Genomic DNA, 128,553 nt, shown 5'->3' with positions numbered 1-128,553 from the left:
CATAATTATCATTGGGAGGTTTTCACTTGTTAAACCACAATCAAGTTCGTGGGCAAATTTGTTTTCTATAAACTCTTTGTCGGCCAAGTAAATAATGGATAGATGTGACTTTGATAATTTAGATTAAATATATTCAAATTCATTTGATGGTGGCTTCTTATGTTGTTGTTCTTCTTAAATAAATATACTTGCTGTTTTTTATCCAACAATGTGACAACACTGTAATGATTTATCTCCACCACCCCCACCTCCCCCCACCCCCCCCCCCCCCCCCCCCCCCCACCTCTTTTTGGTTTGAGGAAGTAATGATTCATGCTTTAAATTGAGAGAGTCGGTATCCCTTTAAAGATCCTATAGAGGGAGACAATCTCCAACCATCTCTTCACTAATTTGCTGTTTCTTTTTAAACAATTTTTTTAAACTTCCTTTCGTGTAATAGAAACTAAAACAATTAAGCCTTGTACTTTCAGAACATTGTCTGACAGTATATTTTATCACGTGTAATATCACGTGTGAGCAAATATGTTCATCTTTTGATGCAATTTTAGGATTTTATCCTAAGGGGTTGGTTGAATTTTCCTGACAAAAAACAATTAAAGCCTTGTGTGCCATGCTATTGAGCAAATATATTCGGGAAAACATTGATGAAGTCCACACTATTAGTGGGTTACTTACACTGAATGGCCTCGACGAAATGCCCCCTGGTTTCGGCCCTGATATTCGAAACATTGCACTAGTTTGGATAATAAAAACTCGATCCGTATTGAAAAACTTAAATTCAAAAAGTAGTCATGGAAACCATTTTTCTTTTTCGATGTAATAATAACCTATTTCCTTTTTCAAGAAATAACAGATGGCATGGGAACTAAAAACTACGCTTTCATATAATTCTTTCAGAAGGATCTTGTTAGGCAAAGAAGACATTTTGATGATACAAAATGATGTATATACAATAATTGGTATGTTTCGAATGGAGTTGGTGCATTACAAATGTGCAATAACTTATCCTTCATGCTCGAATCAAGTACGATCTCCTACCATCGATCATTTCTAGACCAAGAATTGCCCCTTCATCAAAGATGTCGACTATTTCTAACCACAACAAGGCTGAGCATTTCAATTGATGGTCTATCAAGAAAATCATAGCTATTTACTCAAGTAAAAAGTAACACATCTGTGAGCTGAGTTACTCCATCCTCGGGCGTTTTGCTTGAGATTGTTTCATCCAATCAACGCATTCCTCTGAAGATCCCGAGGGGTGCGCGAGCTGCCACTCGAGCAGCTTTTGTTGCTGTAGAGAAAGGTGACAACCAATACGTTGGTTGAGATATTACGAGTGGTATCATGCTAGGCGATAGAGAGACGTACCCATTCTTTAACCACTGGTCCGCCGGATTTAAGCTGTAAGATGCTCATGATATCCTTACCGTTTACCAGCGGTTTCACTTCCCAGACTTTCTCTAGACCTGAGTTGCATGAAAATTGGAACTCATAGATTAAGGGTTAGTGGCATGAACCTGTTATACACGTAATGACGGATAAGTTTGATACCTAGTTCCATAATTGCATTCTCAACGCCGTTAAATAGTTCCCTTCTGTTGGTCAATTCGGCAACCACTCTGGATGTATTTCCAGCCAAACCTAAATCTGTAGGATATAAGAGGATTGAAAGGACCAGCGCGGTTCGCCAAAACTCTTTAATTTCTCGAAGAAGCAGTCCTAAGAATGTGAATAAAATAATTAATCGACACAGAGTCAGAAGTCACCTTGTTTGCTATAAATGCATAGTTGGTTGCACAAATGTGGGATTAAATATTCAAGTCGGTTCAATTTTACAAAGTACCACGTGGTTAATTAGATTAAATACGCCCAGCCAAGATATTGGAGCCCATTTTTCACCTCCAAAACCTTCGCATGCACTGGAAAAGAATTATGAAGTTCGATTAAGATCGTGGTTGCAAAGCTACAACCAGTTTCCTGAATTATCAGCGACTATATAAATTCACTTCTTCATAGTAAACAAATCAGTGAGGTCAATAGGTAAGCTCAAAGTTGTGACAATGGATTGGGTATGCGGAAAGTAAGATCGTTTTACCTGCTAATACTCTAAGTTTTGCCATGACTGGCACATCGATAATTTCTTTTTTCCATTCAACTTCAAGAATTTGTAAATTTTTGTCTGACAGGATCAAAGGAATCAAGGATAAAAACTTTTCCACCGCTTGGTGTAAGCTTATCACCTGCAGCATGTTGTTATTTATATTAGTCACGGATCATTAATTTGTTGCTAAAATAAACGCAAAAGCATGTTTCCAAAAGGCTTTGGAACTTGAAAACTAGAGGGTTACGAAGAAGCATACGGTTTCTGCATCACTAGACTTCAACTTTAGAGAAGTGCCAAAAATATATCTTGCAACCTGAAGCTGTCGAAAAACATGCATAGTTAGCACACAAATGCGAAAAGAAATCAACCAACACTTCATATTCATATATTAGTTTGAAATGCTTTTTCTGTCGAGAAATAATTTGGTTTCCAAGCAGAAGAATTGAAAATACGAGTGAACATCAGAGTGAAACACCTGGAGCCTATCATTTGGTAATTATTATTAAGTAAACAGGTCAATCAACTTATAAAAGACAGAAGAACAGAGGAATGAAATGGCAAAAGTATTAAAAAAAGGTCTATCAACCCATAAATAAGTGGATATCTGAGTGAAACATTTGGAGCCTATCATTTGGTAATCTAATGCGATTACATGCAATTATTGGTGATCAAATGAAAATATTGGAGACGAAAAGTTAAATCTAGAAGATATATGAATCGTACCATCAATTGGATGCATAGACTTATGCCACTTCAGTGACATACACCAAAAATAAATTCAATCATACAAATTCGCCAAAATGATAATAGATAAAGTTGACAACTTATTTTACCTGTTTACCTTTCTTGTCTCGATAAACAGTCTTCCTCAATGGAAGAAGCAGAGCAGCATATAATGAGAGCCTCATTTGAACAATCTAAAAACCACAAAAAAAACAGATATTATGGAAGTCTTAGAATTTTATCTCCATACAGATATAGAGTATATTGAGTCTGAATTTATCTCCATAGAGATATTACAAGCTTGGACATTCAAATTTATGCCCGCTCACAATTACTTCTAAGCAACTTACATATAGTGCATATCTTTCCCTATCATACAAATAACAATGTATCACAAATGCATGATTCAACACTCACAGTGATCGAGGAGCACCCTATTAACTGCAATAACCTCCACGAGGCATCCATGTAAGCAACACAAAGCCTGGTGAAATAAAATAAAATATAACAATTACGAAGGTGCAATTGGGAGTAACACACCATAAGAAGCGACTCAGTAAAAAAAATATATGATCACAAGGAAGCACATGCACACACCAACTAGGAACACTACCATTCCTGTGTAACACAATGGGTACTAAGGAAATAAAACAAGACCTTCTGTAAGAAATTGATAGTATTATTTGTCTAAGAGTGTGTGAGAGGGAGAGAGATTACAGCATGAATCTACTATTAATAGCACCAATACAACGTTGCTGAGCCAAATTGGACATCCAAATCAGAAAATCATTTCCAAGTCAATTGGCTGTGCAAAAAACTAATTAAAATCCTACAAGTGTTGTTCCAACAAAGGAAATTCAATCAGATAAAGACTGATACAATTACAAGGAAAGTAAAAAAAACCTTTCACATCCATCCGGTGTTGGAGGTTCAATGTCAGGAGGAAGACTGAATACAGACCAAAATAACTGCAGCTCAGAAATGTAGCTCATTGCATCCACAGGCCGATTGCCAGACATCATGAGATCAATCTAGAAGATGAAAGATGCGAAAAATCAACAATTATTAATTGTGAATTAGGAATCAAGGTCAATAGATGGACTGAAAACTTATCCCCACCTCAGAATTATCGAAAAACAGTAAAAGATACCTCGTGACCAACACGCTCTCTGCTAATTTTACCAATGATAGCAGTTTTTACTTCATCATCCATAGCAGCTATCTTCAGTTCTTCATCTAGGACAAATCCAAACCTTGCACCTGAAATTCACTTGGATCAGGTTGAACTTACAGAATTCTGTAATTTCTTTTTTATGCCATGCTTGAATATACTCTATAAAAAACAGAACATGGAAACAGAAGTTTTCTGTGAACTACCAAATCGAATTGCGCGAAGAACTCGAAGGGGATCATCCAAAAAGGTTTCCTTTGGAGCAGATGGGGTCATTATTTTTCCTGATTTCAAGTCTGGAATGCCTGTAAGAAAAAAAATACTAATTAAGTTAGAAACAAAAGAAGAGCATATGACATGATATGACAATCAAATTCGGTATTTGTAGAAAACATAAATGTGCGCCACCTCTTCCTGTTAAGTCTTCGACTGAGCTCGTGTTAATGTTGTAGAACATGCTGTTAAAGAGCAAGTTTATTAATGATCTATTTTAAACCAGTTCAATTATTTGAAATTGAAACAATATAAATAGCTCACCTCCAATAACATCATAGATACACAAGTACTTGTACATCTATATTTGTGTCATGTGCCCTATCTCTACAAATTACAATCCCGAGTTCTCACATAAATATGAATATAAAAGAAAAGTACCTGTTGATGGTCAAATCCCTCCTATAAGCATCCTGTTGAGCAGAGCCAAACTCCTGCAAAAACATTGTTATGAAAAAATTTCAAAATCTATAATTTTGAAGATCACCAAATAAGGCCTTGTAGCGGTTGATGATCGCAAAATGGTGTCTACAATTTCTCTAGCGATCTTCTAACCAAAATTTGCCCAGCAAAAAATCTCCAGGACTCAGATATCTAGCCCATTCATATAAATGCCCACATTTGAGCATAGGTTCCTAATTCTAAGTTGTGGTTCATTTCATCGAGCATGTTTCCCTGATTTAATACAAGATTCTTTTGATAAACTGAGCGGAAGATCATTTAATGCACTTACCATTGTTGGAATACGGCTATTGTTGGTGTATTCTTCAGATCTTAAGTTGACAAAATCAATCCACACATCAAAGAGGCGCATCCTTGCTGTTTCCAAATGTTTTGACTGATCCGGATTGCTAGAAAAGAGGGATAATTAGCAAATATCTATGCTATTTTTTCAAGGAATGCTGTTTTACAGACTTCAAAGATTTAGACAAGATCATCAATTAGTAGAAAGATAAAAGCACAGAGTGTACCTCAGAATCAAGCCAACTCCTTTTGTTTCTTCCCCAGAAGCAGATAAATATTCGTTTACTTTGTCACAAAACTCCTTTCCCATCATATTCTCAAGAGCGATATCGATATCATAACACTCTTTCCCTAAAAGCTACAGTAAGAAGAATGATACTGAGAGTATGTATATGAATTTAACAAAGAGAGAGAACCATTGGGTAACCATATTAGAGTTCTATGCAAAACATCACGCTTCTTGAATTTAAATCTGTGATGCATGGTTAGTTGATAAATAATTAAACAATTATTTCTAAAGTGATATACTTTGATTTGATTGGATAAAAAGTAAAATGATGTTTAATGAATTATTCAGTGTAGGTAAGTGGATGTGCCATTTTCATGTGATTATGAAACCAGAGGACTATTTACAATTCCCATTTTTTTCGATTCATTTTGATAAAAAATTAAAACTATAACTTACAAAAATATTCTTACAATTTGAATTCATTTCCCCAAATATATGTTCAATTTTCCAAAATAAAACCCATCATTATTTTTCCCAAACATATAATTTCATCAATATCCATCACCATCAAAACAATTACAACCAAATACATATGAGTTTCAAAGTTTTAACATGCTAAACTCCAAATGATTAATCAGATAAACATCAATTATATATATAATTTATAATATTATCACATAAGATTTTATTGAGTTGTCAGCATTTAACCTAAAAATTGTCATCAGAAAAGTGGTACAATTGTATATTTTCTATATATTAAAACATTAATTACAATATTTACCCACATAAAAAAATGCACCATCTCAAGGGAAAAGTACACAATAATTTATCTACCACAAATTTATGTAACAAAAAAATTAGCTTTACATCGAACCCTTCCAAGATTTAAAGTTTGATTTTTGTACAAGCTCCCCTGCAGGAGCTATCTCTTGACTGCACAGATGGATATGCAAATACCCTCACAAAGTTCGAGTGATGTAAAGTTTATTATCGGCATTGACGTTGCAGTTTTTGAAAGACATGAAATTAAGTGGATAAAGATTTGAAGGACAATAGGATAATTCGTGAGGTAAACACACTCTTGCAGCAGACATGCGGTCATAAGTCATTATACCTCTGAATTGGGATACTTTATCATGCTTAAACACTTCCTAATTCCAGGTCAGACGTTAACAATTCACAAAATTCAACCAAACAAAATATATACGCGTATATGTATGGACACACATAAAAGGCAACCTCGTATAGTATCCCATATGGTTGTCGTCATTGTTGTTTCGAAAGTGGTATCTGGTGTCGTGAACTGTAGCCCAAAATTCACCAAAAAAGCTAAAACCAAATTCCTCTGCCTACCGAATACAGTGTTTTCTTAAAAAAAATATCTTCAATCCATTCATAAACTAACTCAAGAACAACCGCCTGACATTCAATATAAAAAGATCGATTTTTTCCAAAACTTTTGGCACCGAAAGAAAAGAAATGTACTAACTGGACAAAACACAATACCGGATTACACTTATTTTGAATTCTGCTACAAACCAACTTCATATAAGGGAGGAAAACCACAAAAAAGAAGGATGGAAGGACAGAGGAACAAAAGGATAAGAACCTTATCACGAACCCAGCCTCCAGCAACCCGAAGCTCGGTGTTAAGATTAAAGTGAACGGAAACTTGAAGTAAAAGATCGAATATTTGATTCTCCTTATCCGTCAGAACAATTCGGTCATTTACAAGAACGGACGGCGGAAAAGAAGCCATGGTCTCCGGCGCAGTGACTTCTATACCAGCACCCATGCAGAATCTGCGATAAAAATAATGGTTACAAATGCGTAAAAATCGGCAGCAGCTGAAATTATTAGAGCTTCCAACAACACTGGGGCAGAAAGCAAGAGAGGGGAAACTGAAAGGGTTTGAGCTGAAGAAGAGTGGTTTAGGGGTCTGGAAAGAAAATGTGAGAAGGCGGGGATTTGGCACTTTCATTGAATTTCTTCATTATTATTTTTACCTATATACATTATCCCTATATTTATAAATTAATAATAATATTCAAATTTTATTTTAGTAAATTTATCAATAACCAATTTATTCGAATCTTCTATATCTAAATTCATGCATTTGAAAATTATTATTATCATATTATAAAAACAAAAACATATTATATATATATATATAGTTTTAAAATTAAAACGATTTTTTTTAAAATTCTGATTAAGGGTTGATGTGATCCGGGTAAAATGGATGAGCAGGGTCGGGTGCTCCACCGGATCAAATCAAGAATTTATAATGTTGTTTAGGAAAATGAGCAAGGTAGATGGCTTCGATCGTGACCTGCAAACAATGAAAGGAACTCGTGAATGGGCGCCGGAAGGGTGTCCGGCGTGACCACTCCGATGCTTAAGTCAGCCGGATTGTCGAGAGGGAACTTAAAGGAATATGTATGGATGCTTGAAAGTGAAGAAATTTCAGACCTGACTATGATGTCAACGATACCTGCTATTTGAAGAGAAGCTAGGGCTACCTTGATGCGCGTGCTCACCTACTACCTGTACCCTCGGACGTTGACGGCCTGTCGGGTCCCTTTCTACCCGATAGCTTCGTGGGTACTCCAAGAATAAGGGACGTTGACTGCATGTCCAGTCCCTTTCTTCTCCATATTTTCGGGGATACGTTCAGGCGGAAGACGTTGACTTCCCGCCCAGTCGCTTTCTGCCTTACAATCTGTAAGATCCTCTAAGTAAGTTACTCGAGTATTGAGCCCTCGGCTTCAGCATGAAAACCCGGTCCCTAGTTGCTCGGGAGGTAAGTAAATACCCGATCATGCACGAAGCGCCCAGTCGCGTGGGTAACAATCGCCCTCCCGGTTTCTATAGGGGCTACTCAATGACATTTCCCGGGTCCTCCAGGACCCGAGCCCTTATAGGGGTATCACCACCCATCCCTAAAATAGTCGGGCTAGAGTCTCACTCGCTGTCCCGATTGGTGTGAAATAATTCACGGTGTATAATAGCATCGGATCCTTTAAATATCCCGTAGAAGAGATGTCACGCCTGGATGATTTGTCTCCCGGACCCTAATGAATTGTTATCCAGCCCCTCTGGATGTTGTATTTGTTATAATGAGATGCACCCACAATTAATTCCTACTAGAAAACGCTCCACATCTCGAGAAATGGATAAGTCTGACACCTCGACAACTGTGCACGTCTTTCCCCCTCCCGGCACAATTTCCAAAACTTATCTCAACCGTTCAGGCATCTTGAAGATCAACGGTCATTATTAATTTGTTCTTATTATAAATAGGGCCTTACTGATCCGTCATCATACCAGCAAAGTGTTGTTAGGAAGATACAATGGCAGGTGCTAGCAATCCCAGCGTCCCTGATCTGGCGGAAGAGTTCATGAATGCATCCTCAGAGAGGCATAAGACGGAAATAGAGGAGGAGGTCTTTCACAAAATTCTCGCCTTCTGGGAGGCACTGCAGGAGTTACAGCTTCTCTACTACTGCGGTGAGGCTAATACTCCTCGGCTTCTGGCGAAATAATATTCCCGAGTTGGGGGATCCTTTTGAAGAGGACCGCATGTACGAACTGATGCTTCGAAAAGAGAGGAACACTCTCAACGATATCACTGACGCCAAGGGCTATGAAGGAAGGGCTACACGAGAAGTGAGACGTTGGATGTTCCTGTGGAAAGCCTTCGTAGAGGAGGCATATTTCGATGTAATTCGAAGTAATTTCGTTAAATAAAATTATTATCCGAGTTTACTGTCTTTTACCATTTTATCTGATGCATATCCCACGGACTGTCTGACTCGACTGACAAGATTAACTACTAATAAGTAACGAACGGAGACGTGAGGATTTCGTACTAATAAAACTAAAAGGGCGCCCGAGCTCCGCATTTCTCGGGTTTACAACAATATGCTGGGACCTCGAATCTCCCGGTCTTAAGATAAAATGTCGAGGCCTTAAACCTCCCGGACTCAAGAGAAAATGCCGGGGCCTCAAACCTCCCGGACTTAGAATAATATGCCGGGGCCTCAAACCTCCCGGACTTAGAATGATATGCCGGGGCCTCAAACCTCCCGGACTTAGAATAATATGCCGGGGCCTCAAACCTCCCGGACTTAGAATGATATGCCGGGGCCTCAAACCTCCCGGACTTAGAATAATATGCCGGGGCCTCAAACCTCCCGGACTATTCACGTGGTATCCGGATGATATACAGCTCATCATTAAAACTCTCACCGAATGAGAACGTTCCGTATTCCCAGCTGTATCAGTCGGGCGCCTTGGTAACCGTCAATGCCCCTTCACCTTCTGAGCACAATTTTCAAGGAATATCCTGACCGACCACGTGTTTAGATTCGATGGCTTCGATTAACTTTTTCCTTTGACTCCTAGAGGGGACGCTTCCGCTGGCTGGGACCCTTGTATTTCCTCCACATTTAAAAACGTTCACCTATAAATAAGGGGGGATAGATGTAAAGTGACTCTCAATTCAAAATGTCGAATTCAAGCGGTTCCAGTGCCTGCAGCAGTACACATGTCCTGGTGACCCCGGAGATGCGTCCTCATGTGGAGGAATTGAAGAGGGAAATCGAGGAACATATATGGGCGAAGGTCATGGCCGTGCGGGACAAGGTTCATGACTTGGATTATACCTATCGCAATCGCTTGGCCACTACTCGAGCGCAAAGAGCCAGAGCGAGGAAGTATATCCGAGAATTCGTAGTAGACCGGGTGACCGATCTAGTTGACGATGAAGTTCTGCTGCACATGATGCTGTGGAAAGAGTGGCATGCCCTGGACAAGATAATGAAGAATGAATTCTTCATTGACCTCCGCATTCACGAATTAACTAATTGGATAACGGAGTGGCAGGATTCTGTATCTAACATAATGGATCCCATAACTTTTCGCCGCTATTTTATGTAATGGAAATTTTATCGACTTCTATCGCTTTACTCTTCTGCAAATGAATCTTGTGCAAATTTATGCGGACCGAATCAATAGACTTACAGTTATTTGTAATAACATGATCTCCCCGAACTTAAAATATAATCCCGGGCCATCGAACCTTTTGACTATAACAAGATGCCGGGGTCTCGGATTATTCGGACTTAGAAATTTCCGTCCTGGGTCTCTAGGTTCCCGAGCTATGAAACGAACTTACCGAGTTCTCCTAAACCTCCCGGCCTATCCACACGTTACTACAACGACACGTGTTCATCTATCCCGACGGCTAGTAATGTTTCGTATTCCGAGGAGATAAAACATGATGACATCTCGATCTGTGTAACTGTCTTTTCGTTCTGCCCGTCGCAACTTTCGAGGCGCATCGAAACCGCACACGCGTTCACTCAATCGACGGTTCCGATCATTCCCCATCTCCTATATATAGCGACCCTAGGTTTTCCCAAAAATCACTTTCAAATCAGTATTCTCGGCGAAGCCCTTGCAAATTCTCTTCTCGCAGTTCCGGCATTCAAAGTTTCCTTGCTCCGACGATCTTCCACCGCATTTGTAAGTTTTTTTCTTTTCCTTATGTCTAATTCTACTTCTTCTACTTCCGGGGCCAATGCTCGAGGTTCGTCAGGGTATGAATCCGCCGCCCTTCGTTCTGATTCGTCTCCTTCTCCTACTTCTCGTCGCCCTTCTACCCGGACTGTCCAAAAACCTATAATCTTAAAATCCCAATCCTCGAGACCTTCTAAACCTTCTTCTTCGGGCATATCCCGGATCCCAAAAAAGGATAAGGGTAAGGGTAAAGCCCGGGCTTCCGACCACCCTTTAACCGAGGCCCCCGAGATTCCATGGTTCTCTTCTCTGAAAAGCTCCCTGCGACCCGGAGCAGAAAAAGAACTTCGAACCCTAGGGGTCATTCCTTCTTCTTATCCTATTCTTATACCCGGACCTTCTGACAGGGCTGATCAACCCCCCTCGGGTTATATTACCTTTTTTCGAGACCAACTCCGCAACGGACTTCGATTTCCCATTGCTCCGTTCTTCATCGAGGTTGCCAAATTTTTTGGTGTACCTATCAATCAATTTCATCCCAACTCTTTCCGGATCATGGCTTCGGTTTTTGTTCTCTTCCGTACGCATAATCTGGTAATAAATTCCAAAGTTCTGCATTATTTCTTTATTTGTAGATTAGGAGATAATGCCTTTTCCCTTTCTGCTCGGCTTAATGCCCGCTTTCTTGATGACATCCCTTCCTCTCAAAAGGGGTGGAAAGGAAGATATTTTTTCATTCGTCTCCCGGGTTCTCTTGATTGTTCAACCGAGTTCCTCCCTTCTCTTCCTCAACAGCCAGAACTTCCTCAGGCGTACAAGTCTGAAGAATTTTACATCCGAAGCCTCGCCCTGGTAGAGGGTAGAAAGTTTTCTTCCTCCGTCCTTATCGCCCAAGAACAACTGGTTGCTTATCGTTTAAGTGCCCGGGTTGAGGACCCGATTGAGCAAGTGATTGATGAAGTTGCTGGCTCGGGCCATCAACCTGGTAACTTTCCTTTACATGTTGTGCGATTGCTCCCTGACTTTGTATTTGCATTTGGATTTTACCCTTGCCTGCTCCTTATGCAGATTTAATGGAAGAGGCTTTTGCCAAAAGATGGGCAGCCGAGAAGGCGGCCAAGGAGAAGAAAAGGGCAGCCCGAAAGGCCGCTGCTGAAAAGAGAGCGGAGGATGTGGCTGCCCGGGCGAAGGAGACGGCCCGGGTGCAATTTGAACTTAAGAGAACGGCGCCTGAATCCAGGGAGGATGATGAGGACCTCCTCCCCCTTAGCCAAAGGCCAAGAAGAGTTACGACCATCCCGGTGGTGACTCTCAGCGAGGATGATCAAGCGGGAGGCCAGGCTTCCTTTCAAGCGATTCAGTCAGACACGCCTCCCCTTATGCGCGATGATCAGGCACCCCTCCAAGAACCTTCACAGGAACCTCTCCAAGGGTCTCTCCCAGAATCCTTCCAGGGGCCTCTCCCAGAATTTTTCCAGGGGTCCTTCCTCCCTTCGCAGCCCAGCGGGTCTGTCTTCTCCACCGAAGGAGGTCCTCCAGGACCCGAGCCCTTATAGGGGTATCAAGGGTGATAGGACAGGTCGGGACTTTTTTGCTTGAAAATTTTAATCCGTATTTCGTGGACATTAAATCTTTATTATAGTTCTCATTATAACTTCAAATAATCTAGAAAAGTAACGGAATGAGTCAGATTTGTCGTCGTCATCTCCGACTTACGTGAATTAAATCATTATCCACGTCCGTCAACCACTTTAAATATCGGTTGAATTATCAAAACAATGTTCATATTTACTTAAAAAATATTGATTCAACAATTCAGTTTTATATATATATATATATATATATATATATATATATATATATATATATATATATATTAATATTACTTTAAGAGTGTGTTTGGTTGAGTGGATTAAATAAGGATAGATTAATAGTCAAATATTTATCATTAGAATTTTAAGATGTTTTAATAATCGTTTTGATCCGGTTTAAGATCCAATTTTATTAATCAAATAGTTATCCATGAAATTGGATCTTAAATCGAGTCAAAATGATTATTAAAACAACTTAAAATTTTAACGATAAATATTTGATTATTAATCAATCTTTATTTAATCCACTCAACTAAACACACCCTAACAATATAAAATTTTGTAATTCATGATTTTAATAAACAAAATAGATGAAATGATGTGATTATCATGATGTAACGAGTTGGATTATAGATACAATTTAAGTATTTGAGTTTTTTTTAATATTAATTATCAGATCCGGTTTACTTGGAACTTTGAAAAATCCTCAAAGTGGTCCAAGTTTGGGCCTTCCCCAAGATGTGGACCCAAACCCACTCGGAAAATTGCGATCCCTAATCCCAATCCAATTATAAAAAGTCCCAGTTCAATCGTATGCAACCCGCAAACACTCCCGCGAACCGATGACTCCTCCTTCTCCTCCTCGGAGGATCTGCTCTCTTTTGTCACTGTTAATATTATTATTTTCATTATTGTTATTAATTTCTTCGTCCAATTGTGAATCGGAGAATCGGTTCAAGTTAGATGGCAAAGTGTTGGAACTGGATGACTCCAATTTTGACGCCGCGATCTCATCTTTCGATTATGTTTTCGTTGATTTCTATGCCCCTTGGTGTGGTCACTGCAAGCGCCTCGCCCCCGAGGTTCGATCAATTTTTTTTTATTGTTGTTCTGACTTCGAATATTGATACCAAAGTGCAGTGTTGATTGTGATATATCGACATTTATTAGTTTTTTGTATGTCGCTCTATTATTTTTAATATTTTTTAATTGTTTTTCCCCGGAAAAAATCAAACTTGGTCCTTTGCTGGCACCATGAAATAGAGAATTTTGCGATTATGAATCTGCTTCATTGTAAAAGGATTTGTAAATTTATTGAATGTTCAAGTGCCCTTGCTATCGGTTATTCCTTCTTTCTTAGGTTGCTTCTGTCCTCGGTACTGGGTTCTTGGGCTTATAATTATGAATGTTACATTGCAGTTGGACAAAGCAGCCCCTGTTCTAGCTGGGTTGAAGAAACCCATAATTGTCGCAAAAGTTGATGCTGACAAATACAGAAAGCTTGCTTCGAAGCATGAAGTTGAGTAGGTTTCCATGGCCTTCTGGATCAATAATTTGTTAACTGCCGGGATTCTGGTGTCTGTTGTTTTGTTTTTATTACGTTATATGATATATGATATATAAATTGGATAGCTGCCCTATGGCCAAATCTTTCACTACTAACAAGTAACAAAGATGCTGAAAATAATTATTCTTTTTGATACAGTGGATATCCAACTCTAAAGATATACATGCATGGAGTTCCTACTGAATATTATGGACCAAGGAAATCTGATTTACTTGTTCGTCATCTGTCGAAATTTGTCGCCCCAGATGTCGCTGTTCTCAAGTCAGATTCTGCTATTAAAGAATTTGTTGAAGAAGCTGGGGCTGATTTTCCTATATTCATAGGATTTGGCTTAGATGAATCCCAGATATTTAATTTGGCAATTAAGTATAAGAAGAAAGCCTGGTTTTCAGTTGCCAAATATTTCTCGGAGGATATCATGACCAACTATGATTTTGATAAGGTGCCCGCTTTGATCGCAACTCATCCGGCGCACAATGAACAAAGCATTTTTTATGGACCATTTGAAGGTTATTTTTTTCTTATTATATATTATGTTGAGTGAAAATAGATGTATTAACTTATTCATCTTGTTAAACTATGTGGCTTGTCTCATGTTAGCTTATAAAGTGTAGGGCAAATCATAGCATCTAAGACTTGATAGGGAGGATCTGGTCCCTTCAAAGTCAAAGGTTAAAAGTTTGCAATTGCCATGTAATTGATTTCTAGAGTTCATTTTCATAATGGCAATTTAAATTTAGTCACTGAAGTTAGTTTCTATAAATGTGCTTGGTTTCTGTTAGTTGAACTCTTTACTGGCCATTGGATCTGACAATGGTTAAAAGTAGAAGGAAAATATGTGTCTAATATCATATGGAAGAGCACTGCATTTGCTTGGGAGTGGGTAAATTCTATCCAATGCATATAATTAACGTGTCATATGTTAAGACTTATGTCCAATAGTGCCTGGATTCTGAACTCCTTTTGATGTTGAGTATATCTATCCTGACCATCTATGATTTTGGTAAGGTGTGAAGCCACTAGGATCTATCTTAAGGTGTGAAGCCACTAGATCTAAGATAGATCTGGGGATAGCATTATTTTTAAGCATTTAACAAACTCGGTGAAAGCTCAGGTATTTGTTAGAAAATACCGTTTGTTTATGCACCCTCATCAAGAATATTTTCCTGTTTTGCACGTCTTTTTACTTTTTCTTCTGAATCACCCTGAGTACAGCCTTTACATATCTAAGTTGGATCTTGGTGTGGTTAAACTCTGTTAAGCCTAGTTTTCTATTAATTTTAATAAATTGTGTATTTCTTTAACATGCTGAAAATGTCTACTTATTCCAACAACTATAAACTTGATATTATATACCAAATTGAAAGTAATATTTTATGCTGAATTACAGAGACATTCCTTGAAGATTACATAAAACAAAGTTTGCTCCCTCTAGTTCTGCCCCTGAATCAAGATACATTAAAGTCACTAAAAGATGATAAAAGGAAAATTGTTCTGACAATCTTGGAGGATGAAGGAGCTGAAAAATCCAAGGAATTAATGAAAATGCTAAAGGCTGCTGCCTCTGCCAATCGTGACTTAATATTTGGTTATGTTGGTGTCAAGCAGTGGGAAGATTTTGTTGAATCATTTGAGGTTTATAAGAAAACTCAGCTGCCAAAGATGGTTGTTTGGGATGGGAATGAGGACTATTATTCGGTAAGCGACCGTTTCTAATCTTGAAAATTTATTGTTACGGTGTATAAATTCGTCCGAATGAAGTCTTTGATCAATAGTTGATTTGAGCTGGATAAAGTGAGAGTCTTTTTTTTTCAAGTAACATTGGCATGGTAAGCAATCGAGAAGATCTTGTTTCTTTTGATGTTGATTGCTGCCTCGTAAACCAAATTTGCCTGTTTGGGTTGGATAGCATCAAGATATTTAATTACTTTTAAATAATGAGGAGGTTGCTATTTTCAGAACCTACTTTATCGCAGTTTTTATATGGTTTCATGCATGCTCTTGATATTGCATCTTTTGTTCGAGAAACAGGTCATCGGTTCTGATAGCATACACGAAACCGATATGGGCACCCAGATTTCAAGATTTCTCCAAGGATACCGAGAAGGAAATGTAATACAAAAGCAGATTTCTGGTCCAACATTCATGGGTTTCTTAAAGTCACAGCTCGGAGCCACCTTTGTCCTCATCCTGATTTGTTTAGTGCTGGTGATAGTGGTGCTCCTATCAATGGCCAAAGAGGAGCCTCTTACCGTTGGTACTCGAGATCAGGTTAATGATGCAAGAAGTGTTGCCTTGCAGCCGGAGTCGAGGGAACTGCGTAGAACTACTGACAAGGAGGACTGAATTCATGATGAAACCGTGGACAAAGTAGGGATGATTTCTTGGATCGAACAGGCTGTTCCGAATCGGAAATATTGGTGAACTTACTAGGAATTACACTTCATCTTGGAAGACTGATATTGTTCATGTGTAGTTTGGCATAAAGCTTCTTTGGTATTCGTTTCTCTTTTTTGGTCATTTGGAGGACTTTAGTTGGATTTTTTGACATCATTATTAAAAGCGGCACATTGTTCGTTCACTTTATGTATACATCTTTTGTTATAGAAAACCATACCACTAAACCGTTTGATTTGTGCGTTTGTTTAGTTGTCGGCAAAAAATTTGGATACTTTCTCGATTTTATTTGTGCATTTTTTCATTCACGGCTTGACTGGATGCCTCGTTACAATTATGTTTGCACAACTACACTACAACATGCTGCTTTAACCATATTACATGCTTCACTTCGGAAAGCCTTTTCGCTGAAATCGTTTTGAAAGAAAATCAACTGTATTACTTGGTTTATTTACACATTTCGATAGCGTACATGCACCCAACCCGTACAAGACGGGTTTGGGTAAACTAAATGGATATGGAATGATGCAGAATCTTAAACTTTTTTTCTAATTCCCACTATGAAAACAATCGACCGCGTCTTACAGCCTACAAGATAAACCAAAGAAACAACCGGCCAAACCCATCCGACAAGAATCGACTGAATAATTTTACAAATTATATAACATTATATAAGCTAATGATTTTCCAGATTTGGCACAAAATAATTGAAGCAACGACAAAAACAAGTGAATTTTACTGATCCTGAAGTGAATAAGATCGTTTTAGCCATCATTAACACGGCATATAATAATATGCATTTTTTCACAAAATGATGAAAGTTTGTTTTCTCGAACAATTCACAGTCACAGAACCACGAATTAATACGTGTATATTTCATCTCTTGATGTGATCAATCACATCCAGAAATATAATAGTGGAATCAACATCTCAGATGAGTCGAGAAAAGAAGAATACGAGTACTTGAAATAATAGATTGGACTCTTACGTACTCCAAAATATTTGCAAGACAAAATATGGGAAGAATTATATACCACCGACTTTCCTTCTGCTATAGGGAAGGTGAAAAACCTCTATGTTTTACAACAACGTAGAAAAACTGGTGTGCGGGGACTTAAGACCTGGTAATATGACAGGAAAAAAGATCCACGCGGAGGACATTGCGTGATAAAACAATTACGGCATTTCACAGCACCATCTTTAAGAAATTTACCCATCACAACAGAAAATCAGGTGCTCTCTCGATGAAAATTGATGTATCTTGCACCTTCAACCATTTGCAACAAAAACCTGATTCACAAAGCTTTGAATAAATGGACAGGCATGATAATCATACTCCCCCAATGAAAAAAAAAACTTTATTTCACGTGTATTTCAAGTGTTGCTGCCTAGAATACACAAGATAGCATCTTTAACTAAAATTTTGGGTCTGGGTTTGCCGCTGCCTTTAAATAGCCGAAACTGCACTTCTACTTGATTAGTTTGTGGACTTCCGTATACTGTTGGAAATTCATGGTAGTGGCAGGAAAATGACTGCCTCACAGCTAGAGCAGATGAGATGGTGAATTTTTGCTCACAGTTCACATATTTTTAGAATCAAACAAGAAATGTATTCGCGTGGAAAATTTACAAGCAAAAGCAATACGAACTAATTCTGAATATCGAAACACCAGTTTACCTTCAAGTTCGAACCCATAAGGTTTCCGAGGAAAATGGCCTTTGGTTCCTAGTTTGAGTCGCAGCAGCCCCTAAGGGAGGTGCATGCACAGTAATAGGAAGAATCCACTCACACTTGTCCCTTCCCTCTATCAGAAGAGGATGCTCATATCTGACAGCAAAGAACACACTAAGCAGTCAGAAATTGTTGACCAATTAGAAGTGTATCATGCAACAGGGATGAGTTGAGTTTTAACGTCTTTACTTAGGTTTCCTTCACAAACTTGAAACTCTAAATCACACATGTTGAAAGTAATGAAGTGGGATATATGCAAGTACTCCTGAAGTACGAAAAATCCATCTGGACAGACAACCATCACTTGTGGAGGTATAATCATTTATGTAAGAAGTAATTACTCTAGATCTCAAGAAACCACTGTCTGTTTGTTTTTTTTTTTTTTTGGAAAAGATACGTCTCTACCTTTTGGAAAATCTATATTCACAATGGATATGAGGGATCCAGAGGTAGACACGTATATGAAAGGCAGATTATGGGCTAAATCAGAGAGATGTCAACTTATCAATAAGCACATACGATTCAACCACAGAAAAGGTTTCTCCCCGTCATTAATTGATTAACTGTAACAACTCTTTATCTTGGCCATATTATAATGCATCTCTATATTGGCATGCTTCATTTTCTTTATTTCGTCTCCAACAACCATATCCCAAGAAAATTAACTCAATTTTTTCTTAATGCTATATTGACATGCTGGTGGTGAATGGCCATGATGCAAACAACAATTGTTATCCCATAAAAATAATTTCCACCACAAAACCATTATACCTTTCCCAGTCCACATTCTTTGGAGTTGTAAGGAATTCAAATCGAAGAGCCCATTGAACAGAGACATATCGGGTCGAAAAGGTCATGACCCCATCCATAGGAATGGAAAACAGAAAGCTTGTTTGTATTAAATCTGCCACAACCTCGTGGTGGTCGCTATAAACCTGCAGAACCAAACGTGAGTAAGAAATCTGTGACTCATCAGATACTCATAAATCAAAAATTATCAAACTCATTTTTACAGTACAATAGTTTTTGACATTAGAAAAAACTATTAAGCACCTTGGTAATAGTAGGAGAATGCCTTCGAGAAGGATGCACAAAGCGCTGGCTCACGGTCTCCGACATCTCCAAAGTTATTGACAGCTAAAAAGCATCAGAAACCAAGACAAACTTGGTAAAATTGTATAAATAGGAAACCAGACGTTAACACTTAGCAGGAACTCACAACTATTAAGTTTTGTGATGAACAGTACCTCGAGGCATTTCCTAGCCCCTTCTTCATGAAAGAAAGTAAGGGTTCCACCTATCTGTGAGCAGAAAGTAATTTAAAATACAATGATATGGCATAAAGAAGAGAACCAAATTATCAAGCTACTACCATATCACTGAAGTAGTAAGTTGAATCAGAGTTTTTTGGAGAAAATCTCAGAAGAACTTGGTCATCCAGTCTGATATTATACGATTTCCCTCTAACAAACCCTTCTGCTGCAGAGAATGTTCACAAAAAATTAGTATTGAAACAATTTAGGGCTGAAATATCATAATGCAAAGAAAGTAATTACATGCTCCAGATCCAGAGGCAGATGGTGCCCTCGAGTCATCAACTTCAGAAAGTGCTCTAAAAGGTTGTAAAGGTTGACTCGGAGATTCAACAGCCAAGGACCTATCTGGGGAACAAAAATTAAATCGAAAACATAATTATTAAAGTTTCCAGACCTCTGAAGACACATGTGCATATTAGACCATACACAAGGAATAAGATGAGCACGTGGACTTACTTTACAAACAACTGAAAGATAATTAAACAAATATTTATTATTATACAACTATATATGAATAACTAAATGTATATGTAGCATTTGAGCTATGCTTAATATATATGTGTGTGTGTGTGTAGACAAAGTTTATTATGCTAGAAAGTGAGAATCCTGAACATAGGGACATAGAATTCAAAATACAACACATGCAACTACTGAACTTTCATGCAACAGTCAATACATGACACATATATGTTATATTAAAATATAAGTTACCGCCTACTGAATCATGCATAACCTCAGCCACTGATAGGCGAGGAAGGGCTATGTTTGAAGATATGCTAGGGCGTCCTTCAGTATAGAAAGAACCTCTATTTGATGACCTAGCAGCAAATGACTGCAAGGATAATGAACTTCCAAAGGTCTTGTACACGTCTTCCTTCATATGGTTAAAGGAAGAAACAGATGAAATATCATCCCGTGAGCTTGCATAGCCTTCCTCAACTTCATCAAAAGCCTCATTCACTTTAGCCTACAAAGAAATTCAAATTCACAATCTCAACCTCGTTTTGTCGCACTTTTGAAACAGTCATTACTCCCATTTCAGCACAAGCAGAAAAGGCAAAGGAACTACATTAAATGATCAATCTAAGATACTGAATCAGCTGCAGGTGACAAAAATTTACCCAGTCAGTATCAGCATCCATTTCTTTCCAGTAAACATCCAAGATGATAGTAGACACAGGAACAATTCCTAAAAGACCATTCCAGAAGACAAATTAAAAATCACATATCTAAAAAAATTGTAATTTTCCTTTTCAATTAATGGAAAAGGAAAGTCACCCAAAAAAGTTGGTCAGACCCCACATGAAAGGTGAAACTAATTACAATTTACATGGAAATATAAGAACTAACACTTTTGGTGTGGCTAGATAGGGCAAAAAAAAAACCAAGTTGAGGCAAGATTTTGTAGCATGAGACAGTGATGTCATTCTGTATAGCTTAGTACTCTCCAGTTAGTTAAGTTCTTTCGACTTCTGAGGTAAAACGCCTTACTAGCTGAACCAGTAGTGAGTAGACTGCTTAGACGAAAACGTGCGTGATGCAGCAGAAGTTGACCAACATTAGACAGATAAGGTAGGTGGGTTTGCCTTACTTGACTCACCAGAATCTGGCATTCCCACCTCCCCCCATATACAAAGAGTTACTTAAAGAGATAAGATTTGACAGCTTAAGGATAGCGCCAATTTTTTAATTATCCAACTTCATTGACCGCCCGCTACATTTGCTTGAGCAAAAGAACACCATGTAAAGTCGAGAAAAAGAAATGCAGAGTGCCCAAAAACATAATAGCTGGCAGTTTCACAAACAAAATAAAGAGAACGTGTAGGGGCAAATTTACCATCACCAAGACCTTCTTCACACTGCAAGCCATTGTTTTTCTGAGTGACCCATATCTGTAATGGTATTCTAGTTTCCTGTAAAGTTTTTGAGCCGCAAGAATTAATGTAAGTAGATGCACCTTGGTTGAAAGAAATGAAAAAACCTTTAACAATCAGAAAGAGCAATAATTATTCAATTATTAGACACTTGTATAAAATGCTAAGGAGAAAATTAAACATGAAAATTAATGAAATACAATCTTAATCAGGTAACATAGTGGCAATTGGGAAAAATATAAAACCTTAAAAAACATATGGAGAGATACATATTATGAGTTACAAAATGCAATAATTTGTTTTTCCTACATTTGTACAATTTGACAAAAAGTAGAAGGATATGTTGAAAGAAATTATTATCAGTAAATGAAGCAACAAGGTTAATGCATTCAACTAAGCGTGGGGAGGAATTTCCTATCAGAAACTGAGCACAGGAAACTTAGCAGTGAGCCTCATGCCCAATATCATGCAAGAATTTTACTGGCAACAAAAGCATGGAATTATTCAAGGAGGTTCAACCAATAAACTGATCCCTTAATTTACAAAGAACAAAACACAGAGATAAAGCACACCATTTCAGAAAAGTCTTGTATTGACTCTCCATGAGAGGGTCCATTATCCAAAATTATATACTGTCCAGACAACGTACTCCTAACATAGTACAGATAACGGATAGTTGCTCCTCTATAGGATGGAGGTGAAATGCTTGGTAAAAGTGTGCGCACCATATCTGCAACCATAAAACATTTTAAATTCAACAAAAGCTAGAACCACATGAGAAACGAAAACCCTGGGATTGTAGATGAGCAAGAAAGAGCAATATTCAACAAAGTTCACTAGTGCTTACAAGTTTTAGTGGCCCCACCGGAAAGGATTTGATTTGAAACTAATGTGAAAGTGGAGCAATCCATGAAAACGTATTCACCTGAGAAGGACATGACATATAATTACATTCTAGCTCATCATGCAGAACGTCTTAGCTCTTCTTTATCATGTTCTTTACACACTTAGTTTTCTATAGATATCCCACTCGCTTTGTTTTTCCTATGGAAATGGAAAATGGACAATATTATATTGCAAGTAGGGGAGAGGAATCTCAGCTAGTGATTTAACGTACAACCTGCAGATATATTCAAGATAAATATGAAGTGACAGGTTAATTGCAAGTATATCACCCACAAAGTGGGGAGGGAACCTCTATCGTTTTGTCACAACAAGAGACTGGTAACTTTTAAGAGCTGCTTTTAATTTATTTTATTTTATGTTACTTTACTTCCTCTAAGATTTAAATAATTTAATATCACCAATTTTTAGTGAAGAAATAAGAGATACCACTCTAACGCAATGAAACTCGTGAACAGCACTAACAATTATTAACTTGGCACAAAATTATATCTTCATGGATTGAAATCTCAACCCCCGATTCTGATCTGCAAAAAATAACATGAATTACAAATGATCGAGAGCATTACACCTCCTTATCGCCTAATCTTATGTTAGTATAAAAAGTATTCTGCTCTCTATCATACTATGAATATTACTTTTCCCAGTATCCTTATGATGGAACCTTGTAGTACGTTCTATTTGCATTCGGTACATAGTTAATCACCACTCAATCATTCAAAGTTGGCAACATCCAGGCCAGCAAGAAAGTACATTGCAAAAATTTCAATTAAAATTAGGCTAGATGAGACAGTACATAATACTATAAATTCAAAATTACCACGGCGCTGCTTAGAGTCATGACTAAGCTTGGGAGTGCTGAACCACTGGGTATCCAATTTCTCGATCCCTTTCATCTCAAAGCTGAGCTTTTCGATCAAAAGAGACCACAAATTAGTTTGGTTTTTGATCTCGATCGTGATGGTGACCAGATCACCGGGTCTGTAAACTTGTCTGTCGGTCTCCAATTTCAGCAGCGGTAGCGGCAGATCAGATCTATTGGAAGTTTCTCCGGCGGAATAGGAGTCTGCTGCAAATCCGAAGAATGAGAATCTCCGGGAGGGTTTGTTCGGCGGCATTTTTCGAGGAAAATTTCAGAATATCTGATAGACGACCGTACAGAAATTGTTCATTCAAGGAGAGCTGGTGTCTCAGCGTTATGGGCTTACATTTGGATCAATATTTCCATTTGGATACAAAAAAACATGTGGGCCGATTAAATCAAGAACCAACTCCTATACGCATCTACTATCTGGCCCATCCACATATCCATGATTCAAGTCGGACATGCTTTTAAATTCCCACACACATATACATATTTGTATTTCTGCTAAGTCTATGTCGTATAAAAAAAAAATAAAAATTGCTCTATCTAAATCACACAAAAAATTTACACAAAAATATTTCTACATTATTAAGACGCACATGTGTTTTTCGGATGAAATTCTAGACAATCTTAAAACCTAGAACTAATATATAATAGAGTGAGTCTCATGTGAGACCGTATCACGGATCTTAATCTGTGAGACGGTTCAATCCTACCGATATTCACAATAAAAAGTAATACTCCTAGCATAAAAATTAATATTTTTTAATGGATGACCCAAATAATAGATCAGTATCACAAATACAACTCGTGAGACTATCTTGCACAAATTTTTGCCAATATAATATTTGAGTACTAACTGTTTAAATTTGATATAAAAAATAAAATTTCTATATTAATATCAACACTTGATACATTTGTTTGTGTGCTCAAATATCATATATTAATATCAGATCTGAAATAATTGATACTAAAATATCATATATTAATAATATATTTTTAATATTTTGTATCGAATTTCATCTGAAAAATAAACTAGTCATTAATATCAATAATTGTTATATATGTTTAGGTACTAAAAAAATCATATATCATTATCATATATGAAATAATATTTTTTATGCATGTTCGAGTACTAAATAATAATATGTTAGTGTCAAATTTGAAATACTATGCGCAAATATCATATATCAGTATCCGATTTTTAATGTTTTGTAGTAAATTTCATCAAGAAAACAATTGGGAGTTAGGGATTGCAAATTTTTTTGCTTCAATCAGACACTGCAAAAAAAAAAAAAAAAGTTTGATGGATTGAACAGAAATACAACTATAATGATAATTCAATCATACAGAAAAAGTATGTAGTTGTGTTATGGTTCATAAAAAAAGAAGGGAGTATGTTTTTCAAAAAATTTAAAAATGAAAGTTATTAATTATTTAAATAAGAGAAAGATGGAAAGATAAATATTAGATTTACCATAATTAGCTCTACCGATTTTAACTTTAATTATGATATATATAATATATTATATATATGTGTGTGTGTGTGTGTGTGTGTGTGAGTGTGAGATTATTAAAATATAACTTGAAACATCAATAAACGATCCAAATTCAACGCTAATCCCCGAAATAGTGTGGACCAATGAACCAGAAGTTCGTTATTTCCCGACCAAAACTCCACAGCTTCCATAAACTACCACAATGGTGAAATACAACAAAAACTGAAAAATTTCTTCGAAAGGAAATCAAAGGACGGGAAAAAGAAAATCCGGAAAGAAATTATGAACAATCAATCTTCAGGAGGATCATCTTCCAAGCCCTCGATATCAGTTCTTCCCTACCAGACCCCAAGACTTCGAGACCATTACAATCTCGGCAAGAAACTGGGCCAAGGCCAGTTCGGCACCACCTACCACTGCGCAGAAAAGGCCACCGGCATCGAGTACGCCTGCAAATCGATCCCGAAACGCAAGCTTCTGTGCCAGGAAGATTACGATGACGTATGGCGAGAGATTCAGATAATGCACCATCTGTCCGAGCAGGCGAATGTGGTGAGGATAAAAGGGACTTATGAGGACAATGTGTTCGTGCATTTGGTGATGGAGCTGTGCGGCGGTGGCGAGCTCTTTGATCGGATTGTGCAGAAGGGGCATTACAGCGAGAAGAAGGCAGTGCAGCTGATGAAGACCATAGTGGGAGTGGTGGAGGCTTGCCATTCGCTTGGGGTGATGCATAGAGATCTGAAACCGGAGAATTTTCTGTTCGATACGCCGGATGAGGATGCTAAGCTTAAGGCCACGGATTTCGGGTTGTCTGTTTTTTACAAGCCCGGTACGATGAATCAAGGAATTTCAGTTCAAGCATCAGCTTATTTTATACTCTCAAGATATTGGTTTGAATTAATATTACAGATTCATTTAGTGGGTTGAAATCTGCATTGTTTGTTTGGATTTCATTTGCTGGTGATGATACGAGTTCTAAGAAAATCTTTTATCAGATAATAATCTCGACTTGGTTTCATATTTAGAATCAATTTAAAAATAATGTAGCTCTTTGCTATTTTCAATTTTATTATACAATATTCATGTCACAATATATATCTTTTCATGTTTTCAGGGCAATGTCTAACTGATGTCGTTGGAAGTCCCTACTACGTTGCTCCTGAAGTATTGCATAAACATTATGGACCCGAAATCGACGTCTGGAGTGCTGGCGTGATCCTATATATATTGTTATGCGGGGCTCCACCTTTCTGGGGAGGTATGCATTCAAATTGTTAACATTTCATGAGTCTATTATAATTTTTTTCAGAATTTGATATATATGTATATTATTTTTAAACTTTACAGAAACGGATAATCGAATATTCAAACAGATATTGAAAGGTAAAATAGACTTTGAATCAGATCCATGGCCTCAGATTTCAGACAGTGCAAAGGATCTGATAAGAAAGATGCTTCAAAGAGATCCAAGAAGCCGCATCACTGCTCATGAAGTCCTATGTGAGTTAATTCATTATGCAGTGCTCTTCTTTTCAATGGCTGCAACCGAGCTCAAGATTCGAGTTCAGCAGCATTAATTCTTTTAGCACTGATTGAGCCCAAGATTAGACAAGAGAGTGGCTAAAATGCATGACTGGATTCTTTCTTAAAAAATAAATGTCAAGATGCGAACTTTATGCAATAAGCAGATGAGAAGCAAAATAAACATTTCAGTTATATTTTAAAAATATTCAAAAAGTTACATCTAAGCGAAACTTAATATGTCACTCAAGCTAGAATTGATTTTTGGCTGACGAACTACTCAAGCTTGAGCCTGTGCCGCTGGCATATCCACCAATCGAACGGTAACAATTGTATTCCGAGTTTTTAACAGGCCATCCTTGGATTGTGGATGACAAAGTTGCACCAGACAAACCTCTGGGATCAGCTGTTCTGTCGAGGCTAAAGCAATTCTCCGCTATGAACAAACTTAAGAAGATGGCTTTACGTGTAATGTTTCGATCCATGTCATTTACAAAAAGAGAAGTAACAATAATAAATGGAGCTTTGGTGTGTGTGTGTGTGTGTGTGTGTGTATAACTAGTTTATATTTTTTGTTCAGGTTATAGCAGAAAGGCTATCTGAAGAAGAAATTGGTGGGCTAAGACAGTTGTTCAAAATGATCGACACAGACAACAGCGGTACAATAACGTTTGAGGAATTGAAACAAGGTCTGAAAAGAGTAGGCTCTGAACTCATGGAATCTGAGATCAAAGCACTCATGAATGCGGTAGGTGTAAGAAATACAGAGAAACGCACATTTAAATGTTGATATCAAAAATTAGTATCCATAATCCAGTTGTATCAATGTTTGTATTGGAACTAATGAGTTTGACATGAAAAATGATGGGGATTTTGGTCCAGGCTGATATTGACAACAGTGGAACAATCGACTATGGCGAGTTCCTTGCGGCAACTTTGCATTTGAACAAAATGGAAAGGGAGGAGAATCTGCTTGCTGCATTCTCTTTCTTTGACAAAGATGGGAGTGGCTACATCACCATTGATGAGCTTCAACAGGCTTGCAAAGATTTCGGCCTACACGATGTTCACCTAGGCGACATGATTCAAGAAATTGACATAGACAATGTAATTGAGTTTTCTTAAATTGCCCTACGTTTGTTTACTTTTTCCTTGTTTGTTTTAACTGAAAAAAGTTATGTGAAATCGGGACTGAACAGGATGGACGGATTGATTACGGAGAATTTGCGACGATGATGAGGAAGGGCGATGCAGGTAAAGGGGGGAGAACAATGAGAGGCAATTTGAACTTCAATTTGGCGGAAGCTTTGGAAGGTAAAGCCAAGGTGGAAGATTAAATCTTGGAAGCATGTTGTACTGAGTTTACCGGTTGTTTAATTGTGTATGGTGATTTGTATATACTGTGTGTTAGTTCGTGGGATTACCCAATGTGTATCGAAGCACGGGCGGATTTCATAAAAAAGTAGATTAAATACAGAAATAGTTTGTAATTTTTTTTTTTTTTTTTTTATTTTGTGTTTTTTAGATAAAAAAAGAAATAAATGAAAAAGATCAGAGAACGAAGATAATAGATTTTATCATTTTGATTGTCAAGTATTGTTTTTATTTTTTTTAAAAAAAAGCTTTATGTCCCAAAATTTCCAACCGTGAAACACCAATTTTCACATTAAGTCGTAGCAAATATATTATCCTCTCGAAACAAAAATGGTGTAATGTTTTACAATATTTAATTTATATTTTGCGTCGATTTAATTATTAGATTTTCACGAATTTTTTTCGATCGTTATCATTCAATGAGTATTGGATAACAATAGCATGTAAATCACGTTAACATCGGAAAAATGATTAATCAGACATTCAGACTCTTAACAATTGGTCAAACAATCACCTATTCGACTGGAGACAAGATGACATTATCTCAACTTTAGCTTATGCCACCACATACGGTTAATATTTTTTCTAGGCGGAAGTTCGGGAAGGAAAACTCTATTTCACCATAGGATTTGATTTGAGGCAGTTAAAAAACTAAATCTGATCAAACGTGAAAAATTAGTTGCTGGGAAAAAAGCAACCACCAATCATCGAGCAAGAATATCGGGTATTTGTCATAAAATTATGATTTACGCCCACGAGCAAATGTGTCATTTTTATTACGGCAACGGATAGGATAACGAACACCTCAGAGCAATCAGGCTGGAACCCATTCCAGGCAGCTTCCATAGCTCACTCAACAATGGCAGCCCTTTCGTTATGTTCCTCCCTCGCGCCGAATCTCTCTCTGAATCAAAACCTATCATCCCTTTGTCTTTCCAAAACCAAAATTTCGTTTCTCTCTCATTCCCTCTCGTCTCTCAATCTCAACCCTAAACAGGCCGCGTTGTCTTTTATACCCAAATCATCTGAAACAGAGGCCGCGCCTTCTTTGACTGAGCCGGAGACAGATAAGCCCTATCCGGAAGAGGAACCCGTCATTGAGACTGCGGAGCCCAAACGCGAGGAAGTGTTTGCGGTTGTTATGGTAATTCGTCCCGTTCTCATTTGTATAGTGCGAGTGAGTGCATATATATTGCTAATAATTGTAGAATTCTGGTTGTTCATGGAGAAATTTACGGTGATTTATTATTTAGACCAAGTTTTATTTTTGTGATCGTCATTTAGCCATTGATGTGTGTAACATAGCTTTTCTAGGGCTACATCAACCTTCGGACATTATATGTTTCAGATAAGGTTAATAATGTGTGTTTGAGGGCGTAAAGCTAACTTTTAAGGTTTTTGTATTTTCTATTGTCGAAAGCATCCTTTTGTCCATCGTGCGATTGCTGAGTTGTTGTAAGGTTTATGATTGTCGGGGTTTTGTGTAATTTTGAATCTTAATGGTCATGTTTATAAGTTGATTTGGGATGCATTTCTGTGCTTTGTATATTTGTTTAGGTCGGATCGAGGCAATACATCGTGCATCCTGGACGGTACATTTATACACAGAGGCTTAAAGGTGCCAATGTGAATGACAAAGTATGTGTTGCAACCGTCTTTACTGATGTATATGTGATAAAATATGATTAAGATGTTCTGCGTTTTCTCTTCTGCATGGGTGTGATTGTGTTTCTTTTTGCATTCTGCCATATTGGTGTATCAATGAACTGCTACGGTGCCAGAGTACACGCACCTGTGTATTTGTTTCATTATGTTGTTTAAGATGAACTTTGGTCTTTGAAGCACCTTTACTGTCTAAATAGGTATTAGGGTATTTGGAAAGGTGAACATCACCTAAACCTATGAGTTTTAGATATTTGCCCCCCCTCCAATTGAACTGCACCAAGAATTTTTTAGGCATTGGTAAATCGCAAAACATTATTTTCTGAACAAGTTATTGAAAATGTATCGTTTTTTTATGTGCACAGAAATCTCCATTTTTGATCTCTCGTTCCTTCTTTTTTCCTCTTGGATTTCCTGTTAGATAAATGTATTAGATGTCTAATCGCCCTGTTCTTTTTTGGAATCTCAACACATTATATTCTTCTTTGGAAAATCATTTTTAAATCATCTTTTCAGATCACTTTAAATAAAGTATTACTTGTGGGAACGAAGACGAGCGCCTACATTGGAAGACCAATCGTGTCCAATGCTGTAGTTCATGCCATAGTGGAAGAACAAGTATGATCAGTTCCAAAAGTGTTTTGAAATTTTCCTTTCTCATCATTTGGTACTTACTCATTGTTGCCATTTCTTGTAGACATTGGACAAAAAGGTCATCGTGTTCAAGTACAAGAGAAAGAAGAACTACCGGAGAAACATTGGGCACCGACAGGTACCAAATTCTTGTATGAATTTTACACTATCTTTATTACATTGTCACAAGTTCTTTTCTCACCAAACTTTTTCATTATTGGATTATCCAGCCCATTACTAGAATTAGAATCACAAGCATAACTGGCTATGAAAGCTCACCTGCTGCTACGCTTCCATCATAACTTACGCCAATGATTATGTTTTGTCACTATGCTCGAGTTTCCAGGAGATTATGTTTATATTCTACGGAGCACAACCATTTTACCAATTTTTGTGCTAGTACTTTGAATTGCCTGATGAAATATGGCATTTGCATTCTTTGTCCAAATCATCTTCAATTCCGTGTATGTCATCGTGCTTCGAAGTTTTCTTTGTTCTTCCACGGTCTATGCTGTTTGATTTCTTCACCATCACACGGTAGAAAAGTATAATAACGTCTACATGGCTTCAGCTAATCCCTATGAGCTAACCTAACCTTTTATGCATTTGGTAGCCATTTGGTAACCTATTGCACGATATGACCAACTAAATAACCCAGATTGTTATTGATTTTTCAAGAAGGAAGTTCGAAATTCGAATCCCAGTATACATTATACCAGTCATGAATTTGAAAAGAAATAGTATATTTCACCCCCTGCCTGCAAACTCACGACATGAAGGCCACCTCTAGGATTTCCAAAAACTAGATTATCAAAGTCAGACCAACTACTTTAAGTCTTTTCTTTCATATTCAGTTTGATGCCGTGATATCTTAACACGAGGGTTGTATGCCACGCTGCAAGAAAAGCTATGTAATTAAGCCAATTTTCTGCTGCCACGTATCTATTTAATTAAGCACTATATTCTCGTTGATAAAAATTAGTTGAGTTCATTAAGAGCAAAGTGATTGATAATACGTTACCCACAAAGTAGTGCAGAGGCGTTCCCTGTAAATATATTGCGAATATCAAATGGCTATATGAATTTATGTGAATAATCATTTAACCAAAGACAATCAAATTAACTTGAATTTAGTATTTATAAACATAAGCTATATTGTGTTATTGTAATAGTAAAGATTAAATATAATAAGCAAGGAGTTGGTTCTTTTTCTCTGTTTTTTGTTTTTGGGGGATTGAAAAATTGTGTGTTTCGTTAAAACTGATAATTTAAAGTTAAAAGTACTTTGTTGAAAAGGATTCGAAATCTAATAATTGTTTTATCACAGTAGGGTATTAGATTTTCAAATTTAATTTAATGTCTATTTATTTTTCACTAATTTTGAGATATATATCTCATTCAGCCAGTCATCGCAAACGGGTTGGTAAATTAATAGTAATAATTAATTTGGAGTGTTTGATATGCTCCATGATTTCTAAATTGTTTTTTTGTTTATTTGAATACATACATATGATGAGAGAGAATCGAAGTCGAATTAACCTAAGTTTATTCTTGGGCGCCTAGCATCGTACCAGCAAATCTGAGCAAAGGGGTGTCTTATGATTAAATGAGTTAGATTAAATGAGCTATAAGCTCGGTTTTTAAAACACATTAATGTTGAGATAATATTTTAAATTACGGAATAAACAATATTATATATCTATATTTTTATTATTAAGTGTGAGACACTTAGGATAATTATTTTTTAGGACACCAAAATATTTAATTTCATAATTATCTTTCTTACCCAACTAAAAACCTCCTCAATTGTTTCTATATTTTACATAGAAAATAATCTAAACAAAACTTCTCTTTTAAATCGAACAACTCTATTAAATTGAAAATAATTTCCTGCTAATTATGTAATATTATTTGATCAAATTAAAAATAATAATGACACATACAATATGTTCATCTTTTACTAGTAGGATATATAAGGTCGAAAATCTTAGACTAATTATTTTGGTATCTTTTTGTAAACATTTTTAAATGCCGTAAACGCCCCTATCAAATTGCCAAAATGCCAAATTATTATTTAATAAATACCTATTTTAGTAAATTTGTAACATATCTATATCTAATATATCTTATCAACTTTTTTTAAAAAAAATTATATATTTTATATATCTACTTTTATATATAACTTCTAATTAAAAAAATTACAAAAAATATCAAAATAATTTCAGAATGCGATACTTCGAACATTTTAAGAAATCTTCTTACTTACGTATCAATATATCTCAAATAGGATGCAAAAAATTTTAAACTTTTTTATTAGAAAATTAATGTCTTTTCTTCTAGTCATTAATATCCTTGAAAGCGAGTTAAATAATCGTAAAACTAATATTGCATTTGGGTCGAAAGATTTGAGTGAATTTGATTTCAAATCTATTATATATATATAATATAGGCAAAAACTTGTGTGAGACGGTCTCACGGGTCGTATTTGTGAGACGGATCTCTTATTTGGGTCACCCATGAAAAAGTATTACTTTTTATGCTATAAGTATTACTTTTTATTGTGAATATGGGTAGGGTTGACCCGTCTCACGGATTATGACCCGTGAGACGGTCTCACATGAGACTCACTCATATATATATATATATTGGCTCAAAATTACAATAATGACGTATATGAAGTATCTTTGTGTTGGTCATTTATATATTTATTCTTCAAGTTAATCATTTGAAATTCTCCCATAAATCCAAATTCTTCCATCCAAATACAACCTATCGGAATTCATTTTTATTCGAAGGAGGAAGATTTAATTTACCCGCTATATCTACATACACATACACATGCAGGAGAAATTAAAACTAATTTAAAATAGCGTGATATTGGACAAAGCCAGAGGTATGATGTTAGCCATATTGCGTATCTATCCTCTGTTTCTGTTATTTATTTTAAACACGACAACTTGAATTTAACAAGAAATTAATACAATTTTAATCACTATCATTCGTCATATAATTTATTTCGTTAGGCCAAAATAAATCAATAGGCACATTTAATTACTCAGAGATCATCTATATTCCATTATGCTAAACAATTTGGTGGGATTGTTTTCCATCTTAATTTAAATACACACTGTAATTAGGCCAAACATGTTACGCATGCACACATTAACTAAATATTCATAATCAAGAAACTCGGGACAATTTAAAACAAGATAAATTTTATGACACAGTACGTATCATTCGTTTGGCCAAGATTTTAACATATTATTTTTCAATTTTTTTTAACGTTTGTTTGGCATTCAGTTTTATATAAGTTCGAAGGTTATTTTGCCAAAAAAAAAATTTATTATAAATATCTTAAATCCAAAGAATGATAATGCATATCATTTTTTTTATAGCTAAAAACACATAAAGGAACTCATTGGACAACGGCAGCTTTTGACAAAATGAATTCATTCTTTTTTAAAATTTATAAATTTGTTACACCCAATTAATTCTCCCTATGTTAGAAATGCATAAATATTCTACGAAAACAACTGGTTAAAAAAATCATGTTAATCACATTTGGATAGCCTAGCTAATTAGCGATCATGTTGTCACACACATGTTGGTCTCACGTACAGTAATTTGAGATAATAAATATGAAAATAAGAATAAACTAGACACGAAGATTTACGTAGAAAATCCCTAAAAATTATTAGGGTAAAAACCACGGACAAGATGAAAAGAATTTCACTATAATATTTTGTGGTGTACAACTCACTCACTATGTTTTCAAAGAGAATATACACTCTCATAATTGGATTTCAATCCAATTATTTTTCATTTTGGTATATTATCTTTATTTATTTGCTTTTTTTTTTTTTTTACAATTTTCTGTCGGAATATCAATTTTCGTGTGAAAATGTTTATTAAGCTGTGGCTGAAGCTGGTGTGGATAAATCCAACTCATAAAAAAGAGGGTCATTGATCCATTGTCATTAGTTCAACTCATTATATGCTACATCAAGAGTGTTACTTCGGGTGTATTTGTACAATATGGTCACATGAACATCTCAATCCAAACAAAAAATTACTTATTGCCTCACTTTTTTAGGGTATTTAGATGCTTGCATGAACATCTTGTATAAAAAATGAATCAAGAGTATCATTACCGATATAACATAAAATGACCCAGAATTAAGTCCCATATAACTTGGTACCTCAGCCTGAATTTTGTGGAAGAACTTCCCATCTGCTTTGGTGGTGAGTCTGATCCAAGCAACCACATTGAGCCACCTTTCCATTAGTTCTGCAAACACTGTCGAGATTCGAAACCTACGATTTTTCAAGCTATACTCCTCATCTCTTGCTACTTATATGTGAAATGAATAATGATGAGTTTCATGTGTTTGGAAAATCTTTACATTGCCTTCTCTCTTGCAGGTATTCATTGAAGGATTACGGTTCTTAAAGAAGGTGGCACTTTATTTGAAAGAATTCACGGCAAAACTTATTATGAGTTTACATCAACATTTGATTCCAAAACTCTTGAGAGGTTTGATAATGCAATGGGAGCTCATTCTACCATGACAATGAAAAGGGCTTTAGAAGTATATAATGGTTTCGATGAATTAAGCTCGATAGTAAACGTTGCTGGTGGTAACGGTATAACTCTCGATATGATTATTTCCAAGTATCCTTCCATTCATGGCGTTAACTTTGATTTGCCAGAGGTCATAAAAGTCGCCCCAACATATAACGGTAATCAATGAAGTTCCTCTATAACAACTGATTTTTTTTTTTTAATTTGTAAGTCTTTTAAAATATAATCTATACCCCTTAAAATCCATTTGAATGGCCCACGATACCCCGTCTTGCCCCCGAAATGAAATCCTCCCTAGTACCAAGTAGCTGTTCATTTTGAGGATCAGTCGACTGAATGCAATAAATTACTTGTATTCGATGTAGGAATTGAGCATGTTGCCGGAGACATGTTTGTTGAAGTACCAAAGGGAGATGCTATCTTATTGAAGGTATAACGTTTCTTTTCGTGGCTTGAGTTGATATACTAAAATAAACATATATTAATTAACTTTCAATTATATAAATCGATGTAGTGGCTCATCGGAGCCTTGACTTCTTGCACCCCATTTGTTTTTGACAGCTTTAATCCCTTGACGCAAATCATTTCCACTTCCCTTCCAGGTGATGAAGCAACGGAATTTTTCGCCGATATCAACTCTTCATTCAAACACTCCCACAGCAAGTCCATTTTCTCACCTTCATCGCAATCATAATAAGAAGAGCTGAACTGTCTCTGTTTATCTGTGCTTGTGGCTTTGAAATCTTGGAACGGGCATTTTGTTGGGACAATTCTGTTCGCTTGCTACTTCTTTACCTTCAGATGTTTTTTGGTTTTTGTTGGGAAAGGTGGGGGAAAGAGGGTGCCACCAGAGGGGTGGCGAGTCGACGAAACGCGGTGGAGAGTTACTTGTGCTGGCTACGGGGAAGATAAAGTGATGGTCCTCTTCTGCTTCTCCTCCTCCTATTTTTGCAAAATCCATTACAAAAAGGTGCAACTTTTGGTCACTCGGGAAAGTTCTAGTTCTACCCGTACAGCTTGTCACATCATATATATAGATTTAGAGAATGGAAATCCAGAGAAACTTATTTATAAACACAAATTTTCCCCTTAAAATGCCAAAAAAAAACTCTCTTTCATTACCAATCAAATTAAAACTATTTCATTTATTGTATAAATAAGTATTTGAAAAGGATAAAGATGACTTGTGTATCCAAACAATCTTAACATGTGCAATCTTGATTTCGTATAGCCATGTAACAAGTGGCTAAACCCCTCACTAAATACCAAATCTGGGGAAATTTAACGTTCCACTACCGAGCAAACTGGTTGGCCGCATATAATTCTATAAGCTTTGGCAAAGAGTAATAAACCAAATTTAAAAGATGTTAATACACAAATATTAATTTAAGCCAAAAAAGAAAAGAAAAAGAAAAGTTGAAGTTTCGACATATTTAGAAGAGACGAGTAATGACACATTTGATGCCAGCTTCGACTAACAGGCTCACCCTACTGTAATAAAAAGCATTAAAAATTACATAATAATAATAATAAGAAAAATCTTACACTCCACAACTTTTTTGCATTACGCTAGAGCTGCTAATCATTTCCACAGAAAAACTAAGGTTATGGCTCATTCAAAACATGAAGCTCTGGCAAAAACTGAAATTTGCTATTGAAGCTAACCATACTGAAAGAATGATTATATAAAAAGAAATCTTGTTACAAAATTTCTATAGCATTGAGATGCAATACTTCAAAATTCTACAAACGAATCTGTAAGAAATCAAAGAATATATTTTGAAAACATGTCCGATATTATTAATTTATAACTCAGTTATTAAAGATATTTTCTACCATATTAAGAATGTAGCTTCATAGGAGGTGATAATGAATGACTCTACTGCTTAAAATGATCGATTACTACACACACCACAACTACGAATTTTTTAATATATTTACCTTGCCAAGCGTGTTTGCTGATAAAGGAGCTATGACCATAATATCAGCCCATCTTCGTAGCTCAATATGCAAGACACTGTCACCCAATTTGTTCCAAGTGGACCATTCGTCCTCATCAGTATAAAGTGTCACATCCTTAGGAAGGGATGCCGTGTCTATAAAATGCTTTGAGGCCTTGGTAGAGACCGCTTTTACTTCTGCCCATTCGGAAAAGCAATGGCAAAGACTAGCAAATTTTATTGCAGCCACACTTCCACTTGCAGCAAGTAAAATACGAGGCTTTCGAGAAGCATTGTTCATTTGGTTCACCTCCATGCCAGAGCTTTCATGTTTTGAATGAGCCATAACCTAGTTCGATGTAAAAGGACAACAATCTGTGTAAGCTCACTAACATCTGAAGAACAATATCAGTACATGGCAATCGGCCTACAAAAGTAATTTACAAGAAACTCGAAAAAAAGAAGCTTTTTACAAGAAATCTGCCCAAAATGCATACAAAATCTGCTAGCTAAAACACCAACCAATTGCCGCCGTTAACATACAAAATTTTGTTCAAAATAAATTTCAAATAGCTCAATATCAAGGCCAAAACTACCCAGTAAGCAAGAAAGAAATCTATAAAATTACCAATATCATCAAGCAGTGATAATGGCACGCTCCTAGCGGCAGCCAAGCAAAGCAGGAGAGAGAAAGGGAAACAAACAAGAGAAAGGACAGCAGGCGGTGGATCTCAATGCGGCGGCGAACTGAACAGAATCAGCGTAGAATAACCAACAGTTTAATTGGGGCCAAAACTTTTATTCTTCGATAAAAATGGTACGGTCCTCAAAAGCCGGTGTTGGTTATTAATCGAATATAACAGCCATTGCCCAAAAAAATTTGAAAGGAACTTTGGCGACGAAAATAAATTGGACTCTAAATTATGCCAAAAATTTATCTATTCAAATTGAAACTTGTAGATGGTTCGACACCTAAATTAATTGAAAAACTAGTGTTGTCTCTTTATTTAAAGTTGTTCGTTTTTTTGTTAGTATACATGACTCAAATTTAATTAATGATATTACAAAATCCCTGAACTATATATGTTGGGATTCGAAATTTAAAATACGTGTCAATCCGATCCATATCAGTTTTTACATTGGACCATAACCATCATAGTCACAACATACGTACGAGTAATTTCATAAAGTCTTGTCAAGTATGAAGCATTTTGTAGCTAAATCTACCAACAAAAATCACGTAAGCAGATTATTATTATACTGCAAATCCTTACAGATTTTTTCAGGCAATCAATATTATTAGTAATCAGGCTCTCCCAGTTATAGTGAACTTATTTGATTAACTTGATCAAGAGTTCAGATGAATTCCATCAGCAAGTAAGATGTCATTAAGATATTCGGGTTCTTCAATAAGCCAGACGGCTTCATCCTTTACGTTTATCGCGTATTGGGCAACCATGTGGGCAGCAGTGTTACCCGATCTTTGAACGTGCGAAAACGAACAGCGATCTAATTGTTTGGCATAGCTCTTAGCTTCCTGCAAGGTACAGGTAGTCTCTGGAGGATTATTTTCGTCCGAGCACTCGAGTATATTGATTGTATCATGTGAATCGCCTTCCAATACAATGTGTGTGAAACAGTACTCAGCAGCAAATTCAACTGCAGATTTCGCTGCCATTGAAGATGCAGCGATCTCATCCATTTGTTCTGGTAAGAACCTGGCTTGAGCGGCCATAAATGCACCCCTCCAGTTCCGGATAACGACCCCGGTTCCAGAACCATTCATTTCTTGGAAATTGGCTCCAGCAAAGTTAGCTTTGTAGACATCTGTGGGTGGTGGAAACCATTTTTCTGGATAATTTCTAACTCCAGATTGGGCGGTCGGAGTGTTGTTTATTCTTTGAGAATATAGAAAATAGGCTCCTTCAAGATTCATCATATTAGATATGGGACCTGAAATTTCTTGATCACAACATTGCCTGAATTCTGATGATTGAGTTCTTGTGCTCATTTTTTCAAATTCCTGAAAACAGAAAGATAGAGCACTCACTGATTGAAACTCTCAATATCGAACCAAATAAATTATTACATTACAACCAAGAAGAAACCAGAAGGCAGCTGAAGAGACAGGCAAGAAAATACCAACAAAAAACGACACTTAGGTAGTACCCCTATTGTGTTCCACATGGTCCATATCTCAAGATACACGAACACTATTAATGTTGATAGTACTGATATGACAAAACTTGACTTATTATATCAATTTTTTACACTTTCCGTGTCTACTTTCTGCGGAATCCATCAAAACCCATTAGTTAAGGCCCAAGGGTAAAAAAAAAAAGCATCCTCGATTTCACATATTGCTTAAGCACATTATGTGTTGAAGTTACTCAATTCCAAGCGCAAGGTCACATAACTGTAGCAATCTTTGATGGGGCTGCATGTATCACCAAGTAACCAACCTTTGTTGATTCAAATTCTACAAACTTTTTGGATATCTCTCCTTACCAAATATTTCAATGGATCATGCATGAATGTCAAGATATACTCCATCTGGATTAAGTTATATTAATTTAAACCTCATAACAACCCTTTGTTGTCTTAAGGCCAGTGCTAATTGGGAGATAGGATAAGGACATAGCGTTGCTAAGATCGTAAGGACGTTAGTATAAATCATGCAGAAGTTGAGAAGAAAGCTACAACAATATTAATCGAAGTTAAGGGAAACATCGAATGCAAAATGGGCACTAAATTCTAGTCATAAAATCTAGTACAGTACTGGGATAGTAGGGTAATTACTTACTTTTGTTTGAAGAGAAGTAGGCAAATCTTTGCACACAGTTTCTATCTGAAAACGAATAAAAATTAATACGAGACAATACATAAGATGTTTAGAAGTGACAATAAAACCCCAAAAAAAATACCTTTCTTGCTGTGACGCGTTTAAGTATTGCTTCAAGCATCATTTCCAGCTGCTGCAGTTCTTCTATTCCCCATTGGTGAAGATACATGCTCATTATGAGCCTCTTTTAAGAAGAAAAGCGTTTCAAGATTTACCGATACACGGATTATTTCACCCTGCCCGTGCAGGCAGTGCCTGCACGGGAAGGGAACGGCCCGGATCACTCCACATGAGTGATCCGGGCCCACCACCATGTATTAAAAAAAAAAAAAATTGGCTCGGATTTTTCCGAGCTGTTAGATCTACTCTGCGGGCAGTGCCCGCAGGGGTAGGGTCTACTTTACCCCGATACACAGAGTTATAAGAATCGACCTAGGCATGCAGTTAGGGGCCGAAAATTATCTTTTTTTTGGATTTTTTAAACAATTTTTTGGGTTTTCCCAATTTTTTTTTAAAAAAGTCATTTTTAAGTCCTAAACAAAAGTTCGACAAAAAAATGTGATTTATTAACTTGTCATAACATACCAAACTTTATCTTATTACGAATTACTGTGGAATCGGCCGCCTAGGCCGCACTGAAAAAGTGCTAGTCACATAGCCTAGGCGATAAAAGAAATTTGGACTTTCAATTTTTTATAAAAATAAAATTTTTATAGGCTCTAAATCAAAATTTAACAAGAAATGCGATTTGTTAAAATCCTACTAACGCATAGCGAATTTAAGATCTTGCCAAAACATGAGAAAATATGTGCAAGATTTTCTAGCTAGTCATACCTGAGTCGCTTCATCTTTTCGTCTATCCCACTATTTAAATGTTCAACACCATTGTTGTTCTCTCTCTGCAATATTGAAATTTAAAGGATATTTAGATTTTTGGTCATATATATATATATTATATATGGCAAAAACTTGTGTGAGACGGTATCACGGGTCGTATTATATATATATATATATATATGTATATATAATGAGTCTCATGTGAGACCGTCTCACGGATCTTAATCTGTGAGACGGGTCAACCCTACCAATATTCACAATAAAAAGTAATATTGTTAGCACATAAGTAATTTTTTACAGACACGACAAAAGATAGTTAAAAAAATGAAAAAATTACGCAAGTTATAAGACTAAAATTCAAACACGCCGTTGATAAGAACAAAATGAAAAAAATGTCCAAGTTATGAGTCAAAAAATACAAATTCATTTTTAACAAGATCAAAAGTAAAAAATGTATAAATTATTGGACCAAAAATATAGTTTTCTCAAATTTTAAAAAAATTGCTGGTCTTATTATAATACTTTAGGACTAAGTTTGGTTGGAATGATAAAATAATGAAATGATTAAGAGATAAATAATAAAAAGAATGATTGAATTATATAAGGATAAAATAATATTATATTTGGTATGATTTTTAAGAATGTGATAAATAATAATCTTTTGATGAATTGACAAAATTGCCCTTCCAAGTTTGCGGCGGTCGGCGGCGGTGGTTGGCCGGCCGGAATCGGCGGCGGTGAGGGCGGCGGTCCGGCTATCGGCCGACATGAAGAGGGGTGGCCGGCAGTGGTGGCCGTCGACGGCGGTCGGCGACGCTCGGTGGTCGGCGGGAGGCGGCAGTCGTTGGGACGGTCGGCGGCGGCGGAGGTCGGAGGTGGTCGGTGTAGGGAAGTGGTGGTGAGTTTGAATTTAGGAGAAGGGTAAAATTGGAAAAATACGATGGATTAAGAATGAGATAAATAATCCTAGGGGTGAGGAGTGATTATTTTATCATATTTAATATAACCTAATCATTCATAGGAGGGATAAACTTGGTTAAATAATCACCCGTACCAAACATGTTATTAGATGAGCTAAAAAAATTAAACCTACCTAATCACCCCTACCTAACGTCCCTAAGAGAGGAAACAGAATTCTCATTGTAATTTCTTGGTCCGTTATAGAATAATTGAATTAATACTATAATAAAAGATTTTTTGACATTTTATTTATGATTACAATTCAGTAGGTTTTTCCCAGTTTCTGTAGCAAACAAGTTTAACGTAGTTTTGTTTCACGTTATTCTAGTTCAAGTCAATAAGTTGGATTATTTTGAATTTTATTCATATCATTCGTCAAAGTTTGGTTTTTATTACTTAACTTACATTTCTTTTTTGTTTTTTTAGCTGGAAAACACTGAATTCATCAAATATTTCTTATTCTATATTAATATTTTCTTACGTGTTCATGTGACGAGAATAAATCCAAGGTCACACATATTAAAGTTTATCTAAGCATGCAAAACGCCACCAAATATTTCAAAATGGAAGCAAAAAAGATCGTCGTTTTCTTTTATTTTGCTTCAATGAATTTTAATGTGCGTAGTAGTTGCTTTATTATAGCCACACGATTGTATGCATGAGAGTATGGAGGCCAAATAAGTAATATCCGGTATGCAGTGGTTTTGAAAAAAAAACCACCAAAACAAAAAAAAATATAACTTATTGATAAAATCAAATTTTGACAAGTTACATAGTCATAGTTAACAAATTAGGTTGTTCTTGAACCGATCCGAAATAATATGGTTCAATAAGAAACCAGTTAATATGGTTTAGGGTCGAACTAAATCCAATATTCTAATTGAATTGTATTGGTTTTTAAAAACATGGATCCAAAATCGAAACCAATCCCGTCCAATAACAGAATCCGGTCCGCTCCAATCCGAGATCCTCCCCAATCCAGTCAGGAAACGATTTTTTATAAGAATTTTGAGTACTTTGTTGTTTAATTATTGTCACTTTTAATTCTACATATAACAAATAGTATGTTAAATTTTCGATTTCGTTACTTAAAAACGACATGTTTAGGTACATATTGATTGAAGATAAAAAAAAAAGTTGATTTCAATCTGATCACAACTCGGTCCTATTCCTTTCTAATCCGGTAAAATCCAGTGCAATCCATTTCGTTTTGAATTGGTTTTGGATTGTGTTACATACTCAATCCGACAAATGCAGAAATAGTCTAATCCGACAAATGTGTTATATATTAAATTGAGTGTTCCTGAATTTCTGAGATAATATGCAATATCCAAATGGTAGGAACTCCAAATACTTGTTTCGAGCCCTATCGTGGACGTCTTTGTCTGAGGAATAGTAGCATATCGTGCATGTCTTTGTTTGAAGAATACTATGAAAGATAAATATGCTTTTTAATTCCAAATTTTTTTAATAATAATGTAGAAAGTCATATCTTTCATCTTGTCCTAGCTGATTTGATTGAATCGATTTTGTAGCAAGACTCATGCAGAATCCGATCGATGAATATTATCACTGTGTTTTTATTTGTTCGAGCAATTCCATTCGATTGTTGGAAAACTGTTGCATGGATTCCATAAGTATTGGACGGGGTTGAGATTCAATTGAGTGGCGAAACAATTGACATATTAAAGTTGAAATTGGTCATCAACTCATTGGATTGCCGAGTACTTTTTTGTCAACCAATTTATAATTATAATAATTTATCATACACAATTTATAGGAAAATTAAATATATAAACAAAGCCTTATGTGCATGCATAACATTTTATAAAAAAGATAAATAAATCTGTTTTTGTTATTGGTGTTATTATTTAACATAAATCTCAAGAAAATGTACCTGGAAATCAGGTGAATGCTGCTCTTTATCCGATTGCATAGAAAACTTGCAGAGTATGTCCTCAATCCTTCAGAGCAATTTTTAGTGGTGACTTAACTACTCGCTAAAAAGTTTCACTGAACAAAAATAATTTAAACAAGATGCTGAAAGACCCAATAACTCTAATTATGTAGGTCCTAGTTGAATCTCGTGTGTATTTCATGGTATCCAAGGTTTCATGTAGCATAATATATAAACAAGAATCATTTGCTAAATAGCAAACCTAATAATCAGAAAAATTATATTTTTAGTCACGTAACTTGTAAGTTTTAAGTTTTTTATCATGTAATTCGTCATTCACAGTCTTAGTTCATTTATCACGGTTTTTTCCAAATTTAGTTATTTTTCTTCAAGAATGTTGATGTGGTACCAGAGAATAATTATAGGACACCAGAAAATGATGATGTGTCATTCATAATTATTGACGTGTAACCGAAATTGCTAACATGTCCATGTTGTTACGTCGGCACTTCGATAAAAAAATACTAAAAAAAATTTTAAAAATGAAAATTAGTAGACTAAAACTGTGAATCGACGGATAACAAGACAAAAAAAAAAAAACAACTTGCAAGCTATATGACCTACACTATAATTTTCTCCATATAATCCGATGAAGTTTGTGGTAAAAAGTGATTAAAGGAGGACAGACGTACAATAATAACATGGAGTAATGAATTATCCATCCATTTAGCAAGGTGCATGAAGAATTATCCACGAATGTCGACTAAGTGATGTTTCAAATTCTTAAAGATGAAAAAGATAAATGAATCTAATTAATTAATTCGAGAGGTACATATATAAGGTTAGGTTCATGGTTGAGAATTAATGTCTATACTATCGATATATAATATTCAGGTGATTTGGAACAAATAAAGTTGGATAGAAGCTAAACTAATTTACAAATTTTCCTCCACCCTTTTCTCATTCTCTTGTTTGAGTGAATCCACATCCACTTAATTCCTAGTATAGTGAATATGATGATGTATCAAAGGCAGATTTTGTTATGAATGATAATGGTGAAACCCATGCATTTTTAATATTTATGATTATGATGACTAAACAGAAGGTTAATATTTACTTATGTAAATATATGAAACATACTCGGAGCTTGCATAATTGTGAAGCTTTCCTGCTGGTGAAACAACAATGGCGGCGACTTCGGCATCACGCAGAGTTGAGAGCTCACGAGCTTTCTTAAACAGTCCTTGGCGTCTCTTGGAAAAGCTAATCTGTCTAGCTGAAATATCTTCAATTTTCTTCATCTTCATCTTCTCTCTTCCCATGTCTAAATACTCTCGCATGAACAAAATAAATCAGACATGAAAACTAGAGTTTCGGAAGCAGAGGTACAGGGTGTTTTTTCTTCTTGTGCTCGGTCAATTATATTTATATAAGAACATATATATATGTATCAACTTGCAGTTATATACAATAAAAAAGATATTCAGTCCCGAGCTTACATGATAGTCCCCACAAAAAGGACTTAATTGTACGGCTTGTAGTTTTTTCTTAAAAAAATTTCTTGAATAGACAACAGGACCAAGATAAATCCAAGAAATCTCAGGGATACACTCTTGTATTGCCACAAAACCGCAAACCCTAGTGTAGAAATTCCATCTCGAGATCATGCAAAAATTCCGCCTTTGTCTCATGCAAACAAAACCTAGATCTCATTTTCTGGACAATATAGAAAACCCTAAATAAATTGAAGTCCGGCCAGGACATCCCCTAATTTTACCAAAACTTTATTAATCCAAAGGGGTCAATAATTAACTCGCTGGTTTCCATCAAGCTTAGAAAAAAAAAGGTTCAAAAAATATCAAAGTCTAAAACTTTTGCAAAGAGAAAGAAAAACATCAAGATAAATCGATCTCTCGAAACTGCCGATATATACGAAAGCTTTTAACGTTGGAAGATGGTTTCTTACTGCCGGAGCTTGGTTGCTGACGTACGTAAGAGGTGCTCGAGCTCTAGACTTGAAATAGCAGTAGCTTTGCGTTGAAGAGAGCTGTAGGCGTAGAAAAAGCAAGTAAAAGAAAGGCGGCCACAAGATTCTGCCATTTTTCAGAAGCGCAGATCTCCAAGTAAGAAAGAGAGAAGTTGCGACTCAATCGTGGCCAAGTAAAATTCGTGATGAACAAAAATATATAATAATAACAGTGTGTTTGGCAACCAGGATTTGAGAGGATTTCATGGGATTTGGATTTCAAAATCCTATTTTTACTGTTTGGCAAGATGTTAATAAAAAAGGATTCGGATTTGCTTAGGATTTCATGGGATTTCAACAAGTATATCCAAATCCCATCAAATTTGATAAGATTTGGTGGGATTTGGATTTTAAAAACATAAAATTACTTTTTTATCCAACACATCATTCTCCACCAAAAATTTCTAAGGGTAGTTTAGTAAAATTTTAAAATTCCAAATTCGAATCCTTTTTTCTCCAAACAAGAAATGGATTTGTAAATACCATTTTTAAATTTTAAACCAAACACCAAATGGAATTTCAAATACTTGAATTTCCAAATCCAATTCCAAATCCAATTCCAAATCCCACAAAATCCTCTCAAATCCTGATTGCCAAACACACTGTAAATAAACTATCTTTTTTAATTACTCTTTTACCCCCGCATGCTTGTGTGTGTTGCGTGTATAAGATTTAATGTGGAAAAATCTATAATATCTGTGTGTGTGTGTGTGTGTTTTACGTACGTACGTATGTATGTATATCACTTTTGTTTAACCAAGATTTTCACTTTTTTTGGCCCTTTCTCTTGCATTTTCTTCTGTTGCTTCATAAAACCAGTTCTTTTTAACATTAATTTTATTAGTATTATTTATTTAGTTGTATTGCATAAAATATTTTCCCCTGACATAAATCATTTCCACATATCTTTTCCAAAATTTTATTTTTCGATGTTATTGATTTTATTATTTTGATAAATTTTAAGTTGAATATTTGTTAAAATAAAGTTTAATGTTTGTACATATTACAAAATGTTTTTTTAATATAATTTAGAATATTTTTATATGCACACATTACTATAATCTATAGATTTAGCTGATTCAAGATATTCCAAAGCAGCAAGAGCAAGTCTCTTGTGAGACAGTCTCACGAATTTTTATCTGTGAGACGGATCAATCCTACGTATATTTACAATAAAAAATAATATTACTCTTAGCATAAAAAAAATCTTTTTCATGGATGATTAAATAAAATATTTGTCTCACAAAATACGACTCGTGAGAGCGTCTCGCACAAATTTTTGTCGAGTGGCAAAGTATGACAAGGATAAAAATTATAAAGAGACATAATCATAACAACACACGATCTTAACATGACCAACTTACCATCAACATCAAACTAATGGCTCAAACACTTCAAGGTTGCTAGAAAAACGACACGAAGAGAATCTACAATGTATTCTTGTTTATCAGCAATCAACCCTACTATGTAATCAGCATCTCCGATCGACTCGACTTCCAGGATAGGAGAAATAGATCTCATGTAGGATATTAATAGCTACATTAATTTAGTTAGATGGAATAGCCCCTAACCTAGTCAGACTGCAACATTAATAATGTTAAGCAATTACCCAACGCAACAAAATCAGCAAGACGATAGCTTCAACATAACTCCAGCAGCTGAAGTTGATCAGTTTCTGATTGGAAATATATATTACTAGGATTTAGGAGCAATGTGGTATAAATTTAAGGAAGAAATCACTTCATATACAACCTTAATCATACGCTGAATGATCGGGAATTTAGATTAATTGCATCATGTAGGGGATTTGTTTAACATAAGTAGTAAAAAATTATGTGTATCAGATTTAAAAAATTATGATTGGGACTAACTTCTCTCTCGTAGCCATAAGGGGGTATCAACTGATTTTAAATAAACAAAACAAGAAAAAATTTATTTGCTCTCATGGAACTTATGATATATATAATCATCGACCAAAGTCATCTCAAAATCAAATGAGATTATCACTTGATGAAACTTAAAATACAATTGTCGAGATGCTTGTAATTTGAGTTTATAGATGGATTTCTTGAGTTTGAAACCATATTATTTGGGTCGCCAAACAAAAAATTTTCTAGTTGCACCATATAAATGGTTTCATCGATGTCACCATTATGATACACTTACTTTACATCTATCTTGTGTTACTCAAGATAGAAATAAGCTACCAACACATTACATTCCTTAAATAGTATTTTGAAAAAAAAAAGGACAAAATCTCTTTATAAATAATGTCTTCTTTATTTGTATAGCTTTTTGTGACAATACAAGATTTATTTTTTTCCACGTTGTAATTGAAATCTCTTTTGGTTTTAAATATTCATTTTCAATGCATGTGCTTTGCACCTTTAGGCAATGTAACAAGGTCATTGTCCTTAATAAAATTTATTTCCTCATTCATGACATCAAACTATTTCAAGAAGTTAGAACTTTTCATGGCTTGACAGAAGTTGGTAGGAGCATCGCCCATTATTCCAATGTCTATCTCATGTTCTTGATCAAATACAATGCAATCATTTGACGCTGCATTTTTTTTTATAGTATTCTTTGTTAATGGCATAAGTTGTCATGCCGAGACTGGGCCCGCACAACTGCACAATAGTACCTTGTAGAAACAATTTTGTATCCACCATCATTTTACGAAAATGGACAACTCAAGTTACTATAGGAGTCTGTCGTAAGTCCTTATAAAGCATTTTAAACTTTCATTTTCAAACAATGTGAGACAAGTGCGTCACAATCACTTCTCCTTTAGAATGTGATGCCCTCGTCGTGTCCTGCCTCACGATCCACCAGCACCGAGAATCTAAAAATGGGTCCTACATATTCAAGAGATGGTTCTCATAATGTAGCACTTTGTCTTTCAGATTCAACTGGTGGCTCCCACCTACGTCACACTTTGATATGCATAATACTTATTTCAATGTGTTCTTGTTGGGGACCATCTCTGATACCATTATGTCACGTCTTGGAGCAGGCCCGAGCAACTGCACAACAGTTTCCTACAGAAACTACTTAACATTCGTCCTCGATTTTCGAATATAATTAGCTCAAGTTGCAATAGGAGTCTATTGTAAATCCTTATTAAAAAATTTAAACTTTCATTTTCAACAGTGTAAGGCAAGGGCATCACATAAGTTCCGAAGGTGCTTGAGTTTGTTCATATGTAATAATGTGTTGGATGAGAGGATCTCTAATATATTCTTTATGTATTGCGTCTTTTTCAAGGTGAAGAATTTGATCATGATCAATGCTCAAAACAACTTTGATAATATTAACATATTCATCTTCAAAAACAATATTCCTAACTGTATCTCTCCCTGCAAACTCAACATCCTCAAAGTATCAAGCATTTTCCAACTTAAAAATTGACTTATTTGTCAGATCATAAACTTTTACCTCATAGATATTCCAAAGTATCTAATTAAATAACAACTAAAAGTAATTGATTCTAGCGTCTTTTCATTAGGATTATAAGGCTTTACCTCAGGCGAACATTTCCAAATGTGAAAATGCTTTATAATATGTTTTTTTCCCATCCAAATTTTATGAGGGGTTTTGGTTGTTGCCTTAGTTAGAACCATCTTAAGGATATATGCTGCAATCTTTAGTGTTTCTCCTCAAAGTGATTCTGATAATTTAAAATGAATAATCAGGCTTTTCATCATGTTCTTAAGTGTTATGTTTCATCTTTCAGAAAGATCATTCATAGTGGTGAACACGACATAGTATGTTGTAGGACAATACCACATTCCTCTAAGAATCTATAAAAAGGTCATAGATGTCGTTCGCCTTAATTGTCATATCTACCACATTATGCACCACGACGGTCAAATTTGACGCTTTTAGTCCTTACAATAAATTGATTTTCAACTTTAGTTTTATAACTTTTGAACACATCCATTGACTGTATCTTTTCATGAATGAGATAAATAAAGTCATATCTTAAAAAATTGTCTATGAACATTATGAATACAGTTGACCATTCCATGAAGCCAAATATAATTTTTCACATAAATCAGCATGTATAAGTTCTAAGATATCCAAACTCATGTTGGCTTTAAATCTTCTTTGTTAGTTTGTTTTTCTTTTATATAGTTAACATAATTATTAAATTTTGTGTAATCTAAAGACTTGAGAATATTATCTGAACCTTGAGAATCGTCGTGGAAATTAGTGCATTGCTTCTTCATATGCATATCACTACCACAAAAGTAACATCCAGAAGCTTGACAATTGCTAGGATCTTTCTGTTGTTTCTTTTGAGGCTTTGTATCTGCAACTTTCTGGTTCTTTCTTTTATTTCTTTTGCCCTTTGAGGTAGATTTGAAATTAGCATTTTTTCTGCTTATCTTACTTTAACATTTCTTCTTCCTGAACACAATGCGACATGAGCTCATCTAGAAGCAAAGTTTTGTTCTGAAATTTGCAACTCACTTTAAATTGATTAAACTATGTTGGAAGAGATACCAAAATCAGATGCATTAGCAAGTACTCAGAGAGTTCAAGCCTAAGTGGTTTCAATCTAGAAGCATGACGAGCCAATTTCATAATACACTCTGTTATATTGCATTTACACAATATCTTATTGAAACTAGATTTGTAAAAGTGTTCCAATTTCTGACTTTTCATTATTTGCAAACCCCATTTCAATGTCTTTAATGAATTTTTTAATTGTAGTAACGTTGTTAGACATCGTGGCCCATAAGTTTCGCGAAGAACTTTTTTTCATAATCATCACACATGCGATTAGGCATCTCTCATTTTTCTAACTTCATCTTTTAATCATAAGTACACCTATAAAAAAATAACAGGAGGTGAATCAATTATCATCGCAAGATTCAAATCCTTGACTGGACCATAAGCAGATTCTTTTGCCATGATTTGAAGTTTGAGCCACTTAACATATGACAAATAATGTAAATCCCATAACAAGATACTGAGCACTCCATCGATATTCTATATTTAGATAAAACATTAACTTGTAAGTGCGTGATACCTTGAAACAACAGTCAAATATTGATAGTAATTAACATGCAAATAAAAATCTTCATTTGAGACGATTTATTATTCATGTGTAAACAAAAATCGAATAATTATCACATTTTACTGCCATAAGTTCATATATAATCATATTAAATATTAAACTTTTTTTGGGCTGATCAATATTTATATAGATTACACATATAAAACATGTTATATTTTTTTTAAAAAAAATTAGTTACTACAAAAAATGCTACTTTGGTGACATGCATTTTGTTTTAATCAATTCATTTGTAAAATATGTAAATAACTTTATTATTATTTGAATAATTTAAAACCTTAAACTGAATTAACCATGATCTGTAAAACAAATTCGACCGAAACCGAGCATGGTGTTCCCAAAATTGAATGCCTATGCTTCAATGCCTATGCTTCTATCCGGGACCGGAATGGAGCGCGAGTGCGCAAAAAAAATGTGGGAGCCTCTACGCCTCAGCTTCTGTCCGAAAAAAGAATGGATAGCATATGTGTCTACAATCGGGTTGTCGCAGCTCCTATCCGAGTCACGAATGGCGCGGGGGAGCGCCTAAGATTTGGAGCTCAAGCTTATGTCCAGGAATTTCCTCGATAGACTTTTCAATGCAGGGGCATGTGTTTTTGGGCGCACATGTGCTGCCATAGTGCCATAAAAAGCGATAAATCGCCCGCATGGGCTTAGCTCAGTTGGTTAACAGCAGTAAATCTTGGAGCAATAAGCAGGGATCGAGTCTCGCAAGCGGCAGTGTGAGAGTTAAATTCCCTCCAATGAGGGGAGCTCCTTGTGCACGGTGTAGCATAAGGTCTAGCTGCTGCTGGTTGGCTGAGTCACCATTATTTACCTCCTCTCACATTCCTGTCGGGCCGGGGGGTGAGGGACGCCTAAGGTGAGCGATTTCACCTTTTGGAGCAATAAAAAGAAATAAATCTAGCCCTAATTTGGAGTTTCTTTTTATATTTATAGCTTGATGAAAAATTTTAAATTATCGGACTTAAATTCGTGAAAAATTGTTTAAAAGCAAAATTTCTTTTCTAAATCCTAATTACAAACGATATGCATCAACCTTACAAAAATCTCAATGCTTTAACATTAGTGACCCAGACACCCCTTGTTAGATAATAACCAAATTAATCATGTCATGATATCATCAAGAATCAAACTAAAAATTGTAGTGGAACCGTACCTTATTCCTTAAGCCTGTAGAATGAGTTGTTGATCTTTCAGATCTACGCATTCTTCCTTTAGAGTCTCTCTCGCTATATCTATTTCTAATAATGAAATTTATAGATAGGGGAGCAGCCTGATACACGAGATTTGGGGACGATAACCATTATACAGATAATTTGTTGATGATCTTTTAATAATTTTATTTTAGTTCATCATAAAAACAGAAATTATATTTTAGTGTCTACACATTGAAGAGTCACATCATATATGATACATTAAAGGTCATTAGCCAAGAGTTTTATTGAACCACTTCAATTTTGACTTAAGATAATCCATTATGCATAATTATTCACGCATAAACTCGTATAATTTTAAATTGATCTGAGTTTCTTCATCGCCAGGACCCATTTCTGCTGGTCGTGTGCTGGTCGTGTGCTCTTTCCCATATTCCTGAAATATATATTAAAAATAACTCAGTCAACTATATACTTCAGAAAAGAACTGCAACTTGACCCTATGAACAATGGTCAATCCCTCAAATATTTATCTTACGGGTTGGTTAGACAATGTATAGGGAAAACAATTCAGGCAAAAGTAGAATTCACTATTCCTAAAATAATAATATCCAGTTTTGATACTTTTGACTCACATGTATTTCTTTTCAAAAATAAAAATAAATTTTTGGTCCAAATGAAGTTTTTCATATTTGTTTAAATTATCGGTTATTTTACGGTGTTAATCAATTAATGGTAATTTTTTCAATTTTAATCACTTTTCATTGAAGTGTTGGTTTAGCAACTGAATCATCACGTCAGGATTTTTCGGTCACACTCTACAATTTTCGATTTCATGTTATCATTCTAATGAAAAATGACTAAAATTCCGAAATTGCAATTTAATAGAAGAATATCATAAATTGACCGATAATATGATTAAAAAAAATGAAAAACATATAACCTATCAAACCAAAAATATAATATTTCATTTTCCAATATAACGATCGACTACATGAGCTCAAAGCAGTAACAATATACCAACAAAAGTTAATCACTCTCCTTTTATAAGTTTATATGAACTCTTTTAGTTTAAATATCAATTTCTTATTAAAATTTTCTATCTTAGAAAAGAATTATAACTTAAAATGAGACTGAAATAAGACGAGAGAGAAGAGAAAAAAAAGGATTTGAATGAACTGAAAAAAAGATAAGAGAGACTGACTCAATCAACCCATTTAACACTTGAAAGTCACTAATCATGCATACATTCAGGTTGCGTATGATTAAATCAAAACACAAATTTAATTTATTTTCAAATATATATATTTGTTAGGAAAGTAAAATAAACCTTTGTTTTATCCAGCGCAACAGAAAGCTCATTCATGGCAAGTTCTTCCTGAAATCGAAAAACAAAATACAAGAACGACATCTCAATAAGTTTTTAGAGTCACTGTTAATATAATTAGAGTGAGTAAATAAAACTAGAATATAAAAATCTCCAATTTTTTTATTTTTTTTACTTTTGTCGAATCTTAGTCCATTAATTTGTAATTTTTTTCCGGTTTTAGTCATCTTTGATAGAGCACCAAATATCGTCGGCCATTGTTGATTGTTCGATACCATCGCTCCGATAAAAAAATAAAAAAAAAATTGAATAAAAATATACTCATTAGATGAGTAACGTAGAGTGACCGAGAACATAAAAAAAATCAAATTTATAGGAAAAAAATAAGCCACCTTTCTTGATGTGACATGTTTTAGTATTGCTTCCAGCTTCGTTTCCAGCAGCTGCAACTCTTCCAATCCCCATCGGTGAAGATGCATACTAATTATCATCCTGCTTCAAAACAAATCAGATAATCGAAATAAAAAATAATAGAAATAATAAATTAAAATCTCTCCGAACATATTTTGTAGTTTCACACCTGAGGCACTTTATCTTCTCTTGAATTCCACTGCTCAGATATTCAGCGTGATCCTTGTAAGATTAGAGAATGAATGTTACGCCAAAATATTTTATGCCTTGCTTGGAAGGTTCTAAAAAACGTGAAGCGCCCCGAAGCGCGGAGGTCGAGCTTCACGTTTTTCAAGTTTGAGCGAAATTAGCACATGCTTAATCGTGAAAAATTGTTTTTTATCTTTAGTGTAATTGTAATTATCTCAAACTAGATAAAATAATACATAAATATGATAAATTTAAGTCTGATGCATTAATTTTCATATTTATAAAATCATAAAAATCTCAAAATTACAATCTTTATTTGTTTTTGCAACTAGACCACATTAAAAAAATGTTAAATATTTGTCAAATCATTATGAGACATGTTTAATAATAATTAAAATTAAAAAATAAACATCTAAATTATAAACCTAATTTGTTATTTTAAAATAAAAGACATACATTCAAAATAAAAAAATATAAAAATAAATAGATATGATTAATTGTGTTTAAGCACACAACACAATTAATCAAATGTTTTAATTACGCTTAATTCGGTCACACTACAGTTTAACAGTTTTTTTCCGTTTTTCTCCGGGCATTTTTATCGAGTTTCAAGCTTAAGCACGATTAAGCGAAGCTTAAGCACGATTAAGCGAAGCTTAAGCGGGCTTTTTAGAACACTGATTTTTAGTGCAAACAAGCCAAACTACAAAAAGAGCTCTGATCCACATATCTCGATCTTATAATTTATGCTCAATTTAAAATAGGTGTTTCCAGTTTCTGGAGCAAATAAATTCTAATTAGTTTACGATTCCTCTTTTAATGTGTAGTGAGCCTCATGTGAGACTGTCTCACGGATCATAATCTGTGAGACGGGTCGACCCTACCCATATTCACAATAAAAAGTAATACTCTTAGCATAAAAACTGATACTTTTTCATGGGTAACTCAAATAAGAGATTCGTCTCACAAATACTACCCGTGAGACCGTCTCACACAAGTTTTTACTTTAATGTGAAATGTTGCATTTAATAAATCGAACATTTTCTTATTATTCTAAGATCTTGTAAAATTGTTTTTTTTTTTTGGTTGTCTTAACACGAAGCATTCATTTTTCTGTGAAAAAAGGTACCTGGGAATCGACATCATGATGTGGCTTATCTGCCGAGTCCAAAGAGAACTTATGTAGTATGTCCTCAATGCTACAAGGAATGAGAGAACGATTGTTATCCAAAAATACTATTTTGAAATTTAACATTGAAAAGTTTTTAAGCAGTCTAAATTCAAAGATGCGTGATATATTCCAAATCCATAATATTCAAAGTTCTTTTAATTTTCGACTATTTTAACTCAATTAGTTATGTGGCACCTGAAAATACTGATGTGTCACATGAAAATACTGATGTGATATAAAAATTTCTGAATTTTCAGAAATCAAGTCAACAATTAGACCAAAATAACAAAACTTAAAAGTTAGAATATCAAAAAATAACTTTTGAAAAATTGGAAGAAAAAAAACTTTATTTTCCTTTCCTCTTCTTAACCTATGACAGATTCAGTTTGAATCCTAAAATACTAAACGACTATTAAAGTAACTAGTTTGATATGACGAATGTACGTCGCATCGCAAAAAATCAAATAAAAAAAAGATAAAAATTAAAGAGTGATTTATTTTTTTGTATCAAATTGCAACTAATGCTTCGACTCAAATTTCAACAACTAATGAACGTTCTACAACCGGCTGAACTAAAATTTTCTCATCTTATAAATTATCGCGGGTATACCGTGGAAAACAACACAGGGATCTCCTAGTCGGAGAGCCCGATTGGCGACGTCTCACTAGACTACTACCAGTACGAATAGCACGCTTTCAGGTATATGCTCCTAATGGGATATATGGATTTACGGAGACTTTATTAATTTATTAGAAAAGAAAAAATACGCATAAACTTCAATAATAATTATCGTTTAATGAAAAGTTACGAATCAACCATACTTGGAGCTTGCATAATGATGAAGCCTTCCAGCAGGTGAAAATACGACAGCGGCAACTTCGGCTTCACACAAAATCGAGAGCTCACGAGCTTTCTTAAACAGTCCTTGGCGTCTCTTTGAAAATGTCACTTGCCTAGCTGAAATATCTTCAATTTTTGTCTTCTTCGTTTTACCCATCTGAACCACTTTTAAACAAAATAAAACGAACACAGAATTCAAAAATAACTTTTTTAAGCGCAGAATCAACAGTGAGCCCCGGCAAGTCCTGCCACTTAAACACAAAACTTAGGGATTGGGATGACGATGGGTCAGGTCTAACCCGATCTTGTATTAAACCCACCCCGATGGGATGAGTTTAGACCTGATCAAACAGGTTCACAAGCGGGTCTGGGGCAGGTTCTGAGATTTGATGGACTGTCTGAAATGTACTTATATTATTAAAAATTTATTTATATTTTTTATTTATTGAAAAATGTACATCTTACTCCCTAATTTTAGCTATAATGATTTATTTAAAATAATAATATATAATTATGTTTTTTATTTTATAAAAAGTTTAATATAAATTAATAAATATTAACTTTAAAATAATATTGAAAATATTATCAATGTAAAGTTGGAAAATAACTTTAATAATATATTAATTTTTAAATATTTGTGTATAGTATAATGACAAAAATTTTAAAAAATACCATCCCAAAGCGTACAGGCCAGCAAGGTTTTCATGTATTTCTTCTACTATTTGCATTCGACTTTATGTATCAACTTGCAATCAACATATATATAGCTCCAACATAGCCAACTACTGTCCCCACAAAACAGGACGAACTGTACGGCATTTTAAATTTTGACAATTTTCTCAGTCGTGGCTAGAACGACAGGGACTATGTATGGAGATCTCAGCGATGTACTTTTGTCTTGTCACAAAACTTCATACCCTCATGCACAATTCTCATGCAAAGAAAACCTAGATCTCATTTAACAGAAAATACAGAAACCCTAAAGAAATCGAAGTCAAGAACCATCAAGAGAATTCCAAATTTTACCAAAACTTTCTTAACCCAAATGGGTCAACAGTAAACTCGCTGATTTCCACCAAACTCAGACCATTTTCTGATACAACTCAAAAAGTTACAATACAAACTCTGGCAACGGTGGATCTGTAAATATTTACCTCTTCCGGGAGCTTGGCTACTGAAGTACGTACGAGGAAGAGCTCCAAATTTCTAGAATGAAATATTGTGGTGCAAAACTTGAGAACATTAGCAGTTTTGCCTGAAGAAGTGAGCTTGTGGGTCGTGGGTAATAAAATAGCAAAAGGCAAGAGTGTCCACAAGTTGAAGCCACACGTGTCGGAATCATGGAGAGTCCAAGTCAGACACCGGGGTGGTGCTTGAATATTAACCTAGTATTTGGAAAATGTACGAGTTTTTTTTTTAAGTAGAAGCCACGTGTCGGAATCATGGTATTCCAAGTCAGACACCCGGGTGGTGCTTGAATATTAGCCTAGTATATGGAATATGTACGAGTTTTTTCCTTTTTTTTTAGAGGCAATGTTCAAAGTTCCACTCATCAATTCGGAAAAAGTAGTGTACCACTAATTTTTTTACCACCCCCCACACACACCTTTTTTTTATGTCTCACCATCAATTTTCGCAAAAAACATTACTTTTGATTTTATATTTATTTTAATGTACTTAAATTATATATTTATTTATAATATAGTAAGTCGAAAGAGTTGCGCTAATAATGTTTTATTTTTGTTTCATTAATGTATTCCGGCTTTATATTGTGTTCATCGGTTTAAAAATTCATCAAATTATTCAACCAAGTTAAATTTAAGCATTATTCAGTTTTATTAAAGTAATATGATTTTTATGGATAAATTTTTATATTTTTAAGCGAACAAATAACATAAACGACCATATATATATTTCAAATTACCTGATTATTATAATGGAATTGTTTTTTATTTATTTATTTATTTTTTGAATCCCATCTTTCCATATATTTTCTCTTGAGTTTTTAGCAGATGATTATTTTTCTTCCCAGCTAAATTTTCTATCATACATAGTAGTTTTTAAATTATTAGTATGTCAAAAATAGGAATAATTTAAAACGATAATTTCGAATAACTTTACGTCGAAATCAATCCACTATAAATAATATATGGACACGTTATAGGTCATAAATTAATTTTCGTACAGCGGAGCACAGCTGACGACACCTTAATTTATATCCTAATAATGCGATTATAAAATTATTAAAATATTATAACCAAAATACATAAAGTATGTATGATATGATGTTAAGAATAACATAATGTGATGTATAAATTGAGGGTAGTGGCTATTAAGAGGTAAATGAGTCCAACGACTCTGACCTATCTCTTTTTTAAGCCCAATTTTTATTAAAAAAAATTATTATATATAATACTAGTTACTAGATAGCCCAAAACCAAATATTTATTAAATAGAACTTGCTTAGCATGTTATCGATTTTTATTCTCCAATCTTCCCCAATATGCAGACAAGCCTTAATCGACTCTAGTCGTTGCGTCGTCACTAGATTTGATTGAAAGACCCGTGAGGAGCTATAAGTCTATTTTCTTGTATTTGCTTTGTTCGGCCTTCTAATTTTTTATTGTAGTTTTTTACTTTTTACGGGGACTTTATGTGGTATCTATAATCTAAGCTTTTTGACTGAAATTTTGGTGGATGTAATGCTTATCCAGCTTTCAAATGCTCATATTACTTATAAAATCTTAGTTGACTGTCCTAGTTACAGTAGCAAGTGCAGAGCGAAGTTTCTCAAAGATAAAGCTCATCAAAACTTTTCTCTGATCAACCATGTCACTAGAAAGATTGAATGGATTGGCTATGTTATCGATTGAGAAAGAAATTACTGAACAACTTGATTATACAGACTAGATTAGTATTTTTAGCTCTAAAACTGTTAGGCGATTTGTTTTGTAGTGGTCATTTTGGACATGTTTGATATTTTTATTCCTTTAGTTTTTTATATTGTCTTTGACGTATTGATTTAATTTGAAAATTTGCCATGGAACTAAAAAAAAATATAAACACGCATTATGATTCAGAGGCCTCTTTTTAAAAGTTAGACTCAGGACTCAATATTGTTAGGATCGGCCATGTATAAATTATGCAGGATCGAGGAGTATTTGTTGGGAATAGTGCTCTTCGGGCATTATAATTGGACTATATTTTTTATATTATTAATAATAAAAGTAACATTTAGGATTGAACATGTTTGTATAAATTTCATGTCTTAAATATAATAGCAAATACCTAGTTTATTGGATGTAACTATGATTTTATTGTATATAAAAGTTTATATACAATTGGATTAAAATTATGAATAATAAACTTAAATTAAGTTCGTAATGAAATTAATTAAAGTTTGATATATTTAACTAAAACATCACTAATACAGGACCATGAACATTATGAATGTGATCATCCTATATGAAACTTTTATGTGGAGACATCCAGATGATTGCATTTATATATAATGTGATTATGTAGGATTTGGACCGATTAATTAGACATTTCATGTTAATTTTCGTTGTTATATTAAATTCAAAATAAATCATAAATATTATCATATATGGACAAATCTTAATCCTTATGTGAACATAGAATCACGTTCATTTTAATGTAATTTTTTATTTGCTTGTTTAAAGTTTGCAACTAAGAATTTTCAACCTTGCATTTTTAGATTTACATTTAAAATGAATGACTGAGAATGTAAATTCACGGACATATTTGTTTATTCTGAAACTAAGTGTTGAGCCCAATTAATTTATAATTAAATCACTCACTAGTGAATTAATGATAAATGATTATAAGAAGTAGTAAGAGATAAAGCAGAAAAATTATAGCTTCAGTTATTAATTTTCTATAGAGGATTAATTCATATGTATTGATTATATCAATGAAGTTTTATTTTTGTATAGTAAAATATAAGAGTGCAATTCTATATTTTTAAAAGAGTAATGAAATTAATATGTTAGATAATTTAATTAAGAGTTTAGTTGTTCATCCAATTTATTGAAGCTTTTAATTAGGGTTGCCTCCTAATAGAAAGGTTGAGAATCTTTTCAAAATAAAAAGAATATAAGAAAAAGATAACAAGTTCTCTCAGTGTTTTCATGAGTTGAAAATAAAGTAGAGAATAACATTTTGATTTCTATTTTGTGCATTTTTTTTCCACACATTGTCGTCAATAGAAAGGATCATTCTGAAATATCGTGGTTTCTACGCATCTCGGATTCATAAAAAGGAGGAAGACTGACAAATGTTAGTTTTTCTATAAAATAATTTTATTTAAATTCATCATGAATTTACTTTATATATATATATATATATATATATATATATATATATATATATATATATATATATATATATATAAGAATCAAATAGGTGTCTGTTTCAGCATCTCTCTTGTCCCTTTATACGTTAAACAATAGCCACAAATCAACATGACAAAGTTTTCATTGAAAGTGAAAAATATAATTTGACAAAGTTCCCCAAACTGGGCCGTAAATTCGTACGGATAGCTTGTTTTCATTGGGCTGGTCCAATGAGCCCTTAAATACTCCCTTGTACCCAATACCCATGTCTTGTAACTCATGTTGTCACTAATCATTTTTCATACGTGCGTAAAATCAAGAACCGATTGTATCATTTCTCCCCAAAAGCCCAACTCAAAAATAAATACAACTAGTTCAACTTCTCCAGAGCAGATGAGAAAAAAAAAATTAAATTTATTGGGTTTCTTAAAAATTATATATTTAAGCGATTTTTTCTCATGCATACTTTTTATTTGGTGGAGCGTTTGATTCATGATCATTATTTTGATTAGTCTACGAACATTTCTTCTATCGAGCCTATAACTCAGGGTTTGTATAGTGCAGTTTATTTGACTAACGTAATTCGCAGATAGACATGCTTAACGGGACGGTTCAACCTGGAATCGGACCAAAAACCCCTTCGTTAAAAACCCGAATTATGACTTATCCTAACGAGATAATCGAATTCGAGAATATTCATATAAAATTAATAAAATGATCGAAGTTTGCAACACTCGAAAGATTAACAAATATAATGACTCTGAGAGATCAAATTCAGCTTGAAAGGCACTCTAATTACATAATCTGATGCAATATGAATCAGGTAACACTCAACTACACCATCCAGCAAGTCCGAGCCATATTCTGCTCAACCACCGTGATCATTAACGAGAAACTCCGGTTGCTATGAGCGATTCTTGTACACTAAAATTTCATCGTCGGATTATCGCGAACGTCTTAATTTACTCAATTTAGAATCAAAAGATCCCTACATTCTCCACACAAAAACTTTTGAGAGAAACAAAACTTGAGGTGTGAAGCGTGGCCTCTGTCCAACCAGAGTAATGAACCATTTCAAAGGCATCAACTTTTCGAGTGGATTTGGACTTGTTGCTGTAAAAAAACAGCTCGAAATCTTCCCACAATATCAGTATGTCACCATCTTTAAAAACTTTTATGGGATACATGGTTTCACACGTTGTCCGAAACATTATGGGGATCACATATTGCTGCGACCAAGATTCATTAACCCGGTAGTCCTTCATCATCCATATAACTATTGTATCCCACGTACTGTACTCGCATAAACATAAGCTGTCCTGTAGAACGACCAGACTTCTCGAATCTGGGAAAAATCTTGGATATGGAGGAAGTGGTGAAAAGGGTTTGAAAATTTCGGTTTCTAGATCAAAACAAGAAATCAAATGGTAGCCATTGAAATCTTGTGCCAGCCAATGAAGATTTCCATTCAGGAAAACGCCCATAGAACTGCGAAGAGTTTGTATTGGACCGCCTAGCGCAACGCTTCTCCACGACCCTGTTCCTAGGGTGTAAACCAGACACTCGACAGAATTCCTGTGAAGATTGGAACAGGACCTTGTTTCATGGTAATTATTCCAAATAACCTTGTACTGCCCACTTATCGAGCTTAACCCGAATCCGAAATGCGAATTGTAAGCATTCTGAACAACGAATTTAGGCTGGGGAAGAGCGATATACTCACGTGTGATTGGATTACATATGTAAAGAGAGTCGAGCAGCGTACCAAAGTCGCGCAAGAAAAGAAAACCATTAACGGAACCTTCAATCACTATTCTTGCATCAGGCGAGGTTATGAACGATCTGGGATCGAACTTGTTGACCAGATTATAGTGAAGATCGTGGTTTTGAAGCTCCAAAACGTCCTCAAATTCGATCACTTTCCATAAATCTTCCTCTTCAAATTGATGGGTTATTAGGCCGGGATTCGATAAAGAAAGATGGCATTTGGCAAACTCGGCAGCAGAGAGGATGTCAAGCCATCGCTTGCAGATGTGTTTGCAGATTACGATGGTTCGAATCGGAAGTCTTGAAAGAATACAGACAATGATTTCTGATGGAAGACTATTCATCAAGAATAAATTGGTTGGTTCTGTGTCTCTTGTATAGAGCTGGGGAATTTGTATGGTCTTTATTCAGAGGTTGATCCAGAGGAGATGAATTTAAAATAAAAAAAGATACAAAAAATCTCAATTTATTCAAGGTGTGAGATTTGAGTGATTCAAAAGAATTAATAGGGTTGAATCTTGAGGATACATTGTGTGCTTTGACTTTGAAATAATCGACCAGTTTGATTGTTGGAAGTTGCATTCCAAAAGTGACGTTCGAGCAGCCGCCCGCGTGTTAACAGTAAAAGATCAAGAAGCCCACAACACATAACATGCCCACAAAGTACATGAGCTCAATCAATGACATAACAAGAAAAGTAAGCCTCAAGTGTTGGAAGTCCATGAAAGAAGCTCATGACAAATATTTTCATAATTGTTTGTAGCTAACACAAGGAATAATAATTGTTATGTATCTTATAACAAACATGCTAAGTTTTTTTATCTCGCTACACACTGTTTATCTGACAGAGATTTATACGTTTGGAATTTTCGTGCCAGCAAAATCCGGTGAAATATTTTTACATTCTCCCTTTATAACTCATCGGGAAATTCGGACCCTACGCTTAAGATTTTGCACCTAATGCTTCGCTAAACAGCGGAAACTTAGGAGTGTCGAATTAATTATAACTATCATAATCGTCAAAAAAGAAAAAAAATTCCCAGTTACACATCTCAAGTAAAAAGATGATAATAGCATAGAATTCGATATCATCGATCCCTTATTTATATTATTAAGGGGGTATTGGTAGAAGATGGATGAAGCCCCGTGAATAACAGAGTGCGAGGGGTATGTGCTCTGACTTGCATTACCATTGTATAACAAGCTTCAACAGACAAGCGATGAACAAATATTACAAATTACAGAAATCTACGAAAACGACTCACAACTTATCATAGATCACGTCTGCAGCACCACACTTCAATATTACATTGACTAAAGCACTTCACGTGAACTCGTCCGCTCAAGAAAACAATATTACGTCTTCACCAGTGAAACTCTTGAGCGAGAGAAGGTCGAGCACTGAGGTATGACCTCTATCCATCCAGGTTCGTTCTGAATAACCAACTCAAGTTTTTGACAAGTTTCGGTCTTGCTGCTGAAATAGAATAGGTTATTATTATCCCAAGATAGCAATATGTCACCATCTTTAAAAGCTTTGATTGGGTAAAGTGCTTCAAAATATGAACCAACAAACTCTTCTGAATTAGAAATAACTAAATGCGTAGTCCAAGATTCCCCCACCCCATATTCCTTCACCACCCATATAACAATAATATCCTCATCTTCCGAGCTATTATCGAGAAAACACGGGCAATCATCCAAAATTCCCAAGGTTCCAAGAGCTACTGGCCCTAGTGGTGGTGGAGGTGGAGGAAAGGGCCTAAACACGAGCAACCATCCAAAATTCCCAAGAAATTAACATGTCGCCAGACTCGCCATAATCATGTAAAAACCCGTGAAGATTTCCATTCAGGAACAAGCTAAAGGAACTGAGATAATGTCCAAATGATGGGCCTGGTTCAATACTTCTCCATAACCTTGTTCCAACTGTGTATACCAAACACTCATAGTTTTGAAGACCCGAACATGGCCCTGCTTGGTGATCGTGTGAATGCCTATGGACTTTCCTAACCACCTTGTATTGGCAACTAATCTTGCTTTGTCCGAATCCATACTAAGAAAGGTGAGGATATTCGACAACAGTTTCAATCCCGGGAAGAGCAATATACTCACGTGTGAATCGGATTGCATATGTACAGAGGATCATACGGTTTGCTTGCAAGATCCTGCATGCAAATCAAACCATCAACCGAACCCTTAATCCATATATTGGCATCAGAGGCTCCAATAGACTTGCTGAGGTCAAATTCCATCACTTGATTGTAATGAAGATTGTTGTGTTGAAGCTCGAATTCATCTTCATCTTCAAGTTGGAATATTTGGCATGAATCTGAGTTCATGTCAGATCCACGTCGACGGATTACTAGGCCAGGGGTTGATAGAGGAAGATGGGATGCGGCAAAGACAGGAGTTGAGAGTTGCATGCGCATACGCTGGTTGGAACAGAAAGCCTTGAAAGAATACATGCAATGATTTCAGATGGAAGACTATTCATCAAGAATTAATTGGTAGCCTACTTCGAGTATGTATCTGTACAGAGCTAGAGAATTTTTATGCCCTATATCCAGATGAGATGGATTTAGGAGGATGATTAATGAATTTATAGTTGCAACTACATTTTTGAGAAAAAAAAATTACAAAAGAAAATACAAACAATTTCAATATCATCCAAGATGCGAGATTAGTCATTAGAGTTTGATATTTGGAAGTGGCATTCGATATATGTGACGTTGAGTAGACACGGCATTTAACATCAGGTCGGGATATCACAGTGTTGTTCAAAATGGGCTTTTGTATATAACTTAACATGCTTGTTCTTGAAGTAGACTTGTGTTCTAAATATATAAGTCGTAGATGAATTTTCTTTCTGTTTTGAAATTTTTTTTTTGAGCATGACTCTTTATTCATGATAAATTTCCCTTCAAGATTGGTCAAATTCTATGTTCAAGCATTCTTAGAATTTGATTGGATACGAGAAAAGATTTTCAAACTATGCTTCTTATATAATAGTATTATAACCGTCGTATGGTCTTACTTACTAGACTACAGAATTAACATATATCTCATGTCCTCATTCCTCATATGATTAACATATAGAAGAGTGATTGTCAGGAAAATCTTGTAAATGAGAAGAATTTCATTGCTTATGATGTTACGTTTCAGCGCTTCATGTTCAGCGTTTCACGCTCATACTTATGCTTATGATCATTCGTGTTATGTTGACAAGATTATAAAGTATGAATATTCGTTATGCTTCAAGTTATAAGATGCTACATAAATTTTTATGGATGCCTCAAGGAGTTTAATTTAGTTATTTCCATTTTAGTTTCATTTAAATTTGTCAATGCTCCCGCATATTTTTATCATTTTAAGAATTTAAGATGTAAAAATGATTCTATTTTATGGTATTTATGAAATAAACTTATTATGATTTATATTGTGATGGACTTATTATTTGACGATTATGTGATTATTGGACAACGTCGGTATTGATTAACCCCATCACAAAATGTGAGAATATGGAATGATAATTTCGACGAAGGTTACAATATTGTAAATAAGTCAACAAAGAAAACAAAAAGAAAAAGGTGAGAAAAGTAAAACATTAAATATTGTTTTATAATATAGATATTAAAATCATCAAAACGTTGTAAAGCAAGCGCCCATGGCCTAATGGATAAGGCGTCTGACTTCTAATCAGGCGATTGTGGGTTCGAGTCCCACTGGGCGTGTGAAGTTCTGTTCTCTACTGGGCCAGTAAGTTATTTATTCTTTTTCATTGACCCGCTGGCATTTTGGCCCATTAATGACTTATGTTTCAACCTCGGGCCCATCAAGGCCTTGGCCCAATTATCTATCACTTGACCATTCTCTACCGATTCCCGTAAACCCATCAGATTAACACAATTAAACCCAAAACTACATGAAGAATGTTCGCCACTCGGCTAAATTTATTTCTTCCAAAAATTAAAAAATTATGGGGTTATCTATTATTGTCGAACTTGGTTATTAAATTAAAACTCATTACGAAGACCATTTTTTTGATATATTAGTATAAATTATGATATTTAAATTAATTATTTAGATATAAATGAAAAAACTGCTATTAAGTAAAAGCTGCAATGGACTCCACTCCCACAAATTTAGGGAAATTTACAATACATTGTATATATAATGACAATTTTAAAACCTTTATTATACTTGAGATAGACTGTAATCAGGAACGGAGACGTGATTCAGAAATATATGGAGTAGGCTCTGCCATCTGTTATACATAATAGGAGTGACACTAATAGTCGAGTTAACCATACTCTTTTTTCATGAACCGAGCCGATCGAACATTACTACAAAAAACTAAACTGAGAAAATCGGTTATTTCGTTCGATACCGAATTAACCGGACTTTTAGAAATTTTTTAAAAAATCAAGCTTTAATTACAAAACGTAATATAAAAATTGAATTAAATAGATTTAATTTTAATTTATAAAAATATATATTTGTAAATCTAGTTGTATTGTCCAATAAAACTTTATTAGAAATGTATAACTATTTATATCTTAATAAACTTTATTATAAATTTTAATAACATTAGTTTTTTATATATAAAATTCGATTTATTCGGTTAGTTTTATGATAAAAACTGAAATCGAATTGAACTAATCAATATTTAAAAATAACAAAACCGAACTCCCAAATATAACAAACCGGTTTTTCAAATTAATTCAGTTTGATCTTTTATTTTGGTTGAAATCAATATTTAAGTCGCCCTTATATTGATGATGTATGTTCTTTTACTTGTTCATATCAGCTCTTTGATTTAAAAATAACTTGATAGTGTTTCTTTTCTTCATTCCTTGAGTTAAGTAACTAGAAAATTTCAGGTCACTCAAAATTTTCCAACAAAAATTATTTATAAATCTCATAATTATTCTAACTAAAGATTTTCATTCTCAAAATCTCAATCAACTGATTATTTTCCCCAAAAATCGCAACAATATAGTTCTTAAGGCAAAAATACAAGCTCGAAAATTCATATACATCATAACTCATAAGTCAACATTATCACAACTCAAATGATCACAACTAAATATTCTACATAATTTAAGAGTTGTCGATTTTAGACATGAATGAAGTGTGATTCATAAGATCGTTTTATTTTTATTTTTTTTAACATTAAAATTATAACTAGTAAAAAAAAGTACTGGGCTAGCTGGAGCTCAACCCAACTGAAGGTTTATTTCATCATATTCATGTGGGTATTACTTTCATTATAGTATGAATGACCAAGATTTGCCCTGCCGTAAAGATGAACTGAAATTTGAGTAAAGTTATAATTTAAAAAATCGACCAAAGTTATCGATCAAAATTTCCACACATTATTTATTATTGAAAGGGTTCTACTTTATTAATAAACTATGAACTGGTCCATGCAGTACTTGACTACGAAATCCACATAAGTAACTCTTCTCCATCAACCACAAATTTTTTTATTATTATTAATATTATTACGTAGGTCCAAACAATTTGTTACAATTTCGGCTGTAAATGAAACTTTATTGTTTATTGGACCACAATAATCAATAAATAAGTAAATAATCGAATAATATCTATATATATAAATAATCATATATCATAAAATTATCATCATAATAATTAAGAATATTTATTAATACCTTTCACTTGCATTGTATGTGTTTAACCTACAAATTAAACATACATATATTGTTAATTGGCTACCAATTTTTTGACTAATTTGTACATCAAATTATTATTGATGAATTGGTGGACCTTGAATTTTGTGCTTAGTATGAAATGAAATCGTACCCAATCCAACATTTAAATCGAACTTAAGCCTTAAGGCATCTTTAAGGGGAAAAACATTGATGAGTAGGTTTTTTGTGAGACAGTCTCACGATTTTTTATCTGTGAGACGAGTCAGTCTTACCGATATTCACGATAAAAAGTACTATTCTTAGCATAAAAAGTAATATTTTTTAATGGATGACCAAAATAAGAGATCCGTCTCATTAAATACGACCCGTGAGATCGTCTTACACAAGTTTTTTACCAATATTGATTACTTGGAAAACCGAAATTAGTCTATTATCTTGGTGTGATCAATTCAATGGCTATCAGTAAAAAAAGAAAAAAAACAAAACAAAACAAAACTATTCGTGCACACTTGTGTTAGTATTATATTTTTACGATTTTATTTTAAAATTATGAAAAATTATATCTATTTTTTCGTGTTAAAAATGATCGATTATACCACTGATGCAACGTCCAAATTTACTGGAGACAAATTATTTCAAGCTGTAGTTAATTTGGATTGAATCTTTCTCTTTCAAGAGAGGCATATGTTCTTAGTTGCCGAAATTATTTCTTTACACAAAATCGAAAGAATCACACACGATTTAATTAATTTGATACCATATATGTTATTGATATAGCCAAAAAAATTATATTAAATTATAACAAGAATCGGACTAAATTAAATTATCTCGACTTTGGGAGTCTTCCTTTCCCAAATTAATATAGAAGATCCAATTCATATTTACCTAAATTATTTCTCTTGCTTAGTTATATATCCTTTTTTATGAAAAATTTCAAAAGCCAATAGAAAAATGACACACTCTATAAAATTAAATCAATTGTACACATATTGAAGCCTACAACCACTTTAGTAGTACTCGATTACCATAAATGACTTGACAAAGGTTTTTGGCTAATTTCCTATGCATTCTTTTAGAGGTGGAAATGGAGCAAAATCCTTGGTGGGAAAAGGAATCCTCTGATTGGGACCTTTGCTAAACATTAAAATAAACAATATCTATAAATAAATACATTATTATCTGTCCAAAGGGGAAAAAATTTCCTGAATATTTTTAAGTTTTTATGCTTGGAAATTTAATTAACTTTTTTCTTGCCATCAGTCTTTCCTTAAAAAGTCTCTCATGCAACTTGGTAGGTTGGGTCATGGCTTTATGATAACTGGAACACAGAAAAGCTTTAATTTTTTTTATTTATAAAATTATCGAATAAAATCTGAATTATATATATATACACACATACATGGGATTGACTGACACAAATTAAAGATGGAGAAATTAAATATTATCTACAATTTTTTTTAATAAACATATTATATGAATTTTTTTTATGAAACCTTACCGATTCAAAAAGAGTAAAGAAAAAAGGTGTAATTATTTGTCACAGCTGCCTGTCCTAATTGGACAATGCCTCCAGCTATGAGAAATGAATTGGCTGAATTTGACCATTCTTGAAACACACAGTATAATGTAGCATTCATTACTAGTATACTTTATTTTTTATTATATTCTTGGAATAATAATATTTTAAATGACAAATATTAATGAACTATATAATAAATATTCAGATAGGAAAGTTTTTATCGACTAAAATTGTCAGCTTTCCAAGCATTGTTTTCAAAACATGATCGAATCGGTTGTTACGGTCGTAAACTGATCACAAGTCTGATCCGAAACATATTCAAAATGCATTTTAGAGGTCAAACATTCAAATCCGGTTCCAACATTATGAAACGGTAAACCTGTTCAACCAGTTTTGAAATTTTTTTATTTGAAAAAATTATTTTCTTATTTTTTATAACTTCAATTTAATATTTTATTATATACACATGATTGTTTTGAATTATTATTTTGAATTTGAACTTCATGATAAATATAATTTCAGTTATATAATAGTTTATTATTCTATTTTTTTTTGTTTTTGAAAAATATATAATTATAATTGATATTTTGAATATATGTATATTGTTATTTAATTTTTAAAATTTGATAAATGTATGATTTTTTTAAATTACATACATCTTTTCGGTTTTAAAATTTAAAATATATTATTCATTAATTTATATAATATAACATTATTTCGATCCGATCGTCCGACTAAATCAATTAGATCGATTAAACCGTTCTCTTAAAATAGATCAGTTCGGTTTTAAAAATATTGTTAAAAAACAAATATTCAATAACATAAATATTATATATTATCATATTATTCTTGTTTTGATAATTTATGATGTGATTGTCCTTGTTTATATTTTGACCAGAATGTAAGTAGAAATGATAAAGATGTTATATTTTCTTCTCAAGTTTGGACCCTCTTTAGTTTGATATGTTCATATGGTGACATCTATGAGTGCGCGTAGAATGTTTACATGAATATTTTGTTAAACGTCAAATCGATCATCCTCTAACATATTATTACATTAAATATTTCGATATCCGAGAAAATCTTGTCACATTCACTTTTCATTTTACATGTGAGAAGATATTCTGGCGAACATTGCCGAAGTATTTAATACAACAGTGTGTGAGAAGATAACTGATTTGATGTTGAGTGGGTCTCATGTGAGACCGTATCATGGATTTTAATCTGTGAGACGAGTCAATCCTACCAATATTCACAATAAAAAGTAATACTCTTAGCATAAAAAGTAATATTTTTCATTGATGACTCAAATAAGAGATCTGTCTCACAAATACAACACATGAGATCATCTCACAAAAGTTTTGCCTTTGACGTTCCACATCATACGAATATCTCGCAATGCCCATTAGCAAGGGCGGAGACACAACCTTTTTCGCCATGGCTTTAGCATGAGTGTTCCAAAAAAAAATTAAAAAATTTATATGTAATTTTTTTTATAATTTTGGATAAATTTGATATTAGTCGGGGTAGATCAATTTAAAATATTAAAAGATTTTAGAGTTTAAAATTTTAGCCTAAGTATAATCGAATTCATGGCTCCGCCACTACCCATTAGGTATCCACCGACAAGCAATAGGTGGACAACATATTTGAAAGAAATATTTTATTTCTAATCAATCTTTGTATTTTATCTAAATCAAAAAATAAGAGTTTTACATTTCTAGACTAATTTGACTTCATCGAATAATAAGACTTATTCTTAGATAATTTAATCTTAGTATTTATCATACATGATTTGTTTTTTTGTATTTATCCATAAGATATAATATCTTGATTTGAATAGAGTTTTATTTCTAATTAAATTTTGTTTCTATGTTTGTAGGATTTGTTTTATGGAAAAATAATTATGTCAAGATATGAAGATCTGTATATACGAAATATTGAGAGAAGAATCGTAAGGGATTTTTACGCAGCGGCTGTAGTTTTTCTCTGAACATACCTAACGTTTTGAGTAGAAAATCATTTTCATGTTGAAGAATTTGAGTGACTGATTCACGATTATGCCGTGTTGTTGATTTTTGTTGAAGATACGTGAAGAGCAACACTGACGCAGAGTGTTGGTTGAAGAGTGTTCTTCTATTGTTTTTTTTTGCAACTTCGGTTTATGCATCTAATGTTTAGTTTGATTTATTTGATGCACTTGAATTCTTTGGAGTGTCAAGAAATTTGGTTTTTTTATTTTAACTAGTATTGTTTCGTATAAACAATTTACATATTTCCTAGTGAATTTTTGTCATGAGGTGTTGTACAAATATTTATACTTCTAGATAATTTAAACATGTCTTTTATTTATTAAAATTATATTTGTCAGTTTATAATTAACTTTCATTGCATGTTGTGCGTTCGTGTTGACAAAATCAGAGCACGACACTAACTTCTGATACACACATCATAACTTATTTCCTGTCCGTTCATGATCAACAACCCCTTTCAATATCAAATATACACGTACACACACGAAGCTAATACTCTCATATGTATTTTTACATGTCATTTTAATTTTGTTTAGTATATAATTATTACCTTTTGTAAGCTCCCAAATATTGTTTAACTGTTGTGCGTGACCCATTAATCTCACGCGTTGGAGCTACCATATATCTAATTATTATTATAACATATTATAGCTTTTAATCCTTATCTTCATTATTTATTTATTTCGTACAGCATAAATTTATAATGTCAGTGGTCCCTCACAAAGTATCTCAATTGACGACTAATACCACAAACAAATATTATTAAATTTATTGGGGAAATTTTTTTTTTACGGAAAATAAATAAACACTTAATCTTAATATTATATATATATATATATATATATATATATATATATATATATATATATATATATATATATATATCTTTGTTTCTTCACAATAAATGTTACTCGGAATGGAATTTTCTTCAATATATATTTGAAAAATCGAATATTAATATAACAAAATATGACGTGTAAATATCAATATAATATGATATTAAGGGAATATATAGGATTCAGCTAAGTACATATATAATTTTGTTTATTTATTTACATAAATTCGCAATTAATTAATCATTTTCATAATCGGGTGGGGATATGGACCATACAGTTGGATCCATCGAGGTTTCATTAAGAAGGAAAATGAAACATACATTCTTGTAGAATGAATTCATTACAGAGCATGGCATCCCCATTGGATGGAAAATGATGGGGGCATATAAATTAATTACTATTTTCTTCAAAATTGATAAATTAAAATTTTTCCAAAAAAAAATTGTTAAATATAAAATATTAATTTGACCAAAATTGATGCAAATGTTGAACATAATAATAAGTTACTAATACTTAATAAAATCAATTAATTCTGATGGTCATATTGATTTTCTTTTTGTCGGTGAAAAGAAAAGACTAAAACTTAATGCTTTCGGACAATAATTGATGGAATTATTCTTGGATAAGATGAATTTGCGTAGATTCTTAATTTTTCTTGCAGTGAAAAAAAGATTCTATGCAAAAAAAAGACTTGTAGTATTCAATATAAAACATTAAAGTATATAATAATGTACAAATATGGATAATATTCGAATCAATCTTTTTGACCAGAGGTGAATTGTGATTACTTAAACTATTATAAATTGAAAATCCATGTTTAAACTTGTCCCAATTTAAACCTTAATTAATTAGGATGTAATTTATTTAATTTAAACTATAAAAAAAATTGAATACAAAGATTAAAATGTTTAGTTTTCATTGATTAGCTTCGGTAGCTTGCGGCTAGCGTCATTTGACCCACCTACGCAATTATTTCATTTAATTACATATGTGCACCATATTAAATATTTCAAATAAAAGTGCTTAATTAGTTTGCAGCTACGTGTTTTCCTAATTATCATGCTAGTTAAACTTGTCCAAAAGATTACTCTACCAAAGAATCTCGACACTTCAATTGAATTTTAAACTCGAAACCTCGTTTCAAACTTGAAATCTTGGTGTGAAGATCAACCATCGACATTATATTCAGATTTTAGAGTTAGCTAAATCATGACTTCATATTTATATCATGGAGTAAGTCTCTTATGAAACAGTCTCACGAATCTTTATATGTGAAACGAGTCAACCCTATCAATATTCACAAAAAAATAATATTTATTCATAGATGATCCAAATAAGAGATCTGTCTCACAAAATACGACCCGTGAGACCGTCTCACACAAATTTTTGCCTATATTCACGTTGATGCTTTTCCAAGGTAAAAATAACTTATTCTCATCTATAGATTCCTCGAATAATTGGAATACATTTAATTTAAATTTTGGGTGTTGAATATTTTTAAGATTCTTGAGAAGATAAATTAAACTATAGAAGGGAGAGGATTATGGAAGATCTCATCCTATAATTAGGTGCAGGCGATATGGCTAACAAAGGAAAAGGGGGGCGCCCAGATCTACGGCTTCACCAAAGTTTCGATTCACTTTCCAATGAGATCTTACAAGACCAAAGACAAGACATCATTCCCCAAGTGTTTCTTTCTACGAAAACCCACGAGGACCCTCGTAAATTTATTAACAATAATTATGATATTAGTGTACGTTTTTATTACATAAATATTAATAGTGTATTAATGTGTTGGGCACATTCATGCATGATACATTTCTAATAAAAGTTTAATGTTGATTTATACTAAGTCGAGTACAAACGATCGATTCCATAAATAAATTAATCGTAGATAGATTTTACGTACTTGTGTTGGAAAAACCCTATTATGGCTTCTATATTTCAGAATGAAGTTGAGTATTATCAAGAATTTCTGATTTTACGTGTGAACTTTTGTCCATATAATATCAACAAGATATATATTATGATTTCCTCGAATAAACTAAGTATAAAATAATACCAAATCGAGAAAGAAAAATTAGTAAAAAAAAGACACCTAATGCGCCATAACATCATCTTGATGTTATTATGATTAACTTGTAATCGAATATTATTATTCCGAGCTATTGATTTCACGATTAGGTAAAACTTTCAAACTTCATAGTGATGACAAACAAAAAAAAGTACAGATACTTAATAATAATAATAGTAAATTTTTAAAAGAAAAAGAAAGAAGGGTGACTTTAACAAAGTAATGGAAAAATAATAGTCGAGACACTATATCTTTAATCAACATAAAAAGATTTTAAAAATACATTAAGAAATGAGGGAATATGACCCTACAATATGATTGATAGGGGCCACTAAATATAATTGTCTTCCTCAAGTATCATGTGGCTTTGGACAAGAATCATACGTAGTGTGACCAAGAAATTATATGCAACATTTTCAACTTACAAAACACAAGAATCCCACTATCTAGAATCGAAACAAGATTGGGAAATGGTATTTTCTTTTTTTATACTTGGGAGATGGTACTAATATGAGCATAGGAGCAAGCAAAGCACACCAAATATCAATGGACTGGAGGGGGGGAGTAAAGGAACAAAATCAGTTGCTCGAGGAAGAAAAGGAGGAAAGAAGAAGATGAGTGGCACTAAAATCAAAAGATTGCACAAATTAACGCGATAAGGTTCAAGTTTTTGAGAAGTTGTAACTTAGTTTTAGGTGCCCAATTCCACTCAATCTGGTCAAACTTTTATCACACCCCAATGAACTCATTCTTACATCATCATTCTAACACATTATTATCAAAGACAGCCATTTTTTTTTTAAAAAAAAAAAATTTAACCCAATATTGTTTTTATAAATAAAGCTCAGTCAATCAGATTAGCCCATCGAATTGATTTTTTTTTTAAAAAAAATCAAGTGATTGGTTGATTTTCTCAATGAGTCGAATAGGGACTCGGGAATTCTATTATTTTTAGCAATTAATGTACCAAATTGACGAAATAGTTTATATTTAATCTTAATTAGATTTACGTTATAAAAAATAAAATTCTATGGGAACTCAAAAACCCTTTGTTGTCCCTCAAAACTGGCTTCTTTCAGTCTGATTCTTCAAGTGAGGGATTAAAATTTTTGTTCTTTTCTTTCTAACTTTCCTCCCGATATACAGTGAAAATGGCAGATTATCAATCATCCTATCCCCTGGATAGGAAACACTCATCATTGCTTCCAACAATCTTTTTCAACCTTCGAAACATGAGCTTCTAAGATTGATATTCCCTCGTTTCCATCCCATTTGTATCATTCCTCTGCTTTTGCGGTTTTGCCCCCCTATCCTACCATTTAAATATCCCTATTCGTATCCCTTTTTCTATCCCACCTTCTTTGTAATGGATACTTATTCCGCTAACTCTGTTAATGGCTTCTACAATTTCTTGACTCGTGGGATCGATGATCTCGAACGCCTGTTTCTGTCTAACAACTTCATGTCCATTCAGTTCCTGCAGAGGGTTCTGTCCCTCTTACGATCATTCCACACGCAGTTGACTCTTCTGGTTCAGAAGCTTCACTTGCCTGTTGGTGAGAAATGGCTCGATGAGTACATGGATGAAAGTTCCAAGCTTTGGGAGGTCTGTCATGTGCTTAAAACTGGGATTTCAGGCATGGAGAATTACTATTCTGCCGGTCTTAATATCACTTCTTCACTCGATAGCCATCGACATTTAAGCCCCCAGCTTTTTCGACAGGTGATGCATACATAGCCATCAAGATTCAAATTGGGTTTTTGTAAAAAACAATAAAAATCTTGTTTATTCATTTTTGGATTGGGATCTCGACCTTTATATATATTCATCATCATTATTATTTTTTTAAAAACAGGTTATTCGGGCTTTATCAGGATGCAGGAGAGAGGCCGTGGGGATGGAGGAAGCAAACAGGTCATTAATGGAGACGAGAATCGAACCAGAATCATTGAAATTTGATGAGATAATTACCGTAGAATCAAAGCTGAATGGATTCAATGGGTTCAGGGGAGTTCTTTATGCAATGAGAAATGTCAGTTCCCTGCTTCTGATGATTCTGCTCTACGGATTAGTTTACTGCTGGCCCGAGTCGAATTCGCTAGGAAATGGATATGAAGGCCGCCTTCTCTTCGGATCATCTTTCATGATCTCAACAGCCAGGCTACAACAGAGGGTAGCTTCCGAAATCAATCAGATATCGGACCGGCCCGGGATTCTGTTGCATGAATTCAGGAGATCAAAAGTGGCCATGGATGAGCTCAGAGCAGAGGTGGAGAGGAAATGCTCGCAAGGGATCATGGAATGGGAATCAGAAGTCGGAATAAGGGAGAGAGTGGACAGTTTAAAGGGGTGTTTTGGTAATTTAAAGGCCGGAACAGAGAATATAATTGGACAGCTCGATGATTTTTTTGATGAAATTGTTGAAGGCCGGAAGAAGCTCTTAGATTTCTGCAGTCATAGGTAAGAGAATTTAAGAGGGTTATAAATTCAAGAACTTGAAGGGTAAAAAAGGGAAAATACAAGTAGTTAAAAAATTAGTAACTTTGTTTCATCCAACTCTCTTCATTTTAGTTTAATTATATTATATTTTTCTTTGTTTTACATCTACCCCTCTTGTGGATTCTTGCTTTAAAATGGTAACAAGGCACCATAAATATGATTTTTTTTTATGTTTAATTAATATGAATCAAATAACATATTTATCTATCCTACTTTGTTTAATTTTTTATTTAAATTAAATAAAACCAGTTGGTGGAAAATCCTTGAAAGTGCTTTCATGGTTTTCATCATAGAATGAAGCATGAGAATGTAATGGCCGCTAAAAAAGATAGCATGACAGTAAAAGAGCAAAGATGACATGACTACAACAAAGCAGGAAACACATATCAAACCAAGCAAGAAAATTAACAGACAGAGCAGTAAAAAAGAAAAGATGAGAGAATGGAAATTTCTTTCCACAAAGGTCAAAATCTCGAGAATTCAGAGGTGTCTTTTGAATTCTTTTGTTTAGGGTGTGTCATTCTTTATGGGTATTTAGTGTAAATGACTGATTTTATTACAGTAAAAGAGGAATGATGTTTTTGGACAACATCAGATCCCTGGATTTGGCTTTTCTTTTGCACTCTCTGAAGCTTTTGTCTGATTCAGTTAGTTTCCCTCGACAGCAATGGATTTTATGATCGGTGCTCTTTCTCTCACTTTATAATGTTTTTAGGAATAAAATAAACGAAGGAAATATTTATTTATTTTTACTAATTAATGTATTCAAAATCACCCCACACCCAAAAAAAAATAAAAATAAAAAAAACTTATTTTCTTTGCATGAATTCCACGACGATTTACCCCATTGTTGCCATTTTCTTCCTTCTTTTCCGGGTGGACCGCGGAGAGAAATGATAATAATTGTTATTATCATAAAAAAATCTTGGGAGTCCCTTTCTCCACCATCTAACCGGATCTCATGCTTTTTGTCCTTTGCCAGAAATTCATGCCTTCTTTGCCTTTAAAAGATTTTCTTTTTCCTTGAATAAGATTACTTAATTTAAAAATTGCATAATCATTGAGTCAAAGAAATGAAGAACAAAGCGAACTAAATGCAAATAATGCACGTTGCTGGTGGTTTTAGCAACATTCCAGTCTTCCAACTAACACGGTCCAATACAGACCCTTTCAACGCGTAATGTTTATTGTATTCTTGTGACATTGACACCAGATTTTAATTACATAATGCAATTATAAGATCACTCTGTTTTATTATTTTAATTTCATGAGTCTCTATTCATGTAACCAAGGAACTGAAATTAGACCTGCATGCGAGGGTTCTGGTAATAAACAAGTGAGAATCTGGACATGATTTTGGTGTCGATCCATCGAATTTCCACATGCTTATATATATCAGCAAATAACAAAGGTGGACAGTTGATTTGGTAGATCATAGTAAGTATAAACTCGAACAAGTGAAAAACGGCGTAGCTAGATCGATCGATCGTCCAATTAACTCGAGGGAATGATCGAGATGCAGGTTAGATGGTTCACAAGATGGGATGCACGACGAATTGGCAGCCGTGTATCAACACAAGCCAACAAGTGGCCGGACAATTAATTATACAAATTAGCTAGCATATCAATTTAAGGACAGATACTGTGGTACCCTTGTCCCACATCGAAAAAATCAAAGATTTAAAATGAGTTTATAATAGCTTACAATGGACTTCTATAGCAACTTGGGTTAATCATTTTCGTAAAGCGAGGACGAATACGAAATAGTTACTATAGGAGCCCATTGTGCAGTCACGCAGGTGCGGGTCCGGGCTCGGGCGTGACAGATACTTTACAATATTAATAAATAATCCATGATACAATTCCAAAGTAAGTATGCGTCATTAAGAATGAAGTGATTTTTTTGGCAGCAAAAACATATAAATATGATCTCAGAAAGGGAAGATAATTAGCATGCATCTTATACGTAGCCACGAAGGATAATACAAGCTTAAATTACTCAAGATAAAGAGAATAACACGGGCACTTTGGAAGCTATTTTCTCCAGTTGAAAATGCCCAACTTACATGCATATATTATTGGTAATGCTAGCTGGAATCTTGTATTTTATTCTATCAATCTTAATTAGGATTAGTTTGTTTATCGTTCCCCTTAATTCACCACGAAACCATCCCAAACTGCTACCTTCTATTTTTCTACAACTATCCTCTTTGGGGTTTGACAGAGTCCTACACATATGATATCTAATACTCCTAACTAGGAGATTTCAATAATGATTGTTTCCCCCCCCTAAACGCCTGCATTAAACAAGGATATAGGGTCGACATGATCATAGGCTCGACGTGTTCATACCTGTAGGAGCGTCACATACCTCAAACAAACGTGGACCTACAATGTCATGTGTCTCCATAGTATGTATGTTGTCCGTCGGATCTGATGCTAGCTAGTGCTTGATCGTCCACGAGAAAGGGCTGAGTGACCTTACTAAACTGCATGTCTATCTCAAGGGTTCGCATAATATCATGACAAACCCAACAACGGTATAATTAGTCTCGACTCGAATCATGCTTCATAATTGAAGTACTATCCCCAAAGTGAATCCCGAGTGCCCTATTTATAAGCAGAGTTTGGAAGGTTTGAACTGTACGTGTCATCGGCATCTTGACATCTCATGATTTGGAAGTTCAGAACTCCTCCGTGTTGATGCTCATTGGACAGAGGACGCGTTAGTGCTTTGATGGTTGAATGGGATCGAAAGCTCTGAACCGACCGGCAGCTCCGAACTGCTCCTCAATCTTTCCGACCCAATATTTTTTTAAGTGTCAGATTATTACATGTTGCGTACTTGTTCATTCAGTTTTTCATGAATAGTTTTTATTGGAGTTAAGTTAATATTTAAATTACGAACAATTTGTAGTGAAAATATTTGTACTTATTTGGTTATAAGTTGTAAAATTATTATGTTGATAATGTGCTTTTAAAAATAAATGATGTAATTTATTTATGGGAGCTAGGGATGACGCTATTGTTATTTGAATCTTAATTTGTTTATTGACATAAAAATAGTAGTCATTTATAAATTGGTCATACCAAGAAATCAAATTAGTTAGTATCGAGGGTATATTATTTATGACAAAAATTTGTGTGAGCCGGTCTCACAGGTCGTATTGGTGAGACATATATCTTATTTGAGTTATCCATGAAAAAATATTGCTTTTTATGCTAATAGAGTTACTTTTTACTGTAAATATCGATAGGGTTGACATATCTCACAGAATAAGATTCATGAAACGGTCTCACATGAGTAATAATCCTCGTAGCAATTTTTTTTGAACTTGGTGACTTGATAGATCTTAATTCTTTTTATCTTTCAGGTATATCCTTTTTTTTAAAAAAAAATGTGCTCCCTTAATAATATTATGAATTGTTGGATATATTTTACATATGTAGCTTATTATGATTTTTTTAGACAATATTCTATCCTGTCCCCTTAACAATATGATTGATTTTCAAAACATATATCGTGTGTGCAACAAATAAACACGTACACCTCGTTCTGATTTTGCAAAGTAAGTATTATATTATATGATAAATTCATAACTTCTCGTGACTCCAATAATGGGATGTACACAAAGTCGCCCACCAATTTGCCTTGTTTTAACCTAAACAGCTTTCAAAATTTTAAATTAAAATATAATTAAACACCCAATTGACAGCACATATATCTATTTTTATATATAGAGTAGTTACTGATAAAATAAAATAAAATAAAATCTTACCGGCGTTTATTTAAATTTCGTGTTTTCCGATGAGAAATGTATTTTTCTTCAGTTTTCTATACTTAAAAAGTTGGATAAGAGAGACACCAATACACCTAAAATTAATATTAAAAAAAATCCTTGAAACAAGATCTAGTTAGTTCAATCAATGATCAATTAATTCCTCCTTATTTTAGTCCAATACTTAGAGTTCATCGATATAATAATAATAGTTGAAATCAACGAACTAGCCTCGTTTTTTGTCAACCGGTAAATATGTAAAATAATAACAAAAATATTGTTATCGTGAGTACTATTTAATACACTCATTATGTAAAATTATAAGTTCATATTTACATTAATAAAATTATAAAAATAATTATAGTCTCTACGAATTAATATTATTAGCACTATTATGTTCACTATTAGATATATTAAATGATCGATTTAGTTATGTTATAAGGATGAATTCACATTTCAGTAACGTATGCACATATATTCAATTAACCAACGACTCAATATTTAAATGTGAACCCAGCGATTAAAACATTACAAATTATTAAAATAAAATAAAATTACATAATTAATATCTTTCAATGAAAATTAATGAGATTAATTGAACTAAACATACAAGACAATGAATCAGTTTAAACTTTAACATTCTATTAATCGTGATTATATATATATGTGTATATACATAGTATTGTTATGTTATTCATCAATCATGTCAATATCTGTGTCCAAAAATGAGTTGACGCTCACATATTATATATACTATTTTGATATGTTTCATCATATCCAATAGATGAATATCGTTTCATTGATCAACACATAAGTGAGTATAATTGACAAGCAGTATAACAACATTATATATATATATATATATATATATATATATATATATTTATATATATATTTTGAAACAATAATGTAAATGGAGTTTATAGTTAAAACTACACTTTCATTAAGGTTTAGGACATAATAGCGAACAACTACACGCTTACCTTATATAACTACTAGTTATTATTAATTACCACATGGCAAAAACTTGTATGAGACGGTCTCACGGATCGTATTTTGTGATACGGATCTTTATTTGGATAATCCATGAAAAAATATTACTTTTTATGCTAAGAGTATTATTTTTTATTGTGAATATGAGTAGGGTTGACCCGTCTCACAGATTGTGATCCGTGAGACGGTCTCACATTAGACCTACTCTTACCACATATAACATCCGAAATTGGCAAATGTAATTATAAAATATTATGGTAATTTAACTTAAAATATTGACAAATTACCCGAAATTTAATGCCACTGACCCGAAAACAATTTTGTCAACATTCTTACACACCTCATTTGATGTCAGAAGTCCAACACTCCGTCTCCGCGTCTTCTAAAATAGCATTTGTTATTTAAGATTTTGTTCGAGTTTTGTTTCCATTAGTTCGCCACGGCATTTTCCAAAATCCAGCTCCGGCGCGGGCGCCTCCTAATTCACGTCTTTTTCTATCAATACCCACGATTCGACACATACTTGTAGCTGGGAATCTTGGGTTTTTGTCTTTATATTTGTACGTTCCCTTTTTTTTTTACCCAACTGTGGATTGTTGTGGAAAGAAAAGGAAGAGAGAATCAATGAAGGGTAAGAGCACCGGGAAGGTTTCTGCGAAATGGATTCCCATTTTTTCCATTGTTTTCTTCTTCTTTGGGATGTTATTCACCAACAAGTATGTTTAGTTCAAGATTTTTGATTTCTTGCAATCTATATTTTTTTTTCACTTTGGGAATCTTGATTTGTGGTGATTATGTTTTCGATCTGGGTTTTGCAGATTGTGGGTACCTTTGGAATCCAATAATCAGCTAATAACTCAGCACCGGCATGACCATGAGCTGCAGGTCGTGTCTGAAGACCGTACCACCAAAAAGAAGGTATTCTGTTGTTAAGCCTGAAAGATTTAATTTTTCTATTTCTGCGCTCGTGAATTTGGGTTTAAGATCTTTTGTTATAATTTTTCTGAGAGTTTTTGTCTTTGAGATTGTTGTGGATATGGTTTTTTTTTTAAATATTTCAAGCTTAGATTCAAATTTGATTGCTTTAGTTGTTTCTTGGTTTAGTTTGATTGTTATATTATGTTTTAATTGTCTTTTTTTTTCAGAAAACAGAAGATCAAGACAAGGATGTTATGAACGAGGTGTACAGGACCCACCAAGCTATTCAGTGCGTTTATATTTTTGTTTTCTAATCATGCGTGTGTGCTTGGTAAGTATAAGTTTAAATTGTAAAGGATGGTGAAATTACATAGAAATACCATTTCAGGTCATTGGACAAGTCGATTTCGATGCTTCAGATGGAGCTGTCCGCCTCTCGGAGTGTTCATAATAAGGGAAAAAATGACAAGTTACCCATCAGTTCTGATAAACAGCCACTTAGGAAGAAGGCATTCATGGTGATTGGTATCAATACTGCTTTCAGTAGTAGGAAGAGGCGTGATTCGGTCCGAGAGACCTGGATGCCTCAAGGTGAGGCCAGAGTTGTTCTCTTTATCAACCCATGTACAATATTTTTTTGTATGGAAACGTGGGTGACGGTGTTTACGTTTTGATCAGGGGAACAGCTTCAAAAATTGGAGCTAGAGAAGGGGATTGTTGTGAGGTTTATGATTGGTCACAGGTATATTGGTTGCATATAATAATTGAGATGTAAATTTTTGCTGATTTGATGAAATTGCATGCAACATGTACTCTATGTTTCATTATCCTGGAATAAGCTCAATTTATATATTTTTCACGATTGATGCAGTGCAACGTCTAACAGCATATTAGATAGGGCTCTTGACTCAGAAGAAGCTCAACATAATGACTTTCTTAGGCTGGTAAATAACAATGCTGCACTACACTTTTGTCCCTCCTAAATAATCCTTAACTCGAAGAATTGAATCTTGACCATGTGATATATCAGGAACATGTCGAGGGATATCATGAACTGTCTGCTAAAACAAAAACTTTCTTCACCACTGCGGTCTCAATGTGGGATGCTGATTTTTATGTTAAAGTTGATGATGATGTCCACGTCAATTTGGGTGCGTGATTCCAATCATTTCTATTCCTTCATTTTTTGAACTGTTGAATTTTTTTCTTCAACGATTTTTATTTACCAAGTGTTTTGCTAATAAAGGTACACTGGCTGCAAATCTAGCCCGCCATCGATCTAAACCGAGAGTTTACATCGGCTGTATGAAATCTGGACCAGTTCTTGCTCAAAAGTAGGGCTCAAAATATCACTGAATCACTTTGTTGTGTCATGTGAGTTTGTTTCTTCAGGGATTGTTTTTTTATAATAATTGTGTTTTCCAGGAATGTTAAATATCATGAACCGGAGCACTGGAAATTTGGAGAAGAAGGGAATAAATATTTCCGGCATGCAACTGGACAGATATATGCAATATCCAAGGATTTGGCTACATACATCTCAATCAATCAGTAAGGATTGCGTGTTTTTATAACCTGGAATTGAGTTTTTTTTTTTTTTTTTCAGTTCAGTGTGAATTATATTTGTTTAAACATGGTAAAACGCGGGGAAACTGTTCCCTTTTTTACATCAAAACCCATTTACAATTTTTGAGTTTTATTTCAAATACATCCTTCATATTTAAAAGCTTAATTATGATATCATGTGTGTGCTAAACATTGAACGTTCGTATTTTAATTTTTAGGCCTATTTTGCATAAGTATGCTAATGAGGATGTGTCACTCGGTTCTTGGTTTATCGGTCTTGAAGTTGAGCACATTGACGATCGTAATATGTGCTGTGGTACTCCGCCAGGTATGGCTCTTCCAAAGTTCATGACATTAAACACATCATTTACTCGGAGTTATTTGAGTAAATTTCATTTCAAATTCGTAGACTGTGAATGGAAGGCACAAGCAGGTAATGTATGCATTGCCTCGTTCGACTGGAGCTGTAGTGGAATCTGCAAATCTGTAGAGAACATTAAATTTGTACACGAACAATGTGGCGAAGGGGAAGAGGCACTTTGGAATGCTTTATTGTAGATATCCTTCATGACTCCAAAAAGTCTCGACGGCCCACCATTTCAGCTTCTAGTTGATATAGAACGTTACGAGTAATTCAGCGTAAGATTCGTCTTCTAAATTACATTACTCGTCGAGAGTAAGAATTGGTGCATAAGGGAGCTGATCTCTTTAGTGTTTTTGAACGATTGATAAGCTTATTTTCTGTTTGCTGATTCGTTGGGCTACATGGGACGACTGGTTATACTTGCATGTATTCTTTAGGTACTACTCAGTTCTTGATATAATTCTTGATTTACAGTATACTCATTGGTCGAAGTTGTTTGTGCATGTCTTTTGTTTGTACAACTGATAAAATCTCTGCTAAATCATTGCGGGTTCTTCCCGACGATTGTGTTTTCCTTAAAAATAATAAACCACGGATGATTTAAAAAAATGTTTGTACTGATATTCGATTTTTTTATTTTCATTTAGGGAATATTGAGTCGTGTATCGTTGATAGTTTTTGTATAATAATAGTTTTTAGTATCGTCATAATTTAATGGGACTCGAGACTAGTAGTGGATGGGAAAATGGACTTCATCACGTGCACTCCACGTGATGATAAAATGTGAGCTGTCGGATTATAGAACACCGCGGTTCGTTGTCTCTAGTCGCAAAGCTCGCCTTTTTCATTTAAACTGCGCTGTCATTCAGTCAACATTCTACATTACTTTTTCCATATTTTAATAGTTTTATTTAAAATTTAAAAATCATCGGTTTAAATCACTAAATAGAGTGAATTTTGTTCTTAGAAAATTAGACAAAAAAGAAAAGAAACATATTTTATTTTTAGATTCATTTAAAAATATACTTTGTTTATTCAATAATAAATTTTCCAATCGATTCACATCAAATAAGTACACGCAAGTGAGTAGTGAGAGATGGGCAAAGAGCACGAACACAGCCTGTGTATTCTATTTAAGAATCATGGTAAGTTGTACATAGGTGTGTTTGGTTGAGTGGATTAAATAAGGATAGATTAATAGTCAAATATTTATCGTTAAAATTTTAAGTTGTTTTAATAATCATTTTGACCCGGTTTAAGATCCAATTTTATGGATAACTATTTGATTAATAAAATTGGATCTTAAACCGTGTCAAAATGATTATTAAAACATCTTAAAATTTTAACGATAATATTTGACTATTATCTATCCTTTATCCACTCAACCAAACACACATATGAATAATATTGGATATTTGATGTTTATATGTAGTTCTTCGTTCTAGTTTTTGAGAAACCTCATGTTCAGCAAATGTGGATATATCTTGTCTACTCATTTGCTTACTATAAAATTCATGTCTAGTCCGAAGAAAGATAGTCCATAACATTGGTTTGATAGGAAAATTGAAGCCATTATATATATAAACAATTTTGATATGTTGCACACACCAATGAGATGATCTGCTTCATTTTAGATCAAAATCATTAGATGTGAAAACCTAACGAACCTTTTTCTATCCCTAGTCCAAATCCAATTCTAAATTGGATTGATTGCTTTCAAAAATTTCAGAAGTTCATACAATACATCATTATACATGAGAAGAATAGCTGCTATAAGCATGGTTCGCGGGAAAAGCAGCTTAATTCGCCGTTCCGATTTCAATGTCATTTTACACATCGATACATAACTATTTGGTATAAAAAAATAAATAACTATTTCATAATACTAGCACAAAAAGAAAATTGCCCTAAAAATTACAGTATACGTATTAATTCAATTTTTTTTCCGTATCACCGGTTTATCAGAGTTATGGATAACACCTTATGTTCTAAGTATGAAATATATCTCAGCCACTGTCGTTCCGACAAACCATCCATTTAAGTTCTATATGTGTAAAAAAGAAAAGGGAATGGAATTTTGCTTACCATACCCCTATGGAACTCTACAACCCCTGTGTTATCTCAAACCAGACATGATTATTACTACAATATTATATTTACATGTCCAAGTCTTTCTAAATTTAAAATTAATCGATTTTATCTATTTAAAAAAATTCATAAAAATAAAGTTTCAAAAACATATTTTTTGAATAAAACAAAAATTCATATGAAACAGTCTCATGTGTTAATTTTGTGAGACGAAACTCCTATCATCCTACCTATGAAAAATATTATTTTTTTATGTCAAAAATATTATTTTTATGGACCAGATCGACATAAAATAATTAATTTGATTTGAAATCTTGTTATATATTCAAATCCAATCCACCTCATCTAAACACAATCTGTAAATTTACAAAATATACGGAAAAAATGATTAAAAAATATAATTTTACTGTGAAATTGGATTAATTAATCTGTAGGTTATAATGAGCTTCAAGAAACTGGCCACTTTAGTTCATGTTCCATTAGGGGTGGGCATAAAACTCGAAAAACCGAAAAAATCGACCGAACCGAATAATTCGGTTTAAATGGTTCGGTTTTATCGGTTTTTCGGTCGCAAATGGTTTTAAAATATATAAAGTTCGGTTTTTCGGTTCGGTTTTCGGTTTTAAGCCCCAAAAAAACCGAAAAACCGAACCGGCCATATTTTTGTTAAATATAAGGTTTTTATGTATAATGGGTCATATTATTGTTAAATATAAGTCTTTTTATATATAATGGGCCTATTAAGATTTAGGAACTTAGTATCATTAACTCTCAATTTTTCAATCCGATCGTTTTCTCTTATTTCTCACCATTCATCAGTCGACGTTCTCTTTTTTTCTGTATATATTTCTTTAATATTTCGTAAGATTATGTGTGTTCCATTCGAGCTGGTTGACACCTTGTTATCATTCTTATTACTGAATATTCCGTTGGATTCATGCATTTTCCGTGTTTACATGGTTAATTAGTTATATACAGTTATTATATTCGTATGACATGTTTATACACAACACAGGTTATATATATATATATATATATATATATATATATATATATATATATTCAAATTAAATATTTGAAAAATACTATGATTTAGATTTTGAAGACATAAAGTGACATATAATTTTATCTCTCAACAAATTTTAGCCAACCGTATATAACCGTCCGTAAAAACCGAACCGTATTACAAAAAAACCGAACCGAACCGTAATAAAATGGTTTGGTTTTGGACTAGAGATATTCAAAACCGAAAACCGAAAAACCGAACCGTTGTAGACTAAAACCGAACCAAACCGACCGTTGCCCACTCCTATGTTCCATTTTATCTAGTGTTGATTTTGATTATTATGTCAATTACATTCAAATAATTTTGAGCAAAATGAAAAATTTAGGTAAAATAAATTAGTTTGTTATTGAAGCAATTGCTTTTTCGTTATTTAAATCTAAAAGATGTAAACAATTTTTTTTATATGCACTAATGATTCGATTTCTAATTATTTTTATATTATAATTATAAATAATAATAAATAAATCTTATATAGTTTGTGGGCCCAACATTTAGATTACATTACAACTGAGCAAGCAGTAGGAGCAGTTTGCTCATTTATTAATTTTAATTTAATTTATTTTTTATTAATTCGTAGCTAAAGAAAACAGCACCCAAAATGGAGGGTGGGGTTCAGCCAGCGGACACCGTCATGTCGGACGCCGAGTCGCAGCCTCAGCCGCCGCCGCCGCCGCAGCCGCCGATCGACCATATCCCAGCGATGCTCAGCCACGGGGGCCGATTCATTCAATACAACATATTTGGCAACATCTTCGAGGTCACCTCTAAATACAAAGCCCCCATCATGCCAATTGGCAAAGGCGCATACGGCATCGTTTGGTACCAAAGATTCTAACTTTTTGCCCTCGTTTGTAATTTCACTCTGATTTATTTTCTTTAAAGTGTTGTTTGATGACTGAAAGTTTGTGCGTTGTTTGGATTTTGCTGGGAAGCTCGGCTTTGAATTCGGAGACGAATGAGCATGTGGCGATAAAAAAGATTGCCAATGCTTTCGACAATAAAATCGATGCTAAGAGGACTCTGCGTGAGATAAAGCTTCTTCGCCATATGGATCATGAAAACGTTAGTAATTCATTATGCAGCTGAACACAAATATGTTGGTCGGAGGGAGTGAGTGTTGCTGACCTTTTATTGTTCAAATATTGGGATGAAAAATGATAGCTCAGTACTCATTTATATTTCCCGTGTTCTTGGGGTGAACAAATTGGGAGCTTGAGTGGTTTCTTGAAAAGCTTTTGGTGGCGCTAAAAAAAGTTAAAAAGGCTTTTGGTGCATTAAAGGGCAATTTATTGACCTGAAGGTGCGAAAGGGATTGAGCTGACTTGGAAATCTTGGAAATAGATCTTATTTTTCAAACAAGACTTATCTGCACCTACAAGTCAGCGTGCTGTATTTTTAGCATTATTCAGTTTCATCGATTCACTGTAGAAATTTTCTTTGATAGTTTTAGATAAATCCCTTGCTCAAAAAAGTTATTTTAGAAAGTTTTTTGTTGCATTTTGCCACTGTTACCTCACACTTACCTAATTGGAAAACAAATATCAAAAGGCAATTGCACATGTTTTTCCTATAGTCGCTTGCATATGATCTAATATGTGCCTACATCAAGTGTATTTATTTATTTATTTATGAAAAGACACTAAGGTCTTGTGTTGACATGTTTAGTGGCTAAACTGCAAATCCTGTTTTGCAGGTTGTTGCAATCAGAGATATAATACCACCTCCTCTTAGGGAGGCATTTAATGATGTTTACATCGCGTATGAACTCATGGACACCGATCTCTATCAGATAATCCGTTCTAATCAAGCATTGTCTGAGGAGCATTGCCAGGTTCGTCCTTTTTTTGTTGAAAATTTATTTGTAGGGCATGGTCTGCCCCTTTATTTTCTAAATTCATTAGCTCCTTTCTTCTGGTTCATATCAATGTGACAAGACACTGTGTGAAGAAGGAAAACGGAAAGAAAAGTCGGGTGAAGAAGTTGGAATTGATGGAGGGGGAAGAGGGGAAAGTTTTAAATGAATTAAATTATTGTGGTTTTCCGTATTTTCATCCAATTTTCTCTTGTCTACTGTTGTTACCTTAAATGGAAGTTCTACTAGTTTCCAAACATTAATATACCAGCTAATAGGTAGTTACTAGAAACTCACATGATATGTGCATGAACTCAACATAAAGCTGCTGCCACGACCAATAAATGCATCCTCTTAACTGTGCATGCATTAATGTGTCATATAGGCTCGAGGCAATCATTAAGAGCTCCTTAATTGTGGGGAATGTGAATCGAATGTTTTATTTGTCGAAAGCGTGTACATATAGGATGCTGAATTTTCTCACGCATTAATATGTCCTGGTTGTCATGTTGAACTTTGTCTTTGATAATTCATGACCACAAGATGCCACCGCTGCTTTTTTCACCATAAACACGTTTTCAAAAGGTTCTGTATTCATTGTTGCCTTTATTGCGCTGATTTTCTTTATGATTAAATGGCTATTTCCATGTTTTGGTGCAGTATTTCTTGTATCAGATTCTTCGTGGGTTAAAATACATACATTCGGCAAATGTTCTGCACAGGGATTTGAAACCGAGCAATCTTCTCCTCAATGCGAATTGTGACCTAAAGATATGTGATTTTGGATTGGCACGAGTCACATCTGAAACAGATTTTATGACCGAATATGTCGTTACGAGGTGGTATCGGCCTCCTGAACTGTTGCTAAATTCATCTGATTATACTGCTGCTATTGATGTATGGTCAGTGGGGTGCATCTTCATGGAATTAATGGAGCGCAAGCCCTTATTTCCAGGTAGAGATCATGTGCACCAGTTACGTCTGCTCATGGAGGTATCCTTTTCCTTTGATCATCTCTCTTGAATTTAAAAAATCTTTTGAGATTTTGAGGATTTTAATGGCTATGTTCAATTTTACGGTTGAGTTTATTGGTTTTTTCCTAGGATATGTTCATTTTGTAAATTAGTTGCCTTCTGTGATAAATCTAACGCAAAGGAAGGAGGAGCATTTTTGTCAAGATTTTTACAGCTTACCCACTCTAGATTTACTCTTATATTTACTGAAGACATTATATGAAAAAACAAGTCAGAAAACCGAGTTGGCTCTGGCTAATCCTGGAGTCTCAAATAGATCAGAGCATCCCAGAACCATGATTTTCAATTAAGAAAATGCATGTCACATTTCTTTGTATACCAATGTTGTGCTGCCTCCACCCAAATTTAGTGGGATGGTTTTGATTGGTAATTGTTTCTGTGAATTGTATAAAGGGGTATTTAACATCAGAAATACTAGTTTAGCTGTCACACTACCTACCTTAAGCTAGATTAGTTTTAAAAATAAAATAGCTCTTTTGAGATGTCCTCTTAGACCTTGTACGTGTTTATGATCAACTCATGGTAATATCAACACGCGCCTGTGCCTAAGTGTGACCAAGGATCCTATTTGCTTTGCAGCTGATAGGCACCCCATCTGAGGCTGAGCTGGGATGTCTGAATGAAAATGCCAAAAGATACATACAGCAACTGCCTCCCTACCATCGACAATCATTTACTGAAAAGTTTTCTCGTGTGCACCCTCTTGCAATTGATCTTGTTGAGAAAATGCTGACGTTTGATCCCAGACAAAGGATTACAGGTAGGTAGCATCGGCCCTTACTTGAAATATGTAACGTAGGTTTCTTCAAATAAGTTACTTCAACATCACGGTCTTTTTAATAGCTTTCCGTCCCTAAACCATTTCACAGAAATATGAATTCAGCTGCAGCCCATTTTTGATTGTTTTGTGAATATATTTTGATTTCAGTTGAAGATGCATTGGCGCATCCGTATCTCAATTCGCTCCATGACATCAGCGACGAGCCTGTTTGCACAACTCCTTTTAGTTTCGACTTTGAGCAGCATGCCCTGACTGAAGAACAAATGAAGGAGCTGATCTACCGGGAGTCTCTCGCATTCAATCCCGAGTATCAGCACATGTGAATAACCAAATCGTTGGACGCTAAATTGCTGTGGTTTTCTCAAGTAGTACGATTACCACATATTTGATCTTTTGTTTTCTTTCGTGTATATATCCGTCCATCCAGAACTGGGATGGCTTTGTTTAGAACAAGAACCTTCGACTAAGTCGCGACTTTAATAATTTGACATATACTGTTCCTAGTTTTATCTAGGCTTTGAGGTCGTAATGGTTGATGACTTTGTATGGCTGGTTTACCTAATATTTACCTGTGTGGGAATCATTTTTATCGATTTCAATGTTTCGAAAAATTTGTATTGCCTGAATCTACAACCGGACTAGGCCGGCATCAGCTGCGTAATTTGCATTAAAATCAACTTAATTAATTTGGTTTTTTGAACTTTTGGTTCAAATGAAATTGAGAATATGCTCATAAAGAAACTTTTGTCACAAAAATTCTGCTTTAAAAAAAAATTATTAGGGATTTTAAAATAGTAATATTATTATTTTTAAAAGCTGAATTTTATACTTACTGTAATACGGATTCATCTTCTCTTTAAAAAATAATTATTTATATTAATCATTCTATCCAAGTATTCAACTATTACTTATATATATTTTTAAGCATCAATATAACACCTTTTTAATCTGTTATCTTATTTTACCCTTCATTTTAGATGAAAGTTATAAGTTAGCTCAACCTGATTTGAACCCATTTAATTGGTAAACGGGCATGACCCAACCGGCAGAAACCGGGTGGGTATCCCACCCCGTATCCAAAAGGATAAGGAGCAACCAACAAAATGTCGTCCATTTCATATTCCTGTCCTGCAAAACAATGGCGCCATCGCTAGCAACACCTGTGCTCCCATCATTATCTCTAATTTCCAATCCCATTTCCACCTCCTCCAAGACTTTGCCGTCTTTCCCTCTTTCCACCTCCCTTCCCAAGGTAAAGTTTCGATTTTTGCGTGGTCAAACGATTGATGAACTGGGCATGGGTTTTTAATTGATTTGAGTAGTTGGATTTCTTTGGTTTGATTGTTTTTGGTGCTTAGATTGGTGGGTTGAGTATAAAATGTGCGCGTGTGGGTGGGGTGGAGATACCCAACAACAAGAGAGTTGAATACTCCCTGCAGTATATTCATGGGATTGGGCGTACCCTTGCCAAGCATATTTTGGTTGATCTCAATTTTGAGAATAAGGTAACTAAAGATTTTTCGGAAGAAGAACTCACCACTCTCCGTGAGGAAGTCTCGAAGTACATGATCGAAGGGGACCTTGTAAGTCTTACTCTCTGAACTTCCAAACTCTTATGTATGTTAATTTTGTTTATGCGTTTGAACTTTGAAGAGAATGTTTATATCTCCAGTTGGTGAAACATATGACGTTGTGTGAAATGAACTAGAAGATTTGAACTGAGTTTGTGGGTGCGGTCTGGTGAATATAAGGCGTTTCTTATAGCATTTAAGTTCTTTGGGTGGTGGTGGGTGTACTGTAAAACCATCGGATGAGGATGGTTGTCTCAGACCCACATGTCATGTATTTCTGAAATACATGTCCACATGGAGGGATTGAGCCTCATCTGTGAGAAACTACAAGGCTCATCTATAAATGAAAGTTATTAGTGTAATACATGTAAGCCAAAAAGTGAGAACAGAGATGAGCCAAAATGATTTATCCGAGAAGAATTAAAGGTAATTCCCTTCTGCTGCACATACCCACTCCCAAGCTTCCTTAGCTAAACCCAAGTATAGAACTATGCAGTCTCCTCCCAGAGTGATGTATTGTTATGATTTTGGTTAATGTTGCATTTGTGAATTTTTCTACACGGCAATGTCTGCATCCAAATACTTGGGTTAGCTTAGTTTAGTTTTCTTGGTATGCTGGAGTCACTTGCTCAATCCAAATGGAATTGAGGGGAAAAGTTGGACTCTACTTCAAAAATGTATCTGGATTTTAATCTTCTGCTTATTCCCCTCTATCCATTGGGTGTATTTCTAATTTCTTGGTCATGTCCTCATGTCCGGCTAGCATGATCTTGAGCATTTTTCACTTACATCACAAGCCTATGATAGAATTAACGTCTGCACTTCAGATATTGAAGGCGCGAAATAAAAAGCTTTTTTAAGTGTTTTTTTTTAAAAATGTAGAAGCACTGTATATGTTAGAATATGCTAGTGAAAAAAAATTTAGAAAAAAAAAAGCTCAGGCATGAGCCCAAAAGCCACATTTTCTAGCTGAAAAGATATTTTAAAACATCTCTTGAACGAGCTTCTCCTCGAACATCCGGGTTCTTTTTTTGTCATAAAATAAAGTGCTTTTTAACTTTAAAGCTTCTCTATATAAGTACACTTTCTCAATTGAATGGTTACATTTCTCTGTATTGTGTTTAGAGGAGATTCAACGCACTTGCAATCAGAAGGTTGAAAGAGATACAATGCTATAGGGGGGTTCGACACGTTCAGGGATTGCCTTGCAGAGGACAAAGGACTAAAAATAACTGCCGGACCTTGAAGGGCAAAAGGGTTGCCATCCCTGGGAAGAAGAAGAAGTAAAATAAAAGAAATGGAAATAAATGTCAAGATAGGTTCTCTACTGTGGTTTACAAATACCTATATCATACCTGGAATATGTACGTTAGTGAGGCTTTGTTCAGAATTCTCTTCAAGAATTTACGTTTACCATGATTTGTTTGTATGCTCTGAGGTAGTAATCAATTTATCCAAAGATTTCCCTGTATATACTCGTGTTATAGTTTTGTTAAAGATGCAAGTATAGCTTGGAGTCACGGTGCAAGGTGAGACGTTTTTTTTCCAGACCTCGGATGTATACTGAGAAAATTATGTCACATTTAATCTCTATTTGTTGAATTCAATCCAACTACTGAATCATACTTCTCATATCTGATTATGGCTCAGTGGTGCCGTTATCAGATGAAATGCATGGATAAAGATATTGAAATCTATAAAATTTATTATTCACTGATCGGACGAAATGGGTTACATGTGACAAAAGCATGGATAAAGACAAATTACACATGAAAACTATCTTAAACAAACAAAATATAATGAAAATACCGCTGCCTCAACAGTTACAGTACCCTGGAATTTACCATACCAGATGAGAATCCCATGAATTTAGGTTTTATAAAATATATAATATACGTTCATCAGCGTACATATAATCCAAGTCCGCATTCTTGAGGAACTAAAAAAATTAGTTTGCCTCTGAACAAGAAATGGCCCAGAGTACTGTGTTGTTATCAGATTTTCTTAAGCCGATCAATTGACAATTTCTATCCCCGTTAAAGATGTTCCCCCATGGAGTTGAAGGGCCACATCTCCAACGACCTGCATGATTCAACCGCAACGAACGAAATGATAGTGTCGCAGTTTGAAAACTAATACGGTGATATAGGAAACACCATAAATTATGAAGTACCTTAGCCATGGATCTGTAGGAATATTCAGTAACTCCAGCAACATGGGGTGTCATAATGACATTCGGAAACTTCAAAATAGCATCATTGGGATCAAATGGCTCGGTCCATGCAACATCAATCCCTAGGCCTCCTAAGTGACCAGTTTTGAGATGATAAAGTACAGCATCGTAGTCCAAGAGACGGCCTCGTGCTATGTTTATGAGGAAAGCGCCCTGAAACCGAAACGGATTATCTCCTGTTGACTTGTAATTCCAATCCAATTTGCAGACTTTGGGAAAACCAGCATCCATAAAGAAGTAAGTAGTAGTCGAAATTCAAACCTTTTTCATGGAAGATATGAAAACTTTGTCCACAATGCCAACCTGAAAGAAGAGCACTTGCGTACTAATTATTCGCCCTAAACAAGTAACAGATAATTAATTAAATGAGGAAAATAGTGAGTAAAGCATCTGGGAATTCCTTGCCGTTTCACTGTTCAATGACAAGCAACAGACTACTATGTCCGCCTGGCTAGCAAATTTCAGAATATCCCCATGGACACCCTTCTCGTCTACTAGATCATCACTGATACCATATCCATTGAATGATGCTGGATACATATAGTTGATTAACTATATGACAAATGCCAAGTTTATTCTGAAATCAGCAAGTTATACAGTTGACATAGTAAAGTTTTATACCAACAGATTCGCCTGAGTTCCACGAAGGTAAAGGCCAAGTCCTTTTTGTAGCAAGTATTTTCACACCGAAGGGTCGTAAACGCTTGGCTAAGTGGATGCCTATATTTCCAAATCCCATGAGGAAAACCTACATGAATAAGGAGCAAAGATAACACATTGAATGGATCACTTGCATTGCTTCAAATGAGGTAAGAAATGAAAATTACATTCCCGCATCACTTTTCATCAGATATAAATATCTTCCAAATTCTAAATAAGTTACCAACGGACAGGTATTTCAAATGTGTAACAATTCATTCCCTTAACACTACAAAACTTTATATACCTTGCTGCCAAGTTAAAGATTTACATTTGGCTACACATGCTGTGATGCTGACCGCAAATATTCAGGCATTTAAAAGTCCAACTTCACATTTATTGTCAGAGCAACACTATCGGATAGAGATTTAAGAAACATTTTATCAAGCGATCTCAGAGGTTTCTCATTTGGATTCAAATAGAAGATCAGAAACCAAATGCACAAACAAACTAAGAATATGACTCCATCATGAATCGACAGACGATGAAAGAATAAACTTTGAGGCTGACAAATAACCGCTGACTGGATGCAAGAGAGGGGCAAAAAGCAAGTTTTCAACTTTGTATCAATTCAAATGACATATTTATTGTAAAAGTGCCAAAGGAAAACGTGAAAGAGGGAGGAAGTTCACCGTTTTTCCGAGCAATGTGTCACCAACTGGATTTCCAAGTTGTTTCTGCCTCACAGCTATTTGCATGTCGTACTATATCAATGGAAAAAAATGCAAAATTAACTCAGTACATAAATGGAGAATGCCATAAATAAATTTCTAGATTATTATTGAAATTGTGTATTTCTTCTGACGAAGCCTATTAAAGAGCACAAACAGCAATTTCTAAGTAAACAAAATGAAAGTTAATGAAAAACGACAAAATAGTAGGTCAGGGCTACCATGAGAACCAAAACAATCCAAATTACCATTCGCCCAACAAACATTTTCTTTTGTAACATTTGATTTCGTAAAATTTCTCTAGCATGTTATCTATCACATATATAACATAAGTTGGCCAATAAAATGAAAACATGTCATATAATCTTTCACAGCTTAGCTTCATGATACATTTCACAGACTTGCCAACGGCAAAAAATATAGAAGCTAAAAGTACATTTTGAGAATGAAGATATGAATTAGACCAACTTGCTTACGAAGGAGGCCCAACATCAGGTATATAGCCATTTCAGCACATGAAGTTGCATTTCCAGTGGCATTGCTTGGGATCCTGGCAACTTTTATTCCACAGTTTGTAGCAGCCTTTATGTCAACCCCTTCACAAAAGAAGTATCAAGATAAGTGTTGAGGTATAAGAACAGCGGCAAATATATTTTGATGTGTAGGACAGAATTCTAATGAAGAAGAATGACTGGACCTTCCAGGCCAACTCCAAATTGCATGATAAGCTTCATTTGTATTGCTCGGGATATGATATCTGAAGTTAGCCTCAAATCTTTTACAACACACATATCATAGTTTCCAATAACATCAGGGACATCTTCAAAGGGGATTACATCAACCTGATGAAAGTATATAGTAACATCCAAATATCCTATTAATGCACAAAGTACTATACCCACACCAATTTAAGATACGTATTCTTAAAGAATGTAATCTCAGTGATAATGCATGCATATAGAGTAACACTAAGCAACACTAAGCACCTGTATGAATGGATGGGCTTGCAGATACTCTTTTGTATAATTATGAGAAGCAGGAAAATTTGGCCCACAGAATATAACATAAGTGGTGGGCTTGCCACTGTCACCCATCTGTTCTTTGACCTCCAATGTACCTAATGCAAATCATCAATTAACTTAGAGAGAACACTAACCGTACAGTAATGAGCCCAGAAAGGGTATCCAGCCAAATAAAAATAAGAAGGAAAGCACATCGTAAATGGTTTCATTTAGAACACCTAGAGGTGAAGAACCCACAGAAAGTCAGTAGTTTTCAAGAAAGCATAAGGTCCACAACGTGTAATAGAAACTGAACAAAGATGCAACAATTGAACTTGACCTAAATTTTTAGATCCCTAGGTAAATCGATCACGGGCCATTCCATTCTTAATTTGGTTAATTAATCTTTTATTTGTGGGGGAGGCTATCACATTGGTACTTATTCACTCAAAAACAGCTGCAAGGAATCATGTTAGTAGTTTCATTAGAATTTTGTTTTCCCCTATACAAAATCAAAGAAACCCATTATTTTTTAGCGCAAAGACAACTCAAAGTAAAAGAGGACATGCATAAAACGGAAAGTGGTTTTACGAAACCTGAAGAAGATGAACTGAGGCGTGGCTGTCCAGTGGTGGAATTACTGTACAATGATGTTATCCTCCTTACATGGTCGATGAATCTGTTCTCACCAACCAAAGATTTCGTCAGCACTGAATCGATACGGGAACGGGAGGCCGCGCTACGATACATGCGAGAACAGAGAAGAATGCTGCAGTCTTACCGTGGATCACCACAAGGGTGATAAATGTTTTAGCAGGGTAACTTTCATTTTAGTCCCTCTTTTAATGTTTATTTTCAATTTAGCCCAAACGTGGTGGAAAATGAACTAATATCTCGTTTAAACCTACTCGTCATATTTTATGAATTTGTAACTCGCGAACTCGTATCGATCATTTGAAATTGTTGTTTGTTAATTTGCCCGCATGGGCTTAGCTCAGTTGGTCAGCAGCAGTAAATCTTGGAGCAATGACCAGGGATCGATGAATTTGTAACTCGTTCCAGAACAAATATATAAGGCAAAAAATAATGGTTCTGAGAGTTATATAGGAAAATTTTCATAAAAAAAATTATATCTCAAGTCTTCAGACGTCATGTTCTGTTCCCATTTGAGGCTCAAGAAATATGAAAGAAATCATGTTTTGGATATTAGTAGTTTGCATTTGTTGATCGTGAAGATAAAAAAAATTTATTCAAAAAAACACTTATATGTCCTCCTGGAAAATGGAAATACACTTGTATCATGTGTAGATTGATTCTCATTAAAAAGGTTCATGTTCAAGTCTAGAGCGGTTAAACGGGTTAGTATGTCTGATCGACCTGTCCTGCCACATAAAATAGATGAGTTGAGTTGACAATATCACAACCCGCTAAAATTCAAGCCATCCCCCACACCGCCAAATTCAATACAAAATTGGTTTGGCTCGTCACATGAAATTAGTAAGTTGCGTTGATAATTTTGCCATACGTCTCACAGTGCTATTAAAGTCTTCTCCAATCCACTGCTTAGGTTCATTTCTATCGCGTACATGTTGTACATAAATCTCATTTTGTCCTTCAATTGTTTTTTTTTTATAATATTCATGCAGGGATGATGTTCATCTGCATATGGATACGATTGCGGAACAACATATCGTAAATGTAAGGCTGCACTAATTTGGAAAGCACGTGTTCTGTTTTTTCTGAGATCGAACTATCTGCTTTTCATTTCCTAAGTATTTGAATACATACAGAAGCTGATAATTATGGTAGCATATCTTGGTTTCCAATGGATAAATCTGAGTAACTTGATTTTGTTTTAGTTGTTGAGATACGTGCAATTAGAATTTTTCTGAACAATTAAGAAAATCATGCAATTAATTGTGCATGGGAGCGAGCTTACCAATTAGAAATTCACCATTAAATTTTATAATACAGTCTTTCAGAAAGTTCCAGTCACTTATTTGGTATTTTCTACAAGGAAAACACAGAGAACAGAGAAGTGCATCTTGCAACTATCTGCGACTCTGCATATTCTCATGAACAATATATAGACAGACATGCTGTTCCATCTCCTATAGGAGCTCAAACAAAATGTAGAACCTGTAAATAAAAACATGGAACCCACGGTCAAAAATCAAGAACCTATCTCGGATCAAAAGTTGACACTAGCAAAAAGCACCAATACCGAAAGATGCTGATCAACAAGTATTCATAATCTGCATAAGCATCTAGCATGAGTCAACAAAAAAAATCTACAAGCACACAAGCTACAAAAACTACAAATGGTCTTCAAAGAAGCCATCTGAGTACTAATAAATCGAGAAGACTCTTGGACAAAACAAGTATAATAATCATGAAATTGCTTGATCTACCACCCATCTATGGCATAAATCTCAAGATAATCCTTCAAATTCTAACGCATGATGCTGGTCTGCAGATGCCATGATAAAATAGCTACTTTAGCATTAGCATTTATCATCTTAAATTAGGGTAGTAGGCATACTGTTCAAATTGCCGATGTCAACTCAAAATGCCGACTCTCAAATACTTGTGCTAAAAATCACGTTCTTCATTCATGTAGATTTTCTTCTAAAGTTTAATGCTTTACAAGGTGCAAATGCTAAAACTCTGATGCATCGTGTGAACTACAGCTAACTTTCTCCACTGTTACGCACCATATAGAAAGTTGAAATCAAGTGAGATTGGGCACCAATATCAAGATTTCTTAGCAAAGAAATGACAATCAGTTTAATTTTTAAGACACGAAATTCACGAATCATGTCTTCTTTTCCCTTGATAATGTTTTAATAATAAAAAATTAAAAACAGCTAAGGGAATAGCCCGACAACCAGTAACATTCAGCTTGCGGGAAAAGATTAAAGTGACCATGTCCGCAAATATCGATCTGTAATCACATGTAGCCAATATGCACAGCAAATATCATAAAATGTGAAAACAAAAAAAATCTCTTATTTAATAATTTATAGTCCTTCAAGATACACTAGAGTTGGAAAATCATGCTTATAAGCAACATGAAAAATGCATTAGCATAATCTTTACCCGTTCAAAGAAATCTAAATCGATAGTTTACTTTACATTTTGAACTATAATCTCCAAAAATACACTTACAGATTCCGAACAAGAAATACTAATCACTTAACAATCCCTTGCTCGTGGCAACAATTCCCGTCGCCAGCGTGTTTGTTTCTACCACCTTCATTTTCACCATGATCATGATCGCAGTCGCCCTCAGAATCAGAATCGTCCTCGTCAAAAGGCTTTTCTTTATGAAAGATGCAGCATTTTTTAGAGCTTTTCTTGTTCATAAACTCGTTGTCAACCGTTCCCTCTTTCCAAGACACCTTCTTTTTAGGGCGTTTCAATTTCAACACCAGAACCGAAGGATGTTCCTGATGATTTGAGGACGATGGAGGATCTAGGGTTACGGTCGTGGTGGTGATTGTGGTGGCTGTGGCGGTGGAGCTGGCCATAGTTGTGCCCTATTTGATTTATTGATTTGGGGGAAATGGAAGTCGTTATGGTAATTGATTTTGTCTTGATTCTGGTTCGTGCCGCGTCGAATATGGAATTATTTTGTTTATGGCGTAAATAAATAATAAATGATTAAAAAAATTAACGAAATATAAAAAAAGGATTAATTATAGATTAGCCCCTCATTTTATCGCATTTTCTCAATTCAGTTCTTCATTTTGGAACTGTTTATTTTTCTCTTTTTAATCATAGTGTTAACATTAACTGATACTTACGAGAAATTTAGGGTCCGATTTCAGTAAGTGTCACTAATCCAGACGTTGGTTTTGAAATTGTCCTGAGCCTGAAATTACGAATAAGACTGTTAGAAGAGACCAGGAGGATATTCCGGCATAGCCCCTTCGATGTTAAAGTCAGAGACTAAGGATATAAAAGAGAGCAGCTAAAGGTGCTGCTGAAAAATTAATATATTGAATATCTGAGTTAGACAGTCGAACCTTATAGGAGAATAACTGGGTCCGTATTAAAACTTCCACCTTGGTTGGAGATGGATCAGGGTTGAGCGTGATGTCCATGGGGTATCGTTAACTAAATCGGAAAAATGACATAAAATGAAGGATTAGATCACACGGTTGAAAAACGAGCTACTGTTATTAAATAAATGAGGAGCCGAGGTTAAAACACGCCTCTTTAGAAAAACAAATTAAATAAAGGGTCGGGTCTCGAACATCGACTCCTCCTGAAATGTTCAATTATGCTCGGTTGAATTGTCTCGGATGCGTATCTACGTGCACACATTTATTAAATTTAATATAATTGTCAACTTATATATAAATGGATATGAGCTTCCATTTTAATATTGGTGAGACCTTTTCAATTACAGTGTGTTCGCTTTTCACGTTTGCATGTCGCCTTCACCCCTTTAGTGTAGTAACTTCAAAGACAAGAGTATTCGAGATCGTATCTCTTCCTTGGACTTGTTCCAAATTGAAACATTATTAATTAATTTAGCACGTGGATGAGAAATAGAATTGTACGTGGATGTGGTTTTTATGTAACTAAAGAACAGGTCAAATGCCAAATTTTGTGAGGGGAATTGTCTAGTCAAGGTGACACCATTTTGAATTTGGTGAACTGACTCATTCTTCCCTTTTGACTAAATAAATCTCGACAGAACTTAATATTTGGGATCACTTCTCTCGAGCTCATGGGTGAATACCATTAGTAAAGTTATCTTTGGATACAAGATCAAAATGAATAGATATATGTTAGGATTCTGTGTCTCAGAATTCTTGAACATTTGGCCTCCTTTCATAGGAATCACTTGTAATCAAAAGCTTAAAACTCTTGGGAAATCGGGTATATAATGTCACAAAGAATGCTTAATGATTGAGGACTGAAAAAGAAAATAAACATTTATCCTTAAAATTGTGTTTCTTCCTCCATTCACAGTATTATATGTACACATTTGAATGATGAACAGGGTACCTACTCCGACTTAGTTGCCATCGATGATCCCGTGGTGGATCGAGACAGTAACGGTGGAGCCAAACAGGCTTCCAAGGCTCTCTCCAAGCTATTTACAACTTCAGTCATCGTTGGCCTGTCACGACCCTCTGGCATCACGCAATCCGCTGCTAAGTATCCAACATAGGCCACCGCCTCTATCTCGAATGGGGTTGGTGCCGGCATCTTCGGGTCCAAAATCCTGTGAATTTCATCATGTATTATGTATGGAACGACATAATCCACCACATTTCTAGGCACCCCATTTTCATTCTTGTGAATCGCCTTGCGCCCGGATAAAAGTTCTAGCAGCACGACACCAAAACTGTAAACGTCGCTCTTACTTGTCAGCATTTCCAATCTGTAGTACTCGGGGTCCATGTACCCCATTGTTCCGGCGGCACGTAATAAGAGGTGCGTCTCATCATCTGGCGGTCCCATCAGTGAAAGGCCGAAATCCGAAACCTTGGCAGTCCATCTGGCATCTATTAGTATGTTTGAGGACTTGATGTCGCGGTGTATGATACGTGGCACAGCAAACTCATGTAGGTACTCGAGTCCTCTGGCAGCATCAAGGGCTACCTTGATTCGTTTCGGCCATGATGTTAGAGGAGAAGATTGGAGCTTGTGGAGATGGCTATAAAGGCTATAGTTGCTCATGTACTCGTACACTAAGACAAGCTCGTCACCCTCTTCGCAGTATCCCAACAACCGAACAAGATTTTTGTGATTTAAGCGTGACAAAAACTCGAGCTCATTCAAGAATGCGCTGTCCTTGTCCTCTCCGCTTCGTCTGGTTGGACCATTGGCATATGATGAAGAGGCAGATGTTTCGGCTCTCTTGAAGGCCACTACCCGCCCGTCTTCCAATGTCGCACGATAGACTGATCCAAAGCTTCCATGGCCAATCTTGTGATCCTCGGAGAAATTCTCAGTCACTCTAAGGATCATATGCAAGGGAAACTCCTCCAACTGACCTCCATTTCCCAAGCTGATCATCTGGCTGAGGCGCTTCTCTAATTCTGGTGCAGCTGGCTGAGCCTGCGCAGTTTGGCCACTCGGTGGAACTGAGCTGCCCTCTTCTAAACGCCCTGAATCATGAATCCTACTACTTCCTCTGTCTCTACGGTATCTAAAGAACAGAAAGTAACACAGAGATAATAACAGTGAGAAGGATCCAACGCAACCAAACACCATCAGGGCCACCATTTTAGCGTTCCATTTTCTGGTCTTTTCCATCACCAAGGACGGTGGTGGTGGTGTCTCTGCTAACGGAGCAACTGAAGGTGTACAAGGTTGGCAGACCATTAGTCCTTGGTCACAATATTCACCATAATTAGGTAAAGGGCCACAAGAACACTGATTTATAGTTCGGCAAGGACCTGGAACAATATCATTGAACACCAACGGATTCAAATCAAAATCTTCGTTACCCCAGCAAAGCAACGAGTAATCTGACATCTTGACACCACAAAAAATGGCCTCTTTTGCCTCTAGAGAAATAAATAATTCATTCCTCAATGATTCAGGCATGTTATATTCATTTTCTCCCCAACAACTCACAGTTCTGTTGGACCTTAGCGCACAACCTCTATTCTTCCCCAATGCCAGTGCTGTGAACTCGCCACTAGGCTTCTCCCCCGCCATATTGCCCCAGCATTCCAAGCTACCATTTAGATAAATGGCACACGCATGGCGAAAACCAGCAGAAAGAAGCCTAAAACTTCCCATAGGAACGTGACCTGTGACATTAGCATCATTTCCTAAACATTGAACTTGTCCTAAGCTTGACAAGCCACAAACAAAATCATCCCCAACAGCAAGATCTGAAGTCAAAGCGGTATTAGTATGATCGAAACCTCGCCATTGCCAACATTGAAGAGCGTTTGAACCATTGAGTAAACCACAAATTTTGGAGTTCCCGGAGTCCAAATTTGTCAAAACTGGACCCGTATAAATCCTTTTACGCGTCATGTTGCTCCCTATATCCGAAAATCTCCAGCAGACCATGATTGAGGTGGATGAAGAGTAGAATGAACTTAAAGCACAAAGAAAACCATTTCCACCGACAATCCCAGAAACTGATCTCAAGGCAGGACCGAGTACAATTTGAACTCTTCGAGGAAAACTGGTGCAGTTAATGAAAGAAAGTGATTCTTGGCTATGATTAACATTCTGTGCTATCGCACATACTACTGTTTGGTTCCCGGTTTCAGATATTGCAACAGTGGAAAGCGAGTGAATTAATGGCAGGACAAAACCAAAAAGAAGGGACAGAAAGAGGGAATAATGGAACAAAAATTTTAATGAAAGAATTGCCATGGAAATGATTCGGAAGAAAGTTTTCTCATGGTGGTGCGGAAGAATGGAGATGAAAGGTTACTGGAAAGTCGCTAATTCTTGATTATCATTATGGCGTTCTTTATTTTTGAAGAATGCAAGGAAATATCAAAGAAAACGAAATCACGCGTTCGAATTTGTAAAAGACTTGGTCCCATTGAACGTGTGTTTCGAACCAAAGGCAAAGGGAGCGCGTGGTCAAACAAAGTATGGAGACGTAGTATTATAAAGAAAGTCGCATGCACACGTGGAATATGTATCTATATATTATTATTATTATTATTTATTTATTTATTACAAAGCACTCCAACAGGTAAAGATTCAATCCACGTAACATAATTAATTTTTGGTCTGATTCAAAACCGAATCCAAATTATGATACTATATTTTGTTCGAATGCAATAGACTCTGCCCCAAGTCACAAGTTTTAAGTATTTTGATTTGACTAAAAATTTTGCAGTTGAAATTGACATATTTGTATGCGTGTTTGTAGGTCTAGTTGAAATGCATGTTTTTGAGCAAGTAAATTTGAAAATTGAAGGAAAACGGTAGAGACATTAGGAGCCAACAATACACAGTCGTAACTCCTATGCGAAAAATCAGATTTGACCAGTTTTGTAAATGAGTTACGACCCATGAGATCAAACAGTTTCTTTACAAATTTTCATTCAAAACTCGAATATAACACGATCGTGTCGGAAAAAACATTCGATTTAGTACATGGTTTCCGTGGATATAAATATCTCTATTTAACAAATACCTGTTTATATCCGTTTAATCAAAATTCTTGGATCTACATATGATTGATTCTCAGGCCTTCTAGGCAAGGAGAAGAATATTCACCAAATTAATTTTAAGTACATCTTTGCCATGGGTCAGCTAACAAAATCAGACCCGTTTAAAACCGTTTTGCATTTCTCCCATTTTTTCTGCTCACAGCCTCGCATAATCTGCACGGTAATGTGTCTAAGCTCGCTGAGCGGGTTTTCCCATAGTTTCCCAACACCCCACATCTTCTCCATGCATGGTATTCCGCATAAGCTACAGGATCGTTAGCTAGGGACTTGATGTAATTAGCCAGTTCAACCATGGAACTGAATTGTGTGCCATCTATTATGGAATGAGGAGGTACAAAGTTCCAAACATCTGGTGCACCAAAGTATATGGGAACGGCCCCCGAATCCAGAGGGTAAAAGAGTTTCTCAGTCACATAACTCTCGGTCATGGTGTTCTCGATTGCAAGGACGAACTTGTAGTGGGACATGGCACAGTGCAGATGATCCCACCATTTAGGTGCTTCTTTGGCATCTTTCATGCATTCGGGATAGAGAGAGAGCGCCATATCGAGACCTCCAACATTGTTCAAGCACTTGCCGAATGAGTGGTGGGGAAGCAGGCTGAGTAGCTTTTTAGCAAGTTCGTTCCTCTGAGGTAGACATCGCGATGAAGACCAATAAACAAGAGTATCCTAGAATACAAAAATCATTGTTACTTTCAAGGCCGTGAAGAAAATAGTCCTGATCATTATGTAAAAAGCAAGGGTGAAAGGCGATCCAGACTGCCAGCCCAAGCTCGACTCAAGTTCAAGTATTTCGGGTACAGCTCGAAGCTGTACCAAGCCAGCTTCGAGCTTTAACATCTCAAACTCAAGTAAAAAAAAATTTAAAATTATTATTCTAAATTTTCAAATATTATTTAACTAATTTAATAAAAAACGACAAATTTAACAACTAATGTATAAAATAAAAGGGTATGTTGGTAAATACCCAACAAGCTCGAGCTCAGATCCGAGCTACATTGATGTTCGAGAAAATCGAGTTTGTTGAGCTCGAGTAACTAGACGATTACTTGAGCTGAACACATGTTTGAATGTTTAATTTTTTTTTTTAATCGACCTCAAGTATGGTGCTACTAGAGTTCAACTAGGCTCCTGCACAGCCCTACAAAACTAAGAAGTAACAAATGAAAAGATGTAAACAAGAAGGTAAGGGTATATGTTGATAATGGAGAACACTTGCATTGTTCTTGATGGAAGACAGATGATAATTTCGGCTGTTATGAAAAAGTCCTCCAGCGTAAGTTGCCTGAACATCGTCTTTAGCATGGTAGCTGATAAAAATGTCTTCATAGCCTGACCTCTTCCTTCCAGCTTCAAGCTCCATATACACACGTACAGGATCTCCAACTCTCCTCTATCATCAAATGGAAAGACAATTTTATTCAAGGGGGTGATAAATCGAAAGCTTATTTAGTGAAATGGCATGGTTAACATGTCGTAGGAACAATCAAGACAATGGCAGCTCTACTTGAAAGCGGCTATTTGCAATGTCTAAATTTGTCTCAAGCAAATTCCTATAACAGGAAAGAGTCATTATGACCCCAAGATGGGGAAACAAGTCATCCACTCTAAAATTCAGCTTAAAATGTGTGCTAAAACAAAACCTGATTTACCAAAGAAATATCAAAATAAATCTGCCTGACCATAACAATGTTTCATATCTTTCAAACTTCTCCAGCATAATTTCTCTTTGGTACTGTATGTGACATCATGGACAGAACTCACTAGGTGATGAGAGGAAACTATTGCATGTGGTTTGCAACTGAAACTTATACGGTTTTAGAGTCACAATATTGCAATACACGCAAGTTAATATGCTATTGCTAGTCATTAAAAACTTAGATCCCAAAGAAGTATCGTAATACATTAAAACTGTGATAAAAATATATCTAGCTCGATTTATACATAACCCTATATTAGACTTGCCATGTATGCGTTCAAATGCACATGGGTGAAAGTAGTCATAATAGCCATTTGCTTTGGTGGATGACTAAAAACAGACTAAGGTGTGCTCATGAAAACATAATTGTTATATCCTATTTATTTAGATTAATGATCTTGCTCACATTTTTCAGAGGGCCATTCTTCAATAACAATTCGAGAACTCCTGGTTAAAAAGTTACCTTTCAGATTCAGAATCTTAACTCCCAAGTGAAAAATCTTACTTTAGCAATTGATCAGACAAATTGAACCGCTGTTGATTTTGCTCTCAGTGATTATCTTTCTAGGGACAGACAGATAAAAGTACAAACACAAAACACCACAGGGATAAAATTTAACAACATAAACAGGAACGTAATAACACATTTATCCTAGGGTTGGATTCGGAAAGTAAATCCGGCAACACCGTTCCACCATAAAATATAAATATGGAAAGCCCTAAAAGATAGATTCTTCAAAGAACAGCAAATTGGGCTGGGCAAAAAGTTGGTTCCCAGAAATCAACTACCTGTAATGGAGGAGTGGTAGTTTCAAACAAGAGGGCATCAGGAGTATCAGCAAGAACTTGAGATTTAGTCCACAAACAGCTCAGCCCACATCTGCAACTATACAAATTGTCCATATTATCAGGAATCCAAGTCCACCCTTTGACCAAAACACTGACATGTTTCATCTTCAACTCACCACACTTGATCTCACCATCAACATTCTGTAAAGATGAGATCTTCAACCCATTTCTCAAAAACTCTCCATGTTTTTCCCTGAATCGAGCACAACCTACTAGAGAATCCCATTTCTTGAATGCTTTAAGGAGGTCTTGGAAGGGTTCTGGTGCGCTGGATTTTGAAAGGTTTAGTAAAGCTGAAGGTTTAGGATAGGGGATTGAAGATTCTGCCGCCGGGAATTCAAGAAAATCCGTTAAGAAGAGGATTAGAATCGCAAATCCAAGCATCAATGTGATTAACAAGGTGTTTTTCGATTTGAATTGCATAGTGGCAAGGGTAAATCAAGAAAATTCTCTATCAATTCCGTTTCTCCATGTTAAACAAATTGGGTAGAAAAAAATAATTTATTTTGTTTCTGTACACATTTCTAATTGTAATTAGACAGGTTCGTACGATCGAAAAACTGCCGCATACGAAATAGGAAACATATGGGAAAAGGAGAAATTAATTCCAGGTAAATTGTTCTTGTTGATCCTCGCATGATTCCACAATTTTATTAGTAAATTAATCTTTTTTTCAAGAAAATTGATCTCAAATTAATTATTTCAAATAGCGTCAAGAAATGTCCATCGAACAATAAATTGGATTTATCGTGTGTATATTTATTCAAAAGAAAACGTGGGTTTACTCTAGATTCTTTATCTATTTTAAAATAATTTTTACAGTTTAATTAAAAAATTATATATTGGAAATAATAAATATAGATGTCTTCTAAATAAATGCTTTATTCGACTAATCTAGTATCAAATTTACAAGAGCTTGTTCTTGCTGTCTAAATTGCTTATTTCTTATTTCAATTAACTGAATCTCGCTAAATGTGTCAAGAACCAAACTTCTTTGATCCAAAGTAATTTGTGAGGAAAAATAATCAGTTAATTAACTCTTAAGTTTTGTAATGCTCCAAATTCGACAAATATCATCACCGTATCAAGATGAATTCCAACGTGTTTTCTCACTCACACAAGTTTGTTAATCTTAGTTAATTCTCCCACCCTTTTGTTTCATATATTTGATCAGCCGTCGATAATGTCCAAAGAAGTAGTAACTGGTGATGAAGTCCACAGGCAAGATTTGAGGTTCCCACGTTTTTCTTGAAAACCCCTATGTTTCAGAGACTTCTTGATAGAGCTGCGGAAGAGAGTGGATTTGGGAATAGTGGTAGAATCATTCTTCCTTGTGACGAACCTTCTTTCCGAAGGCTCCCTTCAGTTTTATCAAACATTAAGTGCTAGGTACGACTTCTCAATGTACTAAATAGTCAGTGAGGTGCTAGAAATGTAATTGAAACGGAGGCAAGATTAATGTAATATCAAACATTTCGGCAAGACATGACTTGCATATGCATTATATTCAAAAAATTATTCATTAATTTGGTGAAATGAAGGACATCCATTAGAATAACATGCTTGTATTTTCGTTGAAACAAAGAGAAAAGTAATGGACGACCTACCTTTACGTATGGTTCAGCATATTCTCATCTGGTGAAACATAGCAATTCTTTCACAAGTTAGCATTTCGAAATTTCTAACAAGTAATGAACATTTCTCTGTGATCATGGTAATTCCAAAGTATTGTAGTGTTTGGGTTTTTTTTTTTTGCCAGACTGTTAAGAAGGCTAACCGAAATGTAAAAACCGAAGAGAATGAAAAACTTATAAATCGAGGTATGCAGAAATATTGAGCACAAAAAAGACCGTCTTATCAGAATAATTCCTCAGTGTAACAGCATACAACCAACCTACTTCCCAAAAATATAATGATCCCCCTGCGCAAAGTAAACACAATAAAGCTAGCTATAACAAAGCCACAGAAAACAGGGGTTATTTTCTGTGTATTTGAAATTAAATGGGACCGAGTAGAATAAAGACTTTTAGACATATTAAATCTGCAAGTCATGGCCAATTATTAGCAAAACAGAATAACTAATTAAATGTTTGAGCCGTTATAATACGTTAGAGCGCAAATGAAACAGCTGTTAACTGATTGAATGGTTTTTGACACGGAATACAAATTTTATATGCCTCAGTTTTCCACTATGTTAAAAATCTTATAAGTAGTCCACATGCTTCACAACAAAAACATTATGCCTTTACTCACACAAAGATGACATCCATGAAGTGCATAATACTCTTAAAACAACTTCCGTCAAGGACTTTGGATTCATTGTTTAGAAAGAAACAAAAATAAGTTGGTTATGTTTGTTTCCACTTCCAGAGATGGAAACGCCCCCTAAGAATGAATACAAACATAACCCATTGCTTACAATTTACAGATCCAAGAAAATTTTATTGATAAAACAGCAAACAAAATACTATTTTCAGACTTACAAGGATGATAAACAGCATGTAGCTAAGTGAAAGCTGAAAACCGAGCAATTCAAAGCAACGACAAATTCATGCCTACTGTGCGTCTTCAAAGAACATTTCAAAAAGTATCTGTTATTGCAGGACAAAGATAGTTTAACGAGAAAATCTTAAGCAGAAGCGGTCTTCCTCTGCTGAAATATGACAGCATAAATGGGGACACCAACGCCAATGCTGAATGCTGTAAGCACGCCGAGAGTCATTGTCAGTTTCTGGTTTTTCATCCTGTCCAAGTTATACATATGCTTTGCGTGAAGGTAGAATGGCTCGTCATGACCATGTCCTCCTCCCATTTTCTTTACACCAGTTGAGTGAATGCCCCTGTTAACTGTCAGAGAGCAACAAATGGCGTAACTCCATGAGTCAAGATATAGCTAAAAGCAACATCCTTTGGTGCTCCAGTGGAATCTACCCAGAAGAGCAATCAAATTGATATGATGCTTGAGAAAGTAGCTAAAAGGAAAGTTGAAATAAAAATCATGATTCGATAGCGGCCACGTTTCCATGAAAATGAGGGGGAGGTAAGCAGGTCATATTTGAAGTTACTAGTGATATAAGCAGTCATACAAGGGGATAAAAACTACTATGTAGGTGATGAAAATTAATTTCGGTATAAATTGTTGAATTGAAATAAATGGAAAGAGAAATCCGTAGTACAGGTTAGTGAACTAGTTGATAAAAGAGTGAAATATGTTGGGTAAAAAAATAGAGGAAATTCAAGATGACGAACAATAAGATCCAACAAGACAACTCATCGGTAATATATCAACTTCTGCAGATAGTTTATGCACACTATAATGTCATCCGATACAGCAAAATTTAGGTAATTGAAATTGTAATGCTGCAAAATTTAACCATTGAAATATGAACATATTCATGCCCTAAACCGAAAATTCCCACCAATTAGCAGGATAAAATTAATCTAGACGATTAAACAATAGATTAGAAAAATAGGATTACGAACCCATAAAAAAGATCGGAACAAACAATGAATAAATCATAAAGAGCTGGTTTCTTTTACGATGTATAGAATAAACAACAAAGACAATTCGGAAAAGCATAAAAAGGCAAGGCGGGAACCAGATTTAGCGAGAAATGATTGGGTAGAATAGCATAGCAGCTTGGATGCACATGATTTCAATCCGTTGTTCATTGCCATTCCTCGAAGATCAAAACTTTTAACGCAAAATCAAAATAAGAGAATCTGCTTCTGATTTGTGTGTTCAATTTCCGTTGAGGCAGAGTCGAAGAAGGAAATGGTAGAGTAGAAGGGTTCGTTGCCATGAGTTCATATGATCGGCACGTGCACTACTAATTTGGGCTTCATGTGTTGGGCTATCGTAATGGGGCCACCAGGACAAATGCATGAACCCAACACTTTTTTTAAAGAGAACCCAACAATAATTTATTTGAAAGTTTAATAGAAATTGGCTTCGCTTTCATATTTGAAATTTCCTTCGATTGATGCAATGAGACAATAATTTTTTAGGGAATGAAAGTAGTTTTCAGATGAATTTTCTTTTATATCTACAGAACCAATGGCATTTCATGTTCTTCACCGGAACCACACCATATCCTCCAAACTTGCCAGACATTAAAAAGCTAACTAATTTCACAAGGAACCCACATTTCGCATATATTACAGCCGTCTCTGCACACACAAAAATCTAGTGGTTAAATAACAAGCTAGCTATAGCTAAAAGATTTTTTTACATGCACATATCCAATTAAAGTCACTAAGGAGAAAATGGGGCGGTCGCGGATCGTCTAAAATCCAAAGACTTGTGGGGTGAACATGGGAAAGGCTGCGTGCCAAGCATCCACAAATTCCCATTGTGTGGCAGCAACACTTGAGGATGATTACTCTTTGTGGCATCTTCTCCAGCATTTGAAGCAGAAACTTTTTTGCTTCTCTTCACAAATTCAAAAAATTCTGCAACTTGGCGAGCGTACCTGCATGCAGCAACAATATCGCAGGTACAAAAATGAGATAAAGTGATCGGATCAAAAAATCAGTAGATGCTGTTTGGGGAAATATTAGTGAAGAGAAGGTACTAGAATTCTTGGTGATCATATCCTTGCGTGCAACCAACTTTGACCGAAATCAAAGCCATCTTAATGCTTAGGGTCCCAATATGTCCCAAGAATATGGAAATAGAGATGATGATCGATGATAGTACAAGATAATTACGGTAGGCGGTTTAAAATAAAGATTAGACGCTCTAATTTTAAATTCAATGCGTAACAACTTCGAGGGTTGAGACAGCACCACATAAAACTAGCATTTATCATACTACAAAATTTCCTTGCTCATCCTGAAACAAATATCCAAAGTACGCATAGGAAAACAGGGAAAGACAACATACTCCTGCTTAGCTTCGGTGTCTCTGATAAAATCGATGTCTGGCTCGCAGTCAAGAACCAAGGCAGGGACCTACTCATCACCAACCAAACGTAAGCTAAAAATTCAATGCAACAAATTTTCGTAGAAGAAAGCCAAAATCAAGCGTAGACTATACCTTTTGGATGCTTGAGTGCAAATGATCACCATCCAAATAAAACACACGATCTCTTATATTGGGGTGTAAGCGCCAGTCTATGGAGTTGGTTACCTTACTCACAGACAGCACTCTATGATTACCACTTTGGAATGGGAAAAGCCAGCTTTCATGCTTTTCATGCAAGTCTTGTAAATATTTTAGAGACACTCCACCTTCCTCTTCTCTCTTTCGCAGCATCATACGCTTGTGGCAAGTACCAGGGCTTGCACGCAGATAAATAAAACCATCAGGTACAAGACCGGGCAAACTTGAAACAACAGGATCGAACCATGAGTCATAAATGCTGATCTCCATCTCATTCATCCACTTTGCCTCGTGAACAGCTCTCACAAAGACCTTCAAAACAGAACACAAATCCAGCACGGTAAAATAATCCCAACAAGAACAAAGATGTTTCACAAGAAAGCAGAAACTCGACATATGCAGGACTCTTGGAACATGCATTCAGTGGATGACACAATTATTTTGAGTGGTAGATTAGCCAAATAACTGATGCACATCGCGGTTAATTAAAATTTTACTTGCTGCTTCTTATATTTGATTAGTGATACTTAAACAAACTGCAATTTTTTATGGACATATCCCGCCACAACAGAACACATTAGGCATTGATAGCATCACAAAGTCTGCGCTAGGGAAAAGAAAACAATTTTGCAGGGAAAAAATAGTGGGCGCATATCTACTATATACCAAAGGAAAACAAAAGCCTTTCTTCTTGTTGAATAAAATCATGAAAGCAAGATTAATAAAAGGTAGACACTTACCATTCTGTCACTGAAAACACTTCTCTCCATCAGTCTCAGTGGTTTGATACCACCGGAGGACTCTTTTTCCTGCATAACTCTCGTCACAAACACATAGTTTTGAAAGGTATAGGCATATCTCTCTGGCTCAGCATAAAAGGCATCTAAAATATTGAAGTGGTCTGGACCAACATCTTGCCACTTGTCAATGGGTTCAGGAACAATCTCCACGAGATCTCTGAGCTCTAGCGTTTCATTGGCTATTCTTTGCAAAAATGTGGTCTTTCCAACACTGATATTTCCTTCCACACACAAAGTGATGCGCTTCTTTTGGACCGGCTTCAAATCATTCTCCTTCAACTCTTCATCCACGCTCTCCTTGATAAATGTAGTTATACTCTCAGCATGGTGTTTGTGTATGATTCCAACCGAACTCTGTAAGAACTCCACCATTTTCTGACTGGATTTTCCAAAGAACTGCAACAGAAATAGCATTCACACTTGTCATCAAAGCAATCTAAGAAAACATTTATACTCGTTTATTTACTATAATTTCCCCCGCGCAATTTTTATAAATTTTTGGCAGTTGGTAAACATTCAAAATTAGCAAGCCAACCAAAGAACTGACTTCTTTCCTGTTTAACTTCGATTCACTTAACCAATCAAAATAAGGTCACCAAATGTAGGAGATGCCGCCAATAACAAAACGCTTCCGGTCTTTCCTTTACTTCCATTTTCACCAACAGTCGAAGGCCACTAAAACAAATCTAACCCCTCACACAGAATGTAATTACAGATTCGCAAATATCCAAATCTACAACACATGGATAAACAAAAATAACTAAACTTCTTGAACATCAATGACACAGAATAATTATGTACCTTCTCTTTGTAAAGCTGTTTGAGCTCAGCAACACCCTCGAAACCTTTATCCACCAGCTTCCTCAAATTTCTTGGTCCTACTCCTGGAATCTTCAACAAATCAGGGCTCGACAACACCGCGGCTCTATCACCACCACTAATTCCGCCTCGCCTCTTCACTACTCGTCTCTCCTCAGCCGCACCTTTCACATTTTCAACATCATTCCCGCCATCCGCGGATAACTCACCGCCACTACCCGAGTTTTCGGCAAGCGCAGTAAACCACGCCCTCTGTCGGCACCCAACGATACATCCATAAGCATTCTTCTCCGAAACAACCCAACCCCTCGAAGTCACCGTACTGCAACCATTACGAAAGCCCCCGCAGTTCTCAGCCCAGAAACTGGAGGTAGCAATTTCCATAACCCTGAGGCTCTGAGCCGTCGAGGTGAAAAAGGGGCTTCTCTGGATATGGATGCGGTGGTGAGGCAGACGGAGCACGGAGGCGGAGGACGACATTTTTGGGCCAAAATTGGAGGCACCGCTGAAAAACCCAGAACAGAAAAGGCAAGAAGCATGAAAGGGTAGAGTGTTAACGGATAAAATAGGGGGGTCAGGGGCACAGAAGCTTCTGCTCAGCAGCTTTTGCATCACTGTGGCGCATCTCAAACATGGGTTTGTTTGTATGTATGCAAGTGCAAGGGGAAGAAAGGGATTTTGGGGAGTGGAGAAATCGGCCTTCAGGGCTTGGAGTAAATTAATGGAGACAACAAGAATTCTTGCCACTGCTCACAGCAACACACATTTCCAAATATATATGGGAAATAATTTATTAATTGATTTTAAAATAGGATTCTGTAATAAATTATATCTAAACAATTTTTTAAAAAAAATGGGGGGTCATCTCAATTTCTGAATGATCCCTAAATTGGTAACACACAGGCACCGATCCACCGATGTCACAAGTTTAAAACGACATCCATATACTAAAATATTATGTATATATATCATATGGTAATTTACTTTATATTAGTGTACATATGTATTAAATTTTCGATGTCCCGTCAATATTTTACAATGACTTATAAACAGAGCAATTAAATCAAAATAGTAAAAAAGTAAAAGTTATGTACTAAAAGCAAACTTTGAAAAATTAATTAATAAAAACTTAAATTTAACAAGTAACTAGGTCAAAAAATTATTTTCCATATATATCATGTTATTTTAATAACGCAAGCATGCGTTAAATTCCTTATTTAAATAAAATCAATTTATCATCAACCTTTTAAAGTAATAACAATATTGGAATCTCTCGTTATTTTACTGTAAAATTATTTTTATAAAAAAAAATTAAAAAATGATATATTGACTATTAAAAATTATATAAAAAAATTATTTTTCCGATCTCAGTCAGTCATGAGATACAATAGACCGAGGTTGGGTGCCTTGTAACGCAACCCTTTGCGCCAAAAACATAACCTTGGAAAACGCAGTTTTTTGGAGCTACTTGCGCCAGCTTCCAATGGCTCCATTTGCTGAAGGAGGAGGAGTATGAATTGTTTGCTACGATGGCTCGGACTGTTTGGTATGTGCCTTGCAAGAGAATGCATGCACTGTCTCGACAACCAACGGATTTTAAGATTGATCGGGCCTATCTCTTTGTTGGATGTCTTACCAAATCATTTAAGGTTGGATGTTGATATGAGTTTCGATGGTTCCCGGAACTAGTACGGTGGGGGGGCAGTACGTGGACTATGAAAATTCTTTTTATAATTCATGCCTTGTATGGTATGAATTAGATGCTAAAAACAACATTAAACTTTGCCTACCTGTTTCCTATATATTTTTTTAAAGTGATTGTAAAGTCAAATTATGTGCGTCTCTCTCTTAGCTGTTATGAATGACAGAATGAGTGATTTTCTAAATGGTTTCTCTTTGTAAAAAATCAGAAAATAGTTTGCAGAAACAGAATAAAAATTGATTGCTAGAGTGTATGTAAATTATTCAAATTATAGTAGATATTGATTATCTGGGAATTGAATGAAATCCAACTTAATTTTCGCCTGTACGTAAACCAACACAGAATGCGGATCGGAACGGAGCTCATTAGTGATCATAACCGGGGAACAAATTATAATTGTACAGCACGCTTGTTACACTTTTATTGTGCAAGAAGTGAAAATGTGACATTATGTAAAGTATTAATGCTATTATTCAACTAAATAGTAACATTTCACCTCCCACGGGTTCCCATCGGTAATATTATGTGATCTCTAAGGCTATCATATGTGTTACTCGTGCTGCTATCTGTACCATTAGCATTGAAAAAGGGATAATCGGATCCCTCACGAAGCAAGGATTCCATCTCTTCTCCATTATGTTTGGTTAGAGCCCACGAGTGTGCCTGTACTCCAGTTCTGAGCCCCGCGAGTTCCATGGCTACTTCTTTCATATTCGGCCTATCGTCCCCTTTTACGTGTAAGCACCCCTCTGCAAGCCTAGCAACGTTTGTTAGTTGCACACTATTTGCCTTAGACAAAATGTTATCATCAAGAATTTCGAATAAGCGTCCTTGTTTTAGTTTGTAGAGGAAAAAGTGGGCTAAATTCTTCTCCAACTCTGGCTTATCGTAGCTTAAAGCCTTCCTGCCTGTTAGTAGCTCCACCAAAACTACTCCAAAGCTATAAACATCACTTTTCGGGGTCAGTTGGTTTGTTTGCATGTATTCGGGATCAAGGTATCCAAAAGTTCCTTGAACCATTGTAGATAACTGAGTTTGATCCACAGGAACCAATCTTGAAGCTCCAAAATCAGCCACTTTTGCTGTCAAATTGTCATCTAGAAGTATATTTGCTGGCTTGATATCTCTGTGAACGATTGGAGGTGATGCTGCGGAGTGCAAATATGAGAGCACTCCTGCTGTTTCTGTGGCTATTCTTAATCTTATGTCCCAGTCAAGAAAACGCGCCTTTGCCTGATCATGTATGTGTTCTGAGAGGGTGCCGTTGCTGATGAATTCATATACTAGAAGAGGGGCTTCTGTGTCCAAGCAACAACCACGGAGCTTGACAACGTTTGTGTGGTTAATTTGAGAAAGAACATACACCTCATTGACAAATTGCTCGACTTGGTTTGGGTCAACTTGTTTGGATTTCTTGATGGCTACTATACTGTTATCTGGTAAGATACCTTTGTATACAGTACCAAACCCTCCTTGGCCAATGATCACACTGTCATGGAAGTTATTCGTTGCCTTCTGCAGCTCGGAGGAACTGTAAAGTCTAGCCACCGTGTCAGGTGATCCATCTCTTTTTGAAAGCTTCTCTCTCTCTCTCTTTGAAAGCTTTTCTTGCAATAAATGGCCACCATTTCGAATAAAGAACTGTTGCTTCATCTTGATTGAACTTCTCCTTTTGAGTTCCAAGTACAACAAGCAAGCAGACAATAGCAGAATAACTACTCCTAAAGCGATCCCTGATTTCAATTATATAGTCAAGATGGAAAACAGAAATATTATAAGATCCTTTGATTTATACAGTTTTTACTCAATAAATGGGCTTCAAAATCAACAGGAGCATCATTCAATCTAACCTGCAACAAGTCTAGAAATGACTGATTCACCACGGACGCAGCCTTTTCCCTCTTTTGTCCCATCGCCATGATACCCATTGGGGCAGACACATTTGAAATTGCCTTCCGTGTTTCTACAGAACTGCTGCTTTTCGCATTTGTTTAGATTTGGATCGTTACATTCATTGATATCTGCAAAACAACAATAGAACCCAGAACATGTTAGAAAGTAAAAAAAATCTTGGAACACAAAGCTTCAATATGTGTTACTCCTACCGTCCTACGCATACCTTTGCAGCCATCAATTAGATATGGATTTCCTCGATAACCACTTTTGCAAGAACACCGATATCCATTACCATTATCGGGATTGTAGCACTCGGAATCGTGGCTCTTACACGCATAACTGAACGAATCCATCATTGCTTGCTGGCATGTTTCGCTCCCAATGGCCCAATCGGCCACCATAGGAAGCTTCTCCACACTGTTCAAGTTTGCAAGATTTTCCGGCGAAAAGCTAAACGAGGTTTCCTCGACAAGAAAAGCATGGCCGCAATTATTGAAATCTTTGACAAGAGAATAATTATCATAGCTCCCCAGAGTCAGCTCCACTCTCCGAACTTGCTTAGGAATAGAAGTTTGACAACAACCTACGCCCGAGCAAGACCCTTGTTCCAAATCATCCTCAGCGTAACAGATTGCAGTACACCCGGTTTTATACTTCCGATTCAGGCTGTTCAGCCGCAGCCCGGATGCAAATCCATTGGTATCACATCCCACAATAGTGAACTTGTTGTGAGTATTATTCACTGTTATGTTTGTTGGCAATCTTATCCAGGGTTCATTACTGGATATCCGTGTAGTTCTCGTGCCGTTAACAGCATAACAGTCGTGCGCTATGAACTGCAAGATACGAAGCTGGCCATCGAGTGATATGTTCAAGATTTCTATGGCGGAATTTTGCATGAAAAGTTTAGGGGGGTCGAAAGTTTGGTTACAGGTGACCCAAAAACTGCGGGCCTGGTAGCAGACTTCGGTAGTGCCGAAAGGGTATGGGATTTCTATGTCGCCGCAACGATCGAGGCAATTCAGCTTTGCTATGGGGTAACTTGGCTGCTGCGCTGACGATGATGTTAAAACAAGAAATAGCAGTGGGAATATTGCCATTTTCAACAAGAACCGAGTTTGGTGCAAATCAAAGAACTGGATTTGTGAAGTAAGGCAAAAAATACTTTTCATTTTACATATTACTCTTATTAAGAAAAATATTACACATGACTGACTACACATTGTTTTGAGATTATAAAACCACCACTTGGGATCGTTTGGTAATGTCAAAAGCAATATATTATAATCGTATATTTAATCATCAACCACCGTACATATATTTTAATTCTCTTAAAAAACAAAGAAAATTCTATATTTTAGTGCAAAGACTCTGGGTCAAGCCTGCAGCAGCCGAAGAAGACTGGTCTGATGGGTTCCTATCATGTTGGGCTCCATATTATCGGCCTTTTCCCTTATTGCCCTTTTTTTAATAACCCGCATGCCATATATTTTGTAAATTAGATAATCATATCTACTATATATTTTCCCTTTTAAATAAAAATATTATGACATCAGTTGTTGAAATAAATTCAAATCTCGTCTTGTAGGATTTAGGAGAAAATTCGGTGGTATTTTCTCTTCATATATTATGACAAAGTAAAAAATAACAACTACAACGGCAACCGCGAATGGAAATAATGAGAGAACTAATGGGTCCATTGGGCTTAATTTTCTGTTTAAGATTTTTATTTTTTTTATATTTGCATGATAATTTGACATTTGACAAGCATTAATTTTAGTGAAAATAAATGAAAAGAATCATTCGAATCGAAAATTTATGCTTTCGGGAAAAAAAGTGAAACAATGGTTCATGATTGATTTGATTCAGTTTAATACATCTCTCCATTCCAAAACAATAATTTTTCCAATTTAATAAATAATAATATATTTATAAATTTATAACTTACCCAAAATACCATTTAATGTCCAAATTATCAAAAGTAAAAAAATTACGCATTATATCTATACAAAATTACAAATATGTTTAAAATTGTAATATAACAATTATTTTTATATATACAGAGACATGTGAACCTGGTCACATACATTATGTGTACAATATGATACATATATACGCATTATTTTATTTCTCAAATTTTAATTTACAAAATTAAATATGATAAAAGATTCAGTAAAACGATTATTCTATAATAGAAGTACGAACATTTAAGTAGACTTTATTATACTAAATAAAAGTATAAATAATAAATAATAATTTGATGAAAAAGGCAGAATCATTTTTTTAAGAGTCGAATTCAAGAACGAAAATTTATATATCTCCCTTAACTAATCATATAATAAAAGATTACATAAAATTTCGACAATTACAGACCCATCAGATCCTGAAATCCCCGCCGAAGACAGGTTATGACTTACCATATTGCAGACAAAGAAGATACTAATGCATCAACTTGCACATATTGTAAACATGATGCACAACCGGTCGACTAAAATTGTGCACAGATACAAAAATATTTTCCTTTGCCAAGAGACCTAAAATAGAAATGATTCAAATTCTGACAACAATCCACTGTCTGCAAACTACGGTCTAACCTAAATAGATCTCTAAACGTAAAATGACAAGTCGAACCCTCGATTCATTCTGCTAATATATAGATATCTGGTGCTATGCAGTCGTGAACATAATAAATAAACAGAATGGAAATTATTCCATGAGAAAGAAAAACACTACTGCAAATGAAGAGTTAAAAGACTTCCAGTTGTGTCCATCTACAATGATTTATAATGATGGATTGTGGAATTCAGAAAGATTTGACTGAACTTATCTAGGTATTTACACTGAAGGTGGACATAGTATGTTGAAATCACTTCTTACCACTCTCAAGAATTCTGAGCAGATGGAAAGCCTCCCCTTGATCTCCATTCAAGGACCTCTTCTCAAAGAAGCAAGCCGTGAGCTGTCTTATTAGCATCTCAAGAGATGAGTGCATGCTAAGTCTTGAGTTTTTCATGTTTGGATTAGTTGACAAAATCATGGCATTGACTGCATCAGCCACCAGCTCCCGTTGTGAATCACGAAGAAGATATCCAACAGAGGATTTTTGTGGTTGTTCATAAGCTAGCAAAGCTGCACAATCCTGGCAGGAGAAGAAAACATAGCTAAAGTCATAAAACAAGCAGTTGCTCAAAATCCATCCTCGCGCTGAAACAGAAGGCAAAAGGGGTTAGCAACATTAACATCCAACACGATACAGTCAGCGGGACAAGTAAGCCATATCCTATGTAGCCATTTTCCTGTATCTTTTCTCAGGACACATGCTCTGGGGGTTCTGTCCGGCAGATGTCAACATAATATGCCACCAAAGCCAACTCCACATCCAAGAAATGAAAATCTAAGTATGCACCCAATGACACTTGCAAGGAGAAAAGCCAATAAGCAACTTCTCAAAATGGTCTCAACAAAGATAGCTTGTATAAAATTGTTTGCTACATGTGTATCCTTAAGAACCACACAAGCAAGCAGTCAACAGGTTCATGCAAGCAGTTCATGAAGAACGTACGACAACAAAGATTAGTAAATGCATATGTCAGAGATTAGAATAAAACTTCAAGTCTTCTTCACTCTACCTTAACAAAGTCATCAAAATCTGATGAAATCTTGAACTTATGAAACTCCCTTCTGCCATAAAGTATAGCTTCCTCTAACTTTCCACCCTGACACAAATTGAGCAAAATAAAAAATTTTATTTTCAGGGAAAACTGCCACTTGTTGATACAAGGCTAAACTTTCCCTTTTCCAAAACAGGGGAAGAATAAACTACTTTTTTAAACATAATTATTCAAATAATTCCAGATTAAAAAATTATTACCATAAAGCATTGAGTTAAACTATGAAATAAAGTATGAAAAATAAATTTTAGGCTAGTCATATTGAACTAAACACTTGATATTAATTCCTAATTTTTTTTAATGACATCCTTTTTTAAGGTTAATTCAAATTCTCTTGGCACAATAAAGGCTACATGCTGACTTTGCAAGAGGCAAAGTGTAGATACCCATATATACCCAACGGTCCTGCCCCAAAATAAAATAGGAAAAAAATATAAAATTGCATTTGTATGGAAGGATTTTATATGTAGGAAGAGATTTGATTTGGGAAAGATTTGAAGAATAAATTTCAAATACCGCTAAAACAATTGTCATTTGAAATCCATCACAAATACCATTGAAAATGTCTAACTTGATATGTTGTGGATTTGAAAATTACTAATTTTAGTCCATCTAAACAAGCCAATAAATAGAAATAATGGATTTGAAATCAAATCCATCCAAACGCAACCTGAAGGAAAGACACAAATATAAGGTGATGGCAGCTCTATACTTTTACCCTGGTTAAGCTTTAACATTAATCTTGAAATTGAAAAGTGATACAGTTCAGACTATTACAGGATACTCCAGATATCTAAGCATACTGACAAGTTTCTACATCAAATATGGGCGAGGTGCGGTATAAACCAAATCATCACTGTTTAGCAATAAAATCTGAAGCAGACAGTTTCATTCATCACCTTCCTGTCCTTCGCATATTGAAAGAAAAGGGTGAATATTGTAGACCAACGACATGCCTAAGCTCGGTTAGAGTATTATGAAAAAGATATTTACCCGAACTAGCTCAACAAATTTTTGACAATGGAGCAAAAAGCAAATAATCGACGCATCATCCTGCATAGAGCAGCAGATTCATTAAGGATAGTGAAAAAGGTATTAACCATAACAGCAAACTAAGTAGTGACAATCTGAAGATAAAAACTTGAATGAAAAGGAAAATAATAGCGAGAATAAGGAGCTTTAACAATTATACATGATAACAATCAATTAAAAAAAACATGCTGGACGTGATTAAATAAATATATCAATATGATGAGATTCTCGGGCATAATCTTGTAATGATAAAACCAGGAGATCCTAGAATACTCATATGGCGGATCTATCACCAACTACTCAAACTAAAACTTGTCCTCACAAAAGATCAATAATGAGTTCTTTTATCTTTAAACCATTCATATTGTCATTGGTCAAGTGTAAAAATTACGAATTTCAGGTGGAGTCAATTTATTTTTATGAGATATATGTCAGGCCAAAAGAATAATGATAGACAAAAATTTCAGTGAAGGATGAGGAATGACTCAAGAGGATGAAGGTGAAAAAAGTAAAGAAAACTCCTCATTAAGATTAATAAGAAGCTGCGAATATAATAATATCAATAAAAATGCCATGCCATTAAGTCGACAAAGAAAAGGCTCGAGATAATCTACCTGAATAATTTGAGGATACCATTCCTGAATTTTTGCAAATGCATCATCAACCTGGCCACACCTTATTAGCTACATGAACAAGAAGAGGATACTATTAATTGCTATTCCAGGTACAAAAGTTGCTAATCAAATAGGATGACTAAACCCATAGAAAAACAAAAATTTCATTTCTCTCAAAGTGGCCATTAGCGAAAAAATTGCGGTTGATCCAATCAAACCTGCCTATAGCCACAATTTTTCTATGAATTTTAGACAAATGCCAACCCATCTTCAACTCTTAAGTATGATAGCTAAATTAGTTGACATCCAGTTGGCATAGACAACTATTGGTTGTTATGAAATTAACAATCAACTGACACCGGACACCCTTCCCTTTAGAACTCAGTATAACAGTGCCAGTTTTGATTTAAATCTAGTCATATTGATACAATGAGAACCCAAGGGCATCTGCAGACTGAAGCGCGTGCTCTTGTAGCACAAGGCCATATGGAACCAGGTAGCATGACATAACTCATAACTGTAAAGAATCAATGCCCATGGTAACTTCACGAATATACAATGATTGAATGAATGTATCATGAAACAGTGAAAGAGGATCTGTGCATGTACCAATGAAACCTAACATGCTCCATTTATATTCTGTTAAGTTGCCTATTAAATCCACAAGAGGAAAACCTAAATTTTCTTGTGAACTGCATATAACTCAGAAACTATTGTTCAACCCTTGCAAAAAGGGAGAAGATAAAAAGTAGAATGATTAAGCATTTTTCAAATTCAATAGTATAGAAGAGAGTCCCTGCTGAGACTTTAAAAAATATAAACTAAATTGTGACTTCAATAAAAGAATTTCAGTGAACAGGTATATTCTTTGGCATGAACCTGACGAAGAGTCCTCCTTTGATTCAAAGCATACACAGAATCTTCTTCACCGCAGCCAATTTCTGATGCTAAAGAAATCGGAGGAACCATACTTTTACTAGCCATGTCGAATAGTTGAAGTGTTTCTTCATACCCATAGTGTTGTAAATAGGACCGAACTATTCTGAAACAATATCAAATGAAATTTGTCAAAGAATTTGGTGGCGTTTGGTTTTGCTTAACCAACTCAACTCAAAAGTTTCGAGAAAAAAATGTTTAAAAAAGTTTTGAATTTGGATTTTGAAAATCGATGTGATACATTAAAAGAGATACGATGTAATGAATACAGGGAAATGAACAGTGAAGTAAAACATAGAAAAAGAATTAAAAAAATGTGTAACATTATGTTCCAAATAGTTTATTTGAAATATGAAATGATGAGCCCTTGAGTGGTAAATTTTGAAGCCAAACACTGGTTGGGCTCTAGTATGGAACTCCTAAAGCCCAGCAAACAGAGCATTTATGTTTTAACCGAATTCTTTACGAACGATAATCACCAATACTCAAGAAGCCAATAACACTAATACGCTCTTTGTATCTTTGAAAAAGACACTCGCTGCGTAAGTAAGAATTAACAGTTAGTTATCGGCGATGACTGATAGTATTATAGGATTGTGACTCAATGGAGAGAAAGTGAGTGGTGAAAAGAAAATATTAGAATTTCATACGCATAATTGAGCGGAAACCCTTAGGGAGACCTTAAAATGAGCAATAATATAAATAATGCCAATTGTAAATTCGAAACAATTTGGAATAGTTGTTTCTTACTTACCCATAACCAGCATCCTGTGGCACTGAGATTTTGTCAATATCTATCTGTTGCCTTGATCTATGGTCTGCTTCATATGCCTGATTGACATATACAAGAGACTGTAAGGGAATACAGCATTTTGAATCAATTGAAATGTATTAATGTGCTAATTGGCATTTTATAGAAAGTTTCCGTCCTATTTTACAGCACATTAATGAATAAGTATTATGCAAGCAGATTTGTGATCGAAATAAAACTATAGACAAAAATTCCTTCATTGATAAAACACAGAGGCTGTAGCCTGTAGGTTATTTTTTCACCCTCGATTTGAGAGGTCAAACCATTCACATTGGCATTCAGCAGACAATAATTGAACTAATATCCTGATTAATAAACATTCAGTTTAAATCAAAAGTAATAAAACTTTTGTACTACATAATGATTCTGATGCATAAATGGGAAGACCGTACTAACTACTTGATGGATACTTTTTTCAGAAATGAGCACGTACAACCTGAATTAAGCAAAGCATGATTCAATCAGATAGTAAGGCAAAAGACAGTGGACGAGCAAGTAAACATGAATTAAGCAAAGCATTATTAAATCAGATAATAAGGGAAAAGACAGTGGACGAGCAAGTAAGATGGCTCATTGAACAAAAGAAGATGGATGTAAAACTTACTTTAATATCGAAAACAAATGGATCCTTTCCAAAGTTAACAGTTATCCTGTCATAATAGATCAATGAACAACTTTAAGAAGTTCAATTATTAAAGGAAACTCGCTATCGCGTTGATATGGAGCACATATTAGACCAACAAATGAAAAGAAGGCATATGTTATTGTAGCTCACATTAAAAATATATACAAATAATGGAATAATTGTCATGACACATACTCTTCACTCTGGCTGTGAACAGCAACCGTGGGAAACACGGGACCCTTGACATCTTTATAAACAGTTCCTACTACAGCACCGTTTTTCCTGTTAAATAGGTGATTAACAAAGAATATTCAAATTCTCAAAAAACCAAAGAATATTCACGAGTGAACCTAAGAAATGAGTGATAAAGTTGAATGACGCCCAACCCAAGTAAATAAATAAATGTTTATAAGAAACCAGTTAAAAAGAGCTAGATAACACTTTGTTATCAACCAACAAGCCCGTTATTAAATACCAAAGCATGGAGAATTTCCAACTTTATAAATAATCCTAAAGAGTGAATATCTTACGTGAAAAAAAATTGTTGTGTATCATATTTATACAAGAGTGAATATCTTACGTGAAAAAAAATTGTTGTGTGTCATAGTTTATACCACCTCCCACTGTATCACCAGTTGAGAAAGTTGGGCCAAATGTCTCGCCCTTTCCACGTCCACGATAAAGTAACCCATCGTCCCCATGATATCCATAACTATTTGCTTCCCATCTGTCAAATAGAGAAGGATCAACAATGACTTCAGAATACAATAGACAGTGTGAAACTTAACTATTTGCTTCCCATCTGTCAAATAGAGAAGGATCAACAATGACTTTAGAATACAATAGACAGTGTGAAACTTGAAAACAATGACCTAAAATGGGAGTAATAGCTAAACGGTAATCTCAACTAAATATTACAGTATATATTTATACCATATGTACTGGTTTAGTTCTGAACACGTATAGCAGCTTTTTTAATTCCAAAATTTTCCGCCTAAATTTGTAGCACGACCATCACTTGGTGATGAATATCAAATAGTATAACCTGAATAACTTTACTGGCATTTGTCCTTCCAGAGCCAAGTAAAATGTATACAAATCTAAAGGGTAAAAAACAACAATAAATAAATCCCGTGTCCACGGATAATCAGTGTTCTAAAAAATGGGATTGACGCGAAATGTGACGAAACCGCAACAATTCAGCAAAAAAAAGGAAAAAAAAAAGGTCAACAGTAGGTTGACCACATTAAGCATCATGAGCTTAATCGCGAATTTTTTTTCAATTTTAAATTTAACTCATTTAAAATTAAACACTTTCAATTTCCATCAATTAAAACTCAAAAAAAAAACCTTCTGTTCAAAACAAAAGAAACCTACCGCCCATCATCTCCCAGCAAAACCCTTCACTTCAAAATAAAAAAAAAAATCTGACTATTCTACCATTAATATTAATTACCATGGGATAATTAAAGTTATATATATGTGTTATTTAGCATATTTATTGGCATGAGATAATTGAAATTTTAATAAAAATTTAAAAAAAAACTATTTAGTTGCGTACTAAACCCATTCAAACATTGTAAAACTTGAAACTTGGTCTCGACAGCATAATAACTTGGTTAAAAAGCTCCTTAAGCGCACGTATTTGAAGTGAGCAGGCTTAAAGAAACATCAAAATGCAAATAACAAATAACATAACCCAGATAAAATAAATAATGCGTGCACAAGGATAAAACAATACACATACCCCGGTTGGCGACGGAGTTTGAAAGCAGAAGTGGTGAATCCGATGGCAATTTGCCCCTTAGCACCTGCATTCTTCACTAAGATCTCAAAATAATAAACCAGCCGCTTCATTGGTGCGGCGCGATTCGCCTGCACGACTCCGACGTCGTGTCCATGTAAATTAACGCTTGGATACGATACCGAAAGCTTGTCGGGTCCTACCAATGAAAACCCACCGGAGCTATTTACGGTATCTAGCGCAGTTGGAGCCTCCTCACCATCCTCGTCAAATACAGATTTACTTTCCGGGGTTAGGGTTAGGGAAGTGTTGCGCCAAACCTGGAGGAAGTAGGATCCAGTAAAACCGTTGGGCGATGGCAATTGATTTTGTGAAGTTGTTTCAGACATTTTACGAAGGATCGATTAAGATTGCTACGGAAAAAAATATGGGAATCTTCGATGGAAGGCGATGTATCTTGAAGATTAGGGCGGGCGAGAAGAAATTTTACTGTTCCTAATATTTTCTCCCCTCCAATCAGGACTTCACTACAGTCCATGCGCACTCCACTTTAATTATTTTAATAAATAAATAAAAGCGCTGGAACATAAACGGAATGCGACTTTATAAATAGATATAGCTGAAACGCTTTTATCGGTTGAACAAAGCGGCAGTGGGTAAATTTGATGTTAATAGTTGGGGCAATATCCGCCCGCTAAATCCATCGTTTCGTTATATCTGAGTCTGACCTTCTTTTGAATAAAGATTTCACGGGATGTCTCTTGCTAGCACATATATCCGAAAACTGGCATCAAATTTTTTGACGATAAAGATGTTGAAATCAAAATTAAAATCATCTATGATATTTTAGAAATCGAATATTTCACAAATTAACATAATCAGATGCCAGAAACAGATAGCAATGTAACTTAAAGCTACATTGCATGTTTATGAATTTGTATTGTGAAATATATAGAATATAGGAATGTAAATAATTAGATCATAGGACAAATTTATAACACGGTAACATATGATAAAATCAAGAGATTTCTTGCATTTAAGTTCGTGATTGTGACTTAGGAATTGATATAAATTGGTTATTTGAGGTGAAGAATTGATCATAGGCACCTTAAAAAAAATATTCCTTACTACTTTTTTTTTAAAAATAAATTCCTTACTATATTATATTATAATAAAAATTTAAAAATAGGTGATGAAAATCATTATTCAAGCTTTCGCCAATTTTTTTCACCTCAAATAACCAATTTTTTTCACCTCAAATCCAAAAAAAATATCAATTTTTAGCATCTTTTTTAGAACAAATAAAAACTTATTCTTGAAATCATCATGCGTCACTCACCTATCATTTTGTCACGATCTCCTTAACAAAATATGGCAAGCAAACATTGTTACAACATCACACAATATCTCATCCACGTACTTCTCAATTTAAAACGCCACCAAATCTTGTATTTTTACTTTCAACTCCGCACAATCATTCAATCATTATAACCTATATGATTGATGATATTTGAATGTAGATAAACTCGATTTCTTCGTCATCTCACTACCAACCACATTGAATTATAGCTAGTGTACAAAAATTATTTATGCATGTACTGCATGCTTTCCACGACCGAATACATGTAATATCTATACGTATATTATGAATAAATAGGGTTTGATTTTAAATCTTATTACGGAAAAGATGGATATGGAGAAAACTTTCTCGCGGATCTTATTTAGTTCGACTCAA

General features: G+C 34.9%; 18 protein-coding genes, 1 long non-coding RNA gene and 1 other non-coding gene across 29 annotated transcripts; 9 read left to right on the top strand and 11 right to left on the bottom strand.

The window, feature by feature from the left end:
- Positions 1-946: 946 nt before the first annotated feature.
- Positions 947-7,229, bottom strand: LOC140809600 (tRNA nucleotidyltransferase cca2-like). Of its 2 annotated transcripts, none has more exons than XM_073167288.1 (15): positions 6,854-7,229; positions 5,243-5,373; positions 5,005-5,122; positions 4,653-4,705; positions 4,407-4,456; positions 4,205-4,303; positions 3,978-4,087; positions 3,731-3,858; positions 3,239-3,311; positions 2,938-3,021; positions 2,361-2,423; positions 2,096-2,240; positions 1,552-1,719; positions 1,369-1,466; positions 947-1,291 (listed from the first exon to the last, which is right to left on the bottom strand). In XM_073167288.1, exons 1-15 carry the CDS (start codon positions 7,223-7,225, stop codon positions 1,187-1,189), a joined length of 1,797 nt encoding a protein of 598 aa, XP_073023389.1. In that variant the 5' UTR covers positions 7,226-7,229; the 3' UTR covers positions 947-1,186. The 2 variants fall into 2 exon arrangements, with proteins under 2 accessions (XP_073023389.1, XP_073023390.1); XM_073167289.1 differs by having other exon boundaries at positions 3,245-3,311.
- A 5,887-nt stretch (positions 7,230-13,116) lies between these two features.
- LOC140809473 (protein disulfide-isomerase 5-2-like) lies at positions 13,117-16,628 on the top strand. Its single transcript, XM_073167112.1, has 5 exons — positions 13,117-13,438; positions 13,776-13,879; positions 14,062-14,432; positions 15,314-15,621; positions 15,955-16,628. The coding sequence occupies exons 1-5, from the start codon at positions 13,199-13,201 to the stop codon at positions 16,267-16,269; spliced, it is 1,338 nt and encodes a 445-aa protein (XP_073023213.1). The 5' UTR covers positions 13,117-13,198; the 3' UTR covers positions 16,270-16,628.
- Positions 16,629-17,170: 542 nt separating this feature from the next.
- On the bottom strand, positions 17,171-23,357 carry LOC140808717 (uncharacterized). Of its 4 annotated transcripts, none has more exons than XM_073165912.1 (13): positions 22,966-23,356; positions 22,090-22,167; positions 21,815-21,972; positions 21,206-21,281; positions 20,490-20,557; positions 20,080-20,335; positions 19,609-19,713; positions 19,425-19,531; positions 19,300-19,353; positions 19,106-19,189; positions 18,824-18,987; positions 17,999-18,148; positions 17,171-17,610 (listed from the first exon to the last, which is right to left on the bottom strand). In XM_073165912.1, exons 1-12 carry the CDS (start codon positions 23,261-23,263, stop codon positions 18,001-18,003), a joined length of 1,596 nt encoding a protein of 531 aa, XP_073022013.1. In that variant the 5' UTR covers positions 23,264-23,356; the 3' UTR covers positions 17,171-17,610; positions 17,999-18,000. The 4 variants fall into 4 exon arrangements, with proteins under 4 accessions (XP_073022013.1, XP_073022016.1, XP_073022015.1 ...); XM_073165915.1 differs by having other exon boundaries at positions 20,173-20,335; XM_073165913.1 differs by lacking the exon at positions 17,171-17,610 and adding an exon at positions 17,624-17,864 and having other exon boundaries at positions 22,966-23,357.
- Positions 23,358-24,644: 1,287 nt separating this feature from the next.
- LOC140808718 (calcium-dependent protein kinase 11-like) lies at positions 24,645-27,518 on the top strand. Its single transcript, XM_073165916.1, has 7 exons — positions 24,645-25,341; positions 25,627-25,770; positions 25,860-26,012; positions 26,386-26,501; positions 26,614-26,781; positions 26,916-27,140; positions 27,233-27,518. Exons 1-7 carry the CDS (start codon positions 24,792-24,794, stop codon positions 27,368-27,370), a joined length of 1,494 nt encoding a protein of 497 aa, XP_073022017.1. The 5' UTR covers positions 24,645-24,791; the 3' UTR covers positions 27,371-27,518.
- A 639-nt stretch (positions 27,519-28,157) lies between these two features.
- On the top strand, positions 28,158-30,191 carry LOC140810643 (large ribosomal subunit protein bL21c). Its single transcript, XM_073168505.1, has 5 exons — positions 28,158-28,551; positions 28,965-29,045; positions 29,586-29,687; positions 29,767-29,841; positions 29,933-30,191. Exons 1-5 carry the CDS (start codon positions 28,267-28,269, stop codon positions 30,002-30,004), a joined length of 615 nt encoding a protein of 204 aa, XP_073024606.1. The 5' UTR covers positions 28,158-28,266; the 3' UTR covers positions 30,005-30,191.
- Positions 30,192-33,995: 3,804 nt separating this feature from the next.
- Positions 33,996-34,841, top strand: LOC140810505 (caffeic acid 3-O-methyltransferase 2-like). The gene is made up of 2 exons (XM_073168348.1): positions 33,996-34,442; positions 34,650-34,841. Exons 1-2 carry the CDS (start codon positions 34,250-34,252, stop codon positions 34,718-34,720), a joined length of 264 nt encoding a protein of 87 aa, XP_073024449.1. The 5' UTR covers positions 33,996-34,249; the 3' UTR covers positions 34,721-34,841.
- A 2,551-nt stretch (positions 34,842-37,392) lies between these two features.
- On the bottom strand, positions 37,393-44,913 carry LOC140810845 (MADS-box transcription factor 47-like). The gene is made up of 7 exons (XM_073168743.1): positions 44,727-44,913; positions 43,901-44,084; positions 42,761-42,827; positions 39,901-39,965; positions 39,149-39,248; positions 39,028-39,072; positions 37,393-38,247 (listed from the first exon to the last, which is right to left on the bottom strand). The coding sequence occupies exons 2-7, from the start codon at positions 44,080-44,082 to the stop codon at positions 37,573-37,575; spliced, it is 1,134 nt and encodes a 377-aa protein (XP_073024844.1). The 5' UTR covers positions 44,083-44,084; positions 44,727-44,913; the 3' UTR covers positions 37,393-37,572.
- A 19,835-nt stretch (positions 44,914-64,748) lies between these two features.
- TRNAR-UCU (transfer RNA arginine (anticodon UCU)) lies at positions 64,749-64,821 on the top strand. Its single transcript has one exon. It is a non-coding gene; the product is annotated as a tRNA-Arg (tRNA).
- A 9,437-nt stretch (positions 64,822-74,258) lies between these two features.
- Positions 74,259-76,342, top strand: LOC140809202 (uncharacterized). Of its 2 annotated transcripts, XM_073166700.1 has the most exons (3): positions 74,259-74,947; positions 75,081-75,685; positions 76,018-76,342. In XM_073166700.1, the coding sequence occupies exons 1-3, from the start codon at positions 74,591-74,593 to the stop codon at positions 76,079-76,081; spliced, it is 1,026 nt and encodes a 341-aa protein (XP_073022801.1). In that variant the 5' UTR covers positions 74,259-74,590; the 3' UTR covers positions 76,082-76,342. The 2 variants fall into 2 exon arrangements, with proteins under 2 accessions (XP_073022801.1, XP_073022802.1); XM_073166701.1 differs by lacking the exon at positions 76,018-76,342 and having other exon boundaries at positions 74,260-74,947; positions 75,081-75,826.
- A 4,487-nt stretch (positions 76,343-80,829) lies between these two features.
- LOC140808617 (beta-1,3-galactosyltransferase 7-like) lies at positions 80,830-83,953 on the top strand. 2 transcript variants are annotated; one of them, XM_073165736.1, is made up of 11 exons: positions 80,830-81,127; positions 81,315-81,414; positions 81,642-81,703; positions 81,803-82,005; positions 82,093-82,156; positions 82,286-82,358; positions 82,445-82,565; positions 82,661-82,748; positions 82,840-82,965; positions 83,199-83,308; positions 83,390-83,953. In XM_073165736.1, exons 3-11 carry the CDS (start codon positions 81,669-81,671, stop codon positions 83,536-83,538), a joined length of 969 nt encoding a protein of 322 aa, XP_073021837.1. In that variant the 5' UTR covers positions 80,830-81,127; positions 81,315-81,414; positions 81,642-81,668; the 3' UTR covers positions 83,539-83,953. The 2 variants fall into 2 exon arrangements, with proteins under 2 accessions (XP_073021837.1, XP_073021836.1); XM_073165735.1 differs by having other exon boundaries at positions 80,830-81,212.
- Positions 83,954-87,048: 3,095 nt separating this feature from the next.
- Positions 87,049-90,764, top strand: LOC140808618 (mitogen-activated protein kinase homolog MMK1-like). The gene is made up of 6 exons (XM_073165737.1): positions 87,049-87,317; positions 87,431-87,560; positions 88,192-88,329; positions 89,011-89,343; positions 89,964-90,144; positions 90,313-90,764. The coding sequence occupies exons 1-6, from the start codon at positions 87,097-87,099 to the stop codon at positions 90,486-90,488; spliced, it is 1,179 nt and encodes a 392-aa protein (XP_073021838.1). The 5' UTR covers positions 87,049-87,096; the 3' UTR covers positions 90,489-90,764.
- A 477-nt stretch (positions 90,765-91,241) lies between these two features.
- On the top strand, positions 91,242-93,385 carry LOC140810709 (small ribosomal subunit protein uS13c-like). 2 transcript variants are annotated; one of them, XR_012113277.1, is made up of 4 exons: positions 91,242-91,417; positions 91,524-91,748; positions 92,862-93,204; positions 93,242-93,385. XR_012113277.1 is itself a non-coding variant. In XM_073168589.1 (3 exons), the coding sequence occupies exons 1-3, from the start codon at positions 91,304-91,306 to the stop codon at positions 93,021-93,023; spliced, it is 501 nt and encodes a 166-aa protein (XP_073024690.1). In that variant the 5' UTR covers positions 91,242-91,303; the 3' UTR covers positions 93,024-93,385. The 2 variants fall into 2 exon arrangements, 1 of the variants encoding a protein (XP_073024690.1); XM_073168589.1 differs by having other exon boundaries at positions 92,862-93,385.
- A 44-nt stretch (positions 93,386-93,429) lies between these two features.
- Positions 93,430-97,167, bottom strand: LOC140810008 (uncharacterized). 2 transcript variants are annotated; one of them, XM_073167800.1, is made up of 11 exons: positions 96,937-97,071; positions 96,681-96,797; positions 96,326-96,456; positions 96,037-96,181; positions 95,808-95,935; positions 95,301-95,372; positions 94,591-94,717; positions 94,375-94,499; positions 94,231-94,272; positions 93,910-94,122; positions 93,430-93,818 (listed from the first exon to the last, which is right to left on the bottom strand). In XM_073167800.1, the coding sequence occupies exons 3-11, from the start codon at positions 96,431-96,433 to the stop codon at positions 93,750-93,752; spliced, it is 1,029 nt and encodes a 342-aa protein (XP_073023901.1). In that variant the 5' UTR covers positions 96,434-96,456; positions 96,681-96,797; positions 96,937-97,071; the 3' UTR covers positions 93,430-93,749. The 2 variants fall into 2 exon arrangements, with proteins under 2 accessions (XP_073023901.1, XP_073023899.1); XM_073167798.1 differs by lacking the exon at positions 96,681-96,797 and having other exon boundaries at positions 96,937-97,167.
- A 1,090-nt stretch (positions 97,168-98,257) lies between these two features.
- LOC140810819 (uncharacterized) lies at positions 98,258-100,002 on the bottom strand. Its single transcript, XR_012113306.1, has 2 exons — positions 99,505-100,002; positions 98,258-98,479 (listed from the first exon to the last, which is right to left on the bottom strand). It is a non-coding gene; the product is annotated as an uncharacterized lncRNA (long non-coding RNA).
- A 1,155-nt stretch (positions 100,003-101,157) lies between these two features.
- Positions 101,158-103,802, bottom strand: LOC140810817 (serine/threonine-protein kinase-like protein CCR4). The gene has a single exon (XM_073168709.1). It carries the CDS (start codon positions 103,697-103,699, stop codon positions 101,360-101,362), a length of 2,340 nt encoding a protein of 779 aa, XP_073024810.1. The 5' UTR covers positions 103,700-103,802; the 3' UTR covers positions 101,158-101,359.
- Positions 103,803-104,490: 688 nt separating this feature from the next.
- LOC140810818 (alpha-(1,4)-fucosyltransferase) lies at positions 104,491-107,694 on the bottom strand. The gene is made up of 3 exons (XM_073168711.1): positions 107,005-107,694; positions 105,736-105,909; positions 104,491-105,185 (listed from the first exon to the last, which is right to left on the bottom strand). Exons 1-3 carry the CDS (start codon positions 107,485-107,487, stop codon positions 104,616-104,618), a joined length of 1,227 nt encoding a protein of 408 aa, XP_073024812.1. The 5' UTR covers positions 107,488-107,694; the 3' UTR covers positions 104,491-104,615.
- Positions 107,695-109,485: 1,791 nt separating this feature from the next.
- On the bottom strand, positions 109,486-110,862 carry LOC140810704 (uncharacterized). Its single transcript, XM_073168585.1, has 2 exons — positions 110,664-110,862; positions 109,486-109,911 (listed from the first exon to the last, which is right to left on the bottom strand). The coding sequence occupies exons 1-2, from the start codon at positions 110,740-110,742 to the stop codon at positions 109,694-109,696; spliced, it is 297 nt and encodes a 98-aa protein (XP_073024686.1). The 5' UTR covers positions 110,743-110,862; the 3' UTR covers positions 109,486-109,693.
- Positions 110,863-111,114: 252 nt separating this feature from the next.
- On the bottom strand, positions 111,115-114,541 carry LOC140809826 (uncharacterized). The gene is made up of 5 exons (XM_073167571.1): positions 113,770-114,541; positions 112,909-113,364; positions 112,103-112,480; positions 111,950-112,017; positions 111,115-111,536 (listed from the first exon to the last, which is right to left on the bottom strand). The coding sequence occupies exons 1-5, from the start codon at positions 114,397-114,399 to the stop codon at positions 111,320-111,322; spliced, it is 1,749 nt and encodes a 582-aa protein (XP_073023672.1). The 5' UTR covers positions 114,400-114,541; the 3' UTR covers positions 111,115-111,319.
- A 1,296-nt stretch (positions 114,542-115,837) lies between these two features.
- LOC140809914 (wall-associated receptor kinase 2-like) lies at positions 115,838-118,630 on the bottom strand. Its single transcript, XM_073167696.1, has 3 exons — positions 117,609-118,630; positions 117,340-117,510; positions 115,838-117,222 (listed from the first exon to the last, which is right to left on the bottom strand). Exons 1-3 carry the CDS (start codon positions 118,606-118,608, stop codon positions 115,982-115,984), a joined length of 2,412 nt encoding a protein of 803 aa, XP_073023797.1. The 5' UTR covers positions 118,609-118,630; the 3' UTR covers positions 115,838-115,981.
- Positions 118,631-119,998: 1,368 nt separating this feature from the next.
- LOC140809039 (ran-binding protein M homolog) lies at positions 119,999-127,355 on the bottom strand. 2 transcript variants are annotated; one of them, XM_073166494.1, is made up of 10 exons: positions 126,822-127,355; positions 125,655-125,801; positions 125,270-125,356; positions 125,054-125,099; positions 124,394-124,469; positions 123,582-123,751; positions 122,703-122,771; positions 122,050-122,109; positions 121,015-121,101; positions 119,999-120,524 (listed from the first exon to the last, which is right to left on the bottom strand). In XM_073166494.1, the coding sequence occupies exons 1-10, from the start codon at positions 127,205-127,207 to the stop codon at positions 120,252-120,254; spliced, it is 1,401 nt and encodes a 466-aa protein (XP_073022595.1). In that variant the 5' UTR covers positions 127,208-127,355; the 3' UTR covers positions 119,999-120,251. The 2 variants fall into 2 exon arrangements, with proteins under 2 accessions (XP_073022595.1, XP_073022596.1); XM_073166495.1 differs by having other exon boundaries at positions 123,582-123,744; positions 124,393-124,469; positions 126,822-127,353.
- Positions 127,356-128,553: the final 1,198 nt, after the last annotated feature.

Source organism: Primulina eburnea, chromosome 13, assembly GCF_022965805.1.
Source record: "Primulina eburnea isolate SZY01 chromosome 13, ASM2296580v1, whole genome shotgun sequence".
Classification (NCBI taxonomy): domain Eukaryota; kingdom Viridiplantae; phylum Streptophyta; class Magnoliopsida; order Lamiales; family Gesneriaceae; genus Primulina; species Primulina eburnea.
Note: the sequence above shows the minus strand (reverse complement) of the source record. Positions and strands in the feature narration are given on the sequence as shown.

Bases quoted from the DNA above. Each gene is read 5' to 3' on its own strand.
- LOC140809600 (XM_073167288.1), bottom strand. From the start codon at position 7,225: ATGAAAGTGCCAAATCCCCGCCTTCTCACATTTTCTTTCCAGACCCCT. The intron at 5,374-6,853 runs GTTCTTATCCTT...TTCTTACTGTAG, and splicing joins GAGGCTGGGTTCGTGATAAG to CTTTTAGGGAAAGAGTGTTA. The intron at 4,304-4,406 runs GTGGCGCACATT...TTTTTCTTACAG, and splicing joins CGAAGACTTAACAGGAAGAG to GCATTCCAGACTTGAAATCA.
- LOC140809473 (XM_073167112.1), top strand. From the start codon at position 13,199: ATGACTCCTCCTTCTCCTCCTCGGAGGATCTGCTCTCTTTTGTCACTG. The intron at 13,439-13,775 runs GTTCGATCAATT...GTTACATTGCAG, and splicing joins GCAAGCGCCTCGCCCCCGAG to TTGGACAAAGCAGCCCCTGT. The intron at 14,433-15,313 runs GTTATTTTTTTC...GCTGAATTACAG, and splicing joins TTTTTATGGACCATTTGAAG to AGACATTCCTTGAAGATTAC.
- LOC140808717 (XM_073165913.1), bottom strand. From the start codon at position 23,263: ATGCCGCCGAACAAACCCTCCCGGAGATTCTCATTCTTCGGATTTGCA. The intron at 19,714-20,079 runs GTAACTTATATT...TTTGTTCCCCAG, and splicing joins TATGCATGATTCAGTAGGCG to ATAGGTCCTTGGCTGTTGAA. The intron at 18,149-18,823 runs GTATAATGGTTT...CTTTGCTGTCAG, and splicing joins AAGAATGTGGACTGGGAAAG to ATATGAGCATCCTCTTCTGA.
- LOC140808718 (XM_073165916.1), top strand. From the start codon at position 24,792: ATGAACAATCAATCTTCAGGAGGATCATCTTCCAAGCCCTCGATATCA. The intron at 25,342-25,626 runs GTACGATGAATC...TCATGTTTTCAG, and splicing joins GTCTGTTTTTTACAAGCCCG to GGCAATGTCTAACTGATGTC. The intron at 26,013-26,385 runs GTGAGTTAATTC...AGTTTTTAACAG, and splicing joins CACTGCTCATGAAGTCCTAT to GCCATCCTTGGATTGTGGAT.
- LOC140810643 (XM_073168505.1), top strand. From the start codon at position 28,267: ATGGCAGCCCTTTCGTTATGTTCCTCCCTCGCGCCGAATCTCTCTCTG. The intron at 29,688-29,766 runs GTATGATCAGTT...CATTTCTTGTAG, and splicing joins ATGCCATAGTGGAAGAACAA to ACATTGGACAAAAAGGTCAT. The intron at 29,842-29,932 runs GTACCAAATTCT...TGGATTATCCAG, and splicing joins GAAACATTGGGCACCGACAG to CCCATTACTAGAATTAGAAT.
- LOC140810505 (XM_073168348.1), top strand. From the start codon at position 34,250: ATGGGAGCTCATTCTACCATGACAATGAAAAGGGCTTTAGAAGTATAT. The intron at 34,443-34,649 runs GTAATCAATGAA...TATTCGATGTAG, and splicing joins AGTCGCCCCAACATATAACG to GAATTGAGCATGTTGCCGGA.
- LOC140810845 (XM_073168743.1), bottom strand. From the start codon at position 44,082: ATGGGAAGAGAGAAGATGAAGATGAAGAAAATTGAAGATATTTCAGCT. The intron at 39,073-39,148 runs GTATTTTTTTTG...ATTCGTTTTCAG, and splicing joins AACGCGTCACAGCAAGAAAG to ATAGAAACTGTGTGCAAAGA. The intron at 38,248-39,027 runs GTAAGTAATTAC...TTCTGTTTTCAG, and splicing joins CTACTTCTCTTCAAACAAAA to GAATTTGAAAAAATGAGCAC.
- LOC140809202 (XM_073166700.1), top strand. From the start codon at position 74,591: ATGGATACTTATTCCGCTAACTCTGTTAATGGCTTCTACAATTTCTTG. The intron at 74,948-75,080 runs GTGATGCATACA...TTTTAAAAACAG, and splicing joins GCCCCCAGCTTTTTCGACAG to GTTATTCGGGCTTTATCAGG. The intron at 75,686-76,017 runs GTAAGAGAATTT...TTTTCATCATAG, and splicing joins TTAGATTTCTGCAGTCATAG to AATGAAGCATGAGAATGTAA.
- LOC140808617 (XM_073165735.1), top strand. From the start codon at position 81,121: ATGAAGGGTAAGAGCACCGGGAAGGTTTCTGCGAAATGGATTCCCATT. The intron at 82,006-82,092 runs GTGAGGCCAGAG...CGTTTTGATCAG, and splicing joins AGAGACCTGGATGCCTCAAG to GGGAACAGCTTCAAAAATTG. The intron at 82,566-82,660 runs GTGCGTGATTCC...TTGCTAATAAAG, and splicing joins TGATGTCCACGTCAATTTGG to GTACACTGGCTGCAAATCTA.
- LOC140808618 (XM_073165737.1), top strand. From the start codon at position 87,097: ATGGAGGGTGGGGTTCAGCCAGCGGACACCGTCATGTCGGACGCCGAG. The intron at 89,344-89,963 runs GTATCCTTTTCC...TTTGCTTTGCAG, and splicing joins AGTTACGTCTGCTCATGGAG to CTGATAGGCACCCCATCTGA. The intron at 90,145-90,312 runs GTAGGTAGCATC...TTTTGATTTCAG, and splicing joins TCCCAGACAAAGGATTACAG to TTGAAGATGCATTGGCGCAT.
- LOC140810709 (XM_073168589.1), top strand. From the start codon at position 91,304: ATGGCGCCATCGCTAGCAACACCTGTGCTCCCATCATTATCTCTAATT. The intron at 91,418-91,523 runs GTAAAGTTTCGA...TTTGGTGCTTAG, and splicing joins TTTCCACCTCCCTTCCCAAG to ATTGGTGGGTTGAGTATAAA. The intron at 91,749-92,861 runs GTAAGTCTTACT...TATTGTGTTTAG, and splicing joins ACATGATCGAAGGGGACCTT to AGGAGATTCAACGCACTTGC.
- LOC140810008 (XM_073167798.1), bottom strand. From the start codon at position 97,090: ATGTATCGTAGCGCGGCCTCCCGTTCCCGTATCGATTCAGTGCTGACG. The intron at 95,936-96,036 runs GTCCAGTCATTC...TCTTTTGTGAAG, and splicing joins ATTTGGAGTTGGCCTGGAAG to GGGTTGACATAAAGGCTGCT. The intron at 94,500-94,590 runs GTATAAAACTTT...ATATGTATCCAG, and splicing joins GAACTCAGGCGAATCTGTTG to CATCATTCAATGGATATGGT.
- LOC140810817 (XM_073168709.1), bottom strand. From the start codon at position 103,699: ATGGCAATTCTTTCATTAAAATTTTTGTTCCATTATTCCCTCTTTCTG.
- LOC140810818 (XM_073168711.1), bottom strand. From the start codon at position 107,487: ATGCAATTCAAATCGAAAAACACCTTGTTAATCACATTGATGCTTGGA. The intron at 105,910-107,004 runs GTAGTTGATTTC...ATTTGATGATAG, and splicing joins CTACCACTCCTCCATTACAG to AGGAGAGTTGGAGATCCTGT. The intron at 105,186-105,735 runs GCAAGTGTTCTC...TTTGTATTCTAG, and splicing joins TGTCTTCCATCAAGAACAAT to GATACTCTTGTTTATTGGTC.
- LOC140810704 (XM_073168585.1), bottom strand. From the start codon at position 110,742: ATGGCAATGAACAACGGATTGAAATCATGTGCATCCAAGCTGCTATGC. The intron at 109,912-110,663 runs GTTCCCGCCTTG...GCTCTCTGACAG, and splicing joins ATCATTTCTCGCTAAATCTG to TTAACAGGGGCATTCACTCA.
- LOC140809826 (XM_073167571.1), bottom strand. From the start codon at position 114,399: ATGCAAAAGCTGCTGAGCAGAAGCTTCTGTGCCCCTGACCCCCCTATT. The intron at 113,365-113,769 runs GTACATAATTAT...TTTCTGTTGCAG, and splicing joins AACAGCTTTACAAAGAGAAG to TTCTTTGGAAAATCCAGTCA. The intron at 111,537-111,949 runs GTATGTTGTCTT...TGCTGCATGCAG, and splicing joins GACACCGAAGCTAAGCAGGA to GTACGCTCGCCAAGTTGCAG.
- LOC140809914 (XM_073167696.1), bottom strand. From the start codon at position 118,608: ATGTGTAGTCAGTCATGTGTAATATTTTTCTTAATAAGAGTAATATGT. The intron at 117,511-117,608 runs GTATGCGTAGGA...GTTGTTTTGCAG, and splicing joins TCTAATTGATGGCTGCAAAG to ATATCAATGAATGTAACGAT. The intron at 117,223-117,339 runs GTTAGATTGAAT...AATTGAAATCAG, and splicing joins CATTTCTAGACTTGTTGCAG to GGATCGCTTTAGGAGTAGTT.
- LOC140809039 (XM_073166494.1), bottom strand. From the start codon at position 127,207: ATGTCTGAAACAACTTCACAAAATCAATTGCCATCGCCCAACGGTTTT. The intron at 125,100-125,269 runs GTATGTGTCATG...CTATTATGACAG, and splicing joins GTTCACAGCCAGAGTGAAGA to GATAACTGTTAACTTTGGAA. The intron at 121,102-122,049 runs GTAAATATCTTT...AATTTGTGTCAG, and splicing joins AATTTGTTGAGCTAGTTCGG to GGTGGAAAGTTAGAGGAAGC.